This window comes from Manis javanica, chromosome 4 (assembly GCF_040802235.1).
Source record: "Manis javanica isolate MJ-LG chromosome 4, MJ_LKY, whole genome shotgun sequence".
Lineage (NCBI taxonomy): Eukaryota > Metazoa > Chordata > Mammalia > Pholidota > Manidae > Manis > Manis javanica.
In genome coordinates this window covers 178,581,153-178,701,760 of record NC_133159.1, presented here as the reverse complement: position 1 = coordinate 178,701,760, position 120,608 = coordinate 178,581,153, and the positions used below count along the sequence as shown (strand labels likewise).

At 47.8% G+C, this 120,608-nt stretch overlaps 6 protein-coding genes, 1 long non-coding RNA gene and 1 pseudogene across 28 annotated transcripts; 5 read left to right on the top strand and 3 right to left on the bottom strand.

Moving 5' to 3' along the window:
* Nucleotides 1-1,085: 1,085 nt before the first annotated feature.
* MFSD11 (major facilitator superfamily domain containing 11) lies at nt 1,086-21,764 on the bottom strand. Of its 3 annotated transcripts, XM_036997206.2 has the most exons (14): nt 21,414-21,759; nt 21,145-21,315; nt 20,564-20,619; nt 18,904-19,011; nt 18,234-18,313; nt 18,015-18,111; nt 16,907-16,965; nt 16,247-16,391; nt 13,716-13,756; nt 9,314-9,379; nt 8,111-8,236; nt 5,089-5,263; nt 4,260-4,395; nt 1,086-3,753 (listed from the first exon to the last, which is right to left on the bottom strand). In XM_036997206.2, the coding sequence occupies exons 2-14, from the start codon at nt 21,238-21,240 to the stop codon at nt 3,592-3,594; spliced, it is 1,347 nt and encodes a 448-aa protein (XP_036853101.1). In that variant the 5' UTR covers nt 21,241-21,315; nt 21,414-21,759; the 3' UTR covers nt 1,086-3,591. The 3 variants fall into 3 exon arrangements, with proteins under 3 accessions (XP_036853101.1, XP_017518298.1, XP_036853102.1); XM_017662809.3 differs by having other exon boundaries at nt 21,145-21,759; XM_036997207.2 differs by lacking the exon at nt 4,260-4,395 and having other exon boundaries at nt 21,145-21,764.
* A 368-nt stretch (nt 21,765-22,132) lies between these two features.
* Nucleotides 22,133-25,455, top strand: SRSF2 (serine and arginine rich splicing factor 2). 7 transcript variants are annotated; one of them, XR_012130896.1, is made up of 5 exons: nt 22,144-22,757; nt 23,100-23,410; nt 23,680-23,783; nt 24,420-24,515; nt 25,014-25,455. XR_012130896.1 is itself a non-coding variant. In XM_036997209.2 (3 exons), the coding sequence occupies exons 1-2, from the start codon at nt 22,396-22,398 to the stop codon at nt 23,401-23,403; spliced, it is 630 nt and encodes a 209-aa protein (XP_036853104.1). In that variant the 5' UTR covers nt 22,133-22,395; the 3' UTR covers nt 23,404-23,410; nt 24,420-25,455. The 7 variants fall into 7 exon arrangements, 3 of the variants coding, with proteins under 3 accessions (XP_036853104.1, XP_017518300.1, XP_017518299.1); XR_001853484.3 differs by having other exon boundaries at nt 24,420-25,455; XR_012130895.1 differs by having other exon boundaries at nt 23,680-24,515.
* A 254-nt stretch (nt 25,456-25,709) lies between these two features.
* On the bottom strand, nt 25,710-30,302 carry METTL23 (methyltransferase 23, arginine). 3 transcript variants are annotated; one of them, XM_017662814.3, is made up of 5 exons: nt 30,048-30,302; nt 27,651-27,755; nt 26,399-26,636; nt 26,236-26,320; nt 25,710-26,094 (listed from the first exon to the last, which is right to left on the bottom strand). In XM_017662814.3, the coding sequence occupies exons 2-5, from the start codon at nt 27,732-27,734 to the stop codon at nt 25,929-25,931; spliced, it is 573 nt and encodes a 190-aa protein (XP_017518303.2). In that variant the 5' UTR covers nt 27,735-27,755; nt 30,048-30,302; the 3' UTR covers nt 25,710-25,928. The 3 variants fall into 3 exon arrangements, with proteins under 3 accessions (XP_017518303.2, XP_036853105.1, XP_017518304.2); XM_036997210.2 differs by lacking the exon at nt 27,651-27,755 and having other exon boundaries at nt 30,048-30,181; XM_017662815.3 differs by lacking the exon at nt 30,048-30,302 and having other exon boundaries at nt 27,668-27,739.
* A 204-nt stretch (nt 30,303-30,506) lies between these two features.
* On the top strand, nt 30,507-40,996 carry JMJD6 (jumonji domain containing 6, arginine demethylase and lysine hydroxylase). 3 transcript variants are annotated; one of them, XR_001853487.3, is made up of 7 exons: nt 30,507-30,939; nt 31,434-31,822; nt 32,300-32,586; nt 33,659-33,794; nt 34,234-34,327; nt 35,069-35,207; nt 36,076-36,203. XR_001853487.3 is itself a non-coding variant. In XM_017662818.3 (7 exons), exons 1-7 carry the CDS (start codon nt 30,811-30,813, stop codon nt 37,514-37,516), a joined length of 1,245 nt encoding a protein of 414 aa, XP_017518307.1. In that variant the 5' UTR covers nt 30,511-30,810; the 3' UTR covers nt 37,517-40,996. The 3 variants fall into 3 exon arrangements, 2 of the variants coding, with proteins under 2 accessions (XP_017518308.1, XP_017518307.1); XM_017662818.3 differs by lacking the exon at nt 34,234-34,327 and adding an exon at nt 37,480-40,996 and having other exon boundaries at nt 30,511-30,939; XM_017662819.3 differs by lacking the exon at nt 36,076-36,203 and having other exon boundaries at nt 34,239-34,327.
* Nucleotides 40,997-42,236: 1,240 nt separating this feature from the next.
* On the top strand, nt 42,237-68,460 carry MXRA7 (matrix remodeling associated 7). Of its 4 annotated transcripts, none has more exons than XM_073235980.1 (5): nt 42,237-42,544; nt 56,389-56,446; nt 60,489-60,585; nt 61,606-61,686; nt 67,145-68,460. In XM_073235980.1, the coding sequence occupies exons 1-4, from the start codon at nt 42,284-42,286 to the stop codon at nt 61,637-61,639; spliced, it is 450 nt and encodes a 149-aa protein (XP_073092081.1). In that variant the 5' UTR covers nt 42,237-42,283; the 3' UTR covers nt 61,640-61,686; nt 67,145-68,460. The 4 variants fall into 4 exon arrangements, with proteins under 4 accessions (XP_073092081.1, XP_036853229.2, XP_036853230.2 ...); XM_036997334.2 differs by lacking the exon at nt 67,145-68,460 and adding an exon at nt 64,403-65,658; XM_036997335.2 differs by lacking the exons at nt 61,606-61,686; nt 67,145-68,460 and adding an exon at nt 64,403-65,658.
* Nucleotides 68,461-87,979: 19,519 nt separating this feature from the next.
* Nucleotides 87,980-108,228, top strand: ST6GALNAC1 (ST6 N-acetylgalactosaminide alpha-2,6-sialyltransferase 1). Of its 7 annotated transcripts, none has more exons than XM_036997557.2 (10): nt 87,983-88,122; nt 88,953-89,279; nt 103,909-104,575; nt 105,293-105,524; nt 105,669-105,840; nt 106,037-106,175; nt 106,428-106,528; nt 106,701-106,790; nt 106,873-106,972; nt 107,281-108,228. In XM_036997557.2, exons 2-10 carry the CDS (start codon nt 89,044-89,046, stop codon nt 107,470-107,472), a joined length of 1,929 nt encoding a protein of 642 aa, XP_036853452.1. In that variant the 5' UTR covers nt 87,983-88,122; nt 88,953-89,043; the 3' UTR covers nt 107,473-108,228. The 7 variants fall into 7 exon arrangements, 4 of the variants coding, with proteins under 4 accessions (XP_036853452.1, XP_017518290.2, XP_036853453.1 ...); XM_017662801.3 differs by having other exon boundaries at nt 87,985-88,122; nt 105,356-105,524; XM_036997558.2 differs by having other exon boundaries at nt 87,999-88,122; nt 89,039-89,279.
* Nucleotides 90,754-91,984, top strand: LOC108398662 (MICOS complex subunit MIC27 pseudogene; annotated as a pseudogene).
* On the bottom strand, nt 94,778-98,000 carry LOC118968166 (uncharacterized). The gene is made up of 2 exons (XR_005055682.2): nt 97,857-98,000; nt 94,778-95,980 (listed from the first exon to the last, which is right to left on the bottom strand). It is a non-coding gene; the product is annotated as an uncharacterized lncRNA (long non-coding RNA).
* Nucleotides 108,229-120,608: the final 12,380 nt, after the last annotated feature.

Sequence of the window (120,608 nt, the reverse complement as noted above, 5' to 3'; positions counted from 1 at the left end):
ATGGTAAAAATCCCCATCTTAGCCATTGTTAAGTGTACAGTTCAGTGGCATTAAGTGTATTCATAGTGTGTTACCATCAACACCATTCACCCACAGAATTCATTTTCCCAAACTGACTCTCCATACCCATTTAACAACTCCCCATTCCCTGACCCCGCAAGGCCTGCAACCACTATTCCTTCTGTCTCTGTAAATTTGATACTGTAGGTATTTCACATACATGGAACCAAACAGTATTTGTCCTTCTGTGACTGATTTCACTTAGCATCATGTTCTAAAGGTTCATCCTTGTTGCAGCAGGTGTCAGCACTACTTCATACCTTTTAAAGGCTGAATAACATTCCACATGTGGATATACCAATTTTGTTTATTCATTCATCTGTCAGTGGACACTTGGGTTGTTCCCACCTCTTGGCTACTGTGAATAATGCTGCTATGAACATGGTTGCACAGATCTCTCTGCAAGTCTCTGCTTTCAATCCTTTTGGATATACACCCAGAAATGGAATTGCTGGATCATATGACAATTCTAGTTTCCGTTTTTGAGGAACTGCCACACTGCTGCCCACAGAGGCTGCACCATTTGACATTCCCACCAACAGTGCACAAGGGTTCCAATTTCTCCACATCCTTGCCAAAACTTATTTTCTGGGGTTTTGTTTGTGTTTGATAGTAGCCATCTTAATGGGTGTGAGGACCCCAAAATATTCTAACTATTAGTTGCAACTTATTTGTATTTTGAGAAATTAAGGGATTTATTGTATGCAAAAAACCAACCAGCCAATCAACCAAAACTCCCAGAGAAAAGAAACCCCTGGTGTAAACAACCAAAGCCCAGGTTTCAAGGTTCTCAAGCCTTTCGGCATGTGGAAACTCAGTGTGGAAGGTCTTCTTCTTACTCAGAGAGAAACCATCTGTGACTCAGTAAAGGTGGCTCAAGGTCTAAGCCAAATTTCAATATATACCATATGAAATTTTCAGTGAAAGAGCAGTATACCCATATTTACATGTATCCACACCCATGTGAAGCCAAGCTAAGACCTTTGCTTACCTGGAGACATTAAGACAAAATTATATGACAGTACTTATAAATATAAAAACTAAACTCTTTATTTCATTGCCACATTTCAATTTTAACTCAAATAATGATGAACATTTAAGAATTGAGCTTAATATTACCAGCCATCTAAAGAGCCCACCGAGATGAACACTATTATAGACATAAAAACTGAGTGAAAACAAAACCCTATAGAACAAAAAACGTTGAGTACAGAACTTAAAGTGAATAATACAGCATGTAGCAGCGGGAGGCAGTCCGGCAGTCATGCATGCACCTCACTCCATGGCACTTCCCTTTTGACAGGAGTTACCGGGAATCCTACAAGTGGTGCTAAGATGCTATGGCTTCTGTGGAGGAAAGTACTCAGGGTCATTAACAGAAGCCTTCTAGCCTCTCCCAGCCTAGTGTTTTGCAGCTCCATTATGAACAATCAGAGAATAAGAGAATGAGGGATGTGGGACTACAGGACCCACTTCTCAGCTTAAGTGTAAGACAGGTGAAGTCTGGTGTGATGAGCACCCTTGTAAGATGACACTAAGGCCCCTGGACTCTGGTGCTCACTGCCTTGTGTGGCCTGGAATTAGTGACTTGCATCTAACAATGAGAACACACAAAAGATGGGATGCCGCTTTCCCAACATTAAGGTGTCAAAGACTGTGACTTCTGTCTTGCTATCACTCTCTGGCTTTTCTGGCCTGCTTCCTTTGATGAAGCAGCTGCCACGTTGTGAGCTGCCCTGAGGACAGCACCACGTAACAAGGCACAGAGGGTGGCCTTCAGCCAACAGCCATGAGAAGTTACAACCCTTAGCCCAACAGCCTACGAGGAACGGATTCCTGCCAACAGCCACCTGAGTGAGTGGGACAGCGGGTCCCCCACTAGTTGAGCCCAGCCAACACCCTGACTGCAGCCTCGTGACACTCCCTGAGCAGAGGACCCGGGCTAGCCACCCCGAGATTCCTGACCCACAGACAGTGTGAGATGATAAATATGTGTTGTCCTAAGTGGCTAAGTTTTGGGGTAATTTGTTATACAGTGTTACCTGGGTAAATATTAATGTGCTTAGAGAGACAATAAAGTCACTGATGTTAATTCTGAAATAGTACTTGCAAATTATTTATATAGGAACAGCTAACAACAGTTTACTCTACTTCAAAAAAGACAACCAAACTTTAGAACCTGCAACAAAAGGGTTTAGTGCTCCACACGAAGGAAATTTCTCTAAGGATCCTAGCTGACTGCACTTGCCACAAAGTCTGAAAATCACACACTACTGAAGTTTTTTGAACTTTTAAGACAACTGAAATTTCCAAATTTCTAGCAGGTTTTTAAAAAACCAATGGAAAACAAGGTATAGCTTGTCCTATGATTAAATGTACTTTGCCATAAAACTCACGCGTACAGTTAAATATCACATTTAAAAGTGAGCTCTCCCATTTATGTGACATGTCCCAAACAGGCAAATACATAGAGACAGAAAGTAGAATAGTGGTTGCTAGGGCCAGGCCAGCCAATGGGGAATGACTGCTGTCCAGCAGGGGGTTTCTTTTTGGAGTGACGAAATGTTCTGGAATTAGATCCAGGTGATAGTTGTATACCTTTGTGAATATACTGAAAATACCACTAAGTTGCACACTGTAAAATAGTGACTTTTATGGTTTATGGATTGTATGTCAATTAAAAAAGAATTTTAAGAAACCTCTTATGGAGGAAAGTTAACATTTCAACTTAAACATCTCCCCAGTTACACCCCATTCCCAGATACATGGAATGGCACCTGCTATGCGACAGCAGCCTGATACCACAGCTCAGATCTCACTTTTTTTTGCCTTGCATTGCATCTTTTGGAAAATTACTAACAAAAATCCTCCCCTAGTATATGTTTTTTAAGTGTGTTTTTGTTCATTTATATGTATTAGATTCCTGCTTTTAAGACTTAAGACAATTTTTATCTCATCTTATAATACTTAAGTCACTCCTTGCTCTGAACAAGATAAGAAAATTAAACAAAATATCTATAGAGGAAGAAAGTGCGTATCTTTTCAAATATAGTGTTCTGCTTCAGCGTCTTGTGATTTATTTAAATGTCATTCCCAGACACATATGTGGAGTGGCATATGCTTCCTGTTATTACATAGTAACACATACTCCACACCCAGCAAGAATAGTTATATGACATATGGCCTAGTGTTTTGAATCAAGGCAGGATCTCTCAATGAGAACAGGAGGTGGAGGAAAACATTTACCTTCTGTAACATGATTACAGGGAACTTGGGATAGATGAGCTGAAAAACAACATCTTCAAACGATTATAATTGACAGAACAAATTTCCCTTATTCCACTTGTTTTAAACAGCTAATATCTGTAAACTTGCATACCAACTCTGGCAGATTTAGCAGTCTTAATTCTCTGATTTCCCACATTAAATATCATCCAATATACTGTGAGAATGAAAGGTGGCTTCTTCAACCAAGTTCTGTCCTTCGGCTGTGCTGTCTGGAAATGCGTACCACCTCACAGATGCCCCGGATCAAATACTTCGGTAGTCAGAGCCTCGGGCCACAATGGTGGCAGCCCACTCGACAGCGAAGAACGAAACAGTTCCCAAAAACCCAAAGATCACCATGACCAGGAGTTGCCAATGAAGGAGAAGGTAGTTACTGTAGAAAAATGCCACAGCTGCACAAATGGACTAAGAATAAACAAACAAAACAAATCATAAAATTCAGTGACCCAACAGCTCCATGTCAGCCCCACCACTCTCTGACCAAGGCTTTCTGTGACTGGCAGTGCCCTCTGCCCCTTCTGCAACTGGACAGGACTCCCGCAGTCACTAGCTCACAAACATGCACCATTACGCCTGTTGAGAGCTGATATCAAGAAAACTACAAGCTCGTAGTATTTTGTGAAAAATCAAGTAATAAAATAATGTACACATACAGTGAGAAATACACTTGTCTACATTACAAATGAATTCTGGTATCTAAGGAAGGAAGCCTCTCATCTCAGCTCTAGAGACCAGAGCATAAAATCTTTAACACAAGTGGGGAGGAAAAAAATCACACTCTGTTTCCTAAACTGAATCCCAAGTCCTTTAAAGGAAGTCTCTGTCTTTCACTTAAGAAACATTAAGAAAATGGAGTTTAAGCACTAGGAAGAAAGGGTCCCACACTAAACACAATCTGAAGAAATGATTACCTGAACAAACTTAAAGACTGCAAAGGCTGGGGCACTGTCTTCAGAATAGAGAAAACCTAAAATGCTAAGCAGTTGGGTGTTGAAGCAGCTGTCTCCAAGACCCAGCAGGAAACTGCAGAAGATGGCAACTTCTTTGCTGAATAAAGTAACAATTCATTTAGAGTGAGTATGCCAATGATATCTGTTAGAGCTTTTTAAAATGTAGATGCGGCTCACCCACAAAAGCACTTTACTTTCAGGTTTTAAACACTATTAAAAACAAAAATAAATGAATACCAAAATCTACATAGTAAGAATTTATGCTCAAACATCCTCACCTTCAGTCTAACAGACTCTGATCCAACTATTTGGGAAGCCAACACTGTGTTTTCGGCAGGGCTGCCCTCGTACTGTGGATCTAGGCATAAATGTCTCTATCATGAATTTGAGAGGTGAGTGCAGTAAAATAATATCCTCGAAACTTACACAGCGAACCGTGAGAGGTCTGGAGGGCCCGCCCACAGGCAGATTACCCCTCACTCCTCGCTGCTTTTCCTCAAGGTCCTGACTTCTCGAGATGTCATTGCTCTTTCACTGTCACTCACGTGCTCTTTCATAGATCAAGAACAAGACTTAGTGGGGAGCGAGGTTAAAACCAACAGTTACAAAAGTAACTTGGGATTCTCTATGGATTCCTATTTAAACTCATTCTGGCTCCTTTAACACTTGACAAATGATCTTATAAGGATAACAGACTCTCATAAAAGGATTAACTGCTCCATTTTCAATACCCAGCCATCAGTAACTTCCCGCCATTCCTTCAACTAGAGAAACATGACCATCACTGTACCTGGATTTGATGTAAGCACTGCTGTCAGTTCCTCCAACAGGGGCGACAGGGGCATCCCCAGGCATGTTGAGAAATATTAAATAAAAAGCTACAAAATGCACCAGGATGCCCAACAGCACAACTGGATTTCTCCCAAAACGATTGTTCTTGCTCAGTAGGCCGAAGAGGCTGCCACCTATAAAGTCAGTGAAGTAGAGAACAGGAAAACTCAAGGTCAAGTTATTATATCAAAACATGGTTCTCTGAAAATATAAATACAATGGACAAACCAATAGCCGATTCAATCAAGACAAAAAACCCACAAATAGACAAAATAAGAATTATTGAAACTGAAGAAATTTGAAAAATCTTAAGATTTCTAGGTAAGATGGGGTAACAGGGACTGGATTTACCACTTGCCTTTAAAAATGTACAAAAAATACTAACCAGTGGTTTCGAGGACATCGGGCTATCATTTGATGCTATCAGGCACGGAAGGGCAGGGGCCTCTGAGAGACAGGAAACATGTGGGAAGCCTGACGACCGCCCCGCTGAGCCCCTGGAGAGCAGGAAGAGGGAAGGCGGGTGGAGCCCCGAAGCCTCGTTTGAGGGGACGGGCTGAGAGTCCGGGGATACCAACGTGACTGCAGTCCCCAGGACAGGCTCTCAGAAACGAGAGCTGCACAGAGGCAACTCCAGAGATCTGCACAGGGGCCCCCGAGTCTTCACCGGTGATGAGCACATGACGGGAGTCAATTAGCCAAGGCCCAGGAAAGAACCAGCCAAGAGGTTTACAGGTATTAGTGCCATACCCGGGGCTGGAAGTAGTGCCTGGTCCCACCGGCCACACTGGGAATCTTATGATTCTCAGGCGCTGGGGGTATACGGAAGGGCCTTCCCCCAGACGTAAGGAATAGTTGGCCCTAAACTGAGCACTACTCCAGTTCTGCCCGACGAATCTTAAAGGCAAGACCTACAAGGATCACACTGTTTCCAAGTGAATGAATTACATCCAAGAACAGAGCTAAGAATAGTTACAGGAATACAAAGCATCCAGCCCCCAGCAGGGTAAAGTCCACAGTGTCTGGTATGCGCCGTATCACCGGGCAGGCGAAAGAGGCAGGAACATAGGACCCATCCTGGGGGAAAAACTGTCAAATGCAGGGGTCATATCACCCAGCAATCCCAGGCCTATATACCCATGTTCACACAAAAACTGTACACAAATGTTCACAGCAGTATTACTCATAACAGCCAAAAAGTGGAGACAACACAAATGTTCATCAAACAATGGATGGATAAAAAAAATATGGCTTATCCATACAACTAAATATTTAGTGTTCAAAAGGAATGAAGTACTGACACACGCTGTAACACGGAAGAACCACAAGCACAGACTTTCACTAAGTCTGGTTTCTTTTGCCAGACATGAGAGACCATATATTGTATAATTCCATTCATAGGAAAAGTCTAGGATAAAGCAATTATAAAAAGAAAATAGATAAATAGTTGCCGAGGGAAGGGTGATGAAAATGTTCCAAAATTAGAGAGTGGCGATGGTCGCAGAACTCTGAATATACTAAAGCCACTGAACTGTGCACTCTGAGTGGGTGAATTACATGGCATGTGAATTATACCTCAATAAAGTTGTAAAAACAAAAAAAAACCCCAGAAGTGTCACAGATGTTGGAATAAGCAAAAACATTAAAACAATGACTATAACTGTATTCCACATGTTCAAACATATAAAGATAGGTCATGAGGTATTGTTCCAGGTGTTGGCGATAAAGCAGGGAACAGAAACGGCCCATGTCTGCTCTCTCCATAGTGCTCAGCATGGTCTGACATCTAAGGTTCCTATGTTTTTTTACTGCCTGTTTTCTTCGCCAAGAACACAAGCTCCATGTGGGCAGGGAGTCTGTTTTGTTCACACAACAGATGCACAACAAATATTTGTTGAATTCAGAAATTCCTCATCTGACATGATATCTAATATACTGCAAATGTTGAACAAATCTTTGTTGAATAAGGGTAATTAATTTAATATAATAAAAATATGTACTTGTTCTTTGCCTTTTCCCTCTTGCTCCCCACTTTCTGGCAGCACCCTGCCACACACACCCACTCAGATTTCCTTGTGTTGTAAGTAAGGAACCGCTTTCATCCACACCGGCATTTGTGCTAGTGAGGTGACTGCTGAAGGAGCCGGGGGTGGCCTTCGATAGCTTCGGGAAGGGGACTGCTTGCTAGGAGGACCAAGCCTTGACTAGAGGGTTGGAACTTTCAGCCCACCACCCCTGGTCTCAGGGGGAGAAGAGAGGGGCTAGAGATTTAGCTCAATTCCCAACAGCCAACAATGGAAACACTCATATGACTGCATGATGCAATCTCCATAAGCGCCCTAAACAGGTCTGGGAGGACTTCCCAGCTGGCCAACACATCCACATGCCCGACTCCACAGGGGCAGAGGGACCCTTCCAGACTTTGCCCTATGTATCTCTTCACCTGGCTGCTCATTTATATTCTTTACAATAAACTTTAATAGTAAGTACAGCATTTTCCTGGAGGGTTGTGGGAAGCCCCAAATTCACAGCCAAGTTGGACAGAAGTATAGGTAACCAGGAGACCCAGGACTTAACGACTGGCATCTGAAGCGATGGCCGTCTTGTGGGACCAGACCCTAGAGGCTGTAAGGTCTGGCTAACGGGTAGTCAGCATCAAAACTGAACTGCACTGTTGGGGCGCCTGGCTGGTACCAGAGATTCAGACAGCAAGAAAGTCAGGCCGCTCTCCCAAGGTATTTTAAGAGGAAAAGCTGGAAGAGACCAGATGTTTTCCTATTCACACTTCTGTCTGTAAATTATTTGGCAAATAGTTTATAATTTAGTTATCTTAGAACAATGATAATAACTTTTAAAAAGCCACACATTCATTTTGGTAAAAAATAAGCAAGGAAACAAATTCAAGGACCAGGAGGTCAAGTACACTTAAAATGTCTATTATAATGAACTGACTTAATGCAAAAACTTTTTTTAAAACCAACCTAAAATTTCTCCAATGCCAATGAAAATTCCAGAAAGTCCAATGAGGCTTTTCTCATCTGTTCCAAATTTATTTACAGCACCAATACAGGTTCCATATACACCAGAGATGAAAGTCAATTCCAGACCTTTAGAAAAAAAGATTTAAATTGACTATAAATTCACATTCTTTCTGAGCTTTTCTTCATAATTTAAATGAACATAAGATGGTAGGTATTTCAAATTTCAGATAAAAATATACAACTCAAATAAGCAAAGACATCCCTATGTTTAAATGGTCACTCTGGGTATAGACAGGGGATGGGCAGAGGTTATAATTAACATTAAGACTCTGACAGTGAATACAAAGTGCTTATCCTTATGAATAGTGTTCCCGTTTGGAGAACTACTCTTTACTATCCACTTTTGTTTAAAGGCACAGTGTTTTAATTAAGTTAAGTCAGTAGAAGACCCGATTCCTTAGTACTATAAAACTTTAACTGAATCTTAAAGACGTTTAATACTGATTCCATTTCTCCTGAGAAGATGTTAATACCTATGAGGCATAGGAAGGCCAAAGTAATAGCCGGCAAGTACATCACAGCACTTTTTAAAAGGAAACAGATTTCCTCATCATTCTTAAGACCTAAGTGTGCTCCACCTATTACCACATCACACGGTCAGCGGTAAGCCACAGAATGCTCCCTTTTGCCCTAAAGTCACTGGTTGGGATGAACCATGCTTCCCAGTTTTCAAGCCCTTGTGTAGAATGCTCCCACGTTGAATCTGGGCTGACCCTGTGATTTGCTTTCATCCACAGAATGCAGTGGAAGTGGCTTTGGGCTAATGCCAGACCTGAATTTTAAGAAGGTTCAGTCACTCACTCCTCCTTCGGCCCTTTTAAGAGCACTTGGCCACTAAGTAATATGGCTGTCCTGCTGGGTCAGGAGGGGATCATGTGGGAGGAGGTCATGCAGCTGGAGAGACAGGAGCCCAGTGGTACCTCTGAGCCCTTCAGACATGCAAATGAAATTCTCGGGATGTTCCAGTCTTCATCCCCCTAAACGGCACCCACAAGAGACCCCAATCAAGACCATCAGAAGCACTGTTCAGCTGAGCCCAGGTCAATGCACAGAATTGTGAGAAAGGATAACACAGTTGTTATTTTTGACCCTTACATTATGCAGCAACAGAAAACCCAAACCGTAATTAATTAATCCCATTACCTGTATAAGCAGTTGTAATACTGAGAAGGAGCATCTCCTTGGTGACACATAACTTAACAGACTTTTCTGTGAAAAAGAAAACAATGTAGGAGTACTTAAATTTTAATTAATCAAACAAAAATTCTAAAACTTTAAATTGAATTAATTTAAATTTTAATTAATCAAACAAAAATTCTAAAACTCTAAAAATTTATTCAACCAAATACCCCTTGTCAGTAATGTCAGCAAACAAATACTTTGGGACAGAGGTAACTGATTCAGATTAAAACGCTTAAGGTATGAATAAATCTGCCATACAAATGTTTATTTCAACTGCTTAAGTATATTCCAGAGTCATGCTTTCTCCATCACATTCTCCACCTCTAATTAAAAAAAACAATAAATAAGAGAAAAGAAATAGGATCAAACAAAACAACAGAGTATTTCAACAGACTTCACTAAAGACTAGGCTATTAAGGGAGTCAACAGTTGGCAAGGTGCTAACTTGCCTAAGGAATTATCTAAGAGTACCTTTAAGACTAGACTTAACACCAGAATCACTGGTGTTTCCAACCACAATGAAGCTGAAGGCACCACTTCCTGGGATTCTCAACCCTCTGGATCTGAAACTTTAATTCTTCATATTTGTTTGTGATCACTCCAAAGTCTGTTTTCATGCAGGTCCATTTAGTTAAAATATGCAATGGAAATGCATCTGTAAAAACCTCACATTTTAACTCTTTTTGAGCCTGCTCAAATGTTAAGGTCACTAATTAGTGTCACTAATCTAGTATCCTAAATTAACAGAAGGTCCAGATTTTGGTTCTTATTCAACTGCTGACTGACTACAAAACTTAACTAAGTCATAAACACTCTGTCCTGAATTTCTCTATATATCAAATGATACTTTTTTCTCTAATTACACTGAAATATAATGAAACTAAATGCAGTAAGATATTTTCACCAATTATTTTCATGTATTTCTAGGAAAAAAATACATGATCAATACAAAGTTCTAAACAGTATTTTTAATTTTAAAAATTAAATTAGCAAGGCATGTTTGTTTTGAATAATCAGAAGATCTGGCTAACAAAAAGAAATTTTAAAGCATGATTTCATTTGATACATTTGTCCAAACCCATTAAACGTACAGCACCAAGACTGAGTCTTCATGTAAACTATGGACTCTGGGTGATTATGTGTTAATGTACCTTCATCAGTTACAACCAATATACCATGCTGGTGGGGGACACTGATAATTGGGGAGGCTGTGCATGTGTGGGGCCAGTAGGTCTATGGTAAATCTCTGTACCTCCCTTTCAATTTTGTTGCGAACCTAAAACTGCTCTAAAGAATGAAGTCTACTTAAAGAAAAACACATTATTTATTTGCAGAAATTTATAACTGATCTTAAAATTCATATGGAAATTAAAGGGACCCACAGTAGCCAAAGCAATCTTGAAAAAGGACCAAAGTTGGAGGATTCACTTTCCAATTTCAAAACTTAAACAATCAGTATAGCATGGCACTGGCATAAAGAGAGACATCTATGTCTAGAAATAAACTCTTATATTTACAGTCAATTGATTTTCAACAAGGGTGTCAACACAATTCATTGGGAGAAGAGAACAGTCTTTTCAGCAAATGGTGCTCGGACAACTGGACAGCCGCATACAAAAGAATGAAGCAGGACTCCTACCTCACAACATATACAAAATCAACTCAAAATGGATCATAGACCTAAATGTAAGAGCTAAAACTGTAAAACTCTTAGAAGAAAATGTAGGAGTAATCCTTTGTGACCTAGAGTTAGGTAAAGCCCTCTTAGGGCACCAAAAGAGCAAAAAACTAAAGCTAAAAGAGATAAATTAGACTTCATCAGAAATTTAGAATTTCTGTGCTTTATAAAAGACACCATCAAGAAAACAAAAAGTCAACCAAAGAATGGGGGAAAATATTTGTAAATCATATATATAAGGACTTTTATCTAGAATATATAAAAGATTCTTACAACTCAATAACAAAAAGACAAATAACCTAATTATAAAATGGGCAAAGGATCTGAATAGACATTTCTCCAAAGAAGAGATGCAAATGGACTCAATCACATGAAATGATGCTCAATGTCATTAGCTATTAGGGAAAAATGTAAATTAAAACCACAAGATACCACTTTACACGTACTAGGACAGCTATAATCAAAGACAGATGATAACACAAGGAAGCAGAGAAACTGGAACCCTCATATAGTGCTGTACAATGTAAAATGGTCCAGCCACTTTGAAAAACAATTCCTCAAAAGGTTAACATACAGATCCCACGTGACCCAGCAATCCCACTACACCTAGGTATATACACACAAGAAATCTAAAAACATATGTCCACAAAAATACTTTGACACAAATGTTTTTAGCAGCATTCATTATTCACTATACCTAAAAAGTAGAAAAAATCCAAACTTTAAAACACAGATAAGCCTTGAAACCATTACACTAAGTAAAAGAAATCTATTACAAAAGACCAGATATGGTATGATTCTATTTACATGAAGTGTCCAGGACAGGCAAATCTATAAAGTAGATTAATGCATACCTAGGGTTGGGGATGGGGTTTGGCGGAAGGAAATGGCAACTGATTGCAAATGGGTACAGAGATTTTTTGGGGGGTGATGAACAGCTTCTAAAGTGGATAGTGTTGATAGTTGCACAACTGTGAATATACCAGAAACTACTGAATTGTACACTTTAACTAGATGAATTGTACAATATGTGAATTATATCTCAATAAAGCTATTTTATTAAGGAAAAAACCATAATCTGACACCTAATGGATCTCCTTCCAGACTTTTTCTATGCTTTTTTAAAAAATAAAAACAAATTCCACCATATATGCTATTTTTTAATTTGTTTTCATATAATAGAGCAAACATTTCCTAATATTCGTCAAGATCATTTTAATAGCTAGGGGAATCTACTGCATAAATGTACTAATGCCTTGTAGTTAAATAGTAAATTACTTTCATTTCCTCACTAATATAAACATCTTAGTAGCTGAGTCTTGACAGAAATTCTTAATTATTTCCTGAGGATAATCCTATCAGTGGAATTGCTGGGGTAAAGGTATAAACATCTTAAGGCTTTTGATCCTTACTGACAAATCACTTCCAGCAAGTAAAAAAAGTCTATATTCTTATCAGCCTATGGTCTTCCATATGTTAGTATCTACTTGCTATAACATTGAGAATTATTTTTTATCTTTGAAATTTTGATAAGACAACTTTCAAATCTGCATTTCTTGCAGTTACGTCATAATAATCTTTCTGTTTGTAAAACGCCTATTTTCTACTGGAGTGTTTATACTTTACTTACTGGATCATAACAGCTCATTACCACATACACAAATATTTTCCCTGCCATTTTAACTTTGTTAGGTTGTTTTGATAAACTGAAGTTTTACAGTGTAGGTAACCAAACAGCATTCTTTTCCCTTCTCATTTGACCTGCTTGAAAGGCTTTTCTCTATGCAATTAACTTCTTCAATGAAGTCCTTTTATGGTTTCGTTCCTACACATATTTACCTGGAATTTTCATATGAGATAGGAAGTATGAATCTATACATTTTTCTACATGATCAGTCCCCTAACCTTGCTTACTTAAGAGTCTCTGTTACAGTACAGTGACCCTCGACGGCTTTACTGAAAGTGGCCCTGAAAGGCTGCTTCTCACTAGAGGAGGACCATCACTTCGGGTCGGGGGGAGAGCACGGGAGGTGGAAGCAAAGACCTGGCCCCATCAGGTCTCCTGAGAATCCGAAGCCATGGCTCCTGCTTCTCAAGCAGCCATGCTGGCTCTGCCTGTTAGCTGGGACTGAATCCCAGCCCAACCATGTACTAGCCATTTGGCCTTGAGGAAATAATTTCTCTAAGCCTGTGTTCTCTTCTACAAAATGGAGATCATGAAAGGGGCATGTTATATGATACCCATAGAATTTTTGGAAGAATAAAATAAAACACACAAAAAGAGCCTTAGCCAGGAAGAACCCTCAACAGATGAGCAGATTGTCCCGACAAACTGCTGGGTCACCAGAGCGCTGGCTCTGCCCTGGGCAGGGACGCGGGGTGCCTAGGAGCTGCTCCGAGCACGCTCACTTGCTCGCATGACCTCCCGACTGGACTGGGGAGCTCTCTGCAGCCTCCCCCTATCCCATGCACCCAACTCGGATAGGGCCGTCAGATTAACATCTCCCTTCAAAGCCCCCACGTTATACAGACATTTATTGAGAAGACGAGTGTATTTCAGAGCAGCATACCTGGAAAAATGAAAAGACGTGTATCGTCAATCCAAAGTTACCAGGGAAAAGGGGAAAGGCAAATGCTGAAACTGTTCCTGAACAGCGCTCACATTCAGACACAGAAAATACTTACTAAATGCATCTACTGCCTTTGTCATAGTGTTCGGGGCAGACCTGATAAAATGAAAACAAAAAATAAACGTTTTTTACCCCCAAAAAACTGAAGAGAAAAGCCTACCACATTTTCACTGAAGTTTGGAAAAGCTCTGTTGTCTACATAGCCTGGCAAATATCCACAGTGCCCCTCAATGCTCCAGGGCGCCCCTTTGTGATCCATGTCCTGCCTCAGAGAAGGGGGCTAAAGGGAACACAATTCTTTCACACTGAGTTTATTGTGCAAATTCACACATCTTTTTCAGACATGATACTTCAGGCAGGACAGAATCTCTTCTACCTGCTACTTTCATGCTGTAAAAACAATCTGTGAGAACTCGATTTTCTACCACTCCTACTCTGGAAAAAGTAAGTTCTTCAGCAGTAAAACTTTTTAAAATAGAACACTACCATCTGTGGCACACACTTGGGTGCAGTATCATCTACTGATTAAAACTGTGGGCCTCGGGGTCTGAGTCCTGTTTTTCCATTTTTAATTGTGAGGTTTTAGACAAGTTAATTCATTTCTCTGCGTTTCATTTCCTCATTTAGAAAACAGGGATCCTATCACTTAAATGAGATAATGAGAAATGAGATCACATAATTTAAGTGTAGCTGTTTATTACAGTTATGGTATGAAAGTTTTTAAAAGATTACATTTCTTACTCTAGCAGCCAATAGGGTAATACCTACTTCTGTATTTTTAAATATCATTTACAAAAACATTAGTATGTTCCAACCAATGGGGAAACTCTTTTCCTCACCATAAACACACATGCCTTCCCCAGAAACAAATACTATTTAGATTCCATTTAATTGTACCTTCATCTCGTACTTGGATATGATTGAATGTAGGGCTCTGTTTTATACTTCAGGCCCCAAATAAGTAGGAATTGATTGACACTCTATAGACTATTATATATAAATAACTCCATTGTAATATATAATGGCAATCCACTGCCCCCAAACCATACTTTTATACCCCTTCTCTACTTTAGATTTCTCCTATTTTAAAATACCAGATGGCTAAGGATTCTTTTTGGGGTTGATGACAATGTTCTAAACTGGTTTTCATGATCCGTGGACAACTTTGTGAGCATACTAAAAGTCACTGAATTGTATACTTGAAATGAGTGAATTGTAAGTTATGTGAATTTTATTTCAATAAGGTGGTCGTTAAAAAATTCCTGTTCCTCTTTTCTCTCACCCACTAGAAAGCAAGCTCCATGAATACACGAACTTCTGTTTGTTATAAATGGAATAAAAACACAGAAGCTTCCAGTTTGGGACAGTTCCGGCAGAGAACACGCTCCTCAGTACTGCACCTTATCACAAGGGTTATATAAGCCCTTGTCTTTCAGCAAAGTTCCTTGAAAACAGGTTTATTTGTCATCAAAGCACAAACTCTTAACAGTTGCTGAGTGAACAGATGCTTAACTGGATTTGTAGGATTCATCTTCATAGACTCCTTCTCCCATATGTATTGGTTTGTGCTTAAAAAAACACGTATGTAAGACATACAGATATATGTATGTATACATACACAGTTTTATGTTCTTTATGTACATATTATATATATCCAAACCAAGGTATGCCTCTCATTTGCTTTAAATAAGCTTAGTGAAATTTTGAACAATTAATGATCCTATGAATTTCAGGCCCTTTTGGACTAACAAGGCAGCACAGAATGGTCAATGCAAAAGTTTGAACAGTAGGTGAAATGCTATAAGGCAATCCTCACAGTATACTATTCATAAACAAAGTAAAATGAGAGTGGCACAGAGTTCTCACTTCCCGTTCCTCAAATCTAGATGATACCTGCAGAGAAATCACCTCTGATGCTCTGAATAGTTTTACCTATAATTGAGATATATGCTCAAGGTGATTTACAATGTTTAGAAAAACATATGGCTATATACTGATTTCCCACCTGAACTACTTTGGGGAAAATTACCTGCATTAGGTTAGTGCAAGAACCAGGCACTGTACACAAGGGCACATCTTGGTCAGGATCAATGATGTACTTGGTCAGGCTCATCCTGACAAGTGCTGACAGCCCTGCCATTCCCATGTGCCCCATGAATAAGAAAATTTAAGGGTTGGATCAAAAACAGTTACTAAGTGCAAAGACTGCTTTCTATTTAACTTTATAAGCCCATATCTTTGCCATTACAACACGGACAGCTGCCGAGCTGAATGAGGAACAAACCGAGAGAAACCAAGGGGCTTATTGCTACTGTCCAGGGTCACACACTTGACAGCAAGAACCCGGGCTTAGACTTAACTTCCCTGTAAACCTTTTCACTACCTCCCCTGCCCATCTACCTTCCTTTTCCTTCTTCCTCCCCAACAACTCCCCTTTATCTTCTTTCTATCCAAATTCGCTTTTAAACTCTTCCCTTGTGGTCTGCCCAGTATTAGATTATCAGTTAGGGTTATAAGAGGTAACCCCTAGACTACATCTGCCCAAAATGTATTTTCAAATAAAAAGGAACATTTCCAAGTTCTTACTCGTTGACTTCCAGGTCTTGGTCATCAGAAGATTCATCTTCTCCCAGGACATTTCCAGAATCTGGTTTCTGAATGAGAAAGAAAAGAACTGTCCCCACAAGGCTAATCACTGTCAGGGCAATAAACACAGTTCTTCGGTCACTCTCTACAGAGAAAAAAGAAGGAGACGGCACAAAACAATTCCAGAGTTAGCATTATGTTCAGATTATAACCATCACACACGTCCTCATTTGGTGTTTACTTTATTGCATTAGTAAAAACCCAGGACAAGAAGATAAATAGGACATCTCCATCTTTGTCCTTTTAGAGAAACACTAATAAGCCAAAAGAAACACAGCCCAAGAACTTAACCATATTATTTAAATAAAAAAATGTAAAGACTGAACAATTATGAGCTCCAAAGTCTAACAGCTGATTAGCATACCTGTACTTAGTAAACCTCCTCCCATGCCTTGAGATGCCACTGGAGGCACAGTAGTAAACTCTAATCCTAGCTTAATAACATAATCCAAGGAACAAGGTTACTAAAAGCTAAAATCTGAAAGCACTTAAGGTACCACGGCTCATTAGAACACTTTGAGCAGAGCAATCATGGGCATTCCTGTGGAACCGCTGTTATGCTTTGAACACGTCTGAATAAGCAAAGTGAATAAAACAAACCTGATATTTGCGTTTTCCCTTGCCAAGCAAAATATATGTAGAGATTTCCAAAGAACAAGCTAAGGGAAGAAAAGTGAGATGTTAGAACATTTTGATATTTATAGTTTTTTAAACAATGTTTTCGTTATTTGTTAAAACAACAGTGGGGGTGGCATATATAATTTAAAAAGTATCTATCTACCTGCCTTAGGTCATTTAGAAGTACCAATTCCACCCTGACTTTGAAAAACTGAACTGACCTAGATGGAATTCAGCAACCTGGCAGTAACCTGATTCAGAACCACCCTTCAAAGATTTGACTCACTTTGAAACATGATTTACTGGAACTCTGGAAATGACACTTTGGAAACAAGTTTATGCTCTTCGAAAACCCCGTATTTTAAGTAATCTATGAAAAAATGTCCACGATTTAGTTATCTGCATCTAATCAGGTAGTTATTTATAATACTTTCCTAGGGAGGGAATCATTCACATACACTCTGGTTTCTTACTGTACAACCCCTGACAGCAAAGCACTTCCACTTGTCAAGCTTCACCAACACCAAAATTTTAGGCAAGATCCATGAGAGTAAATCCCTAGGACAGATTCCAGGGAAGAATGACAGCTGCTGCTTTTTACTCAGGAAATATGTAACATGCTGTAGCATTCAATGATGATATAATCAGTATCACTTTTGAGTTTTAACATATTTAACAGCTATCAGGTAAGTATAGCTTGGTAGGAAGGACCAGTGGTCTTTGGAATCCAGGTAAGGGTGGTTGCGATTGGGTCAGTGACTTAATTTTTAAGCCTCTGTTTACTATGGGGTAATGCCTTCTCATCTCACAGGAATCGTAAGGATTACTGAAATTATTGAACCCATAAGTCTCTGGAAAATAGCAGATGCTAAATACATCCTGGGTAATGCTATTTTCTGTTTACTAATCAGAAACTCCAATGAGGTAGGTCCATGCATTTTAAGTAATTCTGCAAGATTTTAAATCTGTATCATATACAACTAGGAACTTAATTCATGTAACATGGAAAGTCTGAATCTTCAATACAATAATCCAAAAAATGATATGACCAAAGCATTAAAATAGAGATTGAGCTCCAAATGATCATTACCTAGACTGTAAGAGTGCCCAGAAAATTCCACTGTTTCTCCCAATAGTGTGCTCATCTGAATTTATCGTAAGGCAGTTTCCTTGTGCTGTCCAAAGTACTAAAATTCAAACCAGAAGTTTATTAAGGGACTGAAATGACTTAGCTGTACATACGAAACTCACAAATGATACTCCAGATAAGCCCAGGAAAACAAGAGAAAATAAACATCAAAATGCTTACCAGCAGCTGCAATTCCAATGAAAACAGAGGCTGTATAGAAGGACCATGGGAAAGGCTGGATAAAAACGGCAATGTACATGCTAAAATATAACAGGTCAATGTATTATAGTCAAACAATACCTGAAATGGAATGCCAATTATGCCTTCTAGGAATCAATTCTGAGGGTTTCTCTTCATTTAAAATTCAACCTGTAAAGGACTTCTCCAGTATTGAGGGGAAAAGGGACAGATGTGACCTACTCATTTCTTAATTTACTATTTCAAATTTGTAAAATCAGATATTGAATGAAGGTCTGCAACTGGCCTTTGCAAACAGCTTAGCACACAATGGGACCAGAGTTCTACGACCCAGAAGTTTTGCTTTTTCATTTGAATTCCCAATATTCAACTTGATATAAAATAAGATTATTTCATGGGATATTCAAGTCTCATAGAAAGATGTTTGGGTTACTTTATTAATAGTAAAACAAAAGCAAATATACATACATCCCATCACATGAAGCAATATGGCATTAATATGCTTCAGGTAGAGAGCATCAGAGAGCCAAATTCCTAAAATATCACCTGTCGTCTATTCGATCCGAGTCGGCAAGTTCTTGTTAAAAGCTTACTATATGCTTCAAAGATGAAGGTGTCCTAATTAAATGAGTGAAAGAAATTGCACACTCACCTGTAAAATAAACCACTAGCAAACATAGAGAGTTGAGGTCCTACAATGGCAACCACTGATGGTGTAATCAAATTCGAAGCAGAAAACACTCCGTAAATAATTGCCAGGCTGTTCACATAACACACAAAAGGAAAAAAAAAAAAACTCTTGAAGCACTGTCTTGAAAGTTCACTTTTTCAACTCAGAGTCTGTTTTTGTTTTTGTTTTCAGTAAGCATCCAAACTCCTAGCCAGCATTCATAAAATGACACCATGAAACTGGATGTCACTTGTAGAAAGAATTTAAGCCTCATTAAATGTCTCTTTTGAGTCAGTGTGCCTTGGGCAATACTGTCTTCATGTGCTGATAAATCATAAAAACAGCTAATATATAACATTTAACCGGTACAGTGCCAAGTACTTCATACACATTTCTCTTTTAATCCTAACAGTGCTATGAAGATAGTATTATGATGTTCCTCATTTTACAGAAAAGAAAACTGAATGACAGAGGGGTTGACCTGCCAAATACCCAGCTGGATAGCTGGTGAATGGTGGAGCCAGGATCCCATCCCTGGTAACCTGACTCCTGAAGCCCTGGTCAACCAGTCTGCTCTACAAACAGCCTACAACTCCTGGCAACTGCATGAAAACTGCTATAAATAACAGGCACAGAGTTATAGACTGCTTAAACCAGAATTCACTTAACTCAACCCAGTGGTCTCACTTGAACACTACTCTGCTACTGTAGACCCAGGCCTGGTATACATGTCTCGCAACAAAGTGACTAAAACCATTTCCAGCCTCCTGAATTCATTTACCAGTCACTATTTATGAATCAATAGTAGATTATTCTTTGGCTTTTATGAATCTCTCAAAAATCAAATGTTCTCTCTTCTGTTCTTTAGAATACACATGAAGACAAAGCACTACAAAAGGTTGTATTATTATTAATCACTTAGAAGAATGGACATTAGCATCCGTTACTCTTGAATATCAGATACAAGATCAGGTTTACAATAGGTAATAAAGAATCAAATAAGAAGAGCTGGAGGGGAGGGGAGGAGTGTTGGCCATGACCTAATATTTAACTATAGAGAAATTAAGGAACCTGTTTGCGTTTATATACGTGGCTGTATTAGATTCCCAGCTTCAGTCACAGTGTACTGGTGACTTACAAAGAGGTCTTCTCACTCATTTTCTCCATCTGCAAAATTGGGACTAAACATCTTACCAAAAGTCTAAAAGTTCCTGATGACACTATGCTAAACATTATGAAATTACAAAAACAGTAAGACCAAATGTTTGAAGAATCATATAAATCATTCTCTGTTTAGGATTGGGAAGATGTAATTGTGACAACAGTAGACTGCTTATTAAATGCCAAGCACTGTGCCAAGCGCTTTACATGCATTATCTGAGCAAGGACACCGGGCTCATAGAAGCAACTTGCCTAAGACAACACACAAATGAAGTTGTGAAGCCAGGATTTCAAACCCAATGTCTAATTCTACATGAAACCTAAAGTCACCACCTTTATTCTATTATATGCTCCCAAAGAGGTAACAGAAAAGAAAAAAACGATCACTACTTCAACCACAATATTTTATTGCCCGTGATTTTGATGAGATTTAAGCAACTGCTGTAATATAGCAAGTAAAATCAATTCTACAGTACAATACCTGGTATATCCACTGCCATGAAAATCTGTGCTATTTAAGCTTCGGATGACAGTTTGCTGCGTGGAAGAAAAAAAATTAATCAAATGAAAGCATTTTGCAATCTCCCTCCCCCCTGGAAAGGCTGTCTCCAAGTACAGAGAATTAAGTAAAAAATCAAGATGCTCAATACTTAATACTGAAAGTCGACTATGAAAGAAGAAAAAGGTGTACAGAATAAAAGAAGGCAAACTAGTGAGTGATAAGAAGAGGATAGGGGGAGTCCAGCCATAAATATGCTTTGGATTTTATTTCCTTAACTCTCCCAGTACTAGTGCAGACCTTGATGCTGACAACAAGTAAAACAAGTCAATATGCAAACCCCAATCAGATCAGAAAAATAAACCGTAATGCTTAACACCCCATATATTAACAATTTCATATTTCTGACACATGAAATCAAACCTAGGCATAAAAAAATGAGGGAGGGTAGGGAAGAAAAGGTGCAATTTAAGCGCACTGTTAAATATAATTAACGTTTATTATCATTTTTGGAATGCATTATGACAGGCACTTCAAAGGAGGGAGAACAGATCCCAACTCACCGCCACATTTCCACAAGTTTGAAAGGCGGTGAACATAAACATAAAGGCAATTCCTAAAATAATGATATTGAAAAGCTTTTTAGATTCCGGGGACATTTTGTCTCAACTCTGCCGGAGGTCAGCAGCAGCCCAGGGCCGTCAGTTGTCGTCGGGACGAACTCGCTGACAGTCCTGGGGAAAGAAATGAGATGGTCAGACGCGGCAGACCCCGAGCGAGGCAGCCGAAGTGCTCCCCGCGGGCAAAGTCAGGACATTCCAAGGGTACGAGCCGAGTGGGGAAGTGCCCGACACCCGGAGACGCGCCAAAGATGTAGCTGCCCAGGTTGAGGGACGGGCGAGGGGGAGCAGGGGCCAAGGACGAGGTGCAGCGGCCAGCGCCTCCCCGCCCGCGGGCCCTGACTCAACGCGGGTCAGGCGACCCGGTCATCTGACCGCAGCCACGGCGCCGGCCGCTCGGCCCGCCGGGAAATATAGTCCAGGGCGGCCAAGGATGGAACTGCGCGCCGCGAGGGGAATCCCTCGGCCCCCGAGGAGGGCGCGGCGGAGGTGGGAGGGGCCGGGAACTGAGGGAGGGAGCCTCGCGACGCCGTAGGGGAATCTGACAAGGCCAGAGACACAGAGGGACAAACGGCACAGTGCACCCTCTGACAGAGGCGGGAGCGCGAGCGAAAGTCCGCGCACAGAAACTGCGTGGAGCTCGGATATTGGCATGAAAAGGCGGAGCCCAGAGGAGAGCACTTCCTCTTTTTCCCGGTGCGGGAGAGCACCCGTACGGCCTCGCAGCCGGAAGGAGCATTTCGCGGGCTTTCCAACTGCCCGCAAATTTCGCTCCCCCCACTCCGCAGCAGTGACTCCGCGCTTTTCGACCCGCCCGCCATGCTCTGCGCAGGCGCACCGGGTTGGGGCGGGGCGCGCGGCAGCGACGTTACAGGGAAGGGAGGGGCGAGCCAATCAGAGAATTCATTTCCGGGTGGTGCGGGCGCCATTTTGTGAGGAGGCGTATAAATAGACACTGGGGCCGGCCGTTCACCCGGTTTATCCTGTTGCGGTTAGTTGCGGAGCTGTCCCTCTCGTGTCTTACGTCCAGGCTTCCCGAAACGTTTCCACGAGGAAGCTGTCTGCCAGAGAGGCCCGGCGTCGAGCCGAGCTACTCTGAAGAAACCGCCGCCGCCTCAGCCGTGCGCGCGGGCCCACCCAGGGCATTAGTTTGTCGGCGCGAAGTCGCGGGCCCCGGGCCGACTCTCCAGAGCCATGAGTTACGGTCGTCCGCCTCCCGATGTGGAGGGCATGACCTCCCTCAAGGTGGACAACCTGACCTACCGTACCTCGCCTGACACCCTGAGGCGCGTCTTCGAGAAGTACGGCCGCGTCGGCGACGTGTACATCCCGCGGGACCGCTACACCAAGGAGTCCCGCGGCTTCGCCTTCGTCCGCTTCCACGACAAGCGCGACGCCGAGGACGCCATGGACGCTATGGACGGGGCCGTGCTAGATGGCCGCGAGTTGCGGGTGCAGATGGCGCGCTACGGCCGCCCCCCGGACTCGCACCATAGCCGCCGGGGACCGCCACCCCGCAGGTACGGGGGCGGCGGCTACGGACGCCGGAGCCGCAGGTAAACGGGGTGGGAGCCGGGGTCGGGGTTGTCGGGAGGGCGTTGGGCTGACGCACAAAGGTCTTCAGAGGCACGTGGCGGCGGGCGGAGCTGGGGGGCGCTCGCCGCCGGCGGCGACCCTCCGGCCTGCCTTTCCCCGGCCACCCCCGTACTCTCCCCCTGGGGCGGCAGGCGGGGCGCGTGCAGCGCCCGACCCCGGCGGGGAGGGCGGAGGACCCCGGCTCGCGACCAGGGAAATGGCGTCTGGCGGCGAGATAATGGCGGTCTGGGCGGGCGGGAGCACGCGGGCGGGGCGCGGCCCGGTAGCCGGCGCCCTGACGCCCTGCTCGTTCCCGCCCGCAGCCCTAGACGGCGTCGCCGCAGCCGATCCCGGAGCCGGAGCCGGTCCAGGTCCCGGAGTCGATCTCGCTACAGCCGCTCCAAGTCTCGGTCTCGCACTCGCTCAAGATCGCGGTCCACCTCCAAGTCCCGATCGGCCCGAAGATCCAAGTCCAAGTCCTCGTCGGTCTCCAGGTCCCGCTCGCGGTCCCGGTCCCGGTCCCGGTCCAGGAGCCCTCCGCCCGTGTCCAAGAGGGAGTCTAAGTCCAGGTCGCGATCCAAGAGCCCCCCCAAGTCTCCTGAAGAGGAAGGAGCGGTGTCCTCTTAAACAAACGGTAATGTGCGGGGGTCCGAGGCCCACGCCTCGCATTCGGAGCTGGGGTTTGGTGTGGTCTCCGATCCGGTTAGCGTGCAAGTGGCTCCTGGTGTTCGGAGCGCTGCTCTGAACTAACAGCTTTGGGAGTAATACTGAAGAGGGGTCTGCAGAAAGGATGTGTGTAAAGCTTAGATAATAATGGCTGTTTCGTAAACTGTTTGAGACCTATTAATGAAAATGACTATTTCTTGCTGTTTTTATCCAACGTCTGCATTTTCCCCTTTAAAGCTGCGGTCTCCTGTTTGATAAAAGAATATTGGCCAGTATTGCAGATTTTAACTGATTTGGCTGATCCTCCAGGGACCAGTTTCTGTGGGCGTGTATTGGAGCAGGTTTGTCTTTAAATGTTAAAGATGCACTATCCTCATAGAGCGAACAATCAGTTCAACTATTGTTGTACTGACTGGGACTTCATATTCTAATGGATGTGGCAAACGAATTGCAAAAAGAAGCAATGAACTTTTGGAACCCCCAAAATTTTACAGGTACTACACTGGGTGGGGAAAGGATAGTGTGTCTTTAACTCTCCAATTGTTTGGTCCTGTTTTTTAAAAGGAAAGGGCCCTAAGTAGCTCAGATATTAAAGCATTCTCAATTGCCAAATGTTTCATTTGAGAACTAAAAATTTATATATCAATTTTCTGGTTTAAAGTTTTTGTTTGGATACAGCCCCTCCCCCCCTCCTTTTTTTTTCCCCCTTTTTTCTTTTTACCCCCTTACCGTTTTTCTTCACCTTGGTTATTTGGCCAAGAATGTATGAGCAAAAATTTGTAAATGCTGGTGGTAGCCTTTGAAAATTTCCTAAATGGGCCTTTAAAAACCTGATGATGGCTGGGTGGAACCTTTCTGTAACCTACTTGTTTCACCAGAGCCTTAGTAAGTACATGCCTGAAAGTGAAGCCAGGTACACCTTCGATAACTTAACAGTAATTGAAGGTAAACTGAGATTCTTTTTTTTTCAAACCTAGATGTGTCGACAAGCAACATAACAAAGGACTTGGGGGAAAAGGACCACAGTTCAGTCCATCAGGAGTCCTTGGAACAAGCAACTGGCTATTGAAAAGGTTATTTTGTAACATTTTGTCTACCTTTTTACTTGTTTTAAGCTTTGCCTCAGGTGGCAAACTTCATTTTTTGTGCCATTTTTTTGCTGTTATTCAAATTTCTTGTAATTTAGTGAGGTGAACGACTTCAGATTTCATTATTGGCTTGGATATTTGAGGTAAAATTTCCTTTTTGTTTGTATAGTGCTGACTTTTTTTGTTTGAAATTAAACAGATTGGTAACCTAATTTGTGGCCTCCTGACTTTTAAGGAAACGTGTGCAGCATTACACACAGCCTAAAGCTGTCAAGAGATTGACTCAACATTGCCTTCATTCCTTAAAATTAAAAACCTACAAAAGTTGGTGTAAATTTGTATATGTTATTTGCCTTCAGATCTAAATGGTGATTTGAACCCAAATTTGTATAAAGACTTTTCAGGTGAAAAGACTTAATTTTTGGAAGGATTATTTACCAAACACAATTCTAATCTCTTCTCTTATGTATTTTTGTGCACTAGGCGCAGTTGTGTAGCAGTTGAGTAATGCTGGTTAGCTGTTAAGGTGGCGTGTTGCAGTGCAGAGTGCTTGGCTGTTTCCTGTTTTCTCCTGATTGCTCCTGTGTAAAGATGCCTTGTCGTGCAGAAACAAATGGCTGTCCGGTTTATTAAAATGCCTGACAACTGCACTTCCAGTCACCCGGGCCTTGCATATAAATAATGGAGCATACAGTGAGCACATCTAGCTGATGATAAATACCTTTTTCCTCTCCCCCAACCCCCAAGAGAAATGGTCAATCTTCATGTATAAACAAAATATGGAAAATGTTAAGGAAGCAAATGGTTTGTAACTTTGTAAGTACTTATAACATGGTGTATCTTTTTGCTCATGAATATTCTGTACTATAACCATTGTTTCTGTAGTTTAATTAAAACGTTTTCTTGGTGTTAGCTTTTCTCAGAATATGTCTTGGTCTTTTTTCCTGGCTTTTAAAGACCTGTGCGATTCTCTTGTGAATATTAATAACTAAAGTATGAAAAGTTAAAAATACTCAGTAGCTTTTTTCCCTAAGTTAAGTGAAAATGCCATTTCAGCACCTACTATCCCTAAAATCAGTGCTCTAAGGTAGCACTTTCTTGAGACTGTAGCTCAGTCCCTCCTCTACCCCTTCACTCATAATTTGTGTCCTATTTTCATGATTTAGGCGCAGTCTAGTCCTTATTTTTTAAAAAGTGTTTTAATGTTTGTTTTCCTGGCTCTTTAACCGATGGGTATTATCTAGGTGACCCATCACAATCCAAGGCCAACAGACCTGCCTATGCCTACCTTCAGACAAGCTGTACTCTCGAGAGGCTGAAGTGTGGTTTGAGTCCTAGTTGGCATGCCAGGTTGTTTATCAGCATTGATATTGTCCCAAAACAGCTTGTAGATATAATTCAGAGACTGTCCTTTGCAAAGGAGATGACCAGCATTTCAACAGTATGTCTTCCTGGAAAGACAGATTCTGCTATATCTTCCTTGTCTGCACCAAAAGACTCCAGAGGAATATGGACACATTTCATATCCCACTTGTAGAGCAAAGCTTCAAGTGACCAGTCAGCACTGGAAAAAAGAAAAGTTTTCTTAGATTATGCTCTTCCTGTTCTGCCTCAGATACATGCTCATTTTTTTCCCTTAAAAGTAGGCATTGCATGAATAGTGAGGCTTTTTAATAAAAATAAACCAGGAATATTTCATGCTTACCTTCTCACCTGGTAAGTAGACCACAGTTGGACCTTGGGGTTCTTCTGCATCAGAAAGTATACTGTAGTTAAAATGTCTTCAAAGTCTGAAAAGAAAGAACTTAAATAGACCTACATTCCATCTCTGGCCAAATTTAGTATTGAAGAGCAAAAAAGGTTTATACCTTCTGGTTCAAAGAACACATCAGATGCAAGAATGATATCTTGTGGTGGTAGAGCCAGAAGGTCCCGAGATACGTGACCCCATGTTAGTCCCACAACGCACACCTGTGGCAGGTTATTCATTTGGCAGCTTTTCTGACAGATTTCCAGGCAGTGAGGCAGCTCTGAATTGTCTGACAGTGTTACTTCAGCACCACACTTACCAGCTATGATTCCTGGAAGGCTCACTCCAGCTCCAATCTAGTAGATTTAAAAAAGATGGGATTTCATAGTTTAGCTTAAAACTGCAAAGACTTTAGGACCTTAATTTCCTGTTTCATCCTTGTATTTTTACACGGTCAATGTATAAGTATATTCTTGAGCTTGTGAAGTCTAAAACTGCCATAATTCAACACAGCTTCACTGAAGTTAAGGCTTTGAATTTGTCGGGACAAAATGTATTTCCTTGTGATTCTTCTAATTGGGTCAAACCGAGTCCCATACAGGACATCAGGTCTGTAGAAGCTCAATGGGTGACTAAAACCAGCTGCTGGGTTACTACCAGTTATATTTGCTTTCATGTAAGTGAAGCCTGACAGGCCTACAACATGGCTTTCTGCTCAAGGGGATTTTCCAGCTGGGCTTGAAAAGCCAAGGCCCTTAGAACATACTAAGGAGTGATGCCAAGGAAGGCCTCCCTAAGTGACATTCGAAACACAAGCTTCCCATTTGAGTTTGATGGGCAAAAAGGATTCTTTCTGAATGCCAACAATTGCCACCATTTTGGGCCATGAGTATGGCAAATGCTTTCCCTAGCCTCCCTTCACATGGTTTTGCTAAGTGTCATGTCAAGCTTCTGATGGGTATATAGAACCACTTGAGCAAACGACAAAAGTTCATTTTGAGCCTTATGCATTTTTAGGTGGAGTGATGAGAATATGGGATATGTAATCAAAGTTTCCAAAAATGGTAAGGGTTATGACCCTGCTGAGACACCCTAGAAGATACTTCCATGCCAAGATTCTATAACTAAAACCAGTCAGTGGGCTTCACTTAGAATAAAGGTCAAGAAGTACATGTCAGAGCAAGTTGGGGCCAGAGTATTTCAGTCTTGGGCCTCATGGACTCTAGTGCATATATAAGTAAAAAAGCATTCTTAGCACACATGCCTTACAAGTTGAGCAAGTCACCTGATTTCAAAGTACTTAATAGAAGCCACTGACAAGCATGTAGACTTAACACAGGATCTTTGAAAAATCTCAAGAGCACCTGTACCTCTAAGACTGCCTTGCCCAGCAGAGATCTTCTGTGAAACCACAGGTACTGGGCCAGGACCACAGCACAGGGCCAAACATACATTCCATACTGGAGATGCAGGACCTGTAAAGAATTTTTTTGTATGCTGTAACTCATCTGCTGGAAATCAGAACATTGGCTTATACAGCAATTACTCTGTGCCCAGCACTAGCATCCATTACCAAAATGCCAGTTCCCTGCTCTCCAGTCCACATCCCCTGGGAATCTGTGTAGCTGCAGTACCATGTGATAAGCACTCTTCACAACTCATTTATCAGCAAGCATTTATCCAGGGACTGGGCTATTCTAGGCTGAGGTGGGGCTGACATACATACCCTACTGGGGAGAGAGAAAACTAGCAAAATTATTTTCAGCTGGTAATAACACTATGTATAGAGTAACAGGGTGACATGAGAGTTATGGCAGGGTGGGTAGGGAGGGGGAGCACAGCCACAAGGTGGCTGCCCTAGATGAGAGGATGATTCAGGAAAAGGCCCTGAAAGCAGGAACTGAAAGGCCTCTGGCCTGACCACAGGAAGCACCCGCAGTGTGGAGGCTGGAGGTACGGTTGTGTAGTGCAGGTGGAGGTCAGGGAAGGCAGGCACCAGACCCATGGGGTCTTGTAGGCCACAGGAAGTTTAGCTTTTATTCTAAGTGCAACAAGAACATATTGGAGGGTTTTAAGCACAGGCATAACTTGGTATGCAACACAGTGGCAAACAACGTGGTCCTGGGAAGGAAGACATCCTAGATAGAAGGTCTGAGAAAAGTTGCATCCTCGTTAGGAAGGCAGGCAGCTCACAAAGCCTGGAGAAAGGCACCAAACTGAGAGAGCAGTGATTAGGGAGGCAAGATAACAGCTCACACCTCTGGAATGAACCCGCCTGACTTCAACTCCAGATGTGTAATTTACTAGCTGTGTGACCTCACTCAAGTCAGCTTGTTTCCTCAACTCCCAAGACAGATCTCACAGGGTGACTAGGAAGATTCAATACAAACTACTTAGTGACAGACACAAAATAAGAATACGAGGTTAGCGATTATTAAACCGCAAACTGCTAGTATGCTTTCTAGAGCCTTTGGTAGAATGGTAGGAAAGGGGGCTGAAGTGGCCAAAGTGTCATTCAATTCACTCAACAAAAATACTAGTGACTACACTAAACTATGTTTTCTACCTTTATCTTGCATCTACCTACCACTTCAGCATTTTATTAAAAATAATAATAACAATAATAAGGGAGAGAAATGTGGGATTCACATATAAATCAAGTATAAAAATCAAACGAATATTCATATTTGACCTGGTTGTTTATAGTTCATAATGCGTGATCAAAACCGAAAGTTTCTGTGATGACTGCCCTTGCACTGTTCACCATGTAAGAACTTACTCACTATGTAAGAATTTGTTCACCATGTAAGAACTTGTTCGTTATGCTTCAGAAGATTGGAGACTGTTGAGAATTAGGCTTGGGGTTGATTAATGATTGTGCATTGAGTCCCCTATACAGAATTTTATTGTTGTCAACAACCATTTGATCAATAAATGAGAGATGCCCTCTCAAAAAAAAAAAATATTAGTGCCTACAATACGTTGGGGATGGTTCTAAGTGTACGGCGGAGTGGGGGGTGGGGGTGTGCAACGTGACTAAAAGAGACGAAAATGCCTCTCCTAGTATATTTTCCCCAAGAGTACAAAGGATTTCTGACCAGAGAAGTAATTTGTGTAGCAGACCTGAGTGCAGAGGGGTCTTGATTTTCAAGGGAATATCTTCCCCACCTAAATTTGTGAAGAAATCCAAACGGGTATTTAAAGGTGAGGCATATAGAAACTACCTGAAATGGGTTCCACTCAAGCCTTTCACTCCTCTTAAGCCATTTTTCATCTTTAAACTCAATACCAATACCTACTTCACAGGCTGAAGTTAAAACCGAATGAAACACTGCAACGTGAAAATGCTTCCAAAAACCTGACCCTTAAAAAGTATAATTATTATTTAGAGTTTGGGGGCAGTCATGAGCTGCAAGGAAGAAGTGACTGCCAACTCAAGAAACTTCATTAGGGCAGTGAGGGTTGGAATTCCTGGTCCCAGATAAAAATTTAAAAGCCCGTGAAAGAAAACACTGGTGTCAAGAATGCCACCTTTCTGGCAGGAAATATTAGGCGTGGAAAGGCCCCCTTCCTGGTAGGATCCTCAAATTTTTTACTCAAAGATTGCCAAAGGACTTCACACCAAACCTTTTCGCTCTGTGGTCCATCCTAAGGCAGGAAGCCATCGGCCCACCTCCCCATCCCCCAGGTCCGCTAAGAACCGCTCCTGCCTGGGACGCTACAGCGAAGGACCGGAGGCGCTTCCCGGCGAGTGCCGCTGCACGCACCTGCGGGACTCGGACCTCCAGCACGGCCCCCTCGGCTTCAAGGCCCGGCTCTTCCGAAAACCGAAAGCACTGGGTCCGGACCACATGCCCTCGGAGGCCACGCTCTCCCAGAGAGCACCGGGTGGCCCCCGGGCGAGTCGGGAGCAGATGAGGGCGCGGAGCTGCCAGGCTGCGAACGCGGGAATCCCCGGGCCGGCTGGGGCCGCCTCCCGGCGCCACGTTGCCCCCCGCGGATCCCTTCGGGTCGCTACAACCTCAGACAAGAGGTGAGGACAGCACCGCTTCAGGGGGCGATGCGGCGACGCGGCGAGCTGCACAGACCCAAAGACAGACAGTCACACGCACAACAGCTTAGCCTCCACGGCGCGCTGGCCGGAAGCAAACCTCGAGTTGGCTGGGCGCTTCCGGAAGTGACGCGTCACCGGAACGGGCGGGGAGGAGGGGCGACAGCGAGAGGGCCCTACGTGGGTCAGACCTTCCCAACATGGCGGAGATACGGCGTGTGTGAGGGCGGATCCCGGAGGCTCCGAGACCAATGGCTTACGGCGAGAGGCGCGGGGGCGGGGAAGATCGACCGCATACCCAACCCGAGGCCCGGGAGGTGGTTGGGGAGTGAATTTTCTGGAAGGCGACTTTAAAAGCGACGGGCCAGAGCGAAGGGCGTTTCGGTGCCGCCACCGCCCGGGCCAGGTAGTGGGCGCGTTGGTGGCCGGAAGCGAGCTGCACCGAGGTCGTCGCGGAACCAGCTGGTGACCCTCGCAGGATGAACCACAAGAGCAAGAAGCGGATCCGCGAGGCCAAGCGGAGTGCGCGGCCGGAGCTGAAGGACTCGCTGGACTGGACCCGGCACAACTACTACGAGAGCTTCTCGCTGAACCCGGCGGCAGTGGCGGTGAGCTGGCTGGGATCGCGGGCCGGGCCGGGCGTAGGCATCTCCGGGCGGCTGCGCACCTCTCCCGGGGCCGTTGGCCCAATCACGCCGAGCGCGTCTCCCGGAGTTCCGATGTGTCGTCGGGGCGCGGATACCCGGGCGGGCCTCCTTCCTCCAGTGCCCAAGCCACCGCCTGCCCGGGCACCTGGGGCATCACGCATTTGGCGCTTTCAGCGAAAAGCCCTGTCTCCCCTTGGCCCTATTGCACGGCGGTTCTTTGGGGGAACTGGCTGTCAAGGCTCAGGAGTGAGAGATGCGAAGCTCCTGTCCCCTGGTGGGGTGACGCCGGGTGCGACCTTCCCGCATGCAGATCCTGCCCTGCCCCAAGAGTAGCCAGAACTAGAATCTGGCTCCTTAGGTATGTCATTGTTAATTGGCCCTGGGGGAACAACCTTATCTGCAGCTGGACTTTCTTTTTTTTTTATAACTATATAGGTCTTTTTTGATTCCCTCAGGATAATGTGGAAAGGACAGACGCGTTACAACTGTCGGTGGAAGAATTTGTGGAACGATATGAAAGACCTTACAAGCCCGTGGTTCTACTGAATGCCCAAGAGGGCTGGTCTGCTCAGGAGAAATGGACCCTGGAGCGCCTTAAAAGGAAATACCGGAACCAAAAGTTCAAGTGCGGTGAGGATAATGATGGCTACTCAGTGAAGATGAAGATGAAATACTATATCGAGTATATGGAGAGCACTCGAGATGACAGCCCCCTTTACATCTTTGACAGCAGCTACGGCGAACACCCCAAAAGAAGGAAACTTCTGGAAGACTACAGGGTCCCCAAGTTTTTCACTGATGACCTTTTCCAGTATGCAGGGGAGAAGCGCAGGCCCCCTTACAGGTAAAGTACCTGGTGAAGCCTTTGCATTTACCATATTCTCTACCACAACATGTGTCAGTGGAGCTCAGTCACCTAACCTTTTCCTAAAACAATGGCTGCACGTGGACACACTTGGGGACTGCTGATGCCTACCGTGTCCTACTGCCAGAGACTAATCTCATTGATCTGGGGTGCTGCCTGGACATCAGGATTTCCGAAAGCATCTCGAGTGATTCAAATGTGCGACCAAAGTTGAACCGCTGATTCGTAAAGGAAGTTTTAGTAGTTAAGTCCAGCAGTAAGCCACATCAGTGATTTTTCTTTTTTCTGTTCAGGATCAGTATGTGCACAATTCACCCAACACTTCTATGTACCAGCACTTGCATAGTTTTTGAAATAAAGATAATAGAGTGTACAAAGCAAGTATTTATTTCGTGGTGTGTATGTACATGTAGAGCTAAATAACTTTTCACATCTTGGATGTTTCTGTTCATTTAGGTGGTTTGTGATGGGGCCACCACGCTCTGGAACTGGAATTCACATCGACCCTCTGGGAACCAGTGCCTGGAATGCCTTAGTTCAAGGCCATAAGCGCTGGTGCCTGTTTCCCACAAGTACGCCCAGGGAGCTCATCAAGGTGACCCGGGAAGAAGGAGGGAACCAGCAAGATGAAGCTATTACCTGGTTTAATATCATTCATCCCCGGACACAGCTTCCAACCTGGCCGCCTGAATTCAAACCACTGGAAATCTTACAAAAACCAGGAGAGACTGTCTTTGTACCAGGTATAGATGAACTGAAAGAAAATATATCCTTTGACTTCAGTAATCTGTCATTTCGGAGCCCAGTTGTGTATAGAGCGAGTCAAAGAAACCCCTCTGCGTGCTGACTCTAACTGAGCTGACTGCTGCCCGCCTCTGACAGTGACGTACATCACAGTGTTGCCAGGCGCATAGGGGACTGCTGTCCGCTTTTTGTAACCTCAACATATAATGATTCTTGATAAACTTCCTGTATGAAAAGTTCCTACTCCTCCTAGTAGTTCCTCTGGTCTCTGTGTGTGTGCAGTGACTTATGCATATTTCTTTAAGTTGGGTTTTTGATAGAGTATAGCACTGGGTATGTTGAGTCACGAAATGGTGACTCAGTCGGGGAGGACAGTGCAGCACAGAGAAGGCAAGTAGTGACTCTGTGGCATCTTACTACACTGCTGGACAGTGACTGCAGTGGGTATCAGGGGGATTTGATAATATGGGTGAATGTAATAACCACGATGTTTTTCATGTGAAAGAGTGTATATCAATGATACCTTAATAAAAAGAAAAGAAATAGTGACGTAGTGCCTATGGGCAGGAAGTTCCCCACCTGAAAACTACACTGTGTTTTGTTAGGTTCAGTGTTGGGAGTGAGGGTATTTAAGAGGAGAGTTCTCCTTGAGAAGCTGAAAAACATGCTGTTACAGTTTTGATTACAATTTTAAATTAACAGGGATCAGATAACACACTTCTTCTGTAAAGAGCCAGAGAGTAAATATTTTAGGCACCACAGGCCATACAGTCTCTGTGCAACTGTTGTGCTCTGCCTGGGGAGCAGGACAGCAGCCACGACAATGTGTAAACATTTTTTAGGCAGGCCCGGCTGTACGCCAGTAGAACTTGATACAGACAGGTGGGGTGTGATGCCTGGGTCAGGAGTAGGATTCCCCACTCTGGACCCTGTGTCTCAGAGACTCTCCCTTGTGGATAGGCATCCTCATTCCTGAAGTTCATGTCATATGTGACATTACATAAAGTTTATGTTACATGTGATCACTTACAGAACCAAACCCTGGCTAACTGTTTATTTGTTGGATTTCAGGAGGCTGGTGGCACGTTGTCCTCAATCTTGACACCACTATTGCCATCACCCAAAATTTTGCCAGCAGCACCAACTTCCCTGTTGTATGGCACAAGACAGTAAGAGGGAGACCAAAGTTATCAAGGAAATGGTATAGGTGAGAGACCTTTTCTTCTTTTCACTTTGTTCCAATTTCTACCCCAGAGACAAACGGAGAGAGTCCACTGCTGCAGGAACGTGCTGATGCTAGACAGGCCTAGGAGAAGCGGGGGCTGCAGACCCTCGTGGGTAGAGAGTGGGTCCAAGGTCAGGGTAGTTCTCAGATGCTTGCCAGCCTTGAGATGATAGGGTGAGACTCTGCATGTTGGTCAAAGCCAGTCAGTCAAAACAGGGTCATAATTGGGATTTCTCATTTTCTGTTTTTGTTTTGTTTTTTTCCCCAAAGCTAACAGTAGCAGAGAAAGTTTTATTTGGGTTTTATTTTGGTTATTTATTTTTCTTAACCCAGAAGCATTATTCCCAGTTGAACTTGTTACCTTCAGTTCTTGTGAGTGAGGTGACTGCCCTGGAGACTTAGCTCCTCTGTTTATCCACAGAACAGATACAGCACGGGCAGCGGCAGTGCAAGCCACCCCCAGCCACCCCGTGCCACTGTGTCCCAACCCTGACCTGGAGGGACCAGCTCTCGGGGTAAGAGAGGGATTCTGGCTTGTTCAGTGCTCAGCCTCCCTGCTGAAAGGGCCAGCAAGGGTGGTGGCTTTGTTGTCCCCAGACTCTCGGGCATCTGAGGCCCGCTCACTCTGTCCCATAGGCCACTGCGTGCTGCGATTTGGCCATTCTGAAGGCCCTAGCGTACAGCAGGTCTTTTGTCCCTGGTTTACTGTGGATGCCCGATTAGGTCCCGAGGGGAGGGCTGCTGCTTCTGCAAGTCCAGCTCAGTTTTCTCCTCGAGTGAGGGGGGTTCCCCTCTGTTAGGTGTCAAACCTAATTGTTCCTACTCTTAGAATTCAACACAATCCACCTTGTCATTAAGTGCTATGCTGTGGAAAAGAAAGGTTCAAAACAAATCAGTTAGGGAAGGTTCGGAAAGAAACAAGAAGGAGAGACCGTTTCTCCAAAGGGAAGATGGCGAGACTGACTCGGGGACGCTGCCGCATGTCCCGGCAGCCCCTGCGGCTCATTGGTGCAGGCGGCAGTAAAGGGCGTGTAGCTCGTTTTCCTTGCAGGGAAGCCTGAGCAGCCTGATGGGGCTCTGGTTCCCAGCCTGTGGACTCGTGTGTCCTGAGCACAGTAGAGCACCCGGCCGGGAGCAGGGCACCTGGCATTCCTAGACGCTCCTGAGAGACACGGGTCTCAGCCCTGAGTCTGGGTTACTGTGTGTGGGGGTCGTGGCGTGGCCCCACACTGAGAACACCACTTCCTGTCTCTCAGGATCTTGAAGCAAGAACACCCTGAGTTGGCCGTCCTTGCCGACTCTGTTGACCTCCAAGAATCCACAGGGATCGCCTCAGACAGCTCCAGTGACTCCTCCAGCTCCTCCAGCTCCAGCTCGTCCAACTCGGATTCCGAGGTGAGCCCCGACTCCCTCGCCAGGCCTCCTGGGCAGGTTGCCCGCAAAAACCAGATGGGACTTTTTCTCCTCCTTAGGAAGGAGAAAGTTTTTTGTGGACATTTTTCACTTGGTCCCAAGCATTGCAGCTACCACCATTCCTGCAGTGTGGTGGATTTTGCCCCCTTAGTAGGCTTTACACGTGTGCGTGAGTCATTACAGTAACCTCAAAGGTGCGAGAAGAATTTGGGGATTTCATTGAGTAATGGCCCAGGATCACACAGCTAGCAAACAGCAGTGTCAAGATTCACACTCTGAGCATTCTGGCCTCACAGTCCAGGTTAAGAATTCTCTCTGTGGATGGTAAACTGTAACCCTAAAAATTTAGCAAATTGAATGACTTGCTAAAAAACCAGAATACTGGGTAGCAGGGTCCTCTGCCCTTGACAAGTGGAACTTCTATTTTTTAACTTCTCACACTCTGCTGACTGAGTCTTTTCTCGGCATGAGAGGCGTGTTTTATGACTGTGAAGAGCTGTACCCCCCATCACACGCCAGCCCTGTGTCGGCACTGCCAGATCCCCGGTGCCATCTCAGAGTGCTGACTGCAGAGTATGCCCAGAATGCCTATCTCGATTTCAAACAAATGACCCTTCTGTTAGGGAGCACTGCAGGGACGCTTGGCATCTGAGGGAAGATTACAGTTCTTTGGGAGCCAGAAACATCTGAGAAGAGAAATATTCAGACTGTGTTATGGAACTATCATAAATGGCTGTTTTGCATTAGGAGAAAGTGAACAATATTTGTGCTGTCTCCCGAGGCTGGAGGTTTGTTTAATGAAGAAGTGGATTGCATCCAGTTCATTCTGCTTTTTTCCTCCCCTGTCTAGTGTGAGTCTGGGTCTGAAGGCGACGGGACAATGCACCGCAGGAAGAAGAGGAGGACGTGCAGCCTGGTGGGGAATGGGGACACCACCTCCCAGGATGACTGTGTGAGCAAAGAGCGCAGCTCCTCCAGGTGACCACGCATGCTGCTGTCCGTGTAGAACAACATGCCCACACGAGGGGAGGATCCTGGGAGGGCAGCCCTTCAGATCACAGAGAAGAGGGGGCCGGCGATCGCCAGAGATGAGGACACCCTGGGAACATGAGTCCACTCACTGAGCATTTGCCCCAGTAGCTTCTTTCTCTGCTACCAATGCAAATTAATGTGGTTTGTTTCATGCTCAAAGGCAAGAATCTGTGTGGATGGTGCCAAGGAAGCCCTTTACATTATTTAATAAAAATTAAGTTCATTTTATAGCTTTGAAATTGTTTACATTGAGACTACCAGAACCTCCCCTTGTTGCCATTCTGGTCATGGCCTTGGGGGAAAGCAGTGACTCCATGGGGACGGGCGTGCATTCAGTGGGCAGTGCTAGTGGCGGCAGTACCGGTGGGCGGGAGGGGAAGTGACGGCGTCTTCGGAAGAGCAGGTGCGGCCTGCCGCCTTTCCGCCCAGTTTGCCATTGCTGATCTTAGTGCTCTTGCCGGGCCGGAAGCAGCAACGACCTCAGGTTTTCTATAAGGTCTTATTCTTGTTGTCAGCCTTTCTTGTGAAACCAGATTGGATCTAAATAAATTAAAACTAAGGTAATCTCTTGGCAAGCTCCCGCCCTGGCCCTGGGCATGTAGTGGACTTACAGTGACATTGGGTGACTGCACGCAGCGAGGGTCTAAACCCCAGAACCCTATATTTTTGATGCACTAGTTGAAGTGTGTCTGTCAGTAGCATGAAGAGGTAAGGTTTCTCGAAGATAGTAAGACCCTGAAGCTTGTAGGGTTCTAGGTGTCTGAAGTCCTTGACTGCGCAGGTGACATTCCTCTTAATGTTCTTTGTATCTCTGAACAGCTCAGTGTATTCTTAAATGTGTTATGAAAGTTCAGGATCCACATTCCTTTTTCTGTTGTCTTTTCCTCAACCTCTCAGGTCTAACTGGAATTCCCTGGGGAAATTCAGGAGTCTTATTCCAGTGAATTTATCAGACTAGAGTATGCATTTTTCACCATAGTTGCCCTTTTCACCGCCATACTTAATTTCTCAGCTTGTCTATGTAAGTTGTTCCTGATAAGAATAGGCTTATATCTGCCCTTGATGTGTGACTTTGCAATTTGTAGGAGAAAGCCTGCCTTTACTTAAACATGGGGCCTTGTTGGGGGGTTGGGGGGGTTCTAGTCTTAACCCTTTCTTCCAGCTTTGTGCTGAGCTGTGCCATCTACATGCTGATTACAGGAAGTTGTACTTTCCTTGGCAGGATTAGGGACACTTGTGGAGGCCGGGCTCACCCCTGAGCAGATAGAGACTCTCCCCAAGGTGGCTCCCGTGTGAGCTGTCAGTGCCACCCAACTCAGTTTTCACGTCTTCTGCTCCTACCTTCTCCTTTGTCTGCTGTGAATTTGGATAACCCTTCTCTGGTCCAAGCTGCCGTCTTCACACAAACACTGTTTTTACTGCATACTAAGAATAGATTGCCCAGAAGTTTAAAAACTCGGCAAGCACAGTGAAACCCTGACACTCTGAAGGCTGGCGTGATGTGGGGTAAGAAGGTTCGGTGCTGCCTCCTTGAAAACCAAGCTGGCCAACCACGAGGCTGGGAAGCTGGGCTCCTTTGGACGTGGTGTATCATCTGTTACCTCGCTGATGTGGGTAAAGAGCTTCACTGCCCACAGAGCAGCTGCAAGCGAACCAGCAGACACTAAGAGTGGTGAGCCGACTCTGATCTGTGTGTGAATCCATTCCAGTAAGAAGTACCGTGACTGTGCGACCATCCTGTATGTCTCCATGTGTCCAAAAACACATTCATGGCAATACCCAGCCTGCGGTTCCTGTGCGGCTCACTGCTGCCTCGTAGTAGTGCTTAGAATTTGTTCACCTTTTCTCCACAATCAGAGAGGCTGTTCAATTGCAGGAATGTTCTGGATAGTGTATTTTTGGGGGAGGGATGATACACAGGGTTATTTGTCTATGAACAGACTCAGAAAGGTATTTAATGGTTTCTCACAGAACTAAACTTACAAATGGCCAGGGTCTAACAGATTTGTCCCATTCTTTCCACCACATTGAGCCATAAGTCAGAAGCTCTCCCTCTGTGAGATGCCCCAGGATTAGTGTCTCCATTTGTTTGACCTGGTGTTAGCAGTAGCTTTTGTGTTACATGCTGGCCATAAATTCAGAGATGGTGCTACTAGTCTTTAGGATGTGTTTAGACTTCTAAATAACTCTGTTATGAATACTTAGGGATGACCAGTATGTTCCATCTTTTGCCCTCCTGATTCACCTACTTGCCTTAATCTGCTCCTAAATGCAATTAAATTTCAGTGAAAACAAGGGAGTGTGTCAATCAGGGATGTGCCCCGTGAAGAGCACCATCTGGGCTGCAGTGGAGGCAGGCGCAGCAGCAGCCAGGAGGGAGAAGGAGGTGTCGCCATAGTGCCCCGGCAGTGGAAGGGTATGTGTGGACACCAGACATACCAGAACTGCCAGGTGTGGCCTCTCAGAATCCCCCCTAAAAGTAATATGAGAGGGGCAATCCAGGTGTCTTCTTTGCCAAATGCTGTTTGTAACCGGCTATCACTTCCTGACACTGGGCTGGTCCCCAAAGTTGTCCTAGTCCAGTTTTCTGCATCCTAAAATGCCAGCCCAAATAAGTGGCTGGGTAGGATGGAGACCTTCTGCCCCTTCCTTGGCTGCTGCAGTAGCTCTGCCTGCCACGTGGCGCAGCACCCCGCCCCTCCTCCGGAGCTCAGGCAGCAGCGGGCGCCCTCTGCTTCCCAGGTGGCCCCATAGCATTTGGGTGTGAGTAAAGTCAAACCCGGAAGGTATAACCTCTGTATTAATATCTGAATGGTGTTCCTCCTCTTAAAACTTCTCTGACCATCTTCAGAGTGCTTTTTTCTTTTCCCCAGTATTGCTACCGAACTCTCACATTCCCCTTCTTCCCAAATTCATACAAACTGCTCCTCTCTAAACTTCAGTTTAAAGGACAAACCAAAACTGTAAGGCTGTTGCCGGCAGGGGGGTAGTGGGACACGTTTGCAGTGGCTGGGATGGCGGAATGGCAGTTTGAATTTGAGAGATTAGCCACCCAGTTTTTCCTTCCCCAGATGCCAAAGGGTATTCCTGTTTGACAAACAATATGCAGAAATAAGGGAACCAGCCCACTGACATACTCAGTCACCTCTCCCGAAAGTCTGTATAGCGCAGATTACGTGCTGTGTTTGGCTGTTTGCCACCCCTTGAATGGCCGTGGGACACTCCGTTTGGTTTAGCCGGGCCAGCGAACAGCCCCTCCTTTCCCTGGCGCTGCAGGCCCGCCAGAGCGCACCTTTATGGAGGCGAGGCAGGGAGGCGGTGGGGAAACTGAGAAGGGAGAGGACCAGGGCCGGGTGATCAGGATAAGGCGGGAAGTGGGAACCGAGGGTTCATCTGTTCTGAAGTTAATCCTTCTGCCCGCTTGGCATGAGCTACTGCATTTGAGTGGCGTCACAACAGTAAGAGGGAGATGCAACATCCGACTATTTTCAGGACTGATCTCCGGAGACACCCCTAGCTAATGTGAAGACCAAGGAGCTGGGTCCTGGAAGGAGGTCTTGGATCACTAACTACTGACAGGGAGGAGCAGGATGGGCGGGGTGGGACATGAGTGGGACCTAGGGCAGCCAGGACATCAGGAGGCTCTGGGCCCTTGGGACTGAGGGAGGCACCACCCCATCAGTCCCAGGGATCCGTGCTGCACACAGTACCTCTGGGGTCATCAGGGCTGTGATGCCCAGGGCATGCAACACCACTAGGCGAGAGTCACCCAAAACGGGGACAGTAGTCACATTGTGCTCGTGCTTGCAGATGTCCACTTACTAAGCAGTCAACAAATGTTCGTGTGCCAGGCACTGTTCTAGGTGCTAGAGAAGCAGCAGAGACAAGCCCAGGTCCCCAAACTCGTGGAGCGTAAGGAACAGTGGATGTGCCCTTGTTCACAAGGGCCGCTGGTCAGGGTAGGCAGAGCCGTGCACGTCCATTTCCAAAACCAGACCTTAGGGAATTCACATTCATGAGATCTTCATAAAAGAACACAGTAAACATTGTAGCTGTATTTTTAACTTAGTTCTTGGCTTCTCTGTCAGTTAGCTGAGGGCATTTAACTAAGGAGTGAGTGGCAAGAAAGTTGCCAATGTAAGTGCTTTACAACCTTACAGACTTGGTATATCATTTAGGACTTTAGGCAAGAGTGTGGGATGGAACAAGTTCTGCAGTAAATGTTGTAAAAAGTGCTTTCTAGGAGGTAGGCATGTAAGCATGCAGCTGTAGGTTCCTTAAAGTGTGCATAGTGTTTCCACAACTAAGTTGTCTCTTGTGTATGTACCGGGTGCCACTGGTGGTTCCGTGTATAGTCTGGTCGCTCGTCATCCTCCCCCTCCCTGGCTTCTGTCGAGATGTTACACTGACATTACATTGTGTACTGCAAAAACTACATGAACTGGCTTGGAGGCTCACCTTTATCTCACTGTTATATGGTAAACATGAACCACCTAGCCCCCCACTGAATCTCCCAGGAGAACTGGCCAGGCCTGCTGTCTCTGAGGGGACTGAAGGTTACAGAAGAGCCGGGACTGTCTGCTGAGTGCCGCACGCCTCCTGTGGTTGTCAGGCAGAACACTCAGCAGCCCCCTCCTTCGGCTCCCCTTTCCGCCTGCGGGTCTGCCATTTGATTGGTATTTTTAACTTTCACTTGGATGAAACTTGTTCATCATTTTAAATAAAGCAACTGATTTGGAGTTGGGTTTTTATATTGTTTTGTTCTTGTTTCTTTTGATTCCTTCTCATCTGAAAGTTGATAGAATGTAACTTTGTACAATAGGACCTCTTACATACATACTTTTAAACAGTAGGGACAGGGGACAAAAATAAGGCCCAAACACTCTGGCTGAAAGTCCCATGGTGTTCGAAAGCCAGTAGCCAAGAGATTAACCCCAATCCATGTTGCATGGTTGTAGGGTGTTTTTCATCAGCCACCACTAGTTTCCCTTTTTGCTCGCCCCCACTTAATGTTATGCGATGCGCAGAAGTAAGTGGGCCCTGTTGCTGAACCCCGTTTGTCATACTGCGCTCAGGAGGAAGCCTGAGGATATACTTGCATCTTCCATTTAACAAGCAGCACCCCGTCTAGTATCGTGGCTCACACCAACATCCGGTCAGGAACTGGAGGTCACCACAAAAGTATCGAATGCATCCCAAGCAGACACTGGAACCCCGTTGTTTGCGCACTGAGGTTGCGCTGGCATGGTACCTGACAAGCTTTCCTGCCTTGTGTTTATTTAAAATAACTAGGGTAGAGTTGGGAAGTGGTAAAGAAACGTTTTTAGTTACAGCATGTTGATCTCAAATATACACTGTTTAGCAACGGAGTCCGGGGAGGATCTGGAGAAACAGCCCCAGACTTCCTTCCCTCTTTCCACCCTCCCATAACACTCCGGAATTATGCAAAGAAAGTACTGAAGTAGACTTGACTGAAAGCACTTGAGCTGGATCCCTGAAACCCAGCTTGGGGGACAGGCCCGTTAGGATGAGGCCTGATGAAGGTTGCTGGGTTTCAACCTAGAAAGGGCAGCCACCGGCCAGGCCCTGGCAATGTAAGCAAGCGGGGTGAAGAAGGCCGTCCACTGTTTTTTAGGCAGTCCAGTGCCTCAGTTCCAGTGAGCCTTTCTGGCTTTACTTGGCCAACTGACATTTCCAACTGCTCAGGGCCAAAACGATGCCCTGAGATGCCCAAAGATGACAATACTAGAAGGGCACCTGGGCGATGAGTGTTTCAAACTGGTTTACAAAAGGGGACCAAGCTCCAAGAGTCAGGCCTGCCCGGCCCGGGACGGATTGGCCTCGTCGGGCCTCGGGGGGCGCTTCCCAAGGGAGCCGGGCTCGGGTCCCTGGCAGGGGTCGGCCCCCGGGGCTGAGGGCGTGGGGGCGGGGCGCGGGCGGGGCTCCTCCCCGGGGCGGGGCGCGGGCGGGGCGCGGCGGCTTCCCTCGGGGTCCCGGCGGGCGGGCACTCGGGCGGCCGCGGCGCGATGGAGGCGCCGGCGGAGCTGCTGGCCGCGCTGCCCGCGCTGGCCACCGCTCTGGCGCTGCTGCTCGCCTGGCTGCTGGTGCGGCGCGGGGCGGCCGCAAGCCCGGAGCCCTCACGCCCCTCCGAGGCCAGAGGCCCCCCGGAGCCGGCGGCCGCGCCCGAGGGCCCGGGGACCCCGGAGGGCCCGGGGGAGCCCCAGCCCCCGGGGGCGCGCGCGGCGGCGCCGGCGGAGGCGGAGGAGCAGTCCGCCGCGGCGAGGCAGGTACGGCCCGGCCCCGGGCGCCCCCCCACCCCGGGCGCGGCTCCCCGCGCCGACCCCCGCGTCCCCCCGAACCGAGCCGGGAACCGGGCCCGACCTCGGGCCGAGCTGCCCCGAGGGAGGGCAGAGCCGCGCCCGGCAGGAAAGGAGGGTCCCCGCGAGCAAACTCACCAGCCTTCCCCAGAAGTGTCGCCGAATGCCGAGGCTGCGGAGTTGTGTAGTTGCTTTTTTTGCTGCCTTAGGTCGCCTCGGCCTCAGGTCCCTGCCCCCGGCACGGGTCACACCCACACCTCACCCCTCCGGCCCACGGGTTCCCAAATCCACGTGCATGAGACTTAATTCAAGACCTGCAATAATGAGAGGTGTCTTGGTAAAAAATAATATTTAAAGAGGAAAAAAAGGAAAGCTGCCTTTTTAGGCCAATTTGAAATACAGATTCCAGAGTCTGATGTCGCAAAGCTCCCGTAGGGCAGGACTGAAAGAAAAGGCACCGATTATTGCCATCATTTGTATAGTCCTTTTCAAACTGCATTCGGCTTTGGCACATGTCCCGTGGTGAGGTTGCAGCGAAGTCTGGCCTGTACCGAGTTAAGGAGCAGGATGAAGCCCTCCTGTGGCGCACTGAGCACCCCAAAACCGGCCCTCCTGCCTCTCGTGCCCATCAGCTGTGCCCAGACCATGCTGTCTCCTCCAGGATACCCAGAGAGGTGTCTGATAGCCCCTGGCACCCATCCAGCCAGCCCCATGCACTTTTTACAATACGTCTCGTTAGAATGGAAACCTACTGGTCAGGGTGAAGCCCATGTTGCCAGGATATCCGTACTCTGGGCCCTTCCAGGCCAGCGCTCAGAGTCCCAGGTCTCATGGGAATTCTTAGTCCTGAACTCCTTTTCTTGGAGAGGGGATGGCCAGGACAGAAACAGTGAGCAGGCATCTTCGGTGCACTGTCAGCATGTCTATGCCCACTCTGAATTTTGCTGGCCACAATGGTTTACACCAGAGAGAACCCTCAGGGGAGGGGAAGGCAGCGAGTCTGAGCAGAGGCATTTCTCTTTGCTGAGTAGTGGGCCAGACCCGTTGAGCAGGCGCTTTGCTTGACATGTGGGTGACTAATTGTGTGGTTAGAGTGGATTCTAATCAGCCTGAGGGAGAGCTATTGTAATCATCGGGGGAGGGCAGGAGTGGGTGCCAGCCGCCAGAGAGGGGGGCTCAGGTTGAGACTGGGGCCATCCTCCCTCTGCAACACCCTCTCCTGAGATAATCCACCCAATGCAAGGATGTCAGTTTTCTCACAGAAGGTCTTGTCTTTCTTTCCCTTTGGGGTTCAGGCCCCCAGCCCTTTCTGAGCTGGCAAGCCCCCCCTCAACTCCCGCTGGCAAACATGAGGTCATTGCTGTGCATAAGGCCCTGGATCAGGTGCTCGGGGGACACAGACACCCACTGCCCTGCCTTCCTGGTGGTGGCATCAATCCTTGAAGAAGCTGCTAAGAAATTGTCTGAAAATGGACTTGGGCATTTTCAAGAGCAAATCTCGGTGTTTCTTCTATCATACTGCCTGAGCCTGGAGAGCAGGTGGGAAGGACCTATGGGGAAAACTCAGATGGGGGTTTGGGGAGCAGCAGGTGAGGCCCTGGGCCAGCTCCTTGCCTCTCACTAAGTGCTGGCCAGCAGGGGAGCGGAGGGAGGGTGGGGGAACCAGTGCCCCAGAGAATGGCGACAGCGCCAATCCCCTCTCCCTTCCCCCTTCATTTTCCATTAATTGAGGCCCTTCTAATCCAATCATCTTCCCTCCCTGCCCTGCCTGGGAGGCCTGGGGCAGCTGCTGCCTCCATCTCACAAAGCTGATTATTGAAAAGGGCCTTGCACCCCGGGAAGCAGCCTCCTGCTGTGGCTGTGGGTCACTGGGAAGCATCCCTTGAGGTGCTGGACATCAAAGAAGCATGAAGGCCCTTGATGGGCTAAGACACTGAGAAGTGACTGGAGAAATGCTGGGAAATGAGCCCCACCAGGGCAGGGAGGCAGAGCAGAAGGCAGAGTTCTATTATTAGGACCTCTTTCATTCCTCTTAGGCGTCTGTGTGGGGGTGGGCAGGGAGGAAGCATAAGCATAACAGACATGCCCCACCCTCACAAAGAATTACGGCAAACTGCAGACCGTGCGGCAAACTGCAGACCGTGCTGGTCTCTTTGGAGGCCAGGTAACAGTTTTAGGTGCTGATGTGTAGGGTGTGATTTTAGGATTACCAGGCTTCTGACCTAATGAAGGTGGGGATTCCAGCAAGGCTATATTGTAGGATTCCTAAACAGTGGTCGCTGGACGAAGGGTCAAGGGTCATTTGAATAGCACTAGAGCTAAGTCGCTTAGTCTGTGCCAGAACTTAGACATCTTGGCACTCAGGTTCCAGCTCTGCCCAAACACTGAATGGGGACTTCCCATAAGGCAGCTGGCGAATGTCACCAAACACAACAGACTCTCCCAGATTGAAGGCGACTGAAGAGATTAAACAATGGCTGATCCTGGGTTGGATTCCAGATTGGGGTGGGGCTAGGGCACTATAAAGATATTTTGGAGATAACTGAGATCTGTTTCAAATGAATGTTTTATTAGATCATTTTATCTCCATGCTCAATTTCTTGTGCATGATGCTGGCTTTGTAGTTATGTAGAAAACTGTCCTTGTCCTTGGGAAAAATGCATGCTCAAACATTTAAGGATGACATATCATGATTCAAATAGCTACACACCCACAGTGTGGGTGTCTGTGTAGAGAGAGAAAGCAAAGATGGCACAATGTTAACAACTGGTGAATCTAGGTAAAGGATATTAAGGTTCCCTGTATTCTTCTTCCAACTTTTATGTAGGTTTGGAATGTTTCAGTATATAATACTGGAAGAAAGAACCCAGTGGGGAATTTCTCAGGAAAGGGCTTAGTTTTTCAAACACTGCGGTGGTGTTGGTCTGATTAGGCAACACAGCCTTATCTGTCTGTCGTTGCCACGCAGCTGGGCTGTGGCCTTTCGGAAGTCATCCTGCCATTGGGTCCATCTTGTCTCTCCCGTCCCCATCCTTGTCACCGCAGACGTGCACCCCCCCCGCGAGGCCACAGAGCCCTTCCGAAGGCTTCCCAGGATGACCAGGGAGCAGGCGAATTCCCCCTCCCGTCTTCCATCCTGACTGTGATTATATCATGGCCCCACTCTCTGCTCTCTTATCACAAGCGGGGAAGCAGCTGGTGGAGGGCCAGATAGATACCTGGCAGTTGCTCCTATCACCTCGGAATCTTGTCTTGGTCAGTCAGGCTGCTGTGACAAATACCACAGATGGGGTGACCTAAAGAGCAGACATTTACGCCTCACAGTTCTGGAGGCTGGGCAGTCCACGGTGGAAGTGCCGGCCCATTCGGCTCCTGGTGAGCACCCGCTTCCTGGCCGTCAGACCACTGCCTTCCTGCTGTGTCCTCGCTGGGCAGAGAGAGCACCGTGTCCCTGCCCCCGCTTGTAAGGACACTGATCCTGTCACAGAGACCCGCCTGCCCGCCCCCATCTAACTCTAATCACCTCCCAAAGGTTTCCCTTTGGGGTCAGGGCTTCAGCATATGGATTGTGGGGATGGGGGTGGGCAGACACAAACATTCACCCTGTAGCAGAGCTAGGGATTTGCTGGGGGTGGGGAGGGACTGGAAACACTCCAAATGCCCATTAATTAGGACACTGGAATAATTAGCAAATTGGCAGAAATAAGAAAGGAAAGGCACGGAACACAAAACAGTAATGGTGTGTCCGAAGTAATTACAATGATGAACCTCAGTGGGACGGAAGATGATGCACAAGGCTGTGAACAGTCCAGTGTTCAGTAGTGCAAGAAGGTATTCTTTGTAAAGTCATTTAAGCACATAATTTCTTTTCATGTGAGAAAGAAGTCTGGGGGCTTTCCTGACAGCTAAACTTTGTTCTCTTTTAGAGATAAAGAATCTTGTTTGCACACAGAAAATTTAGCTGCCAGTGAGAATTTTCTATTTGGTGGGAAGTAATACATTTTTAAAGAACATATCTTAAGAAAAAAGCTGCCTAGCTTTGGAGAGTTAGAAATAAAAGCAGCTTCACTTTTAGACAGTTTCTTTTTTGTAGCCCTGCTCTTTCTCAGACAATCAGCCCAAACCATGGTGTAGGAGGGGCAAGACCAACTTAGACCCTTGGTGGGCGTGCTTCCTGAGAAATGCCAAATCCCTGGTGGCCAGAGCATTTCTGGAATAACGTGAGTCCGCCCACACTCGGCTCACTACTGTTGAGGACAGATGAATGGAACCGGATTGTTCGAGGGAGCTCAGAAGCCTCCTGCCAGGGGTCCATACACATGGGCGGCGGGTGCCTTGGTTGGTCTCCTGCCTGCTGCTCAGCCAGAACTGGAAAGGCAGCCCAGGCTGCTGCAGCACTCATTCCCTCCCTCCTCCCTGGGAGCTAGAAGCATCCATCATTTTTCTTCACAGTGGCTGAAAAATGGCTAATGAGATTAAGTGGTTCCAGAGGAAACCCAGTGTAAGAATCCAAGGAACTTGTTTATCCAATACTTAAGCCTCTGAATAGCCCAAGACTTGAAGTCACTTCACCTTTGGGCCTCAGTTTCTCCATCTCAAAATGAAGGATTGGAACTGAGATGTTCTCCACCATCTCTGAATTCTTGTCCGTGATTGCCTGCTTTCCAGTCATTAGCTCCTGCTTCGTAGCCTGGGGTGCGTATGCGTTTAGTATTTTCAGGTCAGAACTCCTTGCACACAGGGCCAACGTGCTTGCCAGCCTGAGCTCCGCATGAGACAACCCTGGAATGTTCTCAGCAAGGCCCCAGTTCTGTGACCTTGGTGTTAGTACCGTTTCTCCTGGCCACATTCTTATTTGCTGAGGACCCCAAGTCTGAGCTCGGTTTCAAGACAGGACATACCTTCCCTCTGGGATATCCTGTGAAGACCAAGAAACCTCACTCCAGAGTCGAATCATTCTTACCTTTATTTTTTCATGAGGCCTAAAACTGGTTTCTCTTCCGGCGGTTGAGGCCTCCTCAGAATATTATCAACATGGGCTGCCCATCTTCTACTCTGTCCTTGCAGCCGGCCATGGTCAGAATTCTTCAGCCCAGTTGTCCCAGAAATGATGATTTCCTTTTCTCAGGCCCTCTTAGATCTGATCCTGTCCATCCTTGGTTTTCTACCCTGTGCTCAACCTTCTCTATCTCATAACGTAGAGATTAGAATTTGGCCCAGTGCTCACTGGTGAGGGCTAGAGTAGGATTGCTGCCCCAGGCTGTTGTTTATGAAGCTTTTGATGTCCTCTAAATCCTCTTTGTAGGAACAATGCCAAAAACTATTAATCTGATAGGATTGAATCTGGCATGCTCATCGTCTGAGAGAAAGTTTAGGGCCTGTGAATGTGCCCCGGGTTGGGATATAACGTCAGAGTCAGGATGGTCTTTTAGTCTGGGTATTTGACCACAAGGCCTTGCAGGCTGACTCCTCACTGCCCCTGGGGTGCTGTGTAGCTTGGAACCTGAACATCAAGTCTTGGCCTCTCTCCCTCCACCCATCCCTGCTTCTTGAGTTAGAGGCTTAGGCAGGCTTCTCCCTTGCTCTTTGTCCCCACTAGAAAAGCTCAGGCCTGTAATATCAAGGGCAGGGCGACTTCTGGGCCTGGACCACCACTGCAGCCTTCTGGAACACACGGGCCCCCATCATCCTCCTGATCAGTAATGGGTGATGCCCACATTTCTGCACCCAGCCCAGCCTGCTCCGAGCTCCACAATCCCATAGACCAGCCACCCACTTGACATTTCCCCAGGGTTGCCCAATGAGCACCCCAGACCAACATGTCTGCTAAGAGCTCTTGATTTCTGTCTGCCCGGCGCACCCTCTGCCTGCCTCCCACCCAGGGTTCCTCATCACCTCTCTCAGACCCGGCACAACTCCCTCGGCTGCTTAGGCCCACAGCCCAGGCATCATCCTGGTTTCCTCCTTTCCCTCCCTTGCCCGCAGTCACTCCATCTGCAAGTCCTGTCACCTCTGTCCCCAGGGGACCTCCTGGCTTCAGGCGCTTCTCTTTGTCTTTCTGGCTACTACTCCAGCCCACGGCTCATCTGGGCTGTTCAATAGCCTGCTAACCAGTCTCCCTGCTTCCAGTCCGCCCCAACCCATGCTACCGCCAGCAACCAGCATTCTCTTATAACTCAGAATCACATCTCATATTCCCCTGCTTAGAGCCCTCCAGTGGTGTTCGCTGCATGCAGAATAAAGTCCCAGCTCTCAGCCCAGTCCCTAGGGCCCAGCAGGACTCTGCCAGCCCCCTGTCTCTTCTCCTGCTATTCCCTGCCACCTCCACTGCAGCCACAGAGGCCTTTCTGGTGCTCAGGCACACACCACATCTGGACCCTGGTGTTTGCTCTGCACTCTGCCTGGCAGACCATCCCAGGCCTAGATCTTCACATGATTGCTCCCCCTCACCTTTCAAGTGTCTGTGTCCCTGACCACCTTAGTGGATGTAACCCCACCGCCACCAACTACTGCATCTGGCTTTCCTCACGTCACTGGCACTCAGTACTTCTGAGGTTGTCTTTTATTTTAGGGGTGCATTGTCTGCCACAGTGAGATGTCAGCTCATCAGAACAGGGTCCCTGCCTGCTACACTTCACAGCCACATCCCCAGCTTATATAACAGGCTGGTGCATGGTGGTACTCAATGAGTACTTGTTGAATGAATGAGCTACAACAATAACTTAAGGGAAGGAAGGAAAACAGTGTTGTGTTTCTTTTTCCTGCCCAAGTCTGAAGTCCCCTAGTAGGACCGCCCTGGGCAGCTGGCAGGGGTCTTATTTCCCTTCAGGCCCCAGGCCTCTGTCCGGCACCTTGCATGTCACCTTTGAGCTCTAGAGCTGTGCGGTATGCCCCTCAAAAGGCAGACTGCTGTGCATGGGAGAAAGCCCCTGAGGCTAGAAGTGTGTGCACAGGACTGGATACCCGGCAATTCAGCAAAGGTTTTTATCCACTAGAATTTGTACTGGGTCAAAGCCACACTAGATCCATGGTGTTCTAATGTTTTTGAAGCACTGGCTACCTGTTTTTCCTCTCTGACCTTGGAAGGCCAGTCCAGAAGCAGATGTGCCCTGGGTGGGGGTCTTGGCCCCTCCACTCCTCGTCTTCCAACCTGCAGCTGCCCCTGCAGTATGCCCACAGAGCTCCAGGGCCCTGCCCACTGAGGGAAGGATAAAAACAGAGCTCAAGGCTGGCCAAGCCAGACCCTGTGTTCTTGGAGGGTCCTACCCAGACAGCAAGGGTCAGGAAGGACAGATTATTGCTAGAGGCCAAGATCTCAAGGACAGCTGTAGGTTCCCGCCTGCCCTCCACCCCCTGGCCGTGCAGCCGGCAGGAGAGGACAGCACTTCCCAGTAAGGCGTGAGGAAATCTGGCAGCAGGGGAGCTTTGAAAGCCAGGGACTCTCTGAATTGAACATGACAACCATCATGGGGCTTGAGCAGGAAAAAAGCATCAAGTTGCTACCTCATGACGTTCTCGGAGCAGATCAGATAAATTGGAGGAGAGCAGGGTCAGGGACACGATGCCCTCAGACAGCCCTGAGCGACTGGCAGGGGCAGGGGGACCAGAGACCTTTCAAAGGCAGGGCAGAGTTGAGAAGAAGAATGGAAAGAAGCGTCAGGCTTGAATCCACACTCCTCGGCCAGGAGGAGTGGCAGAGGTGCTGTGACCACAGAGAAAGCTGGACGAGTTGAGTGGGGGCCAGTCTAGAAGAAGACTTAAGTTCCTTGTCAGCGCAGCTGCAAATATGGCTTTAGAGAGCTGGCCTGAGCGTCCTCTGCCTGGAGCTGTCACTTGGAGGCGTTCGGTGGCCGCGCTGTTTGATGGTGCGCATGCGCGGAACCAGCCAGACCGTGACCTCGCCCAGCCCTGGGCCCCCCGGAGCTGGCGCCACTCTGCTTTCTCCACTCACCCCAGGCAGCCGACGATGCTCTCCTCTGAATGCGAAAGACAACAGCCTAATGGAATGAAAGATGAATTGCCTAATGGAATCCTTCTGGAAGGAGGGAACGCACTCTCAGGCCCACCCCCATCTGCTTTGGGAACCTGGAGGCACCCCTGCCCCTTGTCCCATCTCTGTGCCCATCTCAGAAACCTGCAGAGCTCCTGTGATTGACTGGGCCTGAGCCAAGCTCTGGAGAGCTGCCTGGGGAGCCATGCAGGCCCCTTGACAGCTTCCTGTTACCTTTGTCTGTAGGGGGAGGAGGCACAGGGTGAGTCCCAGAGACTCACTTTCAAAGCAGGGGCAGAGTTGAGGAGCCAGAAAGGAAAGGAGGCATCAGGCTTGAATCCACATTCAAGGTCAGGCCTCCCTCTCCCTGTCCAGTGGAGCTGTGGTCCTCTAAACTCATTAACCAGGGGGCTGGGGGCAGTCCCAGCAGGAGTCAGATCTGGTGGCTGGTCACAGGGTCCCAAAAGATCCTGTTTGCAGACACCAGGGCAGAACCATTTCCTCAGGTAGACAGGGGGATCTGTCCCTAACTCTGTCTGTCCCTCCCTGTCTCTCTCCTCCCCTGCCTCTGTGCTACGTCAGCCCTGTGCATCAGGCCTAGATCAGCCAGGGCAGCCATAAATGGCGATATGCTGCCTGCAGAGTGTGCATTCGCCTCTCTGTGGCTCTGAGATGCCTCCCTCTGGGTCCCTCCATGCCCCCCCCCGCTGATCACCTGTCCCCTCCACCATTCCTACCTGCCTGGTTCCTGGGCTTTGTCTCTCTCCACTGTCACCCCTCCACTGGAGGAAAAGGGCTGAATTAGAAAAGTGCCCCTGGACACGTGAACTTAAAACTTGGTCTCTACCCAGGTAGAACGCTGAGAGACTAGTCAGTGAGGTGGCAGGCTTGGATATCAGCCCAGGCCTGCTTTGGGCCCCAGCCAGGACGACACTAGGCTCTCCGAGGGTGTTACCAATTCACAGTTTTCATGAAACTGATTGACTTTCATTAGCGTGTAGTGTATTAGTGTCCTGGGGCTGCCGTAACAAAGGACCACATACGGCATAGCTGAAACAACTGGTGTGATTTTCCAGAGCCCTGAAACCAAGGTGTCTTCAGGTTTGGGTTTTTTGAGGCCTGTCTCCCTGACTTGCAGACGCCACCTCCGCACTGTGTCTTCACACGGTCTCTCCTCTGTGCACATGCGTCCCTGCTCTCTGCCCAAATTACCTCATACAAGGACACCAGTCAGATGGGATTGGGGCCCACTCTAACAGCCTCATCTTAACTTAACCTAAGGGCCCCATCTCCAAGCACAGTCACAGTCTGAGGACCTCATCACAGACATTTGGGAGGGACACAATCACAATCATAGCACATGGGTGCCATGCAACACTCTGAGGACCCAGGGCATGGAGGAGAAATGGGCAGTGATGGCCTTTTGTGACATTTGCAGTCAGCGCTCTGAGTAGTCAGCAGGGTCATACCGCTTCCAGGCGTGAGCTGTGAGGCACAGCTGCCCAGGCTGGCCAGGGGAGCAAGCCCAGGAGGGACTCAGACCTCGAGACCCTCAAGGGATTGCCTTTGGCCAGCAACAGCCAGCCCTCTACTGGTTCACTCAACAAAAACAGGGCCCACAGCCCAGCCTCCAAGCTCAGGCCCTTATCTCTCACTTGAGCTTCGCATGCCCTCCTGGGCGTCTCTCCTGCTCTCACCCATTGCCGGTGCATTCCCACATACTGCTCCAAAATGCAGCTCTCACCCTGTTTCTCCCGGAGCCCCTCATTACCTTGTCTTGTGTAAGACCCCTGTGCGCCAGGCCCTGCATCCCGACCACTCCCCTCCCTGCTGCAGTCACACCACATTGCAACAAATTCATGGGAAAGACGCATCTCAGACCAGCTCAGCATTCTTGCCCTCTGAGGCCTCCCCTGTGACTGTCGGGCTCCACTGAGCACCTCTCCTTGAGGCCCCCACGTACCGTGTTGCTTAAATGCATAATGCGTTCCTGAAAACATACCGGCAAATGGCCTGTGTCAGGGCAGAGCTGATGCTGGAAGGTGTAAGAAGGTACAAAGGCGCAGTCCTCAATGACGGCGGGAGCAGAGCTGGCGTCTGCATGGTCTCCCTCAGCCCTCCTTCACTACCGTGCGTGCTGTGGACTGAGGCTATAGAGCCAACACACCCGGAACAGCGGCGGCGGCACCTCAGTCACGTAGCTCCTGAAACCTGCCCTTAGTATCAGTATCAGCTCTTCTGCTTTTCTGCTGTGAACATAGTCTGTATAAAACAGGGCAAGTGCAAAAAACAGAGATGCTGTCCTTTTTTTTCTTCTTAATAATGGAATCCTTTCCATTGTTATGATGTCATGTATAAGCCCACTGAGTAACCCAGATACACATGGGGCCCTGGGGCGCCTCCCTGGAACAGTTTGAAAACAACCCCATCATTGTTCCCCTCCCTTCCCCCAGACTATGCAACTGGAATTTGACACAGGCGACGACCTCCCAGGAGAACCTGAGATGTTCTGGCCTGGAAAGAGGGGTGCAAGTGGACAGTGACAGTGGTCAGCTTTCTGGCTGATGGTGGCGAATCTCTGCTCGGATCAGCTTTGGCAGAACCCAGGGCTGAGTCTCCGGCATATAGGGGAAGGCCAGGGTGGAGCGGCCTCCGGGGCAGCCACAGCTGGGGGCCCCTCCACGCAGGCTCACAGCTCTGGGACCAGAGGTCCTTTGTCCCCAGGCAGAAGTTGGGCCCCCAGGTCACGTCCACATCTTAGGGAAGTATTGCAATACAGAGGGGTGGAGGTCCTGTCTGCCAGTCTCCACGGGACCACAGGCCTCAAGGGGTACCTCCTGAAAGAGGGGGTTGCTGTGCAGACAGAAACAGCAAGTAGTCAATTCATCAGTGTTTTCTAAACTCCATGATGCACAATAAAAAGTCTATTTTAAATTGCATCTCCACATATAGAGTCACAGAACTGCACCCGCAGTTTTACTGGTTGGCGTCTATCTCTACCACACGTACCATTTATCTTTAATTCTTGGAGACAGGATGCCCCCAAAGTCTTAGTGAAGTTTTAAGTTTTAGTAATTTAAGTGTAAATGCTACAGGCCTACAAAACACATCAGATGAATATTCGCTTATTTAAATTCCTTTTGTATTTTGTTTCCTGGTATTTGAATGCTAAGTTTTCTGTTTTAATTCTTTGCGTGTGCTAGAATGAGGAGAGGTGGGCAGGTCGGTGTCCTCTCCCACATCTGTCTCCCTTGAGGTCATGTCCAAACTGTCATGTGTGCATCAAATTCTCCGAAGATCGAAAGGCTGGAATCACAAAGGCAACCTCTGCCATCACTGACCATCGATTAGCCTGTGACCATTATTTCAATTTGAAAATCAACTACAGTATGTGTAGCATCGGACTGTGTTGTTATACGCATTTGAATAAGAAACAGCAATACATTTAAAAACGTAAATATCCTTTCCAATGTCATTTTGGGGGTACATTTGTAGCATTTGTGCTTCTGAAATTGTTAAAGCTTAAAGTCACACTAAGGCTTGGGCTGCAGTTTTAAAAATACTAGTAGCAACCTTTAAATCGCTTTCATAGCCCACCCATGGGTGACCCACCACAGTTTAAAAAGCACCACACTTCAAAAGTCAAGTGCAAAATCCAAACGTAGACCAGCCTCTCCCCAGGAGGGTGTTGGCAGGTCACCCATCACCATGTCCCATTGGGACGATGGTGGCCCTTCGGGGTGAGGGGGCTGTCTTGGCTCTGGAATTTCTCACTCTAGGTGGCAGTGAGTTGTGTCTGTGCTTCTCCTTGTGGACCATGAGCTGCTGAAGGAATGGACTGTGACTGTCTTTGTTTTCTTTTATCTTTGTGTCCCTCGCACATCATAGGAAAATTAGTCGCCTCTCTTGTCTCAATACAGGCTTACAGCCGGGGTCCAGCCCTGAACAGGTTAATGGCTGTTTTTCTTTTTTCGTCTTTCTGTTTTTAAAATAAATAAAGAAAAAGGCACAGCTCCTATCTATCACAGTTCAGAGACCCCTGTGTGGCATTTTTTAAATATGCTAAGAGTAATTCATGCAGATAGTTAGAAAATCCCAATTATACTGAAATGTGTAAGATGAATAGGAAAGTCTGGCCCCGGCCCCTGCATTTCTCCCCAAAAGCAGTCACTGTTAACAGTGTCTTATGTGTCCTTCCAGAAACCCTTTCTTGTGCATTTATGAGCATATATGTGCACTTCCATTTTAACATTTATACCAGGCCAGTTGCTCTGCTCCAAGTATGTTGCTTTTTCCTCGTGATAATTTTTCCTGATGTACTTTTCACATGAGCCGCCTCCTTTTTCCTGCACATGTTGCTGTAATGTATTCAACCCGTTAATATTTTGGTGAACATATTAAGCACATATATTTGACTGTAATATATTTGACTTTACGGATACACATTCGGTTGTTTCCAGTTTTGTCTTGTTTTATGCTGCTCACAACCAGAGTCGCTGTATAAAAACCCAGATAGATGGTTTTCCAGTGCTGGGCAGGTCCCTCGAAGTGGATTCGCTGAGTCAATGGGGTGTCTCCTTTACCTGCTGGCTTAAGAGGCCTGCCTACCCCCTGCAGCCGCAAGGATGCTTTGCTGGGCATATTTTGGGAGACGTCTGGACAGGTGCTGACCAGCACTCATGGTAGCACCACTCATGTTAGATGTGCTCAGCTTGAGGTAAACTGCTGAGGGGAGAAGACCCAGCTCCTGCCTCCCGCCCAGCTCCTCTGGCTGCATTTTGTGTGGCCCAGAAAGTCACAACAAGAAACTCAAGGCCCTTCGGGGCTTGCCACCTATGACAGGCTATTGGGCTTGTGCAACTTTGCTCTCGGCTTCGTTGGCTGTTTTGTTAGGGGCCTGCCTGCCGCCGCTGGGAGCTCCTGCTGAGGCTGCAAGCTCGGACCTTGCGAAGTGGGGTCCTAACGCCGGGGTCTGGGCCTGTGGTGGGGCAACTCGAGGAGGGCATCTCCTCTGCCCACTGGGCTTCCAGTCCGGTCCTGTTCCTTGAGCCGCACATCTGTGCGCTACAGTGCCCCCTCCAGTCCCTCACAATGGGGGAGGGCACATCCCTCTCATACTCCTAATTCCTGCGAGATGAAGTGGCTCCTTCTGTCCGCCAAGGCCATCCCGGGATGCTCCTTCCAGCGTTCTGTTTACTGTGTCTGTGCCTGGGAGAGAACTGGGGCTAGAGGAGGTAGAGCTCCAATTTTGGGTAAATGGACTCTTTAGTGGCTAGGGACAGAAAGGACGTCAGAGGGAGCAGAGATGGAGCCTGGGCCCACGAGTGCAGGTTCTCTGTGGTACCACCCAGGCCTCAGGCAGCCGCACGGTCCTGGGGGCGGTTGGAGGGGTGGGCAGGTCGCTCATCAGGACAGCATGCTAAGGCTCTCTAACAGCACCCACCAGGGAGTGAAGAAGGGACTGGGGTGCAAGGGCCAAAAGCACAGCCCTACAGTCTCCCCTCATCGCTGGCCAAACGTTTCCTCCTGCCTGACTGGCCCCAAGCGGGTCCTCCCAGCCACACTCAAGGGGCGTGCACGGAGCATGGCCAGGCTGGCCCTTGGCAGCCCTGTCCCTCCCGGACATCCTGCCCGCTGCTGCCCCATCCCCCAAGGCGGCCACCGGCTGCCAGGCCGCACGTGCTGTGGCTGGTGCATCTCCGGCAAGTGGGCCCAGTGGCCAGGCTGCTTTTGCTATGGGGCGGACACAGGGGTGCGGCAGACACGGGGGTGCAGCATCAGAGTGACACCCGGCTGCGTTCTGACTCCGCTCCTTGTCTTGCAGGAAGAGGAGCAGGGTGGCGAGGAGGGCCCACCCCAAGCAGAGCCTGAGGAAGAAGACGGTGAGTGGGACACAGCCCCCAGGCCTCACATTGCTGCCCCTCACTGGCCTCGGGGGCGGGACTGTGCCGAAGTCCCTTGGGACACCCCAGCCAAGGACTTGAGTGGCAGGACGAGGGGAGTGCATGGAGTGGGAGAGGACAGGGGTCGTGTGGCCAGGGTCCACTCCCTCTGAGCCCTTGCCCCCCTCACCCACCACCCTTCCCGCCTCCCGTGCTCTGTGGTCCTCCGCTCTTCCTCCGTAGGCTGTGAGTTATCTCCGCATGCAGTGGAGCATCTTGGGAATGATAAACCAAGCACCCTGCCTTCTATTTCCTGTTGCCTTCTGACACCCCTCTCTGCTGCCTCGTGCATTTCATGTTTCCTCTCAAATGGCTCTGACCTATTTTATGGAGACTAAAGCCACTCTCAGGTCTGCTGCCCGAGCTTTCTGCAGAATAAAGGCCCCAGGAGAGGAAACGCCTGATTTCTGAGCAGCTGTAGCTGACCAGCCAGACCTCCCCGGCCATCAGGGCCCAGGCAGCCAGGAGAAGAGCAAGGGGGTACCCAGGGGCACTGCGGAAATGGACTGATTTGAACGTGCTGGGGGAAGGTGCCCTGGGCCCGTGGGGGCCGTCACCCCAGACGAACACAGAACCAAACACGGGTGGGCTTCTGCTGGCTCTGGCATGTTTTATTTCTTTAAAAAAAAAAAGCTGAAACAAAAAAGGGCAAAATGCCAACATTTGTTAAACCTATATGAAAAGTACAGGACTTTCTGTGTGCTGTACTTTTGCGTGTTTGAGATACTTCATAAGTTTAAAAAAAAACAAGCCTGTTGCTGTAACTTTAAGCCAACTGCTGGCAGGGGCCCTGGAAAGCACTCCAGGACTGCAGTGACCAGGGCTGGCATCGGCCAGGGGGCAGGGCAAGGCTACGGGCCCCAAGCCCCACCACCCCCACTGGGCCCCAGGACTGTGGGTTTCAATTAGCACCTCCTCAGGAAGGGGAAAGGGCAGCAGCTGCAGGGGCAGCAGGGGGCAGGGGCATCAGCCCCTTGCGGTGGGGTGGGGGACTCTCCCTCTCCAAGCTGCAGGTTCTTCCATCATCTGAGCTAGGGGCTCATAGGAACTGGGGTCTGGCCTGGGGTCGGTCCCTGCCACATGGCCCCAAGGCAGCTGCAGGGGTGTCTGTCAGGATCCTATTAGTGACTTGGGGATGTAGAAGGGAGGGCGGGAGGCCCCTGGGCCAGGACAGAGGGGCACAGACTGCTCTCCTGAAACGGCTGTGGCTGCTGTCAGACTCAGCCCCACACCCAGCCATGTGGGCTGTCCTTGGGCCCCCCTCCTTACCTGACTGCGGCCCCTGGGCAGCCCCCACCGCCCAGCAGCCTCCTGCCAGTGCTAACAACTCAGAGGGAGGACAGGTTTATGGCCCCAGCTGTCAGAAGAAAACCTGCCTGGTGCCCCAGCACCTCTGCAGCCAGCAGCTCAGCTCCCGAGGCTAATTGATTAGTGTTGCTAGGATGCCTGCTGGCAACTTGGAGCCACAGAAGAGACGAGAGGAACCCCGTGGTCTGGCAAAACTGGGCCACTGTGCCTCACTAGGTTGCCAGGTGTGATTACGGAAGCCTTTGCAAGTCGCCTGTGCTCTCTGGCTGGGAAAAACATAAACCAATCAGACCTTCCCCACAAACTGAAACATTGAGTAGTTGGCAGCATTTTTTGTTTTATTTTTCTAAAGCCTTGCACACGATGACCTTGATGTTGAGGTTAATTGGTTTTCTTTGTTGCCTCTTTTCGAGGTCCGGAAGCGAGCCGTGGGGGTGGCCTTTTCAGAGATGGCAGCTCCATGTGGTCACAGCCCACCGCAGGCTTTTCAGGGCTCTCCTGATGACCAAAGACACAGGCCCCTAAATCACGCCTCCGAATCACTCAGCACGGTTCCCAGGGCCCCAGACGTGGGTCAGTCCAAGGCCTGACCGTGCAGGCCCAGAAGGAAAGGCGCTGGAGGAAGGGGCCGGTTTATGGGAGCTGGGGTGGGAGGGCTGGGTTCGCCCTGACTCTGCGCCAAGCCCCGTCCCACCGGGAGGAGGAACCCAGGCCTCCCACATCCGCCTGCCCCTTGCCATCTGCCACCAGTTTCACTGGCCCTTCTGTGCCAGATCTGTCTCCCCAGACACCGCAGGGCTTGCCCCCTCTCAGCTAATGGTGACACACCTCCCCTTCTGTAAAGCCCTCCATGGCACCCCACCCCTATTTAAACCTCCAAGCACCCCCTTCCCAACCTCTGTCTCCCGCTGCTGTCCTTTTCTGTACAGCCCCCAGGACCGACGGCGAACTGTGCTTCAAGTACTCATCTTTGCCGAGTGTTTTATTCACTGCTAGGTCCTCGCCCAGCATAGCGCTGACTAAATATTTGCAGAATGCATGAAAAACAAGTGAATCCTTGTTCAAGCCTAGTTACTGCTCCCTGAGGCGAGGTTTCAGCCCCTGGGCAGCTGGCAGGGGTGAGAGGGCTGCTGACAGCTGTGCCCTGGGAGCCGGCCAGTGTTTTCCTGAGCCAGGTTTCGGTGAGAGCGAACACAACCCCCACCACATGGCGTTTAGTTCTGCACTCTAACGGGCTTGGGGATTCTCGGAATTTGCATCCAGAACCCTTCCTTTAGGCCAGAGAGAAGCCAGATGTGAGACGGAGACCTTTTCCTCCCCTTGAGCCCACATCGGCCTGTCTGATGGCAAGGGATGGCCGTCAGCTGGTGATGTCAGGGTGGCACGATGTGGAGGTGTTAGCATTCTGACGCTGGAGTGACAGAGAGGTACCCTTTCAGAACAGAACTGAAAAACAATACATCCGCACAAGAGGGCCATCTGCTAGCCTCCCCATTCCCCTTACTCAGTTCTCTCAGAGTTAATGGAAGGTGGAGATGAGCCATTCAGCGTCCAGTCCAGGGGCTGGCTGGCGGCCATCCTCGCTTGCTGGCTGCAGGACCACTTTAGGGCACTGCTTCCTCACAGAGCTCTCTCCTTCTGGTCACTCTGCGGGGGTGCTCTGGGGGGCTCCTTTCTCTTCTGCCCATTGCAGCCCTCACCTGGGTGTGCCTGGTGCCCACCCTCAGGCTTCTCTCCATGTCGCACATCCCTGCTTTCCTCTGCCCAGACCCCTAGTGCAGCCTCATCAGGCCTCTAGGTGCCTGTGTGTCGCGCAAAAGCAGCTGTGGGGTCTGCTCTCAGGGACTGGCGGATTGGCTATACCCGCTCCGTAATATATGCTGGTTTTGACACCTGATTTTAAAATGCTGTGAAAAATCTCACATTACTCCTGGGTCCTATTGTGGGTTCACGTTGTTTCAGATTTCCAATAACTGGCAGGGGGCAGCGCATGGTGGGCCTGGTCACCATGACCCCCCTGGACTGCCAGGTGGGCATCCCCAAGCCCGGGAGACGGGAGGACCTCAGTAGGAGGGCAAGGGCCCCCATGCCACCCTCCAGAGACCTGGGACCTGAGAAGAGGCAGGAGTCAAGCACCCTGGCACAGCCTGCCTCCCAGAGATCGGCTCCCTCCATCTGACTGTCTCTAGCACAGCAGTAATGGTGGGCGGTTGGGGGCTTCAAAAATGAGGGAGTCTCACAGACCCAGGCTCAGTGACAGCCTTTGCTAGAGGCGGGTCTGCAGATGCTCACCCCGGCCCTGGGAGGGGGCTGTCCTTCGGGGGGCAGAGTCTTACTCTACGGGGCGGGGGCTAGTTTCTCTGCAGCTGGCTCACCGTGGTCCATGTATCCTGATTCGAGTCCCTGTGTTGTTGTGGGTTTCATGGGAAGGCGTGGGAGGAGGACCATCAGTGCAGGAGGGGCAAGAAGATGTTGTGAGTGTCCCACCCTCTCCGAGGCAGGGCAAGTGCCGGCGCCCACACAGGGGCGTGCATGGGGCCCTCTGTCCCGCATGGAAAGGGGGCCCTTTGGCTGAGATGGTTTTAAGTAACAAAGGGAAAGGGGACTCTGAACTTGTGGGAGGGGCCCAGCACCCAAACCTCTACACCAGCTCTTCCCCACCCCCTCTCTGCAGGAGGAGAGACATTCTCCTTTAAATACAGCCCTGGGAAGCTGCGGGGGAACCAGTACAAGGAGATGATGACCAAAGAGGAACTGGAGGAAGAACAGAGGTAGGCCGCACCTCCCCCTGGGGACCGTGGGCTTCCCCTGGCCAGGCTGCAGCCAGCTGCCCTTCCCCTCCGCTTGGAGCCAGGAGCCGAGGCCCCCAGGCCGCGCCCCGCCCACTGCTCCCTTCGCATTGGCATTGTCAGGGCCCTTCCCCGGCCAGCAGCATTCAGCCAGGCTCGGTTTTCCCTGAAGACAGTCCCCTTGGGACACTGAGGGGAGCTTGGCATGGGCTGGGGCAGCCAAGCCCATTCCTGGCACCCTCCCCTCTCTCTCCACTGGAAAGGAAAAAATCAAAATGCCAAGGAAGAGCCTGGAAGAGATCCAGCCGTTCACTTATCCGGAGCGTCCATGACAAAAGCCATCCATCACTTCAGGGCAGAGTGGGATTCCCAGTGCTCATCCGCCAGACAGCCTCCTCCACCCTCCCGGCCCAGCGCCTCGGGTCATTTTTATCCCTTCTGCTCCACAGAGCTCTGGGGCAGCTGCAGCAGGGCTGCGCACCCTCACACTGAGCATTGGGCTATCGCCCCACCCCAGCCAGACCCCTTGGGGATACCCTCTGCACCTCCTGCCCACTCCATCCCACCGGGGTGGCTGAGGAGCGCTCAGAGGCAGCAGGACAGCCAGGGAAGGCCACAGGAGAGGAGCCATGCTCTGACCCTGAGCCCCGCGGACTCCTGCACACATAGGCCGGCCTGCAGCCTGCAGTCCTTTGGTTCGAGCCCAGGTTGAAATGGGAGCCCTGCCAGGCCAGAGGCGCTTGTGGTAATCACCCCCAACTCGTACACAAGTTGGTTCTGGGGTGCAGAGGGAGGGCTTATTATTACGGCATGCAGACCTCTTCTACCCTTACCAAGCCACCTGATACCCCCAAAAGTCAGACACCACTCTTCCAAACTCGGCCCAGAAGAGCTCGTCTAGGGGAGGAGGGGTGCAAGCCCCACCAGAGGAATGCCCCCCACTCCTCGGTGCTGGAGACGCTGCCTCTGGGTGTGACCCCATTTGCTGCCTTTATATTTCAGGATTGAGCTGACCTCTGACCTCACTTCCCTCTAGCAAGTTCCTTAGGTCCTGAGCCACAAATATTCTTGCAAATCCTTTTGGTAAGGAGACTGACTTCTTAGACTAGTAGTGCTTCCTCATCCTGTCTGTTGATGTGTCCCCAACATGACTGACATGGGCCTGAACCCCCTCCTCTGCCGCCTTCATAACCAGTGCATACACTTCCGGGCACCGAGCCACCTCACTGACCAGCGCAGGGAGCATTGGGCAACACCAGGCCCACGGCTGATGGGCCAGGTGTGGGGCGCTGGCGCCCCCTTGTGAGACCAGGGCAGAACTGTCATCCCTGGGACCACAAGGCGCTGGGGGTACAAGCCTGGTGTCACCCAAAGGCTTTAGGTCCCCCTGAGCAGGTTATGCACTTAGAGGCAGCATGGCAGAAGCCCTGGGCTCCCAGGCTGCGGGACAGGCAGGTTTTCATCAGAGCAAGGGCTGGCCGACTGTGGCCATTTTTGTAGCCCAGTGCAACTGAACACAGCCACATGCCTTTTCCTATGGTCCGTGGTGGCCTTCATACTGCAGTGGCTGAGTGGAGTGGCCGCAACAGAGATCACATGGCCCACTAAGCCTAAAAGAGTCAGTAACTGGCCCTTTACAGAAAACGTCTGCCCCCTGGATAAGGACAGAGAGGGCTTGAGGCACCTGTGGTCCCTTGGAGGGCCCAGCGGACAGAGGCTGTAGCCAGGACCCCACCTTATTCTGTGTGCACAGACAGATGCCCACGTGAATGTGAGGGACCCTTAGAACAGGCAAGACCAGTCAGTGGACTGGATGCCAGGCCTCAGGCCAGGGGTCGCACTGGCACTGTCATTGGCTCCAGAGCTGGAACCTCAGGCGTGGGGAGGAAAAGTCCCTTCAGGGTCACATTCAGACAGCGGACTCTGCGTCACCCAAGAGAGTCCTTCCTTAGGGGACGTTTGGGCATCTTCAGGTCACTGGTTCACACTCCGCTGCGCTGTGGGATGGAGACCATGCCCTAGCGCTGCTCTTGGGCCAAGGCAGGGTCCCCCTGCCCATCGGCAGGCTGTGCTTAGCACTGGTGCGCCCTGAGTTGAGAAGGAGGAGCTGGTGGGCTGCAGGGCCCTCACAGGGGAGGGCTGGAGTTCATGCTCATCTTCATGGCCACCCCTGCCCTGCATGCTCCCCCCAGCTGTCCAACACATCTGCCTGCCTGGTCTGCTTGCTCCCTCCTCCCCGCATGTGGTCAGCCCCACCACACTGTGGGGTCCCCTGGATGCCCACCCATCTGGAGGCTGCTTCTCTTCCTCACATGGTGATGCTTGGGGCTGCAGAGGCTGACAAGTTTGGCTTTTTCTTTTATCTGTAGCACGATGGTCCCCATGGGGACTGGGAGAGTGACAGGTGTAAGACAGTTCTGATTCCAGCCTAGTGGAGGAAACTGCCCTGGAATCCCCAGTATGACAAATAACATACGTATTATTGTCCAACCACAAAAACTACAGCCATGTTCTCTTCCTTGCCTGGCAGATCCTTCCCAAACAAACCCTGCCTGTTCCCAACTCCCTTCCAGGTCTTTAGGACCCCAGTCTAGGTAAAAGCTGGTTAACAAATGAATGCTTCAGGCCCCCGACTTTAAATTCATTAACTCTGCCAACATAGCAGCATCTAGAGCCAAGATCTTTAGTGATCACATGATCAGCATTCCCCAGCAGTCTCCATTACAAGTGGTCAGGGCATGGTACTTGGGAAGCAGGACCGGCAGCAAGAGGCCCTGAATCCATCCCTCCCCAGGTTTAATGGGGCATTCCCACCCTTGGAACTGCTCACAGATCAGATTCCTTCCCCCAAGGGGCAGAAAGTGCTAAGGTTTATAAATCCAGAGGTAGCGGCTGCTTAAAAGACCCTAGGCTTCCCAGGCATGGCTCTGCCTGGCTGGGGGAGTCCCTGGGTTCCCACAGCAGCTTCTCTGGGAGGTGCCACATCCAGCCTCGCTGGACAGTGGGCTTGAAGGCTGGTGGCTGTCCCCCAGCAAAATGCCATCCCCCTCCCGAGAGACAGTGAAGCTGGGGAGCTTGGCTGGCTTCCAGCTTGGCAGGAAAAAGAAAGGGCACCACTGTCCATTCCTCTCTGTGTCTACAATCTGTTCTTCCCACTTTCTGGTCCAGAAAGCCTAGGTTGTAGACCAGGCTGGCTCTGATAGATGGGGACCCAGGACCCCAGCACCCACTCCATTCTGAAGGTCCGCAGGACCGACCTGGCCTTCCTGGAAGTGGACACGACTCTAGTGGAAGGCATTTTGTGTGGCATAACAGGCAGGGTGAGAGGAGGCGGAGGGACCCGGGTGTGGAATATCTACTGGCTTCCGCCGTCTGGCGGTCCATGAACCACCCGCCTGTGTGAATCTCTAGGAACACGCTATGACTCTGGTCTCCAGAAGAGGGCGCCAGAGGGACACACGGAGCCCCTGGTTCCCTCAGCGTCCAAGGGCTTCTGTGTGTCCTTTAGAAGAGGCGGCACGTGGCTGGCCTCATCTTGGGGAGCACGTGTCCTAGGGCGCCAGTGTCCCCAGAGGGGACAGAACCCAGCTATCGGGACTAGGAAATCTAGGCTGGTAAGACTGTCCCAGCACAGCCACGTGACCCAAGAGCCGAACTGCCCCGTGTCTGGGAAACCAGCCTGGCTTCTGCAATTCCAAACATTCTCCTTCCTCACCCCTTTGCCCCTTTCCTCCCCCATGACACCTGTAACATAGAATGAGTAAAATAAATTATCTTTTCTCCCTGTTTCTCTTTACAGAACTGAAGAATAATGAAGTTATCCTTAGCCTCCTCCTAAAGGCTTTTCCTTTTGGCATCTTAAAAGCTTGGGAAATAAAATGGAAACCCCCAGAGAGGAGCCCTGCAGGCCCCAGGGCACCTGGCCCCTCGGGCAGCACTGCCCCTTGGCTGGGGGGCCCCAGCGGGCTTCAGCTCCTGGGTGGAGGTGTCTCGCCTTGTTTGTGTAGGTTGCTTTGTTAAGCTGAAGGGTTTTAAGAGTTTGATCTCACACCCGGGGCTGATTTTTATCACTCATCCCTGCCCTCCACACCCTCACACCGTGACATCACCAACGACCTCAGCATTTTAGGTCAGTACAGTGCCATCCCAGCCCTCCTGCCTTCTCCCTCACTGCCCACCGTGAGAGGCTCTGCAGGGCGGCTGGCAAGTGAGGCAGGGCTGCCATGCCCACTAGTGGTCAGGGACAGTGGACAGCCCGCCTGTCCCTGGGGTCCACTTCTCTCCTCCCCGCTGGCTGGGTCGCTGCGGGCGAGAGGCACCACATGTACCCGGGCAGCAGAGAACCAGTGCCGCCTCTTGATTGACCATCACCCTTATTTCTCCTTTAGGGGAGGCTTGTTGCAAAGACACCTTTTCACTGGTTTTTTAACCAGCTCAGCCAAATCTCCACCTTCACTTTGGCAGAAGCAATAATAATAGTGTTTGCTTAAGAGATTTCTTGACTATGACTTTTCCTAGAAGGTTTCATAGATGAGTCTGAACTTCACCACATAATCAGATCAGTCCCAGATTCATTTCCTGGAGTTTTATATTTGACAATATTTATACTATACCAAACTAATCTGCAGTTTTTAGATGTTGGTTAAAACTTTTTTTAAAGCAGTAAGTTTATAGAAAATGTTTTTCCATTTAATAGAAGGCTGGGAAATGTCCAGTGTCAACCCCTAGGGGATGTTTTGTTCCCAGTGACCTTCTCCTCCGGGCCTAATACCTTAGGTTCGGGGCTTAGGGCAGAGCCAGCGACAGCCGGGCAGAGCCACGAATAGCTAAAGAGCAGGTGTACTCTCGTGGGCACACATGGCCCCACACAGCAGTAGTGATGTCCTTGTCCAGGCTGGGGGTCTTCCCAATACAATAAGTAGGTTAGTTATCTGAGTTGTTTTGGAAACTTTCTGAACATGGCTTGTAGGCCCCAAGCCTCATATACTCCTGATGGCTTGGATCTGTATATTCAGCCTTTGTTCAGTCCAATAAACTTTGAGTAGATGATCTTGACTATTGTGGGGGTTTTTTTTCAGTTTTGCTTTGAGAAAAAAAAAATTCCCCCTTGAGCCCATTAAAATTTGAGCTCTCTCATTTTGATGCCTGATACTTTCCAGCAGCGTACGAGGTCATGTGTCCACCTGTCAAACTCGCGAGCCATCCAGAACACAGGAGGGAACGTGTGTCCGTCAGGGAGGATGCTCACACATGCACGTGGATTGTGATTCCAGCCACGGAGCTCAAAGCACTCACTTTCAATGCACAGCTGGGTGCAGAGTACTTAACAGAGGTGCCTTCTCCTCCGGACAGGGAAGTAGACCGTCCACATAACCGTCTCCGGGTGATGAAGAGAGGCTGGGATTTGGGACCTCAGTATTTCAGCTTCTAGATGCTGCTCTCATCAGAAAACCAATGGATGGGGTGGGGTTATTGCAGAAGGACTATGTTAGGACAAGTGTGAAGAGCAGACCTTGGGACTCCCACCCCAGCAGTGTTAGGGGTGCCACTGGCAGGCAGGGCTGTGCCCTGGGGGGCCACGGCAGCTGGTGGCCAGACCTACAAGGACTGTAGCTGACCCACCTGCAGTCTGGGGCTGACAGGTCTGGCCCTGCCATTTGGTTTATATCCTATGAAGGTGACCTGTGCCAACCTGGTGATCTGGCATGGAGGGAGGACCTGCAGAAGCCTGACACCAGAACAGTGAGATGGTGCCAGCACGCAGTGCCCAGCTGTGCTGACAGTGGAGCAAACAAGAACTGAAGGGTTCCCTGGCTTGTGCTGCAGCCTCGTCCCTCCCTTGCATGTCTGCGCTCTCGGGGGCTGTGTGCTGTCCTGTGCTGGTCAGATGGCGTGGCTGATAACAGAACTTGGCTGCCAATCACCCAGCCTGTGTGGCCTAAACATCAAGTTGATCTTCAGCCAGACCTCTTGTTCCCTGATAAGAGAGGCAACCCCACTGACCATAAGGTATCTTTGTGCAAATTAGAAAAAGAGACCTATTCATCCAGGCAGTGCAATCCTGCACCCACCCTCATCCCTTGGCCAAGCACCCTTGTTACACATCTGTCTGCTCCCCTCTTTCCCAGCCAATAATAATTTCCTTCCCCCACTTCTAAACTAAGGGTGTTTCTAACATGTGTCCTCACAGGGTCTGCAGTCACTTGATGGACCATATCCTTCCTGGTCACCTCGCTGGGAGATGTGGGGTCAGCCGTACCTGGAGGCCAGGGGGAAACTGAGGCCCCGAGAGCCTGAGTGATAACCTGGGGTCCCCAAATCTCCAGGGTAAACCCAAGACTTAGAACCCCAGTTTTTAACCCCTCAAGTTGAGCTCGTTGGAGCAAACCAGCTCCTGTGTTCTGAGAGGGTTTGATTTTCGCTTCGTTTTCTTCTTATCCTGGAGAGCAAGCGCAGTGACGCGTGGAGGAGGAGGGGCCCAGCTCCGTGGCCGCTCTGGGGGAGAAGCACCTTTTTCCTCTTTCTCCTTTCTTCTCAACAGAGTTCAGAAAGAACAGCTGGCAGCCATCTTCAAGCTCATGAAGGACAACAAGGAGACATTTGGTGAGATGTCCGACGGCGACGTGCGGGAGCAGCTCAGCCTCTACGACATGTAGGCTGCCTCTGCCACCCAGCAGGACGTCCGCGACTCTGCCCTGACCTGTGACCCAGAAGCATTCCATTTCAGACTTTTGTAGGCTTTGTTTTATCTCACGTACATAGATATAGAAGTAGATTATATACAGATTTGCTCAGTTCTCGCCATTTATACATAATTCAGAGGAACTGGGATAGTGTCTTCAGTTAGACATTTTGCTTTAAGAATGCTCCCCTACTACTTGCTTCCATACAGTTACAGAAGCTTCCAGAAATCCTTCCACGGCAGAATACGAGTGTAGTGTTATTAGCCTGGACACCCAGGCAATCAGACCTGGTATTCCTCTTCTCCTCGGCAGCCCTGAATCCTTCCCACACCACGTACAGGGGGCTGTGCTGGGCTGCTCCTGGCCGCTGCCTGTCCTGGCTCTGGCATTCTTTCAGCAAAAGTCTAACTCAACACACCTCCTATCCTAGAACAAAACAATGGTATCAGAGTTAAGACCCTCTAAGAGTTTCTCTCATTTAAGCTTAAGACTTACTTTACATATAACTAAAACTTATTTGAGTGCTTACAATGCACCTAGAACTATGCTAGCCACTGTAGGCAAAATTAATGCGCAACACAGTGCCTCCCTTTAAGGACGTTCAAGTCCTTTAAAAAGACAGGCACACGTAGCAGGAAAAGAAAACCTCGCCAGACAGCCTTCCATACGATGCCAGATGGACTCGCAGAACCGTGTCTGGACACCTTCGGAGACCAGTAAATGTCTGAGTCAGTGAATGCATGCTGACAAATAACAGGGGTTCCTCCAAGCTGCACAGGTCCTGTTTCTGACCCCTCTCTTGGCAGAAAAAGTCACAGCATAACTTAGTTAAGCAGGGTATGCTATACAGAGAATCTACGAAGTTCTTATAAATATTTTTATTTGTTGAAATAAAACCAAGTCAGCACACTAAATTAAAAGAAGCAGTGGCATTTTATGCACCTCAAGTTGGTGATTATGGGGATACAGTTTAACGTCCCTCCATCCTATCTTCCTAGAGTATTCCTGGGGCTCCCTCCCTGTCTGTTAACTGTAATCCCCTGACAAGCCACACAGCGGGCGGGTCTGCTCTCAAAGTCTGTACGTGTCAGTGCTTTTTTCTTTGCTCTTTTCAGTCATTTTTATTTTTTGTCACTACTTTTAAAAAATTGTCTGACATACTAATAAATTTTCCTTTCGCAGGCCCCAGGGATTCCCCACCACCACCCTTTCTTCGTCTTTTCTCACTGCCCCTAAATGCATGTCGGCAGGCAGACCATCTCTCCCGGGGCCACACGGCAGAGCCTGCACGCCCTGCCGCCACTTCACTGTCCTTTCCCCTTTTCCTTCCACGAGTCCTTCTTTGATGATACCAAACGGGAATGAATCATGGGTACTTGAGTTAAAATTCTCATAACTACAGGAAAAGTGAACTGAAGGAGCTTTCGCACACTTGGATCAGCTAAGGTGTTCCAAGCACAAAGAAAAGTGAACTCCAGCTCAACCTGCTTAAACAGGAGAAGGGCTTGGTCACCTGACGAGTCCAAACGCCCTGAAGGGTCAGACTAGGCCACAATCCTCTTAACTCAGTCTTCCTTGCAATGCAGGCTTTTGTCGCTCACAAGTTCTCCACATGGTTCAGGGGTTTTGCCCAGAGACAAGAAAAGGGCCATCTCTTGCTTGTGTCTTTAGAAGTGAGAGGATTGGTTCAGATGCCCCTTTCCTTCTTTTCAGTTCCTAATTAACCAGAATATATCATGTGACCATCCCTCAACCAATCACTAGCAAGGACATGGGCCTACCATGGTTGGCTGAGATGCCTGGGGCTGGGGCCAGCATCCCCTAAACACATGGCCTTCGGAGGAGCAGGTAATGACTTGATTGGGGCTCTGTGAGGACGGGCCCTGGGGGATGGGTATTGGGTAGACACCAGGGCTGCTCTGTCACTTGGAAGCCAGTGTCTGCAGTACCCAGCATACATCACCCTGCATACCTCCTGGGTGGTCTGCTGCCCAGGCTCCACCCACACTGGGCCTCTGATGCCTGGAGGAAGCACTACTGGCTCACCAAGACTGATGGGTGGCTCTGATGCCATTTCCAGATCAGTGCCTGCTTCTGTTTGCACCATTTCTGTCACACCTGCCTCACTGGGACCCTCAAGCCCATATGTAACCAGAGGAGTCCTCTTAAAACAGAACCCATTTCAATCTGACACCCACATGTCCCACCAGATACCAATAGTTTGAAGGGTCAGGAAAATCAAAGTACGTTCAAAAAAATGTACATGCAGATTCTGAACCCATTCTTAGACGTTTCCTGGAGTCGATGGCAGAAACTTAACGCACAATCATAAGCTAAACTCCACCCTGCAAGCTGATACCATGAGGAAACTGCTCACACATGTCTACATAAAGTAATGGCGAAAGCAACAAGGCAAAGGGAGATAACAAACGCGGAGGGAAGACTTCTTCAAGGCAGGCCTTGGCAGGACACCACCAGTGTGCTGTCACTGCCACACAGGCCCAGAGGACAGAAGCCAATCAAACGGAACTGTCTCCAGGCCTGGGGGTCAAGAGACTTCGGGTGCTCAGAACCTCTCAGTCCCTCCCCGCTGCTCTGCTCTGGAGCCCTGCTCACAGGCTGGCCTCCCTCCATGACACAGATAAACATGCCTTGACACCCACTGCACACATCACACACGTGCAGTGGGTTAAAACCATGTCCACAGACAGTTCATGTCTATTTACCAAGCTCTGCTTGCTATGAATTATTCAGGGCCCGCTTTCCTCAAAGAGTGCATTGTAACTGCCACCATCTGGGCAAAATTAGGTGTCTCCTCACTTCCTGCACTGAAAATGGCCAGTGAGGACAACGTGCAATTTAAGCAGCTTTACGAGTAGCGTAACGCTGAGGGCAAACCTGCTGTGAACTCCCAGGGCACACAGCTCTTTCCCCCACCGATCTGGATGACGTGTACTTGCTTTCGACTTTTAAGGATTATGTTGGCGATTTGGGGGGGCAGTGTCAATTACTGTCCAGGCCTGACCCTGAGAGAGAAGTCCTGAAAAATCTAGGTAATTCCAAGAAAAGCCTAGCAAATCAGGAGCCTTAGTGAAAGACAAAACACCAAACTGAGGAAAAGCAAAAAATTTTGTGCACAGCACAATTTCAATTCCGCGTTAGCCGAGCGCTTTATATACTACGAGTAACTCCGCACCGGGAAAACTCACGCGCAGGCACATTGGCCCAATCACTTTCCACGGCCGGGCGAACATCTTGACTGCCATTGGGCACCGCGTGCTCCGTGGCCCGCGAGCCCGCCTCGCTCCGAGTGGGAAGTCCCGGATGTCCGCGCGCGTCCAGTTAGGGCTCTTCAGTGATTGACAACCATCTTTGCCCAACGAGGAGTGCGGGCTGGCGCGTTCCGCCCAACGATGCCCCGCCCCCTTCGCAGGAGCTGCCCGGTGTCGGGCCTAGGGACCGCTGTCTGGCGACTCGGCCCGGCGCGCTGCTCCCTGCCTGCCCGGCTGCCCCTCCGCAGCTCGGATCCGGAGATCTGTGCCCGCGCCGACTGCCCCAGCGCGTCGGGGGTGCGGCGTGGCGAACTGTACTACTCTGGGCCGGTTCCTGGTTCCCCACCGCGGCAGGGCCAGGAGGCCGGGGCAGCCCCCGCGCAGTGCTCCGTGCTGGCCCCCACGACGCGATTCCAAATTCGACCCGGCCCTGCACCCGCAGGAGCCACCATCTCCAGCCTGCCCCGGCGCGAGAGAGTGGCCCAGGGTCTGGACCACTGTCCTGAAGCTGAATACATCACACCACCCCCCTCCACACCCCACAACCCACACACACACCTGATGTTCGCATTCCCCACCGTCCCCGGACCTACCTAATGTAAAATCCAGCAGCTCCTTCAGAGGGGACGACTGCACGCACCCATGTTCTCACGTGGTGTCCGGGATTGGGCTGACCTTCCAGCAGGTGCAAGGCCGAAGTGAGCCATACCTTCCCTCACCTGCCTGCCCCTTCCCACCACGCCCCAGGCACTTAAGCTGGGGTTTAACAAGGCACCGTGAATTAGTGAGAAATCAAATGAATTCACCTGGGCTGACTGACCAAATTGTTCCATTCTGCCACCCAAATCCTCACCATTGGAGGCTCGTCACCCTAGAAGGGCCCACCAACCTCGAATCTCTGGGCCTGCCAGTGGCCTGGGCCCTCCACAAACTGAAGGGAGGCTGGGCTGAGTCCTCAGGGGTTATTCAACTATGTTAAATAACTTTCAGTCTGCAATCAGGGTTTTTTGAAAAATCTCATTTTTCTCACTTCTTTCAGCACTTTACTGTGTGTTGAGCTGCCAAAAGGGGACAGGTTATGTTGACAGACTGTTGGTCGTCATTCAGATCCTTCAACAGTTTACCTTATTCACCTCAGAACTATTAGATGCCTTCTGTTCTCTTGTAAATCAGCTTCGGTGATACTGCCAGTTAAATTGCAGGAGAGGAAGCAGCTGGCAAAGGGAATAAAATTAAGAAAATTGTTCTGGGAAGAAAAGGTTGAATGAAAGAAATGGGAGCAGAGGAGCAAGGCACATAGGATTCAAATTTGAATATTGAGTGGTGTGAATTGGCAGGCATACTTTCAGGCATTTATTGAGTGGTCTTCATGCCAAGCGCTATGCTAAATGATGTAATGCTGAATGAACTCAATTTGGTTTCTACTTTCCAGGCAAGTTTAGATGAAGGTTCACCAATTTTTCTGAGGGCTGCTAAGTGCAGAACACTGTGCCTTGCAGATGTTCTCTCAGGAATCTTCACAACAACTCTGGAAGGACATTATTTGCCTTCTACAGAAAAAGAAAATAAGACTCAAAAAATATTGATGATAACCCAATTTTAAAATGAGCACAGGATCTGAATAGACATTTCTGCAAAGATAGACAAATGGCCAATAAGCACACAAAAAGGTGCTCAACATGCAAATCAAAACCATGATGAGACACGGCACAGTCACTAGAATGGCCAAACTGAAATGGACAGATAATGACAAGTGTTTGCAAGGATGTGGGACGGTGGAATCCTCACACACTCTTGATGAGACTGTAAACTGCACTATTTACCTCCTCAAACACCTGCCACATCCTCTTCTTTTCAATCTGGACTCAGGCCTTCGAGCAATCTGGAAGTGCAAGGGCCATCCATCCTCCACCAGCAGGCAACAGGAGTGTTGGTAAATGCCCCAGACCACCCTCCTGGAGGCCTGTCCAGCTGGTTCCCCAGCAGACATGAGCCCAGTTACCCACAGTGACCACAGGGCAACCTGCCCCACGCAGTCCTTTGCCAGCTCCTCTCCTGCCCTATCTCAGAGTTTCACCCCACTTCCACACTCCGACTTCCTGGGGAAGCTTCACAAATAAACGTCCTGAACCCAAGTCCCACCTCCAGCCTTGATTTCTGGGGAACACACACACTCACACACACACAGATACTGTAAGTACAAAAATACGGGCTGGATACAACATATTCATGATCGTGCTTCTGGGAAGGAGGAGAAGAATGGGATTAAGGAGGAGAACAAAGAGAGTTTCAAATGAAATTACAAGGTTTGTTTTAAATTTTTATATTGAGGTATATACAATAAAATGCACAAATCTTAGTGTACACAGGTAGGAACATTTTTAAGTTGGTATTAACCCGTTATCCAAAAACAACGAGAAAACAAGCATTTGGGGACAGGTTTCTTGGGAGCATACTTGAGAACAACACTGGTAGGGAGGTGAGGGCAGCAGAAACGGGAGCAGCTGAGCCTCCATGTAGCTGCAAAGAGGCCTCAGCCCGTCCCACAGGGAGCTCTGAGGCTGGGATGGCCTTCAGAGTGGGGGAGTGGAGGGGAGAGGCCCAGATCCTTGAAATTCTACCTGGATGGCTGTACGTCCGGGGAGAGGAAATCCCGAAGCAAAATACCTCTAAAAACTGAAATCAGTCAAAGGGAGAAATCAAGTTTAAAACCTGTTTATTGCATACTAACTGCAGTCCAGCGCCATCTCTCTCCCCTGCTCCAGAAGGAAGCCAGCCAGCAAGCCAGCCCCTCCCCTTAACCTCTCAGGCTCAGACACGCCCTCGGTTGCCCAGGGAATTACCCATTGACGTGGAGATGAACTTCTCTGCACCCTTGAGGATATGCAGATGCACTGAAGCTGGCGAGATATTCTGGAAATGTTACGGTTTCACCCACAATGGCCACAGAATGCAGGCTGCTCCTGGAGAGGGAGCTGTATTCTTGGGCAAGGCAGGGCCCTTGGGCAGAAGGAAATTTTCAGAGCATAATTTAGTAGCTAAATCCACAGGAGTTGGGGTGGGGAGGAATGCCTCAGTGCTGGACAGGGGTCTGGTCTGGGCAGCACCGCAGCAATGTACGGTGTATACACTTACCGTGTTTCATGGTGCACGGTTTGCGGGGAGACCCTAGGCGGGCTCTAAATTATCCTGGCTCCCCAATGTGAAACACGCAAGGACGAACAAACCCGCCTGTCGCTTTTTGTCTGTCTCTTACGATGTGGCTGTCTCTGAGGTGGTCTCTCTTTTTCTTTCTCCCATTATCAAAGAGTCCCACCCAGGATGGGGAGGACGAGAAGAGGAGATGGTGAGAAAAAGGACCTGTCTTGCTGCACGCAATTATTCAGTCATTCTAATGCAAATCAATGGTCAAAATTGAAAAATAAATTTTATTGTCCACATGTTAGTAGAATTTAAGTTTTCCTACTTGTATCCAAACTTGAGACTTGAGTATAATGCTTAGAACTTCTTTCTGGTTTTTCTTGTGTTCTTTCTTTGGTATCATACTTGTTAGCAAGAAGCTCATCTGCTTCTAACATGGTTCACGGTTTCTTCTGCGCTCTCTTTGGCTTCGTCTCAGTTTCCGGGGTGGCAGAGAACAAAAGCTGATAGAGCCTGGAGGAGGGAACTGCAGCTGAAGAGAAGGGTCCTCAAGAGTTCACTTCTTGAGAACAACTTGTGAAACTCAGTCTCCACTCTCTATTGGGACTTTGCCATCCTCATCTTTACAGGGTTTTCATTGGTGAATTACTTTCAGATAATAATAAACATGTGCATGTCAACCTCAGTCCTGAATGGGGAAAATGTGGCGATGTTAGAGTTTGTATCTTATACGGTAAATATTATGTCATTTTCTTCAAACAATTGAGTTTCTTCTTTACACATTCACGTGACTGATTTCTTTGCAGCAAATTCAGGTGTGTGACCAAGTGAGCCCAGGGATGTGAACTGAAGGAGACAGGTAAATGATGCCATGTTTTTAACAGTTTTATATTCGTTTTATATGAGGACAATCTGGGTTTGAAGTCTAATTGGATTCGATTTCTTTCTAATTAGTAGGGAAGTACAGAAGCTCTCACCAGCACTTCCCTTATTTTTTTAAAATTTTTTATCAAATGTGTATCACAGTGGCTCAGCAGCCCCCCTCCTCCCACCCCACCCACTCCCCTCTGCCTTGGTAACCACTAGTCACTTCTCAGTGTCTATGAGTCCAGCAGCACTTCCCTTATAATCAGCTCCTCCCAGGAAAGAAAGTGGATCAAAACCCAGCAGATCACCAGACAAGGGTCAGAGAGGGACTTCTGTGGTCATATTTCCTAAACCCTTGAGTGGTGGGAGAAAATGAAAGAATTAGTATTCAACTAATGGAATCTAAATTGCAGTCTTTGGGCATCATTTTAATTATGTACGCCTCTTGATTTAAGGACTCGTTTTGTGTAGCAAATTTGATTTGTGGGGATATAAATTATTGAAGTGATTTGGTGATTATTATGGGATTTCAGGCTATAAACTGGCTGTTTGTTGTTCTAATTCTGGGTACGGTATAAGACTCAGCCCATGGTCAAGGAGGGTGGGAACCACGTGCGTGACCTAAGCACACCCCGCCAACTGCAGGCGAACAGAGGAATGGGAAGGTTTGGTGCTTTCCATATGTCATGATGGGTTTTTTATCTTCTTTAGTTCTTGTTTTATGTGAACGAGTTATAGGATTTGGTAGTAGGTTTCCAAGAATCAATTTAAGGGCTTTTAGAGGGAAATTTTCAAGTATATTCAAATGTAGAGGAATTCATATAATAAAAACCCTTTGTCCTCATTGCTCAACTTTAACAATTACCCATGTTTTGCCATTTTTTTCCTTTCCTCCCCTCAACTCCTTGCCAGAATTTTAAAGCCAAACCTAGACATTATGTCATTTCACTATAAATACATCAATATGTATCTTTAACTAATGAGAGCATTTGAAGAAAAGCAAATCATGTGCCATTGTCACCCTTAATAAAATTAATCCCTGGACGTCTCTATTAGCTGGTTTGTTCATATCAGAATCCACACAAGAATCCACGTTGCCATTAGTCATTGTGCCACTAAGTCCCTTATAACCTGACAGTCTTCCCTCCCTGTTTTGAAGTGACATCTATTTGGTAGAGAAAGCAGGACATTCATATGTCTTGTGGGATATTCCACCTTCTGCATTTGGCTGCTGGTGCCCTCCAGGTATAGTGTCCCTATTCCTCCACACCTGCATGTCCTCTGAACTGGTGGTTAGCTCCAAAGGCTCAGTTGTGTTCAGGTGCATTGTTTTCGGCCAGAATTCTTCATAGCTGGTGCCTCTGGCCGAGGGTCACATTCATAGTTCCACACTTGGTGGGGCCAGAACTACCCAACAGAGTCAGGGGACGTCAGCCTGACCCCTCCAGGACGCTTATGTCCAGGGCAGGTCCTTGGCCTTCATTGATGATCACTGGGTCAGGGGTTGCTAACATCGTGGGGCTTGTAATTCCATTATTCTTCCTGCATTTATAACCCGAATTATGCAAAGAACTTCCCTTATCAGTTCTATGGTTTCCCTAAAATTTAGTTTGTATAGGAAAGAAAACCTTTTACACTGGCTTCTGTGAGCTTTCTATTTCCTTTGGTAACTTTTTATTTTGAAATAATGTTAGACTTACAGAATAGTAGAAAGAATTGTAGCAAGAACACCCATATACCCTTCCCCTGGATTCCCCAGTGGTTAGCGCTTTACCGCACTTGCTTAATCATCTTTCTTTCTCATACATATAACCTTTCAACTATGTGAGAGTGAATCGCCCACATGAGGCTCCTTTACGTGTAAACAGCAGGGTGTGTGTTTCTTAAGAACAAGTACATACTCTTAAATAACCACAATGATCAATATCAGAAAATTAACATAGATACAATTCCATTATTGAATCCATGACCTTATTCATACTTTGCCAGTTGTCCAAAAACATCTTTTATTTATTTTTTTAAATCCTATTCCAGGTTCCAATCCAGGCTCAAACACTGCATTCAGTTCTCTTGTCTCTCTCGTCTCCCTTCATCTGGAATGACTCCCCAGCCTCTTTATCTTTTGCAACCTGGACGTTTTTGAGGGGCACAGGCCAGTTATTTAGTAGATTCTGTGAACATGATCAGTCTTTGGTAGCTTCCTTAATTTCTGGCAATAACATGATGTCCTAAATTCATCTGTATGTTTCCTGTTCCCAATCCTAGCCCACCATTTCTCCAAAGATCCCTAGTTTCCTTCAGTGGAGAATGGGATTTAGAGATAAGAACTGGCTGCTGATCCTGCCACAGCCAATGGGGATAGGTGTGATGGGGACAGTTGGTGGGGACAGACGTGAGTGGGGACAGTTGTTGACGGGGACAATGAGCAGGTGGGTGGCCCCTGGCTGGAGCGGGGCTGGCTTTCCCTCTGCACTTGGGACCCCGGTCTGGGACAACAGCAATTTCAGGTTGGCCTTGGTGGACAAGTTTCCTGACTGGGGAGATGAGGGGACATGAGGCCCTTGTCCCTTGGAGTGGCTCTGAGTATGGCCCATCTGGTATAATCCCTGGGTTGTTTTCCTACTCATTTTTTATGACAGACTCTGCTTTACTTATGGCTCAGGAGGCTTACGCATTGTTTTCTTATCTAACACTGTTGATTGACCATATGCCCTGGAAACGCAAACACGAGGAAGTGTCAGAATGCCTGTGTAAACCTGAGATACTGTGCACACCTGGGCTCCGGTTATAATTAAGCAATAAACACACAAAGCCACAGAGGACCCGCTTTGTCCCCAGCCATCCAGCACGCCTGCTTATCCCTGGAGACAGCCATTTTTGGCAGCGTCCTTCCTGCCACAGTCAAGAGGGGTCCTGACTCGAGGGCAACAGCTGCTGTCACTGTCAGCGACCTTCCCTCTTCTCTTGTGAGTTCCCCGAAAGAACAGACTTCACGAGTAATGCGATCCAGGCTGCTGTGCTACTACCTTTACGCTGTCCCTGGAGCCCCCACATTTAGGGAAGTCTGAAGAACAGGACCAGAGGTGTGTGAGCCCTTGTGGTGCAAGGACCTGTACTAGTCTCCCCTGACCCCACCGCAGCCGCTTCCCAACCTTCAGATGAGGACCCCACCGCTTGGCCTGGAGGCCACCTGGACAGCCCTTGGCTCCTGCCCTTCCTCTGACCTTTGTGCTTCTTCCAATAGAAACTCAGGAAATGCCTTTTCAGCACCTCCCCAGGGTCATGGGGAGACTGGGACACCCCATCCTCATTCCCAGGCTCACACAGTGTTTTAATTTCCACTGGTAGCAGCTGCTCTAGAAGACACTTCAAAGTACCTTCAGAAATCTCTAGACTGGAAATAAGGGCTACTGTATTGTGAGTGCCTCTATGTACCCCAAAGCTCTAGGCAACGTATGTCAAGTTCTCTCATGAGGTCCTGCCGCAAGAAGACCATGCAGGTGGCAGCATCAAGGCTGACCTGCAGGTGCCACACCTGCACAGGCGGGGCTATGGGGTCCCCTTCCTACAGGAGGCCCTGTGCACATTCTCATTCTCACCCCCACCCCACAGCCACTTGGCATCTCTGAGCCTCAGCTTTGAGTCTCAGCCATACTTCTGAAACAACATAGGGAGTTCCACCTGACACCTTGGCCTATGTGACAAAGAAGCTGGATTCTGATCCCACCCCGAAGCCAGTGCCCCTTCTTATTCTTCCAAACCACTATCACTCATTGATTTGGGCAGTAAGGTATCTCCAACTTAGATCCTTTAAAGGAAGTCCAGTTTTTCCATTTTGATGATACAAGTCTGCTTGAGGGTCTCATTTTTTTAAACTGAAACTTGGGAGGAAGGTTTTTAAAAAATTCAAATATTAGCAAAAATAGGGTGATATTTTAAGAGTTTAGGGAAATAGCATTTTCATCTTCTTAGGCATGGCTCATGAGGGTTCATGGTAGGGTCGCTTCTCCGCTTCCATAGACATCTCCCTAGTTCAAGGTCTGATCATCTGTGCAGGTATGTCAGATAACAGAGCCTTATTTGCCCTTTATCTTCTCATGAGTCTGTGCTAAGGGCCTGGAGATAAGAAAGGTTAATGTACCCTGGAAAGAATCCTAGGATATCAGATGCACAGAATGGCCACGTTACTGCAGATATCTAATGTGGAGTTTCCACTGTGTAGGAAGTTTGGGGTGTCCAACATAAATAGCAGGCCAGAGAGAAGGAGCTCATTCTCTCCCCACGCCTTTTCCTGGGCTGGGCTTAGGTTTCCCTGCTCACACCTGATCTTGGCATTGGGGTGAAGAACAAGTACCTGAATTACCATGTACTTCTTTGGTTTCGTTTTCGTTCAGCTGATTTACCACACTCACTACGGGCTTACTGTGTCGTAACAATCCCGCTGGGGATGCACATGCAGGCCAGTTGTGGTCTGTGCGCCCAAAGAACTCACTGCGCAGTCGTGGGAGAAACCATCAAGACACAGAGCAAACATTAATGAGCAAATCTTGGTAGGGCACATGTGGGAGCTAAGGAAAAAGCAGTTGCTTCTAGTTGGGGTATAAAAGCGCTTCACTTACTTAAGTGAGTTTCATTCAACAACCCAAGATGATTCCAGAAGTTTTAGGAGCTTATCTGACACAAGAGCCTCATCTAGAATATGAATGATGATAAAGGGCAGTACACTGACTGTCAGACCCTGGAGAGCTCCACCAAGGGCTTGTCCAGGAGGATGAGTCTCTCTCCGTTTCTCCTGTCTCCAGATGTTTCTGAAATCAGCTGGCATACATTCTGGAGAGGGAACAAAGATGATATGGAGTATCCCCCATCCGCATTTAACAGCAGCGAGCCACCAAGCATCGCAAGTGCTGCAGGGCTAGGTGAGACCTTGGAAGGCATGTGGTCAACCCACTCATGTTACAGATGATGACACTAAGTTCAGCTAAACCCTGTGGCAGTATAACATAGTGGTGTAGGTGTCCAGATGCCTTGGATTCAAATCCTGACTGCACTACTTCCTAGTGAGTGATCTTGAGCAAATTACTGTGTGCCTCACTTTCTTTATCTGTAAAATGGGGAGTTTAACTACCAACTTCATTGGGTTGTTGTGAGGGATAAGACAGTATAAATCTAAGCGCTTAGACCAGAGTCTGTATCCTTGTGAACTATTCTTATGACTATCAGTGAATGATTTGCTCAAGGTTATGCAGGTAAACAGAGGCAGAGCATAAAGAGGGAGACAGGGAGGCAGATGGCATGCATTCTGCGTTGCTAGCAGAGGGAGCCTGCTTGCCGCAGAGCTGCTGGGGCCCAGCCGGAGCCCAGCTGCAGAAGAACAGCTTTTGCAACTCGAGAAGAGAAAACACTGCTAGAAGATTAAAGGATCTTCATTCCCGGAGGCTTCTGAAGGTCCTTATTATATGGCTCGGCAAACAGTTGTGCAATTAGGCGATAAAGACTTCCATTGTAAAGCAAATCTTCCTTTAGATTGTAGAGAAAAGATCCAATTAACTTCATGTTTCTGAACAGCCTGCTGTTCAAAAATGGGGCAGAGCTCTAAACAAACAAAACAAATAGCCAGAGGACAAACAAGAGCAATCATGACGAACCCAAGTGGCCCTTAGATTCCAATGAGCAGGTGGATCTCAACAGAGAAGAATCAGCTCCCAGCCCGAAGGCAGAGCCCTTTCAGAGCCCAGGTCAGTGTCTAACTCTATGATTCTAGCCACACACATAAGAGAAACTTTGTAATTAGTTTGCTTTCTTTCCAGAGGACTGTTTGTTTAAATGGAATATTCTAGTGGCAAACAGTTACCTAAAGAAGGATGAGAACACATAGGATCCACGGGGAAAACAAGCTTTTTTTGGCCTGATCAGGGCACCCTCTCTTTTCACTTGCTTCATCAGGAGCTGGGCATGTTCAAAGCCTTGCCCGAGGTTGCCCGCAGAACCAGCTCCTAACTATGTGGCGTTGCCAGGCCACTGTCTTCATTAGCATTTCTTTACTCTTCCCAGCACGGTGCTTGTGATCTTTTTTTTTTCCTACATCAAAAAAATAGCTCCTTGGAATTTGTTTCCCAGGGCTCTACTTTATTTCCACCTTTGACAGAGAAATTTGGGAGAAGCTGTTCTAGAGAAAAGACCAGAAAAGTGTAAGAATGATGAGCACATGACACTCATTACATATCCTCCATACAGCAGTCTGGGGCTCCAGCCTAACAGTGAAAAGAAATAAGCATGCTTATTACCACGAGGACCATAGTTAGGAGCCCCCACCCCCGCCCCCAGGTTGGGCACAACCCAGGAAAGGGAGTCAGTCCCACTGGCAACTTCTGCAGCCTCCAGGGGCCTCTCCTGGCCGCCTGCTGCTGGGGTCAGGCCACGCCTGGGGGCGGACTGTCCACTCAGACCTCAGAAGGCGCTCAGCTCAGGCCCTCCTACGCCTTCTCGTCACACATAGAATAAACCAGAACTCCTCCTGCAGATTCACAAGGCCCGCACACTCTGGTGTTCTAAGCCAAGGGCAAACACAAGTAGAAAATAAGAGGCTTGACTCTCTTGTCCCAGGCTCGAGTTCCTCCCTGTCCCTATCCTCAGAGCATTTGCTCTAGGAGACTTGTAAATTCTTTCTCTCTTTGAAATGCGTGGAAATTTTTTTGAAGCCAAAGAATCCTCTTGCCAGACCCAGAAATGTCTTTCTCAAGCTTCAGGAGTTGGGGTATCTCCTTGAAATGTGATCAAGGAAGACAGCTGACCCCACAGCCCAGGTGCTGTAGGAGGGCAGGACCTGCATTTATTTTCCTTTGGATAAAGCCCATTCGCTAACACAGACGGTCACGCCAACCACCAAGCCAAGTTAGGATGAGCTCTGGGTGCCGGTCAGTGCTGTCAAGTCCTCTTCCTTGAGGACTAGTCATTGTTGTGAACATACTTGTAACGAGTCCTGTCCACTTGGATGTATAAAAAGGGCGAGATTTCTGTGTGTTTTGGCAATCTGGCAGTGGACAGCCTGTGATGCAGGCACAGTCCTCCTCTAAGGCTGACTTAACAGCAACACTGTTTTCTGTCTTGTTGACCTTTGTGGAGAGGTTGTTGGGTAGGGAGGTTTTGTTTTTAAGCATATTTCCCTGACACTGGCCACCCTGCACGCTCTTCCCTCACCGGCTCAGCTCCAGCCACGTTGGCCATGGAATTCGTCTTCAAGAGCGGCAGGCGGTGCCCGGCCCAGGGCCTCACCATGCTTGCCCCTTTGGCTTAGCCCAGTTTCCGCCCATCCTGGCTGCTTCCTTCTTTTATCTTCACTCCTTGGAGAGGCTCTCACCGACCTTCACATTTCTTCCAGTACCAGCCTCTGTCTGTCCAGCGGACCCTCATCTGTCGCTGCCTAGCAGGACCCTCTGTGGGGCAGGACTCTGTCTGGTTGGCTCGCCACTCTTTCTGCAGCACCAACAATGTCGGGTGTTGGGACAACATACTTAAAAGTCAGTTTCTTACCAACCTAGGAAACCTCTCCCCCAACGTGCCTGCGACACAGTGGTTCACATTGCATGTGGATTTTACCGCAATTTAGCCATTAATTCTCAACCCTCCTCTCTGGGTACTGGTGGAAATTTGGGCTAGATGTGGGCAGGGTAGAGTTTTCCTGCTGCATTTCATCCTCAGCCTTCCTGGTGCTGTCTCAGTGTCCACATCCCATGTCATCGTGTGGGCCCCCCTGGCCGTGCTGGGGGCCCTGCATGGGAAACGGGTGCATTCTCCTGCTGGTGAGGTCCCCCTTCTGTGCCCCAGAGGCCCTGTGTGTCTCAGGCATAGTCACACACCAGTCAGCACTTCCTACACCAGGGCAGTCCAGCATATAGAAATGTCAGTAAGTTTGAAATTAACCAATTCACCAGCAAAAACTTTGATTTCATGTCACATTTCTTTTTGCTGGCACTGGTTACCATGACACTGGTTTGTGTTGGACACTAACCTTCTTTCCTTCCCACAAATTCCTCCAAAAAAGAGAAGCCAGGGGAAGCCTAGATGATTTCCACGTCCTGGGGAAGGCTAAGCTATGATCCTAGAGAATGAACTAGCATACTTTTATTGATATTGGGGTCTTAAGAGAACAATAAATACTATCACTGTGTCCAGAGACTGAAGAAATGTCAAATAAGGACCCACCTGGCCTTTCCAGATGCCTCAAGGAAGAACCACAGCAGCCAGAGAGCTCCTAACAGGCCGGGCGATCCAGAGTCAGTGTTCTAAGACACGGACATCCCTGATCACGACATCTGGGAGGAAGAATGTTCTGTGTGAGGAAAGGCTAGAGGCTGCCTTAGTATCTAACCCTTGCCTGGGGCACCCTTAATCATCAACTTCATTAAACAACAAAGAGTTGAATTAAAGTTCTATTTTTTTCTTGTTCCTAAACATCATTATTTTTGCCTTTATATTTCTGTAAGAAACTTCTAAGAAATGAGTATGCTGTTTGAGCCAAGCAAAAACAAATACTGTGGCTTCAGGAACCAGGGGTGTTCTAAGCTAGGAACAGGGAAGGTTTGGCCCACGGGGAGGGCAGAAGAGTGTCACTAGACACAGACCAGAAGAGCCCCTTCTGTAGGCCCTTCACTTTATAAGACCCCCTGTCACAAACACACCCTGACTTGCTGAAGGCCAGGGCGCGCCTGTGAAGGCAGTGCCCAAGGCTAGCAGAGAGGGACCCATAACTAGCAACGTAGGCTTTCACGACCAGCGCTGTTCAGGCCCCAGAGAAGGGCTTCCTTGCATCATTTTTTCCCTGTGATTTCAAACTCCAAGGCAACAGTGTCTGGATGCTATGAAGCTCTGCAGGTTCTTCAGAGACAAGCACATTTTGAGCAAACAATTAAAACCTCCATGATACCAGTGGAAACAAGCGAAAGAGCAGGCCAGGCAGAAATTCAACAGGAGAACCAGGAAGAGAGACAGCCACGAAGAGTCCTCCTAGGGTCCCACTCATCCCTCGGGGTCTAGGAAGTGTGTGCATGTGGTAGGCGGCACCCACGCGGGAGCAGTCAGAGCAGGTTTGGGGGCACCCCCCACAGCACACAGAGCCATCAGCAAAGGGCAGAGCTTCCCTGGCTCCAGGGACTGATGAACAGCTTCTGACCAAACACTGGCTGAACACAAGCTACTCTGGCCCAGGGGCGACTCCTGAGGAGTCAGGCTTAAAAACGGCACGATGCTGCCCCCCTTGGTCTGGGAGCCAGTGTCAACGCCGAGACTGCCCCCGTCAGAACGGGCATCTTTGAAGCTACTAGTCCTTGGATGAACAGGGAGCACACTTGTAAACTCCTACCTGTGAAAGCAGTCTCCAAACCACACACATCCAATACTAAAGAAATAAAGATCTAACTGATTAAGGTGGCTTAAGCACAACCTTTGACTAATAAGTGACTTATGCTGACCCTGGGTGACCTGTGGGGAGCCAGGTCAAAATATTTTTTTGACATATAAAGAAAAGGGAAACTTTAGCAGAAACATCAGCTGCGCACTCTGCACACAAACCAGGAAGTCAACATCACAGATTAATTAAGAAATTAAACAAACAAATACCCAGGCAGTTATAACAAGGCAGGAGGGATTCCACATGTAGTTTTGCTACAATGCAGTAGCTAAAATGTCCATTTTTCCACCAAAAACATCATAAGACATGCAAAGAAACCGGAACATGTAATTCATAGTCAGGAAAAAAAAAATCAGGCAATAGAAACTGCTTTTGAAGGGGCCCAAAACTTGAATAAGTTTGAGAAAGACTTCAAAGGCGCTATTTTAAGTCTGTTTTAAAAAACAAAGGAAACTATGTTTAAAGAATTAAGGAAGGCAGGGAGGGATATGCAAAAAAATAAAAAGAATTAAAGAATTAATGATAATGATGATTCATGAAATAGAGAATGTTAATCAAGGGATGGAAATTGTTTTTTAAGAAACCAAATAGAAATTCTGGAGTTGAAAAGCATAATCACTGAAATGGAAAATGCTCTAGAGGGGCTCAGGAATAGATCTGATTTTGCAGAATCATTAGCCAACACAAAGCTAGATTGACAGATTATGCAATCTGAAGAACACTAAGAAAAACATGAGGAAAATGAAGTCCCTCAAAAAAACGTGGGAACACCATCAAGACACCAGCATATGCATGATGGAAAGGAGGAGAGAGAAAAATAGTCAAAGAAATTATAGTTGGAAGCTCCCCAAAGTTGGTGACAAACTCCAATCTACACATTAAAGCCCAACAAGATTCAGGTTGGATAAATACAAAGAGATCCTCGCCCAGATACATCATAGTCAAGATGTGGAAAGCAGGTAACTTCTTGAAAGCCTCAAGAAACAACAATCTTATACAAGTGTTAGTAAGTTTCACATCTGAACTCTCTTCAAAAACACTGGAGGCCAGGGGCGGTGGGAAGGCACATCCCAAGGGCTGGAAGGAAACAGGTGCCCACCCAAAACCTGGCATCAGCGAGCATTCAGAATGGAAAGAAGGACAAAGACGCTACAAATTAACCAAAATCTTACAGAACTCTTTGCTCACAGACTGTCCTTACAAGAAGTACCTAAAGTTCTTCAAGCAGAAAGGAAACAACTCCAAACAGTCGTTTGAATCTCATGACCAATCAAAAAAATTATGTACACAGTGATAAAAGATAGTGTACTTATTTATTTGTATTCCTTAACTTATTTAAAAAGCAGTTACATAAAACAACATGTATAAAACTGTGTGTTGTTGGGCTTATAACATGCAGAAATGTTAATATACTTGACAATAACACAAAGGAAGGTGGTAAGATGAAGCTTATCAAAGGAAACAGCAGCACAGGTAATACAAACCTACCTGAAGAAATAGGGACCCGGAAGTGGTAAATAAGAAGATCGACGTTTTTTAACTCCAGAAATACACTCGTGCTGTCCTTTTTTCCCTTTGCTTCTTTAAAATGCATAAAATTCCGTAAAGCAATAATTATAAGAATGTATTGTTACTGTGTAGCATATGCAGACATAAAATGTATATAACAAGATTATCATGAGAAGAGGGAGGAAAAGAACTCTATAGAGTTAAAGTTTCTATTTCTTACTGGAATTAAGTTAAGAAGGAGATTCCAGTAAGTGAATACGTATGTTAAAAAAGATCTGGAACAATTTTAAGTCCAATAGCAAACACTAAGAAAACAACACACAAAAACAAGTTAAAAAGCATTAAATGAATTTAAACATTATGTTAGAAAATACTCTCTTAAGAGGAACAGAAGTAGTAAAGGAGGAGAAGAACAAAGTAATCATGAGACATAAAAACCAAAAAGCAAAATGGTAGATATAAATCCCCCATATCAATAATATCACTAAGTGTGAGTGGTTTAAACAATCTGCTCAAAAGGCAGAAATATCCTGCTGGATCGAAGAAACGACAACCAAGATCCAATGATAAGCTATCTACAAAAGACACGCATTAGATTCAAAGATGCAAAGTGGTTATAAGTAAAGGGATGAAAAAATTATTCCATACTTATGGCAACCATAAGAGGGTCAGAGTAATATCAGACAAATAGTCTTTAAGATTAAAAACTGTTCCTAGAGATAAAGAGGGACATTTTATAATGATCAAAAAAAGGCCATTCTATCAAGAAGATATAACAGTTATAAAAACACTTGTACATCTAACAACAGACATCCAAAATACACAAGACAAAACCTGACGGACTTGCTGGGACAGGGGACAATTCCACAGTAACAGCTGGGAACTTCTATACTTCATTTTCAATAGGGGACACAATTGTCAAGCAGAATATGACAGAGGTGAAGATTATGAACCTAACAACCTACCAGACATCTGTTAGATTATAAGCCTAACAGATATCTGTAAAACGCCCCACCCAACAACAGAACCCACATTCTTCTGTGTACATAGATATTTTTTAGAACGGGCCATAGGCTAAGCCATGACCTCAGTAGATTTTAAAGGGTTGAAATCACACAGACTTTTTCTCCAACCACAAGGAATTAAATTAAAAATTAACAACAGAAAGAAATTTGGGGAATTCATGAATACATGGAAATTAATGCTCATAAATAACCAATGGGTCAAAAAAGTCACCAGGGGAAAATTAGAAAATATTTTGAGATATGTGAAAATGAAGCAATTACAGGATGTAGTCGAGGGCATGCCTAGAAGGAAATGTGAAACCTCTATTTAAGAAAGGAGGAATATTTCAGAAAAGTTAACCTGACTTTCCACTTTAGGAAACTAGAAAGGAGAGCAACCTAAACCCAGTGCACGTAGAAAGAAGGAAATAATAAAAATGACTGTGAACAGATGAAATACAGAATAGAAGAGCAGCAGAGGATGCCCCGGGGTGGGCAGTGGTTTCTGAGAGGACATCTATAGGAGCAGGCTGCCCCCAGAGCGTGCCACTTCGGCATGAAGATTATTTTGAACTGAAAACCACCAGGGCCCAAAAGATACAGGAAAAAACTTTGAGCTCCTTCCAACTAGAAGAATTCCATGCTTCGTATCTGTATGAGAGTCGTGATTTTTCCTTTTACTGAAAATTACCTTTTAAGAACGCTTATCTGCATGGCCAGTAAAAAGAAAAACTAAAGTCTTTGATGATATTTGAAAAACTGCTGGAAAGTCAGTTTCCACAAAAACCTGTGTTTCTCTGGCTCTCCCGCTCTGCACAGGTGCCTTGGGCTGGACCCTGAGAGCAGGGGACCAGGGCTCTCCACTATCCTCCCCCCTACCAGTTGGCTGCAGGAACTCCAAGCCCAAGCCCCACTTGAGGTGGTGAGAGGCCCAGACCGTGTACAGGAGCTTGGCTGGCTCTCCATGCTCTGTGGGTGTCGGACAGCGCTGACAGCCAGTGCCTGCTCCAAAGTGGGTGGTGAGATGAAAGAGACACTCCATTTAGTCAAACCAGGGCTGAGGGTAAGAAGACGCCTTCCCACCGTTCACTCCATTTGCCTAGCATTGCAAACAGGTGTCAGGTACCAGGTGAAGGGTAACTGCTCGAGCTGAGCATGGAGGCGAACCCTGGGCAGACGGTTAGTAAAGGCAAAGAGTTATGATTTGATATGAGTCTATTCAGAAAATGTTCAGAGTCGGTGTGTGAACACCTGCAGGTTAGTTGTGCTCGGAGAGAAAGGGAGACTGAACGGTACTAAGAGAGATGGCCCTCCTTGCTGCCAGCCATCCTCTGGGACAGTTGCGTGTATGGTATGGATAAAGGGAGCCTGTCACATGTGTCTATTATTCATCTAGTCACTTCAGAAGCATGTTCTTCTGTCTTTCATCCGCCCTGGGGAAGGTGGCTTAAGCATTTATTGGTGCATGCCCTGGGCGAAAGCCAGGGACATTGCGTACGGAATTGGGAGCTTTGCATTCAGAGGAACACGCACAGCCATGTGTGCGTAACAAACCCGGGTCCCCAGATCCTCAAAGCCCCAAGCTGCACTTCCCCCTTCCGCTGCTGGAAAACACCTGTGTGTTTCAACTAACTGTAAGCAGTATTTTACAAATTATTAACCCACAGCACTTTATGGAGGACTGCTACTCAGAATTTTCTAAGTTCTCTAACAATTGATTTTGATAGTTTTTCTCTGAGTTAATTCCTCAGAGACAATGCTCCAAGAATGCCGTCTATATAGGCTGGTTCACTCTGTGATCTTGGGCAGGCTGCTCACTTACCGATGCGATTTCCTCCACTGTAACATGGGGTTGAGAACTGTGCTCAGCTGGAGTGGCCGCAAGGCTGCATCAGCATGTGCACAGCATCCTGAGCGCCTGGCTCAGAAGAGCACGGCCGCAGTGACCTCAGATCAGGAGCTGGGAAGGCTGAACAGAATGGCTACCGATCAGGGGTTCTCAACTTGGCCACACATCACAGCCACAAAAAATATACACTCCTGGAAAAATACCCACCTCCAGAGTTTAGGGTTTAATTGGCTGAGGTGTAGCCCGGGCATTGGGATGTTTTAAAGCTTAATCCTCATGTGCACCCCAGACTGAGAGCTTCTGCTCTAAATGCTTTGGAAAGGGGACATTCTGGCAGCTCCAGTCAGTAGTTTCTCAGTGCAGAGATTGCTGTGGGCTGCGGGGTTCTCCGACCTAAATGGGTTCCCTGTATTTTTCTTATAAAACCCATGTTGAGTGCAGAAGTCATGCAAGGTTCTTGCCGCCCGCGGCTTGTCAGACGAAGTCCCCAAGGGCTTGGAGCCTCATGAAAGTGATGCATGTTTCTCATAAAGTTCTGCAATCAGAAACTGGCTTCAGAAACAAAGAAAAGGCAGGTGAACTTGTTTGAACAAAAGGAGTTTCTCTTCCTTCCAGCCGCGTCAGCCTACAAGCCTTCATAAAGCAGCAGCGGTGGCTCCTCCTTCCTCTGGCTCTGTGGTTACCGGGGTGTCTCCTTGTAGGACAAATGGTGGCACTCCCTGGCCAGGAGATCCCAGTGGCTAAACTATCTGCTGTCCACATCAAAGCTCCAAGATATGCAGAAATTTCCTGCAGGGCCCGACACCCCAGCATGAAGCTGTGCCGGTGGAGACTGGGGCCTCTGGGCCGCGCTGTCCGGTGGCTCTTGCTGCTGGCGCTGCTGCTCTTCCTCCTGTTGGCCCTGCCTTCTCTTGTTAAGGAACCCAGTACAAAGCCGTCCAGGTAAGAGTCTAACCCTTTCCAGGCTCCTCATAATTTACTAGAGAAATTTGAAAACTACAGCCCAGGGAGGACTGAAGTACTCTGTAGACATGGCACAGGCCACATGGGACATGTGTGCACACACAGTGGCATCCGCATGTGGCATGTGGTGTCAGGGATCAAGAATATTGTTGGGACCCACAGCAGGGAGAGCGAAGGGGGCCCTCCGGGGACACAGACGTGGCGGGAGTGGGCAAACCCAGGTGTGGCAGGTGCTGTGGGCTTGTCCAGGGGACATGCAGGCAGGCGTTCGAGAACAATGGCCCTGGGTCTCCAGAGGTATAGGTACAAAACAAGGCTGTTTTCGCCTCTGCTCCTGAGTAGTAAGAGCAGCTTTGGGGTCAGTTCTGACGTGTCATTCTTGGTGTCCTAAAGCAAAAGATTTATCCTGTGTATTCCATTCATTCCAAAATCATACCATCCCTGAGGAGTCTGTCAGAAAATGGGAGACCTCTCACTTGGGCAGGCAGCTTAAATTCCGGGTCCCGAGTTAGTCTTGGGACTGACTGTTAGACCGGTTTTCTTATAACATAAACACGTCTCCAGCGGTGAGAGACCCTTTCTCTCCAGACTCAGCCGTTTGGGAATGTTTTCGTTTCACTATGCTTAAAACTTGAAAGTCATACACGTTTATGAGAAAGAAACTCATAAAGTTTTTTAAAATACAGAAAAGTAAGGCAAAAGTGAGGGTCTCTCCACTATACTGCCATCTCTACCCACCCTTCAGAGGCAACACTCTGGATTCTTTGGTGTCTATGTACTTATTATGTCACTGCAGCCAACACCTCTATGGCACTTCCTCCTGTATGCCAGCCACTATTCTAAATGCTTTATATGTATTAGCTCCCTTGTTCTTAGGGTTATGAGTATACTGAGACAAAGGAAATCTAGTTCACCCTGCTAGTTAGTCACAGGGCCAGGATTCCAACCCAGGTGTACTGGGTCAATGGCCTGTGCTCTGTACCTTATGTCATACAAGCCCTTACAACAACTGGATAAATGGGTAGGTAGATAGATGATACAGTGATATGATAGAAGATACTTATAGATGATAGATGATAGATGATAGATAGATAGATAGATAGATAGATAGATAGATAGATAGATAGATAGATACAGACAGACAGAGGATGGCTAGAAATAGATAGTTACACTGTACACACTGTTCCACAGGTTTCCTTTTTAAATCAGCTCTAATCATGGACATCTTTCTATGTTGGCACACACAGGTCTAATCCCCTCTTTTGCGTGGCTGCGTAGCATTCTGCAGAATGGAATCATTTATTTAACTAGTCCCTATCAGTCAACGCTTCTGTTACCACTTGTTTCCCACATACCTTCGTGCACTCATGTAGTATTTCTGTAGCTAGATTCCTAGAAGCAGAATTGCCAAGACAGTAGGTATGTTTACATCACATGTCAATGGATTCCATCGAGTCATTCTCTGAGAAGTGTGCACCAACAGGTGTGAGAGTTAACTTTCTCCTCTGTGGCAACACTGGGTATCACTAGCATTTTTCATGATGATTGTCTGGTATGAAAACTGGGGCACAGGGAGTCACAGATATGGCTGCCGTTAGGATGGGGAGGCAGACAGCCGTGCTTGCAGGTCTGGTATGTGCATCTGTAAGTTGGCATGCAGTCAAAGAAGAGTCAAAAAAGCAGCCAGTGAAACCAGAGCAGTTCCCCATGTACAGGGCACCACCTCTTCAGACTAAATACGTTGAAGAGCAGTCTGGTCATTTACAAACGGGTTTTGCATCCGTCCGCACTACAACTGGCTGGTGCAACGGTATTTACGTCTTTGTGAAAAATGGGATAACGGGTACAGTACCGTTTGGAAAAGATGCATATGTCTACCTGAAGACTCCACCTCGCAACTTTCATCCAAAAATTGGAGTGGCTATGGTTTCAGGATTGGCAGGCTCGGTTTCAGCCAGAAAAGGTTCGAGGTTTAAGAAAATTGCTTATCCACTGGGACTGGCCACGATAGGAGCAACTGTCTGCTGCCCAGTCAGTCAGTACTAATTGCAAAAGTAACTGGAAATCAGGCCTGTGCTACAAGCCAGCAAATTCATGAAGCAGTCAAATCACTGTGGGCAAAACACAGCCAGGGAGAGTCATTTCCTGAGCCTAAAGATAAAGCTAAGCTAGCAAGCTCTACGGAAACAGAAGCACCTGCAAAGACAGCTCTTGACCTGAAACCCTCAGTGCCTTTGGCAACAGAGCTTAGCTACAAGACAAAGACCAACTCAGAATCCACCTGGGATACCATACAGTTTGTGCCTGACCCCAAGCTCCTGGGTCACAAGTCCAGCTCTAGAAGCTGAAATAGTCTGCCTAGCGAACTACAAGGTGCAAATGATGATGAAAAATCACGCGATGGGTAACACTGATGCACAGAGTATATATAACCTAAACTAGGTTTTCCCCTTACAACGTCCAATAGTCAGTCTGACCAGTCCCATAAATGACTAAAACACAGACTGTGAATACAATCCAAACGATACTAAAAAGTTGATGAGGAAGCAGAGGCGGATGTATTAGGATGCATCTGAATTTCAAGAGTGCTTATAAAAAATAAAAGTGTGTAAATACATGAACACCAGTGAGACTAAAATCTGAAAAAATATGTATGTGCATACGTATAAATATTTATTCATCTATATGTGTATATATATATGCTTTAGCTTTTCCAAATTAATGTCAGCTAAATTAGAATGGTGTGCGGAAGGATGTGTTCCCTTATTCCCGCCCCCACCCCCTTTTTTTTTTTCATTTCCAGAGCTGGAATAAAATATCTACATTATATGATAAAAAAAAAATAACAAGTCTAATCATCTGATAGGCACAAATTGTTTCTCTTTTTAATTTTCATTTCTCAGGCCACTAGTGAATTTGAGGACCCGCTTAAGTTTATAAATCAAGAGTGACTGGTTCATATTTCTTGCTGTTTTTAAAAATTAAATTATTTTTCTTATTTTTAGGAACTTTTGGTATATTAGAGATATTAACTGTTTTCTACCATACATGTAACAATACCTCAAATGTTTTCACCAGCCTGATACTTGTTTTTATTGTGTTGTTTATACTATCTTATGTCCTACATAAGTCATTTTTTTATGTAGGTAAAATTACTTTATCTTTTCCTTGATAGCCCTTGGAATTTGTGCTGTTTTTAGAAAAGTGTGTAGATTATATACATTGCCTCCTATATTTTCTATTTATATTTTCATACTTTTGTTCTTTAAGCTTTAAATAGTTCACCTATCTAAAATATATTTTTGCGCATGGCATGAATCTGGGTTTGTACATGTTAGAACTCTTTCAGTCAGAAGTGACAGAAGCCCAGCTCAGCCAGACACGTACATAGGGGGACGAGGGAAAGAGAGCAGCCCGGAGGCTTATAGGATTCCTGGTGAGACTCTTGGTGGGGGTGGGCTGCAGCAGACGCACTCGTGGTCTCGGGAGGCCTGGTCCCCGCCCCCAGCCCATGCTCCCAAGTTCAGAGGAGACCTGAGTAGACTGGGGCCTGTTTCTGGTCTGGGGATTTCTGAAGGTGGAGGGCGGTTAGGACTGTCCACCGTGTGATGTCTTGGGAAGAGGACCAGACCCGCCCTGCCCCATTGGGGCCTTCACAGCCCAGGAGGCTGTGGAGGGCAGCTCGGCCCTTCCTGTGGCTCACAGGATGGGTCAGAGTCCCAGGAATGCACCATTACCTGTGGGAGCCAGGTAATGGGATATCCAGTCCTGAAAAATGTTTGGGGACAATCAGTTCTGTTGGGGCAGCAGGAGATGAGGTCCTGGGGAGACCTTCGTGAGGGGTTCCTCAGTGGAAAATGGAGTACTGACCCTGCAGAGACCACCATGTCAGCAGGACCCTCACATCTGACTGAAGCCCTCTGCATGCCCTCTCCCCAGAGTGACAATACCAAGAGATATTAATACCAGGAGAGCTAGCCTCCCAAAGGAAGGGGAGATGGTCTCAGGGCCTGGCTGTGGTTCTTGCTGCCCCTCCTGCCCGATCCCCCAAAGCCGGGGCCTGGCTCTGACAAAGGCGGTCAAGGAGCGTGGGGCCAAGGGCCGATGCACAAGGCTTTTCAGCAGGGAGGTGACCTCATGAAAGTGTCATTTTTAAGTGATTGGTCTGTCAGAAGTGAGCACGACAGATAGAAAGGACTGAGTCGTCGTTTGGGCTCCAACTGCAGGGTGGGAGGCGGCTGACTTCACAAGCAGGTTTTCCCGATGTGAGGGGAGGACCAGGGCCAAGTGGAAGGAGTGGAAAATCAAGAGGCGGGTTGAAGGAGCCGAGAGGGGGAGAAGAAGAGGGGCAAGGGAGGGCGGCTTAGTGACCAGGAGACATAATGGTCCACCTTTACCCTGGGCAAAGGGCTGTGATTAAAGCAGACACGAAAGGGAGCTGCAGAATGTCAGCCCCAGGTCATTATCCCTGCGGTGTTTGCGCTTTTATGACCGATCACTGTCTTCACAGTTAGAGATTTCCAAATCGTGACCTACCCTCAGGAGTTTTCCAAGTATTATTTCCGATCTTCCCAATTGTTGCCCAGGACTAATATTCTTATTCTTTTACAAAAATGAAGCCGATGAAGCTGGAAAAGGTTAAGCCTAATTCCAACAAGCCAGGAAGTAGCAACACAGGTATTTGAACATAGGGGATTTGGGCAAATGTTATACTTTTCCACCTCCTCATGTTGCTGACTCTCAAGAGACGAAATCTCCTGGAGGAGAGACACATACGCAAAGCAAAAGAATGCACATGACATTAGTAGTAGTGACAAATAACCGCAATAATGTCAAATGTGACAATTGTTATGGGAGCAAATTGGAAAGAGTGCTTCCACGCGGGGACTGGGTACGGAGAACATCCCGGACACGGTAGCATTTGCATAATGCCTGAGCTGTGTGACATTTAAGCAAGCAGGAACCTTGCAAATTAAAGAAACAGTGTAAGCCAAGGTGCAGAAATGGGAAAAGGCAGGACGTGTTAGGAATGAGATTGATGATTAATTTCACTAACCCTGAAAGGGAGCTCACAGCGTGCCAGGTGCTGGTATTAGGAATTAACGATTGCTATTCACAGGTCAAGCTTTTGGATAGATACCATTATTAGGACCTCTCCTTTATAGATAAAATAGGTTGGGTAACGTATCCAAGGTCACCCTGGTACCTTAAGCCAGGCTCCGGAGTCCATGCCTCCAGCAGAGACACCAGGCTGGCATCAGACCCCCCACAAACACCCCTATCTTTCTCTATCACATCCATCAGGACACAATGTCATGAATCCAAAGTGTATTTTTTTCTGCCAGACTGAGTTTCTTGTGGGCAGGAAGTATCCTATTTGTCTCCAGTTCTCCAGTAATTTGAACAGGTCCTGGACACAGTGTAGGTGTAACACAGTTAAATGCCTGTTGGCAAAAGAAAGAACGCATGGCCTTCAATAGCATGCCAGATGTCTAAACTTTATTCTGTAGCTATTACAAACGTTAGAGTAAGGGGGTAACTTGATTAAACGTGTGCTTTATTCGGATGACTCTGTCGAGATAGATTATAGGGTAGATGGTTGGTGGGGAGGGTGGCTTTAGGGGAGTGAGGACAGGGCCGTCTTGATGACTATGGGCAGAGTCAGTGAGGCCCTGGGCCAGGTGGCCATGGAGACAGGGGGACTAGGCAGAAAAGACATGCATCGGATCAGCTGGATTTGGCAACAAATAAGATGACGGGGGAAAGTTTAATAAATCATAGAATTAAAGACAATTCCATGATTTCAACGCTAGGTTACCGGACTACCTCTCCTATCATCCAAAAACAAACCCAAGTTCACCAAACTGGCAGAACTTCTGGTCCGGGTCTCCAATCAGCTCCCTGATGTGCACATAGAATCTGAGACCATGTCTCCACCTGGCGGGGGTCTCTAGTCTGGAATAAGTTTGTCTTGGAAGATTCTATGCCTTGTTTTGGCTTTAGCGATGATCACTAAGAGTGAGTCGTAAAATCAAGCCTACAGATTCTGTTTTTTATCTTATTTTGTTTTAGTCTAAGAAATACAACTTTATTTTCTATACTTTCCTGATTTCTGATTCTGGACCCCATCCACCAAGCTGCGGAAGAACTGAGCTATCCCTACCGCTCTGCCCCACCTTCGGGCTGGCATCGGGGGCTCCCTGACGTGGTGCCCAGGCCGGGAGGGGCTGCCTGGTTCCTGGCCGTCCCCACCTCCGGCTCTTTCATGTCCACCTGGCTTGGGGTGAGAACTTCCAGCAGCACTGTCTGTGGTCCTATCTTCCTAGGTTCAGCATGCAGCGATCTTGCTAGACTCCTGGCACGCTACAAGGAAGTAGGGTACAGGGGCCCCCTGACCTTGGGACCCACAGAGCTCTCTGTTGTCTCCCTCCCCCTCATACTCCCTTCCCACCCAGAGTCAATCTTTCTAGGCAGGGAGCAATGGTGGTAGGAAATTCAAAAATCCTTCTCCAAGCTAATTTATCTATTTCATCAAACCTTCTCCCCACTTGAGGGCTCCGGTATGTGAGGGGAAAGCCAGAAGGTCTTGCTGAAATGGATTCTTCATTTTCCAGCTCTTAGGGCCCCATGTGTCCACGGAGGCAATGACCAGCTGCCTCTACCTGCTGGCGGTGGGCGGGCTGCAGGCACCAGCGGAGAAGGGAGGAAAACAATTAAGTAACATTCCAAATACTAACTCTCAGCACAGCAGGCATAGAAAAGGGACCTGGATGTTGGTGCCCTACGGTGTCAAAGCAGGTTCTTTGAAAGGGTAGTTTTCAGGTCGGTATGCTGTTACACTTTCATTCATTTTCCCCTTTTTTGGTAACGAGCATGCATTGTTTCTAAAAAAGGGAAAATCAGAAAAGTTCATTTCTGCAGAAAGTCACAGGAGCAAAAGACCCATTTAGGCATCACTTCTGTGCTGAGGCGCACCGTGTCCCCAGGCCGTATCTCCACCATCTCCCACTCATGACTTACATCACACCTGTCACACTTTACTGCAGCTAAATGCAGACATTCAGGTCTGTTGCCCTGTCAGATCTTGGGCTTCTTAAGACCAGAGACTATAGCTTTCTTATCTTTAATCCCTAACAGATGGCTCTCAATGCCTGACCTATAATTACCGCTCAATAAATACTTGTGGAATCAGTGTTGCACTGTTTTTTCAAATCCTCACAGATTTTCAAAAACATGTCTCGTTTGGATTTCAGAGTTTTTGCATTAACTTTTTCTTCTTATTGAGGCAGCACACACATTTTTAAATTGAATGGGATTACGAGGCTTACATCAAAACAGAGCGCCGTCTCCTGCCTTCCCCAGGGTCCCGATGCCCAAGGCGGCCGCTCCTCCTCCCGCTTTCCTTTTGGCACTTACCGCCGTATTTCTGAGTAACACCACTGCCTGCTATTTCTTCATTTCTCTACTAAGTAGTTAAGGGCTACAAATGAGATATCATTTACCCGTGGCCTGGCACCTCTTCAGCTGTTCGTCCCTGGACATGTGAGCCCAAAGGGAGCTGATGGGCCTGTGACAGCTGCTGTGTGTCATCCAGCATTGGCGCCTGACCCAGGGCTACTAGCATACTTTTGTATAACATAGTATTTTTCAAAGTCCCTTTTATACTGGCTTGTCAAATCCTCACAGGTTTTGTGAGACAGATATTAAGATTCTCACTTAACAGATGAGAAAACGGAGGCGCAAAGATCAAGATCACACAGCTGGCTAGGGACTGGCCAGGCTAGAACTCAGCCAGGCTACTTTCCTCCCCACAGGCTCTGCTGCCCTTTGCCAAGTGCCAAGTGTTAGTTCTCTTTCAGATTCAAGTTCAACATTTGAAGAGAGCTGGTGGATTCAAGAGGTTAAGTCACGGGCAGGTAACAGACTGCCACACTGCAGAGCGTGTGACTCCTGTCACCATGCGGGAGGCTGGCTCAGCCTGCCCTGGTGGCAGCCCGAGTCATCTGGAAGCAGAAATGATAAGAGCCCGATCCTGGGGTTACTGAGTGCTGCCGAGGCTGTAGGGGCCTGTGCCGAGTCTCTCAGGGGGAAGTTCTTGCCCCAGAGGGCGCCAGGGAACATGCCCACTCATCGCCTGGACGTGCTCCTCTCTCGGAACGGCCCTCAAGGTCACTCTCTCAAGGGGGTCAGGAATGTCACCTGAACTTGGAATAACCCCTAAATGAATTTTACGCAGGTGTGATTATCCCAAAAGGGACAACCTAGGTACTGGATACAGGAGACAAAAAACAAACTTTGCCTTAAGCAACCTTGGCTGGCAAGGCTGAGTTCCCAGCCACTAGGCCACATGGGTCTGGCGTATCTGTGATTCTTGACCTGTACCTGCCATTGTGTTAAAAACCTTGTCTTACGTGGTTACCTGGGGTCTCCTGGCCCCACCCCAGCCAAGGTCTTTTCTAGTCTGCTAAACTCTCACGACAAGGCTGCTGCCTGTGGGGCTGGGGAGCCGTGTGCCTGTGCGTGCATTTGTGTGTCCTTGGGAGGGGGAATGTTCACCTTTAAGCCAGCTTCCCATCATTCAGGCCACAGGGAGTCCAGTTAGCTGAATGGAATCTCGGGGTGCTTCGGACCCCCAGCTCAGGGGAAGCTTTGGAAACTGGATCCAGCTGCTGAAGCAATGCAGGGCTGACTCGGCTGTATGGCTGTATTCCCCCTTTTGTTCCCTGTGTATATTGTCCCCGTTAGGATTTAAAGGCTGAAAATGAAACAAATGAATTGACTTCGATTTGTAAAAAGAACACCCAGAATAACAACAGATACAGATTTGTGCATATGAAGAGAATTAAGGCAGATTAAGGCAAAGTACAACTTCTAGTCATCCAAACAACTTGTAGACGCATCTAAAATTTCAAAGCGAAGTTCTGAAATGTAAATCATTCACATGTGAAAACATTCAGGATTTCCCATGGAAAATACTTTCAAAAGAAAAGCAGAAGGGCTGGTTTCCATTTCAGATAAGACCCTGAAGGGCTATGTGGACAGCAGAGGAGTTTTGGAAGTTCCAGGCCCAGCTCACTAAGTGGGGCTCCATGCCCAGAGCCCCGACGTGGGGGGAGGGAGGAAGGGCTCCACCATGGAACCAGCGGGGTGTGCCCCTATCCAGGAGACGCAGAGCAGAAGCAGGGAAAACCAGGCGTGTAACCCTGGAGAGCAAAGCACACTTGAACCGAGGGCCAGAGACAAAATGAGTTCTGATGGTGGGGATCGTGGAGGGAGAGCCAGCCATGTGAGGACGTGAGCTCGGGGCGCGTCTGTGCGACCACCTGCTCATCATGCGGCAGACACGCCCAGCTGGGGGCCCTTCCAGGGCCTGAACCATAGAACAGCAGAGCCCAGAACTATTTAGGGAATCAAAGGGTCTTTTGCTGTTTGCTTTTTATTGAAGACTAATTGACACATAATATTGTACTAGTTTCAGGTATACAACCTAGTGAATCAAGATTTATATACATTATATACATTATGAACTGCTCACCACACTAAGTCTAGTTACCATCTGCCACCACACAATGTTGTTACAGTGATATTGACTAGATTCCCTATGCTGTATCTTACATCCCTGTGACTTAGTATTTATTTAATAACTTAATTCCCTACACCTATTTTGCCCATCCCCCCACCCCCACCCCCCCCCCGGCAACCATCAGTTTTGTTCTCTGTATTTATGAGTCTGTTTCTGTTTTATTTTGTTTTTTAGATTCCACCTATAGGTATAATCATATGGTATTTGTCTTTCTTTGTCTGACTTATTTCACTTAGCATAATGCCCTCTAGGTCCATTCATGCTATTGCAAAAGGCAAGATTTATTTTTTATGGCTGAGTAATATTCCATTGTGTATATTCATCACATCTTCTTCATCCATTCACCTATGAATGGACACTTAGGTTGCTTCCATATGCTGGTTATTGTAACTAATGCTGCAGAACGTGAGGGTGCAGATATCTTTTTGAATCACTGTTTTCATTTTCGTCAAATACCTGGAAGGGGAATTGCTGGATCAGCAAGGAGGTCACTTGAGCTCTTTTCTTATCCTTGATAAAACAATCTTCTCCTTCTGGATTTATTAGTGACCTTTGATTTGTGGTATTACTGCCAGATTTCAATTTGGCCAATTCTTCAACGTGATAGCAACCTCAGCATTCCCCTAAATTTACTCTAATACATGCTCTGTTCTTGAGAAATACTGCTCTCTTACCAACAGTTGTTTCATGGCTTCAGGCATAAGTGAAATTTTACCTTTTGCCATTTCTTTGCTTCCGGGTTCCCCTTGGTGATGTGTACTTAAGAATTTAGAGGGAGGAGGCTGCCAGGTAATTTTTCTTTTGTTATTTGTTTCATTTACTGAACAGAGCTATGTGATCCCTTCCAATGATAAAGTTGTTTTTTAAAGTGCAACACTTTACATTTTTACCTTTCAAATAGATCAGAATTATGACATTAATTATGCTGGGATGTGATCTGTCGTTGATCTGCCTGTTCCTCTGAAGTAGAGGCTCCTTACTAGAAAGGTGCCCTTGCCCCAGCCCTGCCCACAGTGGATACACTCAGGATCACAGAGAGCCTGGACAAGACGGATGCAGGGACACAGGGCACTGGCACTCAGCATATGGACAGAAGCAATTTGAGCATTCAGTAAATACCATACATGAGCTGCAGGAAATGCCTGGATAAACACCCACATCCCTAGCAATCACAGGTGTATTTAACCATAGGGAACTGAAGTGAAACTAAATTACACAATTTTGTCACTAGCTGGGTCATTGCCGTAACTTCCTGTAAAAGAGGAACCAGTCACCAGGATCTTGCAGCATTTGCAAGCAGAGCAGTCCCCGCTTTTGCCTCTAGGTGGCACTGCAGAGAAGAAGGCCTTGTGCCCTCTCTCCGCTCCGGCCACCTGATCACTAAGCAGGTGGCCAGCTGTTTGTGCGGCATGCTTGAGATGTGTAGGTAAAAAATCACCCCTGCCTCATCATCTCCCCAGTCAGCCACGTTAAGGTGCTTATAGTTTAGAAGGAAGACGTCTGCAGGCCTCCTGAGGTTCAGAGGTGGGAAGCGGAGATCAGTTGCCCAAGAGTTATAGCTGAGTAAGGAGAGCTGTTTGCCACACAGAGTTCATACCCTGGCTTTTGTTGTGTGGCAAGCTCGGAGCTTAAGCTCAATTGTCAGATTAAATGGAAGTAGAGTGAGTCCCATCCCTAAATAAAGGTGGCGTACACTCACTACTAAATAAAGGTGGCGTAAATTGATCAAGAGTACGTTCTGGACTAACTCAGGTTTTCCACTCCGCATTCAGTAATACTGTCAGGACACTTTGGGGTGCCTGCCCAGCTCGTGAGCCAATAATCCCCTCTTCCTCTTGGGACTGTCTTTCTCCCATGCACAGGGTGGACCCAGCATGTCACTCACCATGTGACCCAGAACCCTGGCCAGGGATGGAGAAGGGACCCAAGTGGGCCAGAGTCTCTCCTGTAGAAATTAACACCTGGGAGCAAAGAGAGAACAGTTGTTATGGGGCAGCCCTGTCGTCCACCACCACGCGGGACAGAGGAGAAGACAGCAGGTGCGGGGAGTGGAGGTAGGGACAGGGACAAAGCCTCAAAGGGAGAATACTAGCTCCTTCCAGGCCCTTCTAGAGGTTCAATATCTCTTGTTCTTGGGTTCCTTCAGACACTTTCCATCCTTATAATAAATTTCCCCCTTTTTTTTCCTTGGTTAAAAACCCTTGCTTGAAGGCTGCCAGCCCTTCCAGGCTGCCCTATGTCACAGTCCAGCCTGTCTCATGCCTTTCTCTCCTTCCTGGTCTGAAACATCTCTCATTCTAGTTACTTCTTTGAGCCATCTAACTAAGGCAGAGGCATTCACTACATAAAGCCCGTTATAAGTATGGGTGACCCAAGGAGGAAAGACCCCCAGGGGTAAGAAGCAACTACACCAATGCTAGCCCTTTCCCACCGACCCTCAGAGAATTTATGTCCCTGTTCAGTTCAAAGGTCAAAACAAAGAGTGCCCCTCCTGGAGGACCTGAACAAATGTTCCTGCTTGGGGCCCAGGAAGGCAGGAAATACCAAATACCGTGCCAACCAGGAGGGCTGGCCCCAAGGGGTGGGAGGTCCTCATCGAGGAAGGGCTAACACAGGAAATCTGCCTGTTGCCTGGATCACTGTGGGCCGGCTCTGCAGTTTTGTAGGAATGAAAAAGTTCCCTTGTCTTCTGCCTTTAGTAACAATAACTGTGTATTCTGTGTATTCAGATCTGTATTCCTGGGACTTAGTCAGCTTGATGCACAGACTAAACATTTAGTAAACATTTCTTGAATGAAATATTCTTCCATATGTACACATTTCAAATTCGATTCTGCTTTTGTTTAAATCCGTTTCTTTTTGGGCTCAGAAAGCCTTTTGAAAGCACTGATGTGACGTGGCTGGAAGGGATGCATAGAGTGATTTCTGCCGCCGTGGAGTTTGTAATTTAAGAGAGAGATGACATTGCCGCTGAATAAATATACCCCCAAACATGACTGATTTGATGACAGACAGGGTTTTAGCACTGACCCTGGTCAGGCTACCTCCAGAGGCTTCCTCAGGCTCCCGCCTTCCCCAGCACATCCCCTAATGAAGAATTGGATGTTTATTTGTGTGATTTGTCATCCCCTTAATATCACAGGCTTCATGGAGGGAGAAATGTATCTGGTTAAGCCCATCAATGAGGCCCCAGAAACTAGTAAAATGCTCACGGGAGGTGCTCACTAAATATTTGCTGCATGAAAGAATCAATTCATAATTGTTGAGTTAGGGGTGTGGGTAGAAATCAAAGCTGCAACAGGAGGAGTTGGAGACCAGACCATGTAGATCTCTGACTTGCACCTGGTAGACCCAGAATGACTGGGAACAGAGCATCTCTGGGATTGGGGGACTTCCTGGGTTGAGTGTGTATTTTGTGCCAGATGCTGAGCACATGTCAGTTCATGCTCACAGCAGACTTCTCTCAAAAGCAAAAGGCAAAAGCCCATTTTAGAGACAAGAAAACTGAGGGTCAGATAGGTTAAGAAGATTTCTCCCAGTCACACCAGCTGGAAGGGCTAGGAGTCTCGGTCAGCTCCATCTGGTGCACATTCATGCTGTTTCTTTTCCTCTGTGTAGTCACATGTGGCTTAGAAAGTGCAGAAATAAGGGGCGCTTAGGACAAGCGTGACCAAGATGAGCCAGGGGTGCCTGGGATGCTGGGAAAAAGAGCAGGAGATAAGGCCCCCCTGCAGCCCACCTGGTAATGGTGAGGTCACCAGAGAGGATTCCTTTTGCCAGGGCTCCCAGGAATTCCCCCAAACCTGTGTAGCACGGGGACCCCTCTACAAAGTCCGACTAGAGGACTGTGCAGAGCAGAGGATGTAGCTTCCTCTGCAGAACATCTGACGTGAATTTGCATAAATTAAGTGAAACCTTTGATAGCCTCAATAAAAGTCAAAAATATAAAGAAAGTGAAGTAAATACAATCCCTGGAGCCAGAAACCTGAGAGCCAGAAGTCAGACCAGCCACCTGCATCTGTCTTGTACCACCGCTAGGAAAAGCATTCCAGGGTGGAGATCCACTCATGTGCGCCTCGCCCTGTTCCAGTACCCCTGCCCCCCTCACCCACTGACATTCTTCAAAAAGCTCCTCCTGGACAAGGAAACAAGTGATACAGTTCAAATTCCTTAGTCTGACGTACAATGCAAATCCCGATCTGGCCCTGCCTCCCTGTTTGGGAGCAGCCCCTGCTCAGACAGGGTCACCTGCCTACAGCCCCCTCCCTGTGCCCACTGAAATCGCACATTCCCCAGGACGATTCGGGTTCCATATTCTAATTACCCAACTCCTCTTCATTAGCATTCCTCTTACCCACGGCTGGGAAACACACCTTTCATTCGTGGTCCCCAGCATCAAACAGGAGATGCGGCAAATACTGGGGGCTCTTGACAAAACTTGCTGAGTATGTGTATTTTTCCTAGGAATGCCGACAAGCAGCAGTTGTTTTTCAGCAGGGTGTAAGGTACTTAAGACAGCTCTTTCAAAATTAAGGTTGACAGCTATAATCTTAATACGAACGCGGCTTTCCCATTTCCTGGTGACCAAGGTTACCTTTGTTACTTATGCTGCATTAAGAAAATAAAGAGGTCAACTGAATCCTACAGATATTAGGTGACAGGACCAGGTTCATGCAAATGCATTCTTAGAACTGCCTGTGAGGCATGTAGTGGACGCTGGGGGCCACTAAGGAGTGGGCACAGAGGGTGGTGCTGGGTGAGCATTTCGGCTCTGTTCCTGGCTTCCAGCTCTGGCACCCCAAACTCTGTGCCACAACCAAGGTGCCCTGATCAGTCAGAGGTGAGTGTCCAGACCCACTGTCAAAGGTGCAGCTTGATTTGGGGGAGTGGATGGTGATAACCCCTCCCCTCATCTCTCCTGGGCTCTGGCCAAATTCCACCTGAGGAATCAGAATAAACACTCGTTCTGTTTCTGACCTGCTTCCACAATCCTCGGCCCTCATCAAAAGTTTTCTCCGTCCCTAGGCACCAGAATATGGAGAACATGAAAGAAAGGTCTCTGGAGTGGCTACAGAATGCTACACCCCAGGCACCCACAGCAGAAAGGAGGACAGCTGGCCGTGCGGCGTCAGCACAAGGGGACAGCAAGCTGGGGGCAGGCCCCGTGGCTGCCGGCCACCCTGCTGACTGGAGGGCAAGAGCAGGGGCCGTCTGGGCCATAGCAGAGGAGAGGGGCAGCATGCCTGGCACAGCAAAGCCGCCGTCATGGAAGAGCCGGGACACCGCGGGGGACATGCTGTCCTGGGGATGGCAGGGCGGGGAGATGGCCTCTGACCGTACAGAGGTACTATCGCTGAAGAGCTGGGACAGGAGGACAACCAGAGGAAGGAGGGGTTGGCCGCGGAAGCCAGCCGCCCCGAGGACAGCGCCAGGGAGGCATTGGGGCAAAGGGGTGGCCACAGCAAAGATGCCCATTGGAGAAAGTCAGGCCGAAGTGTGGACCACCCCAGGGCCAACGGGAAGGAGAACAGGAGGAGCGGCCCCCACGGGCTCCCAGGCCACCCTGCCTTCTGCCCCTTTCCAGGGCCTCGCCACACAGAGAGGCCAGAGGCTGCGGGCCAGCAATTTCCGCTCTGAGCCTCAGTGGGATTTTGAGGAAAATTACAGCTTGGACATTGGGGGTCGACAGACGGTGAGTTTTGCCACTACCTCTGTCCAGACCTCCCTGTGCTGAAGCCCCTCCCGGCAGGCAGCCCACCCACCCTCGCCCTCTCCCCCCAGGCTCCACTCCTAGGCTTTGCCTTGTCCCAGCCTGTGCTGTCACCCTACACAGCTACCCTCCACCCCTCCTTCCTCTAAAGGCCAAACCCAAATCCTAGCCTGGGCAGCGTGAGGAGAAGGAGCTGCCCTGCGCCCCGGAAGGCCTAGGCCATCTGTCAGGGTGGGAGAGTGTGACCTGCTCTGGGGTCTGACCCCTGATTCCCCATCCTCCTGCAGGCAGAGGGGGTGAGGGTTGAAGGGAATATGGAGGGGGCACTGACCTGACGCCCAGCCTGACACCCAGCCCTGCTTCCTGGGAATGTACAGCAGTTCCCCAACCTTCCCTCTCCTCCACCCCTAAGGAAAGCAGCCTGGGCCACACCTACAGGAGGGGAGCACCCCAAATACACATTCACACTTGTAACTGCAACCCCGCACCAGGGAGCACGCTCACAGGCTGCTCCTCCCGCACCTTCAGAGTTGCATTTGCCCTGAGGGCAAGAACCGCCTGCCCTCTGGGACCCCTCAGGACTAGAGTGGGCCTGGACAATGGCCAGGAGGCTCAGTAGACCTGGAAATAGGGTGGAAAAGGTAGCAGAGGTGGTGCCTTCCGAACTTTGAGGCCCGCTCTCCGCCCCCTGCCGCGCAGTCCAGCCCCTGGCTGTGGCCCTCCTGGGCCTCTCCCTGCCCTGACCCGTCCTCCTGCACGCAGACCTGCCCTGATTCACTGAAGGTCAAAGCCTCCAAGTCACTCTGGTTCCGGAAACTCTTTCTGGCCAACCTCACCCTCTTCCTGGACTCCAGACATTTCAACCGGAGTGAGTGGGACCGCCTGGAGCACTTTGCCCCGCCCTTTGGCTTCATGGAGCTCAATTTTTCCTGTGAGTCCCTGCCCCGGGGCTGGGTGTGTGCCAGGCATGGCAGAGGGCAGCTGGCTCTTTGTCTCTGATCTACCTCGTCCCTGGGGGCCGCCAGCCCCGGACCCCTGGCCCTTGCAGAGCTCTGAGTGGAACCCCCCATTCCAGTGGTGCAGAATGTGGTGACACGCTTCCCCCCAGTGGCAGAGCAGCAGCTGCTCCTGGCCAGCCTCCCAGCGGGGAGCTCCCAGTGCATCAGCTGTGCCGTGGTGGGCAACGGGGGCATCCTCAACAACTCCCGCATGGGCCGAGAGATAGACGGCCACGACTACGTGTTCCGGTGAGCCTGCCCTCCCCAAGGTCCCCCTCCCGCCGAGACAGGCTCTTTGCGAAGATCTGATAGGCATCCATGCCTGTACGTGGAAGGGGAATTTCCATGTGTAGCTGCTGCCTCCCCGTTTCTCCTCCTCTTCCCACCCACCTCCATGCATCTCGGCGCCTGCACTCATGTGGTCTGATTTGGTCTCTCTCTATAGCTTGAGCGGAGCTGTCATCAAGGGCTACGAACAGGATGTGGGGACTCGGACGTCTTTCTACGGCTTCACTGCCTTCTCCCTGACCCAGTCACTTATTATACTGGGCAGTCGGGGCTTCCAGCACGTGCCTCTGGGGAAGGTGAGCAAAGAGGAATGGGCTTGGTCACGACACAGCCTGATAAGGGAGCACACAGGTGACAAAGGGGATGATCGTCCGGTGTCTGGGGTCTGGGGTTGGTACGGGCTCTGTTCACACGATAGGCAACAGCAGGGAAGACAGCCAGGCCAGGCCGGAGGGCAGCAAGTGGGCGGGCTGGAGTCAGAGCCGGGCCCCGCCAGCCCACAGTCCTGAAGGCAGACGTCTGGACCACATGCCGTCCTTGGTCCTCAGGATGTTCACTACCTGCACTTCCTGGAAGGCACCCGGGACTATGAGTGGCTAGAAGCACTGCTTCTGAATCAGACCCTGGTGAAAAATAACCTCTGGTCCAGGTACCCTGCCCTTTCCCCATGCCCAAACTGAGCTGTGCAGTGAACAGCTGCAAAGGGTAGGATAGGTGGGGGCAGTCACCTGGAGATGGGGTACCAGTCATGCCCATGACCCTGGCTTGGCCCACACCAGATGGGGCAAGAGAACTGAGCCTGAACAGTATCCCTGACACAGGCGCAGGCCCCTGGAAGCTTTTCGGGAAGCCTTGCATCTGGACAGGTACATGTTGCTGCACCCAGACTTGCTCCGCTACATGAAAAACAGGTGAGAGTAGAAAGCCCATGTGAGGGACCAGGTCCCTCAGCCCTACAGCTCCTGACAGTTGCGGGACTGGGGTGTTTCACAGGTTTCTGAGGTCTAAGACCCTGAAAACTGCCCACTGGAGAATATACCGCCCCACCACTGGGGCCCTTATGCTGCTTACTGCCCTTCAGCTCTGTGACCAGGTAAGGCTCCATGTCCAGGTGCGTCCCTGCGTCAGGAGCAGGAGTGCCTGCAGAAACAGCTCGGGGTGATTCCTGGGCCTGCTCACGTGGGACAGTGGCTGGGTTTCCCCTCTGGGGTGAGGGGAGTGGGCATGAGTGTGGACACACACGTGTGCACAAGGGTGTGGTGGTGGGGCATGAGAGCTGTACCCAGACCCCCAGGGATGGAGCCAGATAAAGGAACTCCACCCTCAACACAGAGTTAGCCCATGAGAAGCAGCCTGGGAAAGAGCAATCAGAGACCTTATTTCTCCTCCATTTCTATACAGGTGAGTGCTTATGGCTTTATCACCGAGGGCCATGAGCACTTCTCTAATCACTACTATGATAAGTCATGGAAAAAAACCATCTTTTACATCAACCATGACTTCAATTTAGAGAAAACACTGTGGAAGCGGCTACATGATGAAGGTATAATCTGGCTCTACAAGCGTCCTGTGACTTCCACACCAAAGATCTGACCTGGCTACAGCAGTTCCTTCAGCCCACCAAGGTGCAGGGTGCGGTGGGAGTCTGAGACCGTTCTAGCATTTTCCCAGGGCTCAGACCAGCTCCAAGCCCCCCAGACTTGCAAGGGAACAATGGTGTGGCAGCGGGGCTGTCCTCAGGGCTGCAGACCTCTGACAGCTTTGGGGGACTTTGGAAAGTTGCTGCAGGTCTGTTCTGTGGAAGGGGCGCTCTGCTCTTGAGACCAAGGAGTTTTAACTAAACGGGGTGATGAACGGTTAATACCATGACTCCTGCTGAAATCATCATTCATGGCCCAAAAGTCACCTGGTGCAGGCGAAAGAGCCTGACCTTCTGGAGACAAAGAGATTTGGATTTGAATTCCAGATCTTCTATTGAGTTGCTGTGAAGTCTTGAAGGCATTATTTAATTTCACTCTAGATCATCTAGAGGAGCCCTCCAGGGGTTATCTGCTTCTAGAAGGATCTGTGCCTTTCCTTGCCATTTGAGCTACGTGACAACTCTCAGGGTTGTAGAAAACTGATAATCAAAAAATGGAGATGCAAGTAAATTATGTACAATAAAGATGCAGGCAATGATTCTCCTGTGGCTGGAGACCAGTTTTGTACCGATTAGCAAATTCATTTTTGCATCCCTGATTGTCCCTGTGCGTGTCTGGACTTCGGGTTGTCCTCTGAACCAGTGTTACATCTTACTAGTTTCTCCATTGATTAGTGAGCTCAATAAAATCTTTAGCATGTGTCCATTTTATATTTGTATTAGAATCACAATCATACCTTTTAAAAAAAATCATCCTTTAACTTTTTCTAACCTGTGAAATGACTTCTAGGACATCCATTTCTCGGGGATTTACTACTGTACATAAAAAGCCTGGCGCAACAAGAATCCAGTCTTCCTTCTCCTTTCACTCTTTTAATCTCCCGTCACTCCTGCGTTTTCTCAAATCCCATAATGAGAATTGCGGCTCAGCCAAAGGCATTTCCATTCATCTTCCCTCTGTGAGCTCTGTCTCTAGGATTTGGACTCTAAAGCGCAGAGGAATTCCAAAGATGGTAAACAGAGTAAGGGCCCTCAGTGATGGTATAGAATGTCTTAAAAAAGCAAGTTCCCTTTTAGCTTCAACGCTCAGCGTTCAGGATTCCAATGCGAGTTAAGAACAGGACCAGACTAGCTTTGTTCAAAAGGGGTGCAGTACCAGCTCCTGGCGGCAGGGGGAGGCACCTTGGTGCCCTTCCTCCGTGGTGCCCAGCGTTTCTTTTTCAGGTTTTCCTAGTCATTCTTACGTGTTTATTCTTCCATACGAATTTTGGTATCCGTTTAGGATCTAGAAATAAAATTTTTTGTATTTTTATTGGAGTTGCATTATATTTACCAATTTACTAGAGGAGAACTGACCGATGTATTACATGGAGTCATCCTTTCCGGGAACCGGAGGACTCTCCGTTTGTACAGATCTACTTCCCTGTCTTTCAGGAGTGTTTTAATGTTTTCCTCATACAGATTTTGAACACTTCCTATTGAATTTGTTGCTCAGTATTTTATTTGTTGCTTTTGTAAGTGGGTCTTCTCTACATTATATCTTTACCTGGTTATTGTTTATGTTTATGAAGGCTATTGGTTTCTGTATGTTAATTTTATATCCTGCTAGTTAATTATGTCAATATTATATAATATATTCTATCATATGCCATCAGTAGAGGATCTCCAAATCTACCTCCTCAGATTTAAACTCAGGCTACCGAAACATAAAGGCTGAGCCTCATTTATCCGGATCAAAAACAGGTAGACTGCTGGGTTAGTTCACCCTGCAGGTATCAGTCAAAAGAATTCAAAATGGGAAATCAACTAAAGGCATAAGAATTAGAAAATAATCTAAGTGCAGATGATATGACATTAACCTAGTCTCAAACTGTTTCTCATAAAATACAAATTACAAAGACAAAACTAGTTACTTTACTATACAGAAAACTGGTAAGCACCACCTTAACCAAGTGACCAAAGTTAGTATCAGTAGTGATGGAACAGACCAATACCATGTGCTTCTAAGGATGCAGCACACATCATGTGGCATCCCTACTGAAAAGACATAACAACCTCAATCTAATCAGAAGGAATCCAAATTTGAGGAATATTCTATAAAATATGACTTTTTAAAATGCTAGGATCATGAAAGGCAAAGACAGGCTGAAACACAGGTCAAAGTTAAAAGATGCTAGGAGAAAAAAACAACCAAATGCAATGTGTGTGAAACGTGATAGACTAAGATCAAAATGGAGTCATCATGGCTAAGGGAAACAACTCAGATGGGGCCAGAAGGCCCTTAGGAGACGGGGGTCTGCACACGTTGGCAGTTTCACATCTCAGAAGGATGGCGGATACAGCCCACTGCCACGCCGCATTCCTGAAACCACCACTGTGGATTTACGTGGACTCACCTGGCTTCGGCCACAGCAACCAATCAGAAACTGAATAGTGTACAAATTTCCCTGCCAGCTCTAATCACAAACTGTTCAAAACAATTCATGTAAATGAACAAACTTCCTGCCATTTACCTTTAAAAACCCTAAACTGTCAGAATTCGGAACACAGTTTAGGTTGCCTCCTAAATCTGTGTCTTCCAGATTGCAATCCCAAGACCCCAAATAAATGCAACAAATTGTTCTACAGCTCTGCCTTTTTTTTTTTTTTTTTTTTTTAGTTGATATGTGTTATCTTGGAATGGGCGCTGGGCCAGATTTTCCCTTAATTTTACTTGCTATCAAAGGCTATTGGAACAATTGGCCAAATACGAATAAAGGCCTGTACTGTGTCAGTGCTAATTATCTGGTTTTCAAAGTAATTGTAGTGTGGTTATGGAAGAGAATATCCTTGTTCTTGGAAAATGCAGACTGAAGTATTTAGAAATGAAGGAGATGTTTGACTGCAATTTAATTTATACCTTGTTTGGGGAAAATGGTTCAGGAATGCGAATGAGAGAGAGAGAAAGATAATGCAAAATGTGGTAAAATGTTACCACCCGGGGAACCTGGATGAAGTGACTATGGGAGTTTTTTTGTACTAGTTTGCAACTTCTCTGCAAGTAGGAAATTGTTTCAAAATCAAAAATAAATATGTAGGGGGACTTGATAATATGGGTGAATGCAATAACCACAACGTTGCTCATGTGAAACCTTTGTAAGATTGTGTATCAATGATATCTTAATAAAAAATAAAGTAGCATTAAAAAATAAATAAATAAAAGCAAAAATATTAAAGGTGTAGAATTTCCTTTGTGGATAGTAGAGTGGGTTTTCTACTTTATAGGGCCCTCTTACAAAAACACAACTATGTCACGGATAATAAAAGTGTAATGCATTGCTGGGCTAATAGTCAGGGAGACCTCCATGCCTGTGCTACTCGCACTCTCTCCCTTTACCTCCCACTCCCGCAAGTTTAAGCTGAAGCCAGAGCTGGGAATGGGAAGTGCTCAGCACTCAGGAAAGGCAGAGGGCTTTGAAGGCAGATGTCTGTGTCGGAACTGGAACCCCAGAAGGGCTAAGCCTGGGGCCGGTAGCTAGGGGAGGGAGGCTGAACCTGACACGCTCCCATTAAGCGGAGATACTAGAAAGAAAAAAGGCTGTACAAATCCCTGGCTACCAGCGGAAGCAAGGACAAAACCTGTCTGCAAAGAGTGACCTCCGATTTAGGCCCCCAGGATTCCCTTATATTAAGAGCAATACAACTGGGTCCTCCCTGCCCTCCGGGATTTTGGATATTGGAGAAACAAGATACAGAACATAAGGTAAAAATATGTGTGAAGCTTTAAAGGACTAAAAAAGTACAATTCTCCAAATGAGTAAATAAAATTCTTCAGATACATTTGATTAAGAACTTAACAGACCTTCTAGAAATAAAAATATTATGATTGTTAGAGGAAAAACTTCAACGAATGAGTGAAAAAGCAGATTATCCACAGTGGAAGAGAGGAGAGGATTGGTAAACTTACAGCTATAGAGCTAAAGAAATTTCCCAGAATAAACAGAAATATAAGGATATTGGGACTGAGGAGTTTAAAAAATACAGAAGGTGGAACAAGATCTAACATAAGCCAGGAGAGTCCCAAAAGAAAACGAAATACAGAGAATGCAATCAAGATAAGATTAGCATGAAAGGCTGATAATCGTAGGTAGTTCTTGACACGTGATGAAAGGTATGAATCTAAAGTACAAGCATAACATACACTAAGCAAGGTAAAGAAAAAGGAATTCCACTTAGACACACTGTGAACTGCACAACACCAAAGGCAAAGAAAGGATCTACTTCCAAGTAGCCAGAGAGAAAAGTACAAAATGCCTACAAAGGACCTACAATCAGACTGATAGTCGACTTCTCAACAGCACTGGTAACAGAAACCAGAAGGCAGTAGAACTGTATCTTGAAAGTGTTAAGAGAAAACATCAACCAGAAAAACTACCCAGAGCAGGCTGACCAGTGACATTTTCAGATATCTAAAAGCTGAGCTTACCACCAAGAGAAAGTCACTGGAGGAACTTCTAAAGAATGCATTTCTGGAAGAAAAGGGTCCTAACAAGGTCTGAGATGTGAGAAGGAATGGTGAGCAGAGAAACTGGCAAATGTGAGATTCTCGAAAATAAACATATTTGAGCTCCTAAACCCTTGGGATTTCCTGGCTGATGGGAATGTCTTTTGTCCTAATGAGGTGCCTCTGGGTGGGCTCCTGGGCGGAGCTGGTTCCCAGAAAGACCAAGCCATGGTTAGAAGCCTGGAATTTTCAGCCCCACCTCCCAACCTCCAGAGGGGAGAGGGGCTGGAAAAGGAGTTAGAAATTGGTCATGCTTAAGGGAGGCCTCCATAAAATCCCCAAAGTATGTGGTTCAGAGAGCTTCCGGGTGAGCAAGCACACCCTCGTATCAGGAGGCTGGCGTACCCCCACTCCACAGGACAGAAGCTGCTGCACTCAGGATCCTCCCAACCCCGCCCTGGGTGGCATCTGTATCCTTTACCGTATCCTTTATTTTTATTTATTTATTTATTTATTTTTTAGGAGAGCAAGGTACAGGCTTTTATTTAGAGATACAGTGAAAGGACAGAGCACCCGGCTCATGCCAGGAGGGGACAAGAGAGTCCCTACCCTTTAATAGGCTGGTGAACGTAAGTGTTTCCCTGAGTTCTCTGAGCTGCTCTAGCAAATTAATCAAATCCAAAGAGGGGATCATGGCCATCTCAGATTTATAGCCAATTGGTCAGAAGCATAGGTGACAAGTCAGATGTGACTGGTGTCTGAAGTGGGGTGGGGGCAGCCTATGGGACTGAGGCCTTAACCTGTGGAATCTGGTGCTATCTCAGGTAGACAATGTCAGAATTGAATTAAATTGGGCTAAATTGTAGGACACCCAGCTGGCATCACAGAATTGGTTGGTGTGGGGACAAACCCCCACACATTTGGTAACCAGAAGTCCAGAAGTGAAGTGTCCCATGTAATAGGAGACACACAGAAAGTAGACTGGGATTTTCTAATACAGTAAACATTAAGGAAACATTTTTTAACTTTTTGAATATACTAAACCATATAGTAAAATTCACAGTTATACTTCTTAAAAGATGCAATAAAACTGTTATCTATCTCCCTGGGAAATAAGAAGAACCTTTTTAAATGCTTTCGTCCATAAGACCCACTCTAATAAAAATGCAAAAAAATGGAATTCCTCCATCCCCATCACCCATCACTACATGCATCTAAAAGATTATCTTACATTTCAGGTAGGAAGGGGGAAAGCAAGCAAAAAACATTATCATTTAGCATTTATCAGCTACAGTCATGTATACCTTGCACTTCAGAGGCTTACCAAAATTTATACTGAGAAGAGTAAGTGGCATAACTGGGGGAGAACGCGGTGCAATTGGAGCTACCTCCCAGGACACTGGCCAGGGGCCACGCCAGCACGCACAAGGATGAAGGAGGCCCATGCTTTTGAGGAAGGTAATCATCTAGAGTCCAAAACAAAGATGCAACCTCTTCATCTAACGTTTCTGATGCTATAGTTGAGTCATCTCCTGACAGACTGAAAAGAACTCTGGCTTGACATGAATAACAGATTAGTGTAGGGAACCCACCCAACTTCCCATCCTGGTTCCGTGTGATCATGGCTATATGTCCCCTTCTCTGGAGGACTGCCCTTGGCTCATGGGCAAACTGGGGACACTCCAGCCTGCCATCTACTCCTGGCAGCCAATGCCCCACTGAAGGGGCACCAAGGCCTGCCCACTTGGTTAAGTCAGGACAAATTCTGTGGTGTGATATCTATGCTTAGATCCCCACGGCCAAACCTTACCAAAGACCTCTTCTTAATAGCCCTTTCCTCTTTCCCTTACTGGTATTTCCTGAAGAGTCCTCCCTGGATAAACCACATGATCCCAAATCCCTGCCTCAGGCTCTGCTTCTGGGAAGCCAACCTAAGACAGAGAGAGCCCTTTGTGGGTAGTATATAACCCATATGGCTGCCCTGATTTCTGGGGGTAAGTCAGACACCTTTAACCAGCCATTCTGTTCTTATACCTGGTCTACAATATTACGGAGTCATCCTTTCTTGTTACAGGTACTCTTAACCAGAAACGCATTTGGAACTGGCTTTCCTGAAAGTCTAGTTCTCTCACAAATTTGAGGTAAAAAGTTGACGGGAACACACAGGTCATGAGTAAACTTGTCACACTCCACAGCCACCACCCTTTTCCTTGGCCCATGCCAGCTTGGACTGAGAACCCCAAGGGCAAGTTCACACTTCCTAACCCTGAGGTGTCATAAGTATTCAAAGCCTGGGCCGGAAATAGACTGTTTCACAAGTGGATGGGGCCTCAAGGTGTCCACTCAAGGCTGCATGATCATGAACCTTTCCTTCCTCTTTGAAGGATCATTGACCAGGTAGTCACACAGTTACCGATCCATCTGCCATTAATTAATGCTGTTCCTCCCTTCTCATGTTCCTGGGGCTTGTGTTTCTAATCAGCAGATTCAGAGGATTTGAAAGGTCAAAGTATATCATCAAGCTTTCCACTGAGATTTATGCATTTTACTGTATGTACCTCAAAATAAAAGCTTAAAGTATAACTCTAACCCCACTCACAATTTTCTACTATGTCCACCTCTGTTCTACCCAGTTGCTTCTGAGTCAAGGATGCACTACAGAGATCAAGAGAGATTAAGAAGCAGGACGGACGTTGTGTTAGTAATAGAAGGTCTGGGGTTTACTTAGGAGAAGCTGGTGCATATCATGCTGCTCTCCATGACAGTCCTCACACACCCTGTTGACCTGTATATAAAGGAAAGGTTAAAGACAAACACTGTGTTCACAGAAGGAAAGACGTGCACCACAGTACTAAGCCTGAAGATTTCTGCTGGTCCACAAACTTCTTTGCAAATTGGTTTATATGACTACGTGGCATTCTCTAGATTATCAAATTCTGGGCGGGCATACAGAGCAGTGGTGTGTTGGCTCCCTGGCAATCAGGAAACCAGAGGCCTTTGCCCTGACCCTCTATACACACACATATACACACACGAAGGTGTGTTTTCTCACAATCTCAAAGCAAATACACTCCCAGGGTGTTGCATGACACAGTTTCTACACTTAGCTGATTTTAAGTGTAGGAAAAAACATGGCCCTGCATGCCCTTGCATTTTGTGTAGGCACCAGACTCCTTCCAGATGAAAGACAAGCCCTTGGCATGCAAAGCCCATGTCTGGATAGGATTCCTGTCCCATGAGGCATCGTACTGACCCAGCATTGCTTGTGCGTAGGGAGTGTCCCAGAACGGCAGCGATGATCGGGGTCTCAGAGGTGGGGTCTAATGACATCAGGAAACCACGTCAGGGGGTATGATTGGGGTCCCGAAGAACGGCTGGGCAAGAAAAGTGTTGGGGGTGAGGGAACAGCTAGGTTCTGACTTGGTCACCGGGGAAAGAGCCCCAGCAGTGTCACTGTTCCCAGGGCTGGCTGCGTGTACAGACCCACGTCACTGCCCCTGGGGAACTCGTGAATCCTCACATACACCCACACAGCTCTCAGGAGCCTTCCTCCCAGCCTTACTGTCTTCCAGCCTCTAGTGCTGGGAACTTGAGAATCCACTGTTAGGCTAACTCTGTTCTTTTTAAGTAACCTGGTCGTGATTCTGGAAGTTTCTTGCTCTGTGGAGTTCTGGAGTTTCCCCAGGATAGGCCTCGATGCCAATCTTTTCCAGGACCGGCGATCCTGCCTGGGTGTCCACGAGGCCTAATCTTCAGACCCAGCCCCCTTTTTGAGAGAACCTGAATCGCTGGCCTGTTCGCGTGCTTTTTCTCCACCTTCTCCCTACACTCCCCTTCTCCTCCAGACCCGTCCTCCATGTCTCCTGTCGTCTTAGAATTTGCATCTAAAATATTTTTTTCTTTTGCCCTGTGTACCAAGTATTTTGATTTCAACAAACACTACTCCCTTTTTTTCAGGTTATCAAAGACACTTTAAAATTTTTAAATCGTGGGATACATATTTATAGGTCCCAGAACATTTTTTAATTTTCTAATACAAAATCTCCTTGAAAGGACTCCTATTGTTGGGTGATTTGCCATCTGGTCCTTCCTGTGTTCTGCTTCCGTGGATGCCATGCGGGTGTTCAACTTGGCATCCACCCTCTCGCTGCGCATTCCCCCTACGTTAGCCGGTCTCTCCCGGCTTGTTAGAGTCTTGCATTTCCTCAGCAGCCGGGCCAGGCCAGGCATCAAGATCTGAGAGGTGTTGTAAGGAGTAACGGTTTCCACATTTGTGGGCAAGAGATGAACACAGAGCACACCATGAACCTCGGCTGGAGCCCAGGCAGAAGAGCCGTGGCTCCTGGGGCACAAGTCTGCCAGCAGCCCTTCCCCAAAGACAGAGCCTAAGAGCGGCCCTGATCCCTGGGGAGCTGCCCTCTGTGTCTTCCAAAATCTGAAGGCTTAAAAAATGACCATGTTTGCTCACAATTTTATGGATCAGCATCTGGGGCTGGGATCAGCTTCCTTCTGCTCTGGCCTGGGGTGATCCAGGCAGCTGTAGACACCCAGGGGCTGGACTGCAGCTGGATGGTCCTGGGTGGATTCACTGCCCGTCTGGTCGTGCCGGCTCCCAGTTGGGTACCTCCATTCTCCTCCAAGCAGCCTCTCATCCTCCGGGGGGCTGGACTGAGCGCCTGGGCATGGAGGCAGAGGGATCCCAGAGCACACGGGCAAAAGACAAGGTCACTCGAGGCCGATTGTCAGAAGGCACACAACGTCCTATGGGCCACATTCTGTTTGCCAAAGAAAATTGTAAATCCAGTCCAGAGTCGGGGGTGGGGATACAGACCCAGCCTGTTTTTGGGAGGAGTGGGTACATTCTAAGACGGGGGGACTTGGTACAGCCATCTCTGCCAGCAGAGCGTCTGGTGCCACTGGGTTGGCACGTACAGCATTGCTCTCACAACGTCCTGTGTGGGCAGGTACACTGCTTCACCAGAAAGAGCCCGGTCTTTCTCACTGTTCAGTGCCTGTCCCTAATGAGTTGCTTTTTTGTCTGCACAGGACATAGCAGCCAACATTCATACAGTGCTTCTGCATTTCCGTAAGTGTTGGAAGCACATTTATAAGCACACCAATCTTTATGAAGTTGGTACTGTTATCATTCTCATGTTACAAATGGGGAAACTGAGGCGTAGAGAGTTCAAGGACCTTGTTCAGCCCACACAGTCAGTAAATAGTGGAGCTGATATTGTGGGATTTGCAATGCACCCTCTGGAGCATTCTATTCTATCACCTTTGGAAGACCCGCAGCAGATGCCTGGAAGTTACCCTCTTCCTTAACACTCGGCCCTCCTTCCCTGTCTAATCCAAGGCGGCTGTGCTCAGGGATTCTGGGGGAATAGTGGCTTGAACACCCATCCCTGCCTCTCTCCCTCCCCCTCCCCCAGCTACCTCTCTTGAGTAATGCAGCAGCCCGGAGGCCAGCAGGCAGGGTTGGCAAGGACATCTGAGCTCCAGGGTTGCCTGGGGAAGGAAGCAGGTAAGGACTTGATTTGTTTGGGGCCGAGAGAACTGTCGCTAGGGACCAGCAGCAAAGAGAAGAGCTTGCCTGATCTTGCCTCTGGGAGGAAGTGCCACACACAGGGGATCCCCGGGAGGACTGGGGGGCCAGGTACACGTGATTTCAGGATCCGGACTAAAAGCCACCAGTCAGCACTTCCCTCACCAAGCACCCACGTGTCAATTTAAATTTAACGCCCTCTTTTTTCGGAGTCCAGCTCTCAGACGGTACTCTCACAGCGCAGGAAGTCAAAGCCAAATGAGGGGTCATGTGATTAGGCAGCTGAGACTGTGTCCCAGATCTTGCCACTGGAACTGTCCATCGGGGACACCACCACTGTGTGGCTGCCACCAGGTATTTGTCAACACTCGCATGACCTTTGATCTGCCTGTCGCCTCACTTAGGGGATATCCCATTTGCCCCTGCATCTCTCTTCAGTCTCTTAAGACTCAAAGTCCCAGGTGGAGTATCTGGGTTGTGACTTGTCTGTGCACAAGCTCCAGCTACCAGCCAGCAGGGAGGGGGAGCAGGGAGACAGCTGCCTGCCCTCCAGCTTCCAAGGTAGGGAGGAGCCCCCTCCGCTGTTGACTCGACAATTGCAAAAGAATCAGGTGCTTGGATTCCACAAGCCGAATATGTGACAGACATTTCCACTACATGTGGATTTTTATTGTTTTCCACTGAGTATTATTAAGCCAATAGATTTGTGGAGTTTTTTTAAAAGACAATTTTTTTACATCAGTTTTAGGTTCAGAGGAAAATTGAGAGGAAGGCACAGAGATTTCCCAGATGCCCACTTGCCCGCCCCCCATGTGTAGCCCTCCATGTGTACCACTATAGCAGTACATTCATTACAACTGACCAAATAAACTTGTTTGTAAATTAAGAAAATTGGTTTGAGATTTGCTGGTTAATAGGCACTTTTAACAATGGCTTGGTTTTCTATAGATAAGTAGATCTTACCTGTGCATTTACAAAGGGCCAGTGTCCGCACACGGACCTACATCTGTGTCACACTAATGTTCAACTAATACAAATATACTAAGGTCAGGCTAGTGATAAAAGAGAACCAAAGAGAAGATGGATTGCTCCCAGCCCTGATCACAGGGGAGTCAGTTACTTTACTTCTTTAATTCAGAAAGATAAACATGAAATTAAAATCCACCTGCAACCCATGGGAGAATTTTCTCGTGCATTGCTTTGTGCTGAGTTAAACAGCAGGTTAACAGATTTGAATACAACAAGGTTTACAGAATGGTAAAGCAACTCTGACACAATTTAAACTTTCTCCAGGAGCTCAAGCTGCCTCTTAGGACTTTGAAGCACCTCCCAGCATGAACACAAATGATTACTGTAAATTCTCTATGGTATTTTGATTAGCCTTATGATATTAGAGTGTAAATAAGCGGGAACATATTTTGTTTGGGGTTGTATATCAATTTGGATAGATAGGAGCAAATGCATATTATAAGACAGAGAAAGGAAGTGTATACATGGTAGGAACACACTAGCACAGACATCCTTACACACCACAGTCCCCATTTTGAGGATACCTCAATCCATGAATAGCTAGGAGAGATGTTAGCCAACATTAAGAATTTCCGTGGAAACATTGTATCAGGGGGATTGCAAGTTCAGGCTCTCCTTGTAAGCTTTTCATTCATAGGGTAAAACCAAATGGTTTTCTTTTGAGAAACCAAAAAGAAAGAAATGGAAGGTACTAGAGTTGTGCAGGAGAGGGGCCAGAAATCTGCATAGGGGGTCCCCTTACATCTGCTGATGAAAACTAATTTGAGCAAGTGTAGGATAAGGCCCCACAAAGCCAGACCAAAGAAAACCCCCACAGCAAGAACAGCTACCAGGCGCCCGGGAGCTGGACGTGTCCAGACCTCAGGGAGCTACAAAACTCTCATGGCCAGCAGGCCTGAACTACAGGGACTGTTAAAGGAAGCTCTTAAGGCTAAAGGAAATGTCACCAAATGGGAACTTGGAGCTACAGGAAGAAAAGGGGAGTTCTGGAAAGAATAAACAGAACATAGTTTTCTCCCAGTTTTCAATGTTTTAAGAAGATGGTTGACTGTTTAAAGCAGAAAACATGGTGAAGAACTGTAGGGTGTTAAACATATGTAGAAATAAAATAGAATAATACTAGCACAATGGATGGGAAGGAGTAATGGAAGCATATAGTTTTCACGCTGTATGTGAAATGGTGTGCTAATACATGAAAGTAGACTATGATTAGCTACAGATGAATAGTATAGACCTTAGAATAACCATTTTAAAAATAACTCAAAGAAATATAGCTAATGAGCCAACAGAGGAGATAACATAGAACAGGAAAGAAAAAAAAACGAAGACTATATGAGACTAACAGGAAACACAGTGATGAGGGGAGTGTGACTCCAGTCATATCAGCCATTACACTACATGCATATGGACTAAATACTGTAAAAGAGAGATTGTGGGCCTGGACAAAAAAGCAAGATTAGCCTTATGCTACTCACAGGAGCTGCACATTAAATGTAAGAACAAAGGTAGACTCAAAGTAAAAGGATGAAAAAGTTATACCAGCAAACACCAAAAGTAAAACAGCTGGAGTGGCTATATGAAGATCAAACAAGATAGGCCCCAGGCTAACGAATATAATCAGAAATAGAAAGGGACATTTTATAATGATAACATGGTCAATACACCAATTAAATAGAACAATCCTAAATGCATGTGTGTCAAATAACAGAGGTTTAACCAAACTGAAGGGAGAAACAGACAAATCAAACCTGTTTTGGAAACAAGTTCTTCTAAGGTTAAACATATACCTTCTTATGACACAGCAATTCTACCTCTAGATATTGACCCATGAGAAATAAAAACATGTACACAAATGGATTTGTACAACCATGTCAATAGCAGACCAGAACCTGGGAACAACCCAAATGTTCATGAATTAAGAGAATGGATAAATAATATGGCATATTCACATAATAGAATAGTAAGTACTTATAATAAGGGGAACAAGCTGTTCATACAATAACCACAAAGAATACATCCTGTGTGATTACATT

Coding starts and splice junctions, on each gene's coding strand:
- JMJD6 (XM_017662818.3), top strand. CDS start 30,811: ATGAACCACAAGAGCAAGAAGCGGATCCGCGAGGCCAAGCGGAGTGCG. Junction 30,940..31,433: donor TGAACCCGGCGGCAGTGGCG/GTGAGCTGGCTG, acceptor TGATTCCCTCAG/GATAATGTGGAAAGGACAGA. Junction 33,795..35,068: donor TTATCAAGGAAATGGTATAG/GTGAGAGACCTT, acceptor CCTGTCTCTCAG/GATCTTGAAGCAAGAACACC.
- ST6GALNAC1 (XM_036997557.2), top strand. CDS start 89,044: ATGGTGGCACTCCCTGGCCAGGAGATCCCAGTGGCTAAACTATCTGCT. Junction 105,525..105,668: donor CATGGAGCTCAATTTTTCCT/GTGAGTCCCTGC, acceptor CCCCCATTCCAG/TGGTGCAGAATGTGGTGACA. Junction 106,176..106,427: donor AGCACGTGCCTCTGGGGAAG/GTGAGCAAAGAG, acceptor CTTGGTCCTCAG/GATGTTCACTACCTGCACTT.
- MXRA7 (XM_036997332.2), top strand. CDS start 42,284: ATGGAGGCGCCGGCGGAGCTGCTGGCCGCGCTGCCCGCGCTGGCCACC. Junction 42,545..56,388: donor AGTCCGCCGCGGCGAGGCAG/GTACGGCCCGGC, acceptor CTTGTCTTGCAG/GAAGAGGAGCAGGGTGGCGA. Junction 60,586..67,144: donor GAACTGGAGGAAGAACAGAG/GTAGGCCGCACC, acceptor TCTTCTCAACAG/AGTTCAGAAAGAACAGCTGG.
- SRSF2 (XM_017662811.3), top strand. CDS start 22,396: ATGAGTTACGGTCGTCCGCCTCCCGATGTGGAGGGCATGACCTCCCTC. Junction 22,758..23,099: donor TACGGACGCCGGAGCCGCAG/GTAAACGGGGTG, acceptor TCCCGCCCGCAG/CCCTAGACGGCGTCGCCGCA.
- METTL23 (XM_017662814.3), bottom strand. CDS start 27,734: ATGTATGTTTGGCCCTGTGCTGTGGTCCTGGCCCAGTACCTGTGGTTT. Junction 26,637..27,650: donor TGGGCAAGGCAGTCTTAGAG/GTACAGGTGCTC, acceptor TAAATCTACTAG/ATTGGAGCTGGAGTGAGCCT. Junction 26,321..26,398: donor TGTGTTCTTTGAACCAGAAG/GTATAAACCTTT, acceptor CTTTCTTTTCAG/ACTTTGAAGACATTTTAACT.
- MFSD11 (XM_017662809.3), bottom strand. CDS start 21,240: ATGTCCCCGGAATCTAAAAAGCTTTTCAATATCATTATTTTAGGAATT. Junction 9,380..13,715: donor AAAGGCAGTAGATGCATTTA/GTAAGTATTTTC, acceptor TCTTTTTCACAG/AAAAGTCTGTTAAGTTATGT. Junction 3,754..4,259: donor CAGTCTTTAAGTTTGTTCAG/GTAATCATTTCT, acceptor GTTTATTCTTAG/TCCATTTGTGCAGCTGTGGC.